Source organism: Scomber scombrus, chromosome 8 (assembly GCF_963691925.1).
Source record: "Scomber scombrus chromosome 8, fScoSco1.1, whole genome shotgun sequence".
NCBI lineage: Eukaryota > Metazoa > Chordata > Actinopteri > Scombriformes > Scombridae > Scomber > Scomber scombrus.
In genome coordinates this window covers 16,956,580-17,076,162 of record NC_084977.1, presented here as the reverse complement: position 1 = coordinate 17,076,162, position 119,583 = coordinate 16,956,580, and the positions used below count along the sequence as shown (strand labels likewise).

At 38.7% G+C, this 119,583-nt stretch overlaps 9 protein-coding genes across 10 annotated transcripts; 4 read left to right on the top strand and 5 right to left on the bottom strand.

The window, feature by feature from the left end:
- Positions 1-801: 801 nt before the first annotated feature.
- ftsj3 (FtsJ RNA 2'-O-methyltransferase 3) lies at positions 802-8,692 on the bottom strand. The gene is made up of 21 exons (XM_062423452.1): positions 8,519-8,692; positions 8,304-8,409; positions 7,882-7,928; positions 7,651-7,730; positions 7,348-7,447; positions 6,752-6,946; positions 6,512-6,627; positions 6,145-6,249; positions 5,702-5,802; positions 5,387-5,470; positions 5,135-5,275; positions 4,628-4,763; positions 4,172-4,365; positions 3,863-3,977; positions 3,614-3,695; positions 3,281-3,428; positions 2,890-2,984; positions 2,522-2,624; positions 1,874-2,057; positions 1,576-1,670; positions 802-1,446 (listed from the first exon to the last, which is right to left on the bottom strand). The coding sequence occupies exons 1-21, from the start codon at positions 8,583-8,585 to the stop codon at positions 1,182-1,184; spliced, it is 2,559 nt and encodes an 852-aa protein (XP_062279436.1). The 5' UTR covers positions 8,586-8,692; the 3' UTR covers positions 802-1,181.
- Positions 8,693-9,625: 933 nt separating this feature from the next.
- On the bottom strand, positions 9,626-13,163 carry plaat1 (phospholipase A and acyltransferase 1). Its single transcript, XM_062423451.1, has 4 exons — positions 13,137-13,163; positions 12,098-12,236; positions 10,876-11,144; positions 9,626-9,727 (listed from the first exon to the last, which is right to left on the bottom strand). Exons 1-4 carry the CDS (start codon positions 13,161-13,163, stop codon positions 9,626-9,628), a joined length of 537 nt encoding a protein of 178 aa, XP_062279435.1.
- A 3,413-nt stretch (positions 13,164-16,576) lies between these two features.
- mfn1b (mitofusin 1b) lies at positions 16,577-31,493 on the top strand. Its single transcript, XM_062423450.1, has 18 exons — positions 16,577-16,695; positions 18,412-18,569; positions 19,291-19,426; positions 19,875-20,037; positions 21,918-22,042; positions 22,176-22,284; positions 23,601-23,708; positions 24,025-24,178; positions 24,449-24,516; positions 25,836-25,957; positions 26,269-26,395; positions 26,538-26,642; positions 27,042-27,144; positions 27,975-28,201; positions 28,294-28,473; positions 28,983-29,179; positions 29,351-29,485; positions 30,426-31,493. Exons 2-18 carry the CDS (start codon positions 18,422-18,424, stop codon positions 30,493-30,495), a joined length of 2,277 nt encoding a protein of 758 aa, XP_062279434.1. The 5' UTR covers positions 16,577-16,695; positions 18,412-18,421; the 3' UTR covers positions 30,496-31,493.
- A 535-nt stretch (positions 31,494-32,028) lies between these two features.
- Positions 32,029-58,119, bottom strand: LOC133984273 (guanine nucleotide-binding protein subunit beta-4). Of its 2 annotated transcripts, none has more exons than XM_062423458.1 (10): positions 58,072-58,119; positions 45,351-45,549; positions 44,847-44,885; positions 44,057-44,163; positions 41,817-41,880; positions 40,685-40,847; positions 39,549-39,615; positions 38,834-39,035; positions 38,239-38,455; positions 32,029-37,092 (listed from the first exon to the last, which is right to left on the bottom strand). In XM_062423458.1, exons 2-10 carry the CDS (start codon positions 45,405-45,407, stop codon positions 36,986-36,988), a joined length of 1,023 nt encoding a protein of 340 aa, XP_062279442.1. In that variant the 5' UTR covers positions 45,408-45,549; positions 58,072-58,119; the 3' UTR covers positions 32,029-36,985. The 2 variants fall into 2 exon arrangements, with proteins under 2 accessions (XP_062279442.1, XP_062279441.1); XM_062423457.1 differs by lacking the exon at positions 58,072-58,119 and adding an exon at positions 52,269-52,464.
- Positions 58,120-60,239: 2,120 nt separating this feature from the next.
- Positions 60,240-64,248, bottom strand: aldh7a1 (aldehyde dehydrogenase 7 family, member A1). Its single transcript, XM_062424253.1, has 2 exons — positions 64,156-64,248; positions 60,240-62,600 (listed from the first exon to the last, which is right to left on the bottom strand). Exon 2 carries the CDS (start codon positions 62,593-62,595, stop codon positions 60,967-60,969), a length of 1,629 nt encoding a protein of 542 aa, XP_062280237.1. The 5' UTR covers positions 62,596-62,600; positions 64,156-64,248; the 3' UTR covers positions 60,240-60,966.
- Positions 64,249-64,766: 518 nt separating this feature from the next.
- On the top strand, positions 64,767-76,585 carry actl6a (actin-like 6A). The gene is made up of 14 exons (XM_062423950.1): positions 64,767-64,906; positions 67,452-67,528; positions 68,979-69,153; positions 71,321-71,421; positions 71,688-71,785; positions 71,894-71,988; positions 72,633-72,739; positions 73,604-73,693; positions 73,805-73,866; positions 74,209-74,323; positions 74,508-74,588; positions 74,934-75,029; positions 75,214-75,300; positions 75,771-76,585. Exons 1-14 carry the CDS (start codon positions 64,882-64,884, stop codon positions 75,849-75,851), a joined length of 1,290 nt encoding a protein of 429 aa, XP_062279934.1. The 5' UTR covers positions 64,767-64,881; the 3' UTR covers positions 75,852-76,585.
- A 118-nt stretch (positions 76,586-76,703) lies between these two features.
- mrpl47 (mitochondrial ribosomal protein L47) lies at positions 76,704-79,843 on the bottom strand. The gene is made up of 7 exons (XM_062424636.1): positions 79,719-79,843; positions 78,394-78,545; positions 78,140-78,200; positions 77,956-78,052; positions 77,626-77,756; positions 77,166-77,261; positions 76,704-77,068 (listed from the first exon to the last, which is right to left on the bottom strand). The coding sequence occupies exons 1-7, from the start codon at positions 79,841-79,843 to the stop codon at positions 76,957-76,959; spliced, it is 774 nt and encodes a 257-aa protein (XP_062280620.1). The 3' UTR covers positions 76,704-76,956.
- Positions 79,844-80,093: 250 nt separating this feature from the next.
- ndufb5 (NADH:ubiquinone oxidoreductase subunit B5) lies at positions 80,094-84,144 on the top strand. Its single transcript, XM_062423825.1, has 6 exons — positions 80,094-80,223; positions 81,417-81,499; positions 82,387-82,453; positions 82,610-82,671; positions 83,002-83,108; positions 83,920-84,144. Exons 1-6 carry the CDS (start codon positions 80,106-80,108, stop codon positions 84,038-84,040), a joined length of 558 nt encoding a protein of 185 aa, XP_062279809.1. The 5' UTR covers positions 80,094-80,105; the 3' UTR covers positions 84,041-84,144.
- Positions 84,145-86,238: 2,094 nt separating this feature from the next.
- Positions 86,239-117,290, top strand: usp13 (ubiquitin specific peptidase 13). The gene is made up of 21 exons (XM_062424082.1): positions 86,239-86,356; positions 89,622-89,747; positions 91,670-91,730; positions 94,196-94,317; positions 94,989-95,131; positions 95,900-96,084; positions 96,363-96,460; positions 96,610-96,800; positions 98,003-98,074; positions 99,858-99,951; positions 101,988-102,113; positions 104,470-104,623; positions 104,981-105,155; positions 105,299-105,387; positions 105,960-106,082; positions 109,039-109,062; positions 109,475-109,618; positions 113,411-113,580; positions 115,527-115,722; positions 116,640-116,724; positions 117,083-117,290. The coding sequence occupies exons 1-21, from the start codon at positions 86,246-86,248 to the stop codon at positions 117,177-117,179; spliced, it is 2,586 nt and encodes an 861-aa protein (XP_062280066.1). The 5' UTR covers positions 86,239-86,245; the 3' UTR covers positions 117,180-117,290.
- The last annotated feature ends 2,293 nt before the right edge of the window (positions 117,291-119,583 follow it).

Genomic DNA, 119,583 nt, shown 5'->3' with positions numbered 1-119,583 from the left:
TCTAGTTTCAAGTTTGTTACCGGCGACAAGGGTGCCACTTGTCTGTTTTCTTGAGCGGAGAATAAAACATATCCAAGTTGCTCTGAAGAAGCTGTCCCCGTGCTGTTCTTACCCACGACCCCAAAAATAGACTTTATTAAGGTGACGCTAACTTACACCCAGCGTTACAGTACTATCAACAAAATGTACCTTAAGTATCAAAATCAAAAACACTATGCAGAAGAATTACCTCTGTGAGTGCTTCATCATTATACAGTATATTACGTTATTTATTGCTTCTGCTTTACATTGTATTCAGCATTTTTATGTTTTTATCAGCATGTTGGGTCAGCCTAATTTAAAAATTAATTAAGTTACCAGAAAGCGTAATTGTATCTTGATCACACTGACTACAGTTTCAGCCTTTAATCAGTTTTAAGACTTCTGTAATCTAGAAAAAGACTGGACACAATGTGGTTTTAAAGGCCCTGCACACCTTGGTACACTCACACAGGTGATATTATTTTGTTTGATTACATTTCTTTTCAGGATTGTGCAGGAGTGTTCAGACTGAGTCTGACTTACGTTTCCCAAACTCTCCTTAATCATCTGGTGACATTGCATAATTACCAGCATGGTTACACCCATCTTCAACCTGACCAGATGTGTAATCAGCAATATATGAAAACACCTGTGTTGGTCTGTAGGGCCTTCAATACACTAGCATAAATTACTAGAAATACTGTCAATTAACATTTTGAAAAGATAACTTACATTTTTTTAACTCACTAGAAACATCAAATGAATGATTCAACAACCTCATTCAACAAACATTTTTATTGCAAAGATATATTTACAAAATGAAGAGATACATTTCTGAAGAAACTTGATTTACTGATCGGCAGTTCAGTGAAACCACTCCATTCAAGGCAAATACTATACATCTTGAGAAAGACGTGCACAGAACCCCAGCATTTCAATATCCCAAACACACAATTTGGGTGTCAAAGAGTTTAAGAAACCTCAGCCAAGGTTGCCCAAAAAGATGGCGCTCTTATCAAAGACCAAAGTTCATGTTGGAGCTCAAACTGTGGCATCTAAGCTCACAAAGTTCAATAGATGCTCACCTAGAACATGAGACCAGGTAATGATTAACAGTTAAATAGAAAGGCAGGACTTTAAAGAGTGATACAGGTTCAAGTTTATTTTCCTTTTCGCCCTCTACCACTCTTCACTCCTCCTTTTCCACCCTTTGACGGTCTTCCTTTGCCACCTTTTCCTTTGCGCCCTTTAGCGCTTTGTTCTTTCCGTTGCATTCCTCGCATATCTTTCTTCATGCGACTGTCCACCACTTTGAAGACTCCCTTGACGCCGGCAGGTCTTCTCACTTTCTTGCCGGCTCCCTTTTTGGCCACGACATAAGTTACATCTCTCTTCTCCTTCCCCAAGCCAGCTTTCTTGTAGATACTGACATAAGTGGGGGAAAAAACACAACAATTTACATTTTAGATTTCTAAAATTGTATAGTATGAAGTGATTCACTTCCGTTTCAAGGAGTCATAATTTTCTTTTAACCCTGCAAGTGTGAAGTCATACCTCTTCAGCTGAGACATTTTCTCCTTCTCAGAGATGTCCACTGTGTTGACGACTGCCTCTGCTTTTTTCTTGGCCGACTCCATCTTCTTCAGCATCTGGCAAAGTCACAGAGAAACCAAAAAAATGTATAAATGCTTTGACCACTGCATAATTTTATATATCAGTTAAACTAAAATGTTTTTTTGTGTCATAAAATAAATCTATCCGCTGTAATGATAAGTCCAGTTTTATAGTTTTTCCTGTCTTTAAACCTTTATCAACAGCTGCTCTGTTGTTTTTAAGTTTTCATTCGTCTTACCCTCCTCTTCTTCCTGGCCTTGGCCTCAGCAACTCGTTTAATGGGACGGGCATCAATCTCCTTCCACTTCTGTTTGTACTCCTCCACCATCTCCTTGGTAACTGGCACTGGCTTCTTCCGGTGTTTGCGTTCATCGTCCAGGAACCACTCAGGTACATCCCACACCTCCTCGGATGAAGCAAACCTGCAGGAGTATCCATATATACAATGATCTTATAATACAGCACATAAGGTGCAACTCATTGGTACTGTGTGAACCAATACCACTTTTCACTGCCGATACCTCCCAGTCACACTAAACCTAAATCCAGAATTTATCATTTTGAACAGGAAATAGTCTAATAGATAAAATTAGTGATATATTTTGGACTAAGCTGCTACAAGTGGTGCTCTGAAACAAATACACCTGCTAAGAATAAAATTTACCAGCCAAAATAATTAAACTACATTTTCAAATGTGTCCTGGAGGTTTCACAATCAGATAATGTGTGTAGGCTTAAGGCTACTCTCTATATGTACCATATAGATGTGAGAGTGGTTTCAATCCTCTCATCCAAATCTTGATAAGAAAGTCAATTGGCATATTTCCCCAAATGTCAGAATTATTCTTTAAAGTAAGCCTGTTGCAACAATAACACACACACACACCTGTGAAAGGAGCCGTCCACCAGGTCTCTGGCTCTCTTTTTGGACGTAGCAATTTGACAGCCCAGGGCCAGACCTTCTGCATCCAGGATCCTGGCTTTCTTGCCTGAGGAGCACAGAACACACAGACATGCGTAACGTTACCACACAACACGTCTGGTTTCTCTTGTGTTATAAGTTCAACAGTTTACAACAGTTACATTTTTGGAGTGGAGTTGAGAAAAGGGAGTGGTTAATAAAGTAGACAAATTCTTCAAGAGAAAACAAAGGAAGCATCTCAATTGTTCTGAGAGAGAATGAACACTGTAGTGTGAGATGCCCTGAATACAATCATCAGGCAAACACCTGACATAAATATGTTTTATACTCACTGATGCTTTCAACAGGAACAACTTGGAAGTCGTCGTCCTCGACCTCTCCTGCCATACCATTAGCACCTCTGCCATGCTTCATCCTGCTAATCTCCCTGGAAAAAGCAACAAAAATGTGCTTGATTTATTCTGTAATGGCTTTCATCATTGGTTTGATTACCTCAATTATTTGGATAACAAAAAGGCATTTACAGCAGAACTACTTGGAAATGTTGCCACAGTTTTCCAGCGATGGTCCTATTACTCATTAATTCTATATCAATTTCCCTTTAGATATTATTTTAAAACATACATAACTGGGTAAAACCAAAGCATTTATCGAGCTGGGTCCATTACATCATATCTTGTACAAAACACATAAAAAATAAACTGGATTAAATGAGATTTTTACTTTTCATCATCGGTGCTGTCATCTGAGTCACTGTCACTCTCTTCTTTGGCTTTCTGTGAAGGTCCTGCCGCCTCCTCCTCCACTGGCTGAGCAGCCTCTTCCTCCTCTTCTTCCTCCTCCTCCTGCTCCTCAGCTTTCCTCTTTTTGCCTTATTGTACAAAAAAAGATAAAGTGTGGTTATGTTTAGTTTCACATTTAGGGTAATTACTTCCCTTTTAAAATTATACTATCATCTATTGTCAGTTGTTTGTGTGTGTTTTATTTTAAGGATTCCATTTTAGTAAAAAGACTATATGAATAACAATGAATATGTGAAACAGAGAAGATGTTTACTTGATTGTTTGTCCTGGAGCCACTGGGTCTGTCTGAGCTCACTCTCTGCGTCTCCTTCCAGGTCGATCTCAGAAAAGATGCCCTACGGGGTCAAATGTCATGCAGCCATGAGTAAAATCAATAAAGGAAATGAAGGATGCAGCATGCGACCAATCATATTGTAATAAAACACCAAACTGAACAAGAACATAGCTAGTTTTTTAGCTATATTTGTGATGTGTTGCATTGTGGGAGCACACATGGACAAACCTTGCTGAACCACAGATTGGTCTCTCGCTCTCTCTTCTCATCCTTTCCTTCTAGTTCCACCAGCAAGCCACTCCCCTCTCCTTCATTGTCCTCCTCCTCCTCAGTGAATGTTACTCTGGAAAACACACATAAGCAGTTCATCAAAAGTGATATAAGAGAACGATTAATTACTGAGGGTTGCAGTATTCCTCATACAGTAGTAAGTTAGCGAGTGGCAGAACACGCAGTACATGAGATGTCACACCGATGCAGCTCCTTGGTTTTTTTTTTTTCAACGCAGGGTCGGTTTTGGTCTCAATGGCCACTTACTTTTTCTTAGGCGCTTTCTTCTCCAGCTCCTTCTGGTTCAACTCCACCTCCTCCATGTCTTCTTCATCTAAATCAGAAGCCAGGGACATTTTATCCGCCTCATCGTCCTCGTCATCGGACAGGTGAAGGTCATCATCTTCTCCTATCAGGGTGTCTGCTAACTGCATGTCCCCTTTGGATATATTAGCCAGCGTCTGATGGGGAGAGGTGCGATAGAGGAGGAGGTGAATACAAAAGAAATATGAAATTGGCATCAGAAAAACTTAAGCAACTTCTCTATGTGAATCATGATAAAGATGAAGTACTAGATCTCATTCACATAAAGTATGTGCTGAGGGTTTTTTTTTTTACCTCAGATGTCTGTATTCACACCTCTATTTGTAATAATTTGAGGATTATTTCATGTGAGCAGTGAGTTAATGCATCCTTGTGTATGTGTCTGTGCACATCCATCACCTCTTTCTTCTTGATGGTAGTGAGGGAGAACAGGGTTACATCGTTACTGTCAGCAATGGAGACGCCTGGCAGATCCATCTTAAGCTCCACCCTCTCCCTTTGCTTCCTCCGCTCCTTCAACAGCTTCCTTTTCTTCCTGAAGCAGCATGACAGTAATACAAAAGCTGTAGTCTCAAAGAATGACTTGTTGGTAAGAAGCCAAACAAAAGGCAAAGTGCTGCTGTTTCAATACCTGCAGAAATATAACTGGAACTGCATGAAAACACCCACGTTTTTTCAAATATTACTGAAAAAAATAATCATTGTTTGTTGACACTTAATGCTGTTTATCTAAATCTGCAATGATACTAAATATGACTCTCCAGAGTTTTTTTCAAAGAAATTCAAGCTGACGCAGGAAAAAGAAGGAAAACGTAGTAGGTCTTAAAAAGGCTTGATCATTCAAACACATAACAATAAGTCAAATAAAATCTGGAGTAAAGGGAAAAATAGGGTCCTGTTTTATACCGTTTGAGCTCAGACACCTCCTCAGCTTTCAACTCTGCCAGCTTCTTCTCCATTTCTGCCTCTTCATCTTCCTCTTCATCTTCCCCTTTCTTCTTGTCTGGTTCTCCCTCTGAGTGACTCTCTTCTTCACCAGAACTTAAACTAAAAACAAAGCAGAGGGGATTTCTTTAAAAAAAATTGCTGTTATTTGACATTCTGATGGAGAAGTAAGATTACTGTGGCGGCTTTTAGTAAATGTGCTGAAGAGTTTACTTGATATCCTGGTCACGCTCCTTGGAGTCCTTCAGTTTCTTGGACAGGTACTTCCTCAGCTTGGACCTCCAGTTCAGCAGCAGGCTGGGATATGAAAGAAAAACACACATATAAGCATGAGTCACTAAATCATAACCACCTTAATTTTTTCTTATTTTTAGGACAAAAACAAAGAACTAAGAGGAAAATCAGCCTTTACAAAGTATTACACATTGCACCAGTGCCTTCCACTAGTACCTTATTGTAATTTGCAAGAAAATGTTGTTGTTTACAACAATTCACAAACTTCAGAATCGAGGAACCTAAAACACTTACCGGAGTTCTTTGCGGCCCAAAACTTTGATGTCACGAAGACACTCCTTTATCTCAATGCTGGTGGTGCTGTGAGACTCCAGTTCAGGATTGTCAAAGGTAATCTAAAAATGAATAACAGAGTGGCAGCATACCAGGTTGAGAATGGAACATGGACATTTAAGATCATCTTCACTTCAATTTGTAAGCTCACATTGCACAGACTGTAAAATGATGTTTCACCTTACTAAACATAATTCTGTTAAAATTTAGAGCAAGCTGTAATGTTATATTTTGTAAATATACAGAAATTAACACCCACCAAGCACCAAATGTTAGCAGACTTTCCATTTGGCATGTAAATGTTTGCACCACAACAGTCGTGTTGAGGCGGGGGTTTTTTCATGGGATTTGTTAACATTAGAAAATACAGAATATCAGCAAAATGTTAGTCACAGAAATCTCACCTCACTGGCTTTGCCCAGGAAGTCAATAGCATTTTCTGCTTTGAGAAAAGACGTCACTGTGAAACTGTGGTAGAGTGTCAGATCACCGTCTGCGTATCCCTCCGCCTGGAACAGAAAGTGGTTAGTAATGGGTGTAATTTTGGAGATATGGACTGTTTACTTCAAACTATAATATTCATGAGCACTATGAGAACTATGTCACCATATCAACACCACAGTAAATGGTGCATAAATAGCTATTTAAATAATTACATAAAATCATTTATGCAACTTTAGTACTGCATGTAAAGTTAAAACACACAAGAGATTTTGGTAAATATATAATATAACCTCCCATTCTACTTTTACTGCATTGAACCATGCGTACCTTTGGCTTCTTGTCAGGAATCAGCTCCTTCACAGTTTTGGCCTGAACCTCCACCTCTTTGAACGCATGTTTGGGGTCAAAGAATTTCGCATCAATTTTATCCGGGGCAACAAAACCTGGTAAAGACAAAAGAAGAAAATGTGGTTTAGATGTGATCTCCTTTATGAAAATACATCCTAAAAGGGCAGGATGTAAAGTTAATCTTCTTATCAAAGACTGTAGTCTGCTGGTGCAACTGACCCTGACAGACAACAAAGATCTCAGCAGACTCGTTCCTAGACGCCTGTGGTTTGGTCGCCTGCACCTTCTTGAAGAACTGCTGGAAGATCCAGAGCAGCGGCTGGTAGTCTTTGGAGCGGAAAACCTTGGTGACGAAAGTGCCACCTTTGTTCAGAAAGTCACAGGCCAACTTCAATGCCATGAGGGTCAGATGAGCTAAGGGTAAAAAGAGAGAGGCAGAGGCGCAGAATTTTAGGTATTTGCTGATCAGGACACAAACAAAAAAAGTAATAGAACTAATGTCACTTCTGTTTAAACGTAGATGCAAATGTTTGAATGTGATATCATTTAATCTTTTTTAATGTCATGACGTTCAGATTTACAATTTACAGTTTTCTTTGATGCAGAAATACATAATCTTTTCATCTGGATAGTCACAAGGCTTACTGTTGTCCTGAGAAACATTTGAATTCCTGTGAGTCTTTTATTCTGTATTGGCAGATATCTTGTCTATCTGTAAACCCCAACTTTTCGAGATGTGTGTCCACCGCTGTGACATCCGTCTACAGGAAAAGTTAAACTAGTCTTATGTTGTTTCACTTTAGTTAAGCACCTACCTTGTGAGAAGGCATCATGCTGCCAGTTGGCTCCCACGTTCGGGGCTCCATCATTCAACACCACGTCGACCTTCCATGTCTGCAGCTCCTTTCGAAGAGCCTGCACATGGAACAAAAAATATTTCATTTAATTAAGCCATGTTTAAAACGGTCCTGTAGTTTGTGATTTTTACGACAGTCCTTGGTAAACAGTGCAGCTTTTCGATGCCATAACAAACCCCTCTGTGTCTCCACTGTCATACTTTTTGCAGGGTTATTGAACTGGTGTAAATCAGTGTAAGCAGCGGTGCAGCCAGGACTCACCTGTTTGCATTTCTCACTGGTGATGTCTTCTTGTAGCGTCACCACATTGGGGATGGCCCTGATGGGCACCAGGTCAACACCTGACAAGAGGACACATTTTTTTTTTTTAAAGTTCCCTCACACACAGCATCTCAAAAGTAATCAAAATAAGACCGCAATTGAAAATACAACTGAATTTGGAAGTCTACTCAGAGCATTATCAGCTAATCATAATGATGACAATACACTCACCAATAATTAGACTTGAAACAGGCATAAACTTGGACGCCACCTGCAACCTGCAAGGAGATTTAGAGTCATCAGTCTTCAATGTGCTGCCCATATTCTACAACAGAGTACATGTCTCTCATCTATCTCACATGGTGGAGCCTATAAATACAAAGCATCATTTTTGACCAAAATATTTTTGTATGACACTCTTTCACTCGCTTTTTTTGTTGCAAACCTTAAGGTAAAAATGAATTTTTAGTCCTTAGTTCTGCCACAAATTCCACTTTTACAAAACTTTAACATTTTCAGTTATTGTTAACATTGTTACATTCTGTATCGTGCAGTGTTGAATACTAATCTACTAAGCACATAAATAAGTAAAGTGTGCTATAGAGGCTCGGTTAGAATAAGAAACAGTCATCATGTGTTGACAGGCTTCTCACCATCCTCCAGGAGCTGCACACAGGTCCACCAAAGCCCTGGCTTTCTGCAAAAACTGAAATTTACGGTTGAGCTGGATGAGTTTGAAGGAGGACCGAGACCGATAACCTGAAAAAAAGTTAAAACAAGACAGACATTTACAGAATCTTCACAGCCGAGTTAGCTGGAAAAGCTAATGCTAATGTTAAATCCAATGCTGTCTGCGGCTGTAAATTACCTGTTTCTTTGGCTAAGTGGTAGAATTTGTCTTTTCTGGTCTTTCCAACTTTGAGTTTCTTCCCCATATTTGTGACTTGTTTGAGGCTTCACGCTGGACTGTAACACAACGCAGAACAATCACACTTTGACGGAGCTGTAATCACGGAAAACTGTCCATGAAAACAACACGTGTGGCTCTGCCGACGCAGATAATCTACGTCACACAGCGTGTCTGTTCTTCTTCTGTTGATTTGTCTCCAGTGTTTGGGGAGGACAGCGTCACCTGCTGTCATCGCAGAGTGCAACCAACCCAAAAATGACGAGCTCAACAACTGCTGGTAATGTATGGAAGACGATGTATGGAAGATTGACGTAAGTATAAATAAATAGATTATATATATATGTACCTGCAAATATAAATAATTACATAATGTTGTAATGATGTAATTACATCGTGTCAACAGGCAAGAACATTGTCCACGTCCATTACACAGTAAGTTATCCCTTCATTACACTGTTATGTTTGTGTTTATTGTTTAATGTAGCTATTTATTGTTTTTTCTGTCAACATCTGGACCAATTCATGTAATCACAACTTGGCAAATAAAACTGATTCTGATTCAGATATTGTATAAAGGCCTTATTATTATTACAGATATTTAATTTCATAGAAACATATTGTACTGGGGTGACAGCAAAAATCTCTTTGTATCCAAACACCTGGACTAATAAAACCATGTCTGACTGCATGACTAAGATATTGCACAACATTAAGTTTAAAAAAAAAATGGGTGAAGCAACCCTTTAATGTTTCATCAAGTTCACATTCGGACAACAACCAGTTTTAATTATTTATTATATTTAGTTGTACTTCAATACAGGACTTGTACTTGCAACTTAATCTTTGATTTGATGGAGTTGCATTGTTGATGGCATATGGTACAATGCTATGAAGCTAATTACTGAACAAGTAACACAATCATTTGACACATGCATTTTTATTAATGGTTTATTTCAGCTTTCAAACAAGTTTCCTTACTGTTGATATTTCAGTGTGATTTATTTATTTCTTGTAACAGTTGCATGAATGTTGGGAGGCAACACCCTACAGTGAAGAGCATAGCTGTCAGAAAGGCCTATTTCTGGATCGAGTGTTGATCAGTCCCAGGACAGAGAAGGCACTGGCTGCTGCCGTTACCAAACTGATGGCCCCAATGGCCCGTGTAGCCTGTGAACACAAAGAGGAGCAGAAGAGGTTCACTGAGGATTACAGTGAAGGTACAACAGACACAATAATGTCCCAGTTTTATTGTGTATCTCTGATGTCATGGCATAATTCGGAACATTTAAGAGTAAATACACTTGTATATACCGTACTCCATCAACCCATAAATAGCTGTGAAAATAAAAATATTCAACCATTGCAGACACTCACATAACCCATGAATCTAATACACAAGGATTGTGCTTTTTGCCACATTTTGGTGACAATATGAGGTTTATACACAGTTGATGTTTTGATACTTTTAACCATTAAAACTGGTTACTGTTGTATCCACTGGAAGCTTTGTTAATTCAACCTTGCCACAGTCTCTATACTTTGTGAAGGAGGAAAGTCATGTTAAGCTAACCCACACTGCAGCTATTCAATTCATTTTAGATTGTTAAGATAAATATTATTATCATTTTGATTACAGCTCTACTATGTTTGAAGTTTTGTTGAGTTTTAGTCACACCCTGAGACCACAGGTGCAAATTAGTTGTTGAAGTAAACTCTGCACATTTACATTGATGTTGTTAGAATATCAGTAGTGTTTATTGTACATTGCCCGTTATAACAAATAAATGAATAAATAAAATACATTTAGTCAGAACCTATTGATAGAGCAGAAATGGACAAAATGTGTTTTGGAGTGCAGTCCTTTTATGCTTTGATTCATCACTTTCTGAAGAAACCAGAATCAAATGTTCAGACAAAAAGAACAATGTTTTAATTTAGGGTTTAGGTTTAGTTCAGGTGTAGTTTTTGTTTGGGTATACTCTATCCCATGTTGATACGATAAGAGAGAGGTAAGTATTTTTATGTTAAACTAGTGTGCAAACCAATAGAGGTCAACTGGCAACCAAAGAGTGACAGAGCTGAGTTGTAGACATAAAAACTGTCTTGAATCCAGAAAAACACTACAGGCCATCATAAATGTTGTTAGATTTACTTTCAGGTAGGTTTTAATTTCATTTGCTACTTAAGCAAAAATATTTATTTAAAGGTGTCTGGTGACATTTGGGACTCTTCAGCTGCTGTGTTATGTTGACTGAAGTTGAGTATTTTGCCCTGATGACACATGAGACAAAAAGATAATAAACAGAGTGAGAGACCTGCTCGGACACCCCCTCCCCGTAGCGCAGAAGGGTAACAAAGTGTTCGCAGTTACTCCCCAGCAGGTCGTAGGACACCTCCTGGCCAATTAGGACTTGCGCTCGCTGGATGATTTCACAGACGGGCAGGGGTGTGTGGTTGTGGTCATACTTGTTGTTGACACAGTACGTGTCGCTTCCCACCACCTCCTTCAGAAGCTGCATGCGCACCACTGCCTTCCGGCTAAAGACAGACTTCACACTGGACATGGCGGCCGCCTGACTCTCATCTGGGGAACAGGAGAGATTCACTGTGAGGAAATCAACACATCTTTCTGATACGGAATATAAAAGGAAAGATTTATGTATACCAGTTATATCTTAGGATCTTAGACCTAACATTGTGCAGGTTTTCAATTCACTGTTTTTATAAAAATGTCAAATAAACTAGTCTTTACTAATAAAACTGAAAAATCTGCTCCAAAACCAGCTGAAACAGAGGTCAACTTCTGTAGAAAAATGGAGCAAAGTCTTTTTTTTATGGATCATGTGGATAAAATCAAACAGATTTCTTCACACAGCTGAATTTTCAATTGAATGTACAATCTTAGAGACAATATGTTGAGGCATTTTTTGGCTGTTTCTTAATGGTTTAAATTAAAAAAAAATATTTTAACTTAGGATGGGTTTTTTTTAACTTTAACTTTGGTTGCTCATTTACTCTAAAATATTTCATGTCATAGTATAATATCCAAGTTTTCAGGGGCTTTAACTCAAACTACAATGCCGGATGAAGTATTTAGATCCTTTACATAGGTAAAAGCACCAATACAACACTGTAAAAATACTCCACTACAAGTCAAAGTTCAGTCAGTTATCAGTTAAATGTACTGTTAATATTAAAATTTAAAGTACTTGTTCTCTGATTTATTGTTATATTTTACACAATTAGATTGTTAATGCTTCAATGCATAAGTATCATTTTACTGCTGTAGCTGGTCAAAGTACTTTTCACATCGTGGGGTAGTTTAGTCTGTAGCAATGCATTGTGTCACACTTGATCACACTTCAGATAAACCTTTAGGCCAGTCAAGTTTCAGGCCAGTAAGTTCATTTTAATACACAGAACCCTAAAATGCATCATCTAATCAAAGTCAATCAAAATCAAAATCTATTTTGTCGGAGAGACCGCTTTTTTGTTAAACTTTGCTGATTTACTTGTGTCTTAGGGGCTTCTACTGACCAACAGGAGTTAAATTGATGATGTAACCATCTCCAAGGTACAGAGCCCAATGCTGATAGGCTGGTCTGAAGATCTCAATGAGGTCACCTGGCTGGGGGTCACCAGGGGAGTCAGGAAGTTCAGGGTCATTAGAGGCCATCTACACACATACAAACACATACGCAGAAGAGAGATTGACAGATGTGTATTTAATCTCACAGATTAACTTCTTTCATGAAAGTCACAGACATACAGGAAGTGATCTGCATGTGTCATCATATTTGTTTATTTTTTGTTGTTAAGAAGATGTAATATTTTGGCCTTCTAAAAGTACTGATAGCTAAATAAAACGTTTGATTCATCAAAATGTATTTATGTAGAGGACATTGGGGACGTTTGCAGTCCTTCCTCCAATCAGAAACATGCTAGAGTGATGACACGCATACTGCACGTGCTCAGTTAGTCCCTCTCCTCACCAGGAGGACAGAGCACACTATAAAATATATTATATTGCTGCTGTTTGCTGTGTTTGCACCTTTTTATATTGTATATTGCACTTTAATGCTCTTATAGATTATCAGTGTTTTATTTACGTCTTAAATTGTTTTTAATTGTCTTAAATGTTCTTATGCTTCAGGACGTGCCATCTAAATTTCATTATATTGTTGTCTGACCCTCAATATAATGACAATAAAGCTACTACTACTACTGCTACTACTGCTACATATTTCATATTTCAGAAATATCTGATGCTATATGAAAGTGGAATGAATTGGCTCTAAAAAGGCCAAAAAAAGTGACACTAGTAAATTAATTCAAGACTTATTTTCCAATCAATCCCTACAGCTGCTGCATCACACATCTAAATGATATCAGTGTTACACTTCGGGAAAACAACAGCTGTAAATGTCAATAGTTTGTTAAAATGACCATTCATTCAAGCATGTTTCCATTTTCTAGAGGTCAACAGGGTCATTCACACTGTTTGATGTGGATTACAAAGATCCACATTCACCAATACACTAATATAGTAGCAGGTAATACTGCAATGTCAACTTACAGTAGAGCTTCGTTCGTGTTTATCCATCCCACATCATGCTTCCACAAATTCTGAAAAGGAAACAAAGAAAAGATAGGATTGCTCGTCAGTTATTTATCGCAAAAAAACCCCAACATTTACACTTAACAGATGAGTGAACACAATTGAGAAATAAAAAGCTTATTTTTGTATGTGAATTTTTGGTCAAACAAGGCTTTTTGCGTAGAATAAGTAAATTCCCAGAGAAAGAGAATGCTAGATAGGTTGGAATACAATGTAAAGGGCACACATACATACACACACACATACAATACACACCAGCTCACACAGGGACAATACACACATCAGCTCCTGTGTCACCTATGCTGCCACAATAGCACCAACACAATGGGGAAGCTGACAGAAAAATAGTTGAAGTGCAGGTTATTTTACATGGGAAAGAATCACCCATGAAAATGTGAATATATCACACAATCCCTTTCACACTCCCTAATTGTGATATTAGATGACTTGCCTTAAATGAGTTGAAATAATAGTTAAAATAATCAAAACTTCACAGGCACAACAGTTCAGTTCAGTTACTCCTACATGCGATGAAATCTATATCTACCCGGGAGAGCGATTAGTACATTCATCTCATCATTAATGTATAAAGCTGAAGCCACTCTGAAAAAAGAAAGCCACCTGTTATTTTATTGAACTGAATCAGGATTGCTGGGGTGCCATTCACATCAAGTCAATCATATGAAATTATGTAATAATTTAACAAATATTATAAAGTAATGATCAATATGGCAACTTGTACTATGTCTATAGGAATAAAATAGAAAAAAATAGAAAACCATTTAAATGTAGATATACAGAAATACTAAACTAACTTAGACACTTTTATGGTAACTTGTTGTGATAATGTGGGATTAGTACAGTGATTAGGGGTGTAAGAAGAATTGAATTCATGCCAACAACCAACACAGAGCAAATACATACAGGAGTGATACTTACTCAAACACCAGCAGTTTTTTCTTCCTCACCATTTTAATTCTCCATCATAAATCCGCACATAACCATAAAAAATCCAGCAAGAAAAAGAGAATAGGAAGAGGCTGATTCCAAGTTTCTGCGATGACAAGCAGTTGTCAAAAATCCCAAAGCCAAACCAGAGGCTGGAGGTCCTGTTGGAGGTGTTTCAGCGTCCGCTGCTCTGACTGATAATACAGTTGCTACGGTCACACACACAAATACACACTCAGATAGAGAGGCGCTTCCTCTCTGGCATGGCATTGTCCCATTCATAAGCTCCTCTCAATACCAATAATTGTGAGCTCACAAAGGCACCACATATTTAACTCATCTAGTTGAAATGCTGTCTGATCTCTGAGCCTGGACAGGTGACATCAGTGTAGCAGTCCATGTGTGTTCATATATTCCACATTAAAACTTAAAATGTGTCTGTGCTATTCCATTGTGAGTTAGTATATCAAGTTTCATTACTCTAATAAGTACATAATATGTCTGTAGACCAAAAGCGTGGCTGTATTTATCTTCTTGTATGTAAGTCTTGTATTCATGTAGTTTCTTCCAAATGTATTTCATTCAGTCTGTACAGCTCTACAGAGAGTAAACAGTTTACAGCAATGCTACCCCATTAAACATTGATGCTTTGAGCTAAATGCTAACATTAGCCTGTGTCCACACAGTGACAACGCTAACACGCTGCTGTCCAGCAGGTATAATATTTACCTTGTTAACCATCTTAGTTTAGTGTGCTAGCAGGATAACATATAGTAATTATCACCAAACACAAAGTACAGCTGAGGCTGATGGGAATGTGATTTCTTTTGCAGGTATTTGGTCATAAATCAAAATATTGGACAAACTGAAAATTTAACCTGATGACAGCACTGGAAAAAAAGTTAAGGGATAAGACACGCTACAATTTATCCTGAGGGGAACATGCACTTCTCTACCAAAATTCATGGCAGTCCATATAGTTGTTGAGACATTTCACTTAAAATACAAAATATCAACCTATGACTGTACCAGTTTTTGTTCAAATACATCCAGTAGATGTTGAGATATTTCACTGGAAAAGTTACAACTTTTGCCGGTTGGTGGCACCATGACCTGGAGCCAGTTTGACCTTTGAACCAAACATTCAAAAAAAACCATCATACCCAAGTTATGTTTGTACTTTTTCAGGTTTAATTTCAAAGAGTAGAGAATAATTAAAAATGAATGACAATATTTATTGTGATGAACAATACAGAAATGTTGGTAGTTTTACTAAGTCGATGTGAGGCATCTTCTAAGTGTGGGCCCTTATGAAGATTGGAGATAGGACATGATCCCCCAAAATATATTAGATGGTATGATCAGAAATCATTATCATAACAGAAGTAAGGACATATGGTTCAATTCCAATTGAGTGGAAATGTAATGTTTTTTGCCTGTGCTACCAAGCAAAGCAAAAAGAAACGTATGTTCATCTATTGATTTGCTGGATGAAGATGGGTGTAAAATAATACTCCACTGTCCAGGCAGACATGTTCCAACTCTCTATTCTTGTGCAGAGCTGCTGCTTCAAATTTTTAAATTGATTAACAATGTAGCTCGACTTCAAACCCTGCCCATATTACATTTTTGATGTTTTTACTTGGCTATTATATTGTAAACTAATCTTAAACTAAGGTTCATATTCATGTATTGTTGTGACTAAATCACCTGACTTACTAGAAAGGTGCTTAAGTATTATGTTAGATAAATAGTTTCATTTTCTCTTTAAAAGGTGACATAGCAATCACACAATATAGGAGATGACATGGGCTGGATGAATTCTTTGCTCATTGATTGGCTGCTGCCTTTAACCTTTCAGTCACGTGTCTCCGCCTCCTGCGCTAATGTGGAGTAGAGGCTGCGTCAAGCTCACTTCAGTGTGAACACAATCGGAAGTCAAATGCGTTTAATGTTAAATTGTGTTTTTAATCGAAGGTAGGATGGACAATATAGTAATATAGTTAAACCAATGTGAAGTAGTGTAACTGCTTATGCTGGTGGTCTGTAGCTTATAACTATCAATCATATTATATTTAATACGTAAATCATTATCTTTAGGGACACCAGGAACTACAGCTATAAAATAAAGGCCGTAGATTCAAAGTACAATATTGTCCAAACCGAAGCATTGGAGTATAGAGTAGAAAAATACATATAGTATTTCAAAATTATACTTAAGTGCAGTACTTGAGTACTTATTTTCACCTTAAAATCAAAGCCACAAGCCAGCGTGAATCAGTGTATAAAGATAACACGGTTTGGGGAAAAAAAGAAGCACTTGGGAGTAAAATGTAAATGTTAACAAATCACATTCAAATCCTTAAACACTCGACCGGGCGCTTATTTTGATAGGTTTCCGGTAATCGTTCTCTTCTGATTGCTGCTAGCTTGACTTGGTGCCATTACAACAAACAGAAGGTTAGCCCGGCTGACAGCGAGTAATCTTTCAGCGGGTACAGGGACTTAGTGCGTTGCCACCGGGTTGTTTGTGTTATGAGAAGAGGACAGAGGCTGTTTAAGGACTTTGGTAAGAAAATGATACTGTTAATTTGCTGTGCTACTGCAAATCTCACTTATGTTACCGCGTTGTAGCTCGTAATGTTAAGTTAGCTTATCCTGTTAGCTTGCTTGGCAGCAGCAGAAGTCTACATGCGCCCGCTCGGTTAACAGAAAATATACATTATTAGTCAAAGTTGGGTTGTGCCAAACACATTTACCAAATGTTACCTGTCTAAACACTGTTTTATAATCAAAGCAACTGGAAGTCACAAGTTAGAGAGTTAAATAATGTCTCTCCTTTGCTGTTAGCTGTTAACTTAAATTAGCAACGCTATACGAGCAGCGAAAAGCATCGGAGTAGTATTACGCATATGTTTATAAACACCAGCTGAGCAACCAACTTCACAATAAGTGAAACTGAATTGTTATCTTCTCAAAGAGATCTCGACTGTTTCTTTCCGATCGCATTAACCTACCCTAACATACCTGCCACGCGAGTTTAGGCACATTAAAGTCATACTGGTGTAATTTGCATGGCCCGGCCAGATTACGCACCAGCAGCTGAGCTCATAGGTGCCAGTTTAAATCAAAGTATAACGAAACTAAAGAGATGTGTCAGTTCCCCCTATCTGCCAAATTTGGAGCAATATGTGACATGTTCAGCGAGGTTTGATACAGCTCTGGACCAGTGCCTTGGAAATGTGGAGTACGCACATGTGCCCAGATACCGTCCACAACTAGGACTGTATCTGGCCATCCACCTCATGCCAATTAGCACCATCAGAAACTTAAAAGGAAGCAACACGTTGTTATATTTGTTAGTTAAGTTTGACTTCAGTGATAAATAGTACTAAGTAATAACACTTTCTCCTGATCACTGTCGTTTTACAGGGATGTATTTTATCTCCCTTTCTGTTCTTTAAAAAAAACAAATGAGTCAAAAATACAACAGCAAAGACCTGCTGATTACATATGCTGATGACATGACCCTGGTGGTCTGTCGGCAGGATGTTAGCAGCCCTTCCAACTCTCAGCACATAGACCACCTTGCCACCTGGTTTTACAGCAGCTGTTTCTAGTAGGATGGGAGCAGGCAGCATAGAGCCCGTCTTCAAGTCTGCTATCATGAAGGGGCAGGAAGTGGAGGAGGTCACTCACTTTAAATATCTGGGAACAATCATTTACAGTAAACTCACCTTCCAGTGCAGATTACACTTACAAAGAGGCAAGGCAGCAGCTCTCTCTCCTCAGGAAACTGAGCGAACACACCCTCACCATCGTCTACAGGTAACTCACTGAGAGCGTGTTTACCTTTAACATTGCCTCCTTGTATGGGAGCCTCTCAGTCAGACACAGGAACAAGGTGACACAGGTGGTCAACAAGTCCGGCAAGATCGTTGGAAATACACTATTGCAACTCCAGAACCTGCACAGCTGGTCCATTATAAAGAAAGGCAACCCAGGTTTAATGACCCACTCACTCTCTGTTGCCAGATGTTGCCATCTGACAGAAGATTCAAGGTCCCACAAGCCAAGAAAAAAGGCACAAGAAGTCATTTGTGCCCTCTGCTGTGGCCTTTCTAAACAGACATAATAAAATATTCCTTTTAATGTACTGAAAAAAGTTTTATAATAGATATGAACCATTTAGCTTGAGCTAAACAGTTCAACACACGTAGCTACTGTATATGTCCACTTATGTAACTGTATCTTTGCCCTTTTTTGACCTCCTCTCTGTCTTTAGATTGAGCACCATGGCTGCAGCCCCTCCACTTACACGGTCAGATTCAGCTCGGGGGGACTTTTCCCCTTTGAAGCACTTCGTTGTGGCCAAGAAGAAGATCAGCGATGTGTTTGAACAACTACTGAACTACGTGAAAGAGACTTCTGAGTTTGTAGACGGTGAGAGGGGTTGCTTATTGTTTATCATCTGTCAAGTCATCGCTGTCAGGCCGGTGAAACGAGGTGTTGGGTTTCTCTAATCTGTGTGTGTGTTTGTGTGTGTTGACACGTCTGAGAATAAAGCAGTGGTCAGGAAGTTGGATATTCCATCTTAAAAGTTACCTATTAACATTTTATGGTTAAATGATTACATTATAGCTGGTAACTGTAAATATTACTTTTCTATTTTCAGTGAATAATCCTACACACATATTGAAACTAAGGTAGCTCTCCTCTAAGTCTCTTATAGAAGTAGATAGAAGTCTCTTTTTTTGATAAAATGCCTGTCCTTAATGTAATGAAATTAATCTGCTGAGTATGTTCTTCATTAAACTTTTGTTTATGTCAGAAAATGTAGAAATATGCTGATCGATATCTGAAAAATATTCAGTTCAGTATCACATAATATGAAGAAAAGCAGCATATTCTTACATTTTGGAAGCTGAATCCAGAGATGCTTGTAAATGATGAAAAAAGATTATTCAATTTACAAAATAGTTGCTGGTTCGTTCTGTATGACTAATTGGTAAATCATTTCAGCTTTTAACATAGAGATTAAGGAAACAGTTTTGTTCTCTGGTTTACAGTGACAGAATAAACAGTAGGTGGTGTTTAATGTATGGGAAATGCATAACGTAAATTGTGTTTCCTGTCATTCTGTGTGACTTTGTATGTCGAACAGAAACCTGTGAGAATAAAGCTTTGGAGAAAATTGCAAGTCAGGATCAAAAGTTGGAGATTCAGTCGTATGCTGACAAGCTGGCTGTCATTAAGGAGGTGCTGGCTCGCAGACACATGAAGGTGGCCTTCTTTGGCAGGTAAATACATCTAAGTATGGATTTTTTTTTAACTTTTAAGGATGTGTCTGAGAGATTTTCTGCGTCATCAGTGAGTTGGTGATTGTGATTGATTTATTTTTTGTTGTCTTTGTTTTGGCGGATTATTGATGTCTGATTAGTTATGTGTACAACTACACAGTGTATATAAAAAGCAAGATTAATATTTATATGCTTTGTTGTCAATGCTCAACTAGCCTATAAATTGTTGATAATTAAAAACAGTAATAATGAGTTGGCAAGTGGTGCATGCTTAACATTACACCTGCACCAGTGAAATGCATTCAAATTCAATAAAAAACATTTCACTGGTGCTTTCCTATATCTGAATCTTAGGCCAGTTCATCTGTTTATATGTTGTAAGAAGTAGTTTGAAATATGATCAAATGTTTTGGCTCAGTTACTCATTGACTGTTCTGTTTGTTTTTAGGACCAGTAATGGTAAAAGCACAGTGGTCAATGCTATGCTGAGGGACCGTGTGCTGCCCAGCGGCATCGGCCACACCACCAACTGCTTCCTGAGTGTCGAGGGCACCGATGAAGACAAGGCCTACCTGAAGACTGAGGGCTCTGACGAGGAGAAGAGCATCAAGGTAAATGTTCTTCTAATGATTTTCACTGTTATGTTTTGAGAACTGTTAATTGTTAATGAACTGTTTTATGAGCACCGGGCTGCCTTCATATATTCACTTTTGATAAGAGGCGACGCTGTGGAAAAATGGTTCTTTAAGAAGAACTACGGTGTCTCTGCTAGTGATGTCAAGGTTTTACAAACACATTCAGCCACTAATCAGACCATCTGTTGCCTTTAATCTTGTGTTGCCCAATTATATTGATACAGTATGTTAAGTAAATTAAGGGTTTATGTGCCTCCTTGTGTTTCTCTGTTGACTGCTTGGTGCCAGTAAACTCCTCAGCTTTGACTTTAACATAGCAGGAGTATGGGTGATGGGCTAAAAGATTTTTACTGATGTGGAAGTGTTGTTGTACTCAAATAAGTCACGTGTTAAAAGATAGGAGCTAACAAAGGTCCTGATTCTTCCACAAGTGGCATTAAAAGGTGTAGTGTAGTGGTTAGTAGCATACGTCTACTTATTGGATTTATTGACAAAAGGCCATAAAAGTTTGTAATCTAGTAAAAGGGTAACAAAATAGTAATAGTGTATGTAAAAAAGAGCAGGATTAAAAAGCATTAATAGATGTGTACTTTTAGAACTTAAAAATCTCCATCATTTAAATGAGAACTTGTCTTTTCTATCTTCCAGTTTTATTGTCGACCAGAAAACAATAATGTTTTTGATTTGACTGTCGGCTTGTGTTCACTTTTCGTCCTGTCAGCAGCGAAGAAGATAGTCAAACGCAGCTCATGCTAAATGAACCTGCTGCCATGTATTCATTGACACAGTAATGCAGGATGTTTACTGGGGTGTCAGGTGTCTGAAATATGAGTCGTATGTGGGAGACTTCACTCTCTCTTCACTGTAACCTGCTGAACTGAATGAAGTTATCATGGTTTTAACAGATCGAGCCGTTTCATCAGTTTTCATCTGTGGTTGTCTTCTCCTGTCATATTTTGTAATGAATTAGTTTTGTGCCTTTACATGCTGCTGTCTGGAGTTTCACAATGAATGTGGGCTTTCTAGTACAATTACTGTTAATGCATGCATAATGCACATGTTCCCATTAATTTAAGACAAGTTAATGTTAATTCCCCTAGGATTTTGCTGTTGTGCACACACAGAGCCCACAACAACACGTATTTGCATACACCGGCAGGAGAATCGCTTAAAACCACCTTAGAGTTGTTCCACCTAGGTTTATTCATGTTCAGTCATGTTTGTGTTCATTTAGCAGGAGCTTTTGACACCAGAAGGACTCTGGAGGCCCCAATAGCTGTAGATGTAATAAATGTGAAAGAATGACATGCTATAAAAGAGAAAATGTACACTATTTTTATTGAACATAGATATAAATAGATAATACAACAGTGGGGAAAGGGAGAGGGGTGTTTCCATTCGGTGACCACTTGCTCCAATCAGCTGCTCGAAGTGGACAGAGTGCACGTGTCTGTGTTTGTTGTGATTGTCATGTACAATGTCAAATTTCAGCAGCAAAGTTCATCACTTAGTGGTATCGCTGCTGAGAGCATATCGAGGAAATGCTGTAATTTAATACATTTCTAATAAAGGTTAATAAAAGTAATGAGGCAGTTAATCCCATATATATTATACTGTGAAAATGTGGAAGCTGTCCTTTTTCATCATAATAAAATTAGAGAGAAAAAAAAGTTTAAAAACTGTTTTACATAATACAAAGTGCTAAAAGAAACAGGACAATTGTAGGTAAATGTTTATTTCATAACTCATAAGTTTGTGATGTTAACAGAATTATAACACTCATAGTTTCTAAATGCTTTTACATTGAAGAGACGATATTAACAAGAATAATTTCTCCGTGTCCAAACCCTGTTCAGACTGTAAACCAGCTGGCTCATGCACTCCACATGGATGAGAGTCTGGATGCCGGATGTCTCGTCCGTGTGTTTTGGCCAAAGACCAAATGTGCTCTGCTCCGAGATGACCTGGTGCTTGTAGACAGGTAACACAATGCCTCAGCGTTTTACATTTCCAGGTCTTTAAAAAGTTGGTAACTGATAAGCCCAGATGATGTGCTGGAACATTCCACATAGATTTGATGTATTTGACTTCTTAAACACTCTTCCTCTCATTAGCCCGGGGACTGACGTCACAACACAACTGGACAGCTGGATCGACAAGTTTTGTCTTGACGCTGATGTCTTTGTGCTGGTAGCCAACTCTGAATCCACGCTCATGAACACGGTAATTACACAATTACATTAATAATGCTGATTATAAAGCTGTACTTACTTTCCTATGTGCACACAGCCACAGAATATCTCTCAGCTGGAGGACAGTTTGTAAGAACCAGGCATCATCAATGAATGATTGATCAAAGGATTCCTTATATTAACAATGTGTTTGAGATTGGTGTCATTCCACTATATGTTTACAGTGCTCAACACTGATAAAATCATCAAGGTTGTTTTGTTTTAGGCATTTTTTCATCAATTGTTCTTACAAATACATTATATATGATGTCAGGCTGTAGGAAAATATGTAGTAGAGAAACTTTAATTTTTTCAGTTTCTATTTGGAAGATAAAGATATCATTTCATATATATTCACCACTGTACCTCTATTTCATAAGGGGGAAACAGTATGGATAGCTGAGCTATAGTTAGTTCACTTTAAGGTGATTGTAATATATACATATGTGTGTGTATATATGTAATAATTTCATCACTCAACTATGTGCACTATAGGCAAGGCAAAGCAAGGCAAGGCAGTTTTATTTATATAGCGCATTTCATACACAGTGGCAACTCAATGTGCTTTACATAAAACAAACATTTAACTGAAAAAATTGAAAAAAACATGGAATTTGAGAAATAAAAATAATCCTGGTCTGTTTGAGACATAAAACCCTTCACTCTGGATATGTTCATAAGCTGATAGAAGGCTGTTTTGGTAATTGATTTGATATGACTGCTGAAGGTCAGATCTGATCTATCAGCACGCCAAGGTTTCGGACTTGGTCGCTAGTTTTTAGAGAGAGAGACTCGAGATGTTTACTGACAGCAATCCTCTTCTCTTTATTGCCAAAAACAATTACCTCAGTTTTGTCCTGATTTAAATCATCCAATTTGTTACTTGCTCTAAACAGTGACACAATGACTGTATTGGACTGTAGTCATCCGGGGACAGTGCTAGGTATATCTGCGTGTCATCTGCATAACTGTGATATAAACTGGCCACTGTGTTTGTTTCCTATGCTGTGCTGATCACAGTGCAGAGAATGTGGCTGCTGTGTTTGTATCCAGCAACACACAGGCCCCACTTTAGTCTCTGTCTGTTCAGGCATTCATGCAATGTGATGCTGGACACAGTCTATCACAGAGCTCCTTAAGCCTGCAGCAGCTCTTAAAGGGGAAGTAAACACACATTCCTCTTTGGGTTGCTCAACAGAGACATGGGCAGCACTGATGATGTCTGCGGGCATGAAAAAAGACAGAGACTGTTTTAGCAACCACTGACATAATCTCACCCTTTTTCTTTTTGACCCCTCCATCATCTAGGAAAAACACTTTTTCCACAAAGTGAACGAGCGTTTGTCAAAGCCTAACATCTTCATCCTCAACAACCGCTGGGACGCCTCGGCCAACGAACCAGAATACATGGAGGATGTGAGTCAAGTGTCTGTTGTATTTGTCTCATATTGCTGTTGATGAATGTGTAAGGAATTGTTTTTACAGATTTTTACAAATTATTACAGAGCTCATGGAATTGAACTGATGTCCAGTTGGAAACCTGAAATGTTGGCAGATAAAAGCATAACTATTCACATAGCTTGATTCAACTAGGATTAAGTAAAAAAAAAAAATTAAGTAAAAAAACAGGACATTTTGGTCAATTGACTACAGTAATGTAATTTATATTTTCTAGCACCATTTATCATGTACATTACTGATATTTTTAAAATGTTTTTTTTTTTTAATAAAGGTGAGGAAGCAGCACACAGACCGTTGTGTGAACTTCCTGGTAGATGAGTTGAAAGTTGTGGACCGTGACCAGGCACCTAACCGCATCTTCTTCGTGTCCGCCAAAGAGGTGCTCAACTCCCGCATGCAGCGTGCACAGGGCATGCCCGAAACAGGTGATGCTTCAGATTATAGATGACACTGTATTTGTGTTCATGGAGCAGGATTGGGATCAAATCTTATTATTAAGTAATTGGGGGAATTAATGGAAGCACTAAACAGCATTTCTGTTACAATGAAATAACAATAATCTAAGCAGTGATTATAGTAATAAAAAAAGAACATAAGCAATTCTAAGATCAATGTCAAAAAGCTAAAACAAGTCAATAAATAAATGTGTATTTGTGCAGTGGTTTTACATTTAATGTGATCATTTCATCCAATAGGTGGAGCCCTGGCTGAGGGCTTCCAGGAGAGACTGAAGGAGTTTCAGTGCTTTGAGAGGAGGTTTGAGGTTTGTGTCTATGTCAGTGTCCTCCCAGTGTCTTCTGATAAAGTTATCCCCAGCTAACAAAGCAAAACCTATTAATAAAACAAGAAACAAGGTTAGGTATATATTTGATTCAACACTGATATATTTGCTACCAGAAAGACACCTCATCGGGTTTGATCATGAGATAAAATCAGTGGGAAGTCAACTCAAGCCAAAAATAGCAGGTTACTCGATGAGAAGGTCCAGCTCAGAAACACTGAGGTTGGAGATAGAAGGTAACACTGGAGAGATAAGGCAGAATCAGCATTATGGGACGTGAGATTATTTTTTTCTGTCACTCAAACTGTGAACAAGGGTTTACTGTGTCAGTAAATCTCGAATGTGTAAGAAATACTATTAAGTTCAGTTGCCTGGTGAAACGAGGAACGTGTGTGTGTGTGTGTGTGTGTGTGTGTGTGTGTGTGTGTGTGTGTATGTGTATGTGTATGTGTATGTGTATGTGTATGTGTATGTGTATGTGTGTGTGTGTGTGTGTGTGGTCATTGTACATTGAAAATACATTAAATAAGATGGCGATCACCAAAGTCCTTCTCCTAACAGTAAGCTGATCTAAGCAGTCAACTACTCGCACTCGCTTACTGCTTAGTTTTCACCAGCAACCACAGTTTCAAACAGGCTCCCAGAATCCTCTAGAGACCAACCACTGTGCCTTTTCCATCAACCTGCGTCTTCATTGCTGAAGTCTAGATTCACTTAGGCGAGGACATCCGTTTGTTTCTGTTCGACTTTGATTTTGTTTTGTCCAACTGATTTTCTTTGTATTTCTGTGTGTTGTTTGCACCTAGTTGAGATGTTTTGGTACAAAGTATGAAGGAAACTGAATTGTGTCATATTGGGAAAAAATTATGATCAGACCTGAGTGATCAGATAAAAGATTTGTAATACTATGAAATAAATTGACGTAGTTCCTGAACATGAAATAATATAATTTATCTCAAAATGGCACAATGTTCCTACTTTCACTTTCACACATTACATATTGTGTTATATTCTTTCACTTTCATTCTTGGTTGTATTCATTTGAGATGTTTTATAATTTTGCCCCACATACACAATACTGTGACTTAACAAAAACGATGGCTGCGGGGATGCAAGATGAACACACTGCTACTGTCATTTTCACACCTGTGTTTCCATTTCTTTACTTCTCCTAAGTTAAAAGTAGCAGGTGTGTATCTTGTCCTCTGTTTGTCCCCGGTAGTGTGCAAGTTCATGCACCCTATCCAGCATCAGCAGCCCTGTAACCGTCACAGTAACTTGTGTGTTATATGGCCTCGTAGGAGTGTATCTCGCAGTCAGCAGTGAAAACAAAGTTTGAGCAGCACACTATCAGGGCCAAGCAGATCACAGAAAAAGTCAAGAGCATCATGGACGACATCAACATTGAGGCGGCGGAGAAGAGGTGGGTGTTTTTCTCCACACATTTCTCTCTCTCTCTTGTCTTTTTGTGATAATGTCGAAATGATACTATCTCCTTTTGTTAATCCCATAAAGGGCTTATAGAGGTAAACTATATAAAATCTATAATAAATGTAGGTGTAACAAGCTTTTAATGAAAAGTTGGAAATATGCTAATAAATAAATAAATAGATTTTACTTTCTAGTGTGTTTTACTTTTGTATTTTTACCTCCATTCTTTTTGATTTTTAATCTGATCATCTGCTAGTTTGCATTTGTGACTTTATATCCTGTTTGGTTGGGCTCGTGCTTCAGAGTGGCTGCACTGGAGGACAGAGAGTATCAGATGGACCGGCTGGAGTTTGTTAAGAATCAGCTCAACTTGCTGATTGACGACATCAAGAAGAAGATCAAGGCCATCAGTGAGGATGTGGAATCTAAGGTAATGTAGGAGACAACTGGTCACACCTGCGTTATGGACGAGGTGCATGGATTTCTAAAATGGTCATAAAGGCAGATGCTCCATCAGATGAGATCAATATTTGGTCATTTTGGCTCTCAAGTACTTATGACTTTTCACTCAGGTGTCCATCGCCATGGGAGAAGAGATCAGCCGTCTCAACGTAATTGTGGATGAGTTCCACACAGACTTCCACCCCTCACCTCATGTCCTCAAGATCTACAAGTCTGTAAGTAGAGGCACAGCATTCAAATCTGGCTTGTATGGAGCCCTCTCTTAGACAAGACAAGACACAAAGTGTGTGATATTAGTTTTAGCAGGTCTAATGTAATTTTTTGCTAAAAGACCAACAGAGAACATCTTTTAATTGGCTTATTTGCTGTATTTTGGTTATACAGTGTCTTATTTAATAAATTCGGTGTCCTTGTACATATGGTAAAAAACAATAACAACCATATCAAGCAGTCGGGATTGTTAAAACTGATAAAAACACACTGCATTGTGTTGCTATCAACCAATTGCACCACTTTACCACCCTCACACTAGAGTGTAAGTATGACATGTACTCTAGCCTCTGTTTTCCATTGGCTGCTTTCCATGTGACCTCTGACCTCCGTTGTTTTTGCAGGAGCTACTGGCTCATGTGGAGGAAGGGATGGGCAAGAACCTGGCCTTCCGCTGCTCTGACGCCGTCCATGTCTCTGTCCAGTCCTCTCAGAAATACATGATGGGTAATTTGAATAATGACTCCACCTAACGAAGTTTCATTTGTCTAAAAGCTTACAAGAATAAGACGTCAGTGCGTTCTGCCGGACCAAGAATATTTATGATAAAAATGATAAAATAAGCCTGGCATCTGATAATCAAAGACCTCAAGCTGCGACTGAACCCCCCCCCCCCCCCTTTCTTTTTTTTGCATAAGATGCCAAACAAAGCTACCATATTTTCATAGAAAATTACCTCAGACCAGATTTCCAGTCCACCATTGTTTTTCACTCAATCGCTCATTCAGAGACAGTTGCTAAAGTTAGTCAAAACCTTTGGGCGCACCGGCTACAGTCTGTAACACCCAATGCCTGCTATATTTACCCTCCTAACTGAATGCCACCTTCCCATGCCCCATTATGCTTCAAATGCGTCACTGCGTCAGGCACGCATGCAAGCTGCGATCAGCGACAGTGATGTTGAAAAGGTGTCAATGTGCCCTCTGATGAAAAGGCTTCAGGGGCTGTTATGTAATTATGGTGTGATTTTTTTTTTTCTTTTTTTTTTTTTTTCTTTCCTTCATTTTCTATTATTCAGACAATAGACAATTTGAATTATATGTACATTATTTATTGACCCTGTTGATATGTTGTTTTCAGTGTTCCTAGTTTTCATTATTTTTTGGCCACAAAAAAGATGAATGTATTGTTAAATTAAAGTATAATGTTTTAATATACTAGAGTCATAAATAAAATGATCATCTTTGACCTTGTGCAGTGAAATATAGAGGAAAGGAAACTATAATTTTCACTGTTTTTGATTTTCTTACCCTCTGTGTTTCCTCTTCACTCTCCAGAGAGCATGCTCCCTCTGCTCCCCTCTGTGGCCCAGGGCCAAATACAGATGCTGGTGCCCAGCAGGAAGTTCGACCTGAGTTACGACCTGAACTGTGCCACAATTTGCAGTGACTTCCAGGAGAACATTGAGTTTCAGTTTTCATTGGGCTGGACATCGTTAGTCCACCGCTTCCTGGGGTCTGTCAATGCAGAGCGAGCGCTCAGGCTGGTGGACCAGAACTTCCAGGTACAGACTGGAGATGTGAAAAAAGTGAAAGTAAAGAAAGTCAGGTGAAGAAGTGAAAGGTCTCATACTGAACTTCTGTTGTCATTACTCAGGCCTCTCAACCAGCGCTGTCCCTGGCCCGCACACCCTCCTCAGGACCCCCCTCCACTGTAGCCCAACCCAACCATGAGACAGCCCTTATGACCCAGGAAGACCTGATGGTAGCCATGGCAACCAACGTGGCATCCCTCACCTCCCGCACATCAATGGGTGTTATCGTTGTCGGAGGAGTGGTATGTTTTTAAAGAATTTTTCAAGTTCTTCTGTGATAGATATTTTTATACAGTTTGATCAAATGTCTTTTAAGAAAGTTTTGTGTAGGAAAATCTTGAGTAGCAGTTTTTGTTGAGATTTCGTAACCTCATAGCACCAAATGATTTCTTCTGTGATTACTAAGCTGTGTGAGTTTTCTGACTTTTCCGGTCTGTTTCAAATTGTGAAATAAAATAAAACAATCATTTAAAGAAACCAAAGAATCTTTAAGATATTTTTCCATGAAGAAATGATTACGTAGCTTTATATCAGAATATTAATTTACCCTGCTGACTCATTAACCCATTGCAATCAATTCAGCCAGCTTCATGTTGCAGGAAAACATGTAGATAGGTTTCAACAAAAGAAACAATTTGAGCCACAAATTATTGTGTATTTATTAGGCATAATAGAAATTAGGAAAAACTCCTCTGACCTTGTCATTTTATACAAATATGTGACTAAAAAATTTCTCTTCTTTCTTTCTTAGGTCTGCAGAACAGTTGGCTGGAGACTAATCGCCTTGTCGGCTTCACTTTATGGCTTTCTGTACCTGTATGAGAGACTCACCTGGACGACAAAGGCAAAGGAGCGCACCCTGAAGCGCCAGTTTGTGGACTACGCAACTGACAAGCTGCAGCTCATCGTCAGCTTTACTAGCGCTAACTGCAGCCATCAGGTCCAACAGTAAGTCCTGATACAGCACCATTTACGACATTTGATAGTAGGACTTTCAGATCACATCTATTAGATCTGTCACTCAAATCACGTGTAATGTGAAGTGTGCACACCCCACCCAGCCTTCCCCTCTGGGCTAAATAAATAAGCAGTGCGACTCTGTGCCCTCTGTGTTGCCAGGGAGATGGCGACGACCTTTGCTCGACTCTGTCAGCAGGTGGACCAGACGCAGAAAGAGCTGGAGGCAGAAATCCGGCAACTGACAGCCCAGATAGATCAGCTGGAGACCGTCCAGAGCCGCTCCAAGAGCCTGCGGTTAGTCCGGCTCCTTCTCATGTTGGGGGCATCATGAAGGGTAGACAAGCGGGGTGGGGGGTAGATTAGAGTTAATCATCTGGGAAGATCTAGTCTGGTGAAAATAAATGAATGAATGCTATGATTAGTCTCTCCAAAAAAAGGACAGAGGTGTTGTTGCTGTTTCAAGCTTTTCGTTTTCCTTTAAAACCATCATCAGGAGCAGGTAAAGGTTATCAGGGTGTTTCCTGAAACCTTTACCTGCTCCTGATGATGGTTTCAAAGTGAACAGAAAAGTTTGAAACTGCAGCAGAATTAAGTGTAAAGTTTTTTAAAGACTTGCCACACAATCACAAACACCGAAGTAATGTTGAATTTTAACAAAATGTTCCTTTTAAAGAAGAATGTAAAAAACTAAGAGACAATAGTGCTGGACATAGAAAAGCCTGAAGAGTTATCATTTTACAGTTTCCTGTTCTTAAAAGAGTTGGAAACTTGCAGTGTATATGTTTGGTAAAAAATAATGTGGCTGTTCAGTCATGATAAACACATGAATACTAATCTGGTGATATCTGTTGTATAGTGCAGTTTTATCATCATAAATGATTGACGTTAACTCCTCAAATGAGATAAGTCTCAAATATGAATTTTAAAGCACCTCCAGGTGTTTTCACATATGTTTATTGATTAGTCCTCCTCTTAAACTGCACTTGATTAGTATCTCCCTCACAATTTTGTTAGTTTTGTTGCACCTATTAGGGTCGGACAGCTCATATTGTTATCCTTCTTATTAGTACAGAGAGTTTGGTGACAAGTTATTCTCCACGTTGCCTCACCCAACCTCCACTTGACTGGCCTTTAAAATGGATGTAAATTAATCTTAATTCAAGCAATAGTGGTACTTGACAAGTGGTTTCCTGCATTTAGTCTAAAATCTAATGCGTGTTTGTGTTCTCTGCAGACATAAAGCCACAGAACTGGAGAGACAGCTGGAGGCGTTCACAAACCAGTACCTGCAGCCTCAGCAGTGAAGCTGTTCCTGTTTATCACTCCACAGTTTGGTTCATGTTGAGCCCATCATTCCTCAGTCAGGCGCCGCCTCACCGGGCCCAGTCCTCCTCCTCACCCTAATGACAGAGCAGTTTCTGTGCAGATGGTAGTTTCTGAACAGAAATCAATAGCTGTTTTGATAATCAATGACATGTTGGTCATCCACTGGGCCAGAATACCAAAACTTTGCCGCTGAAGTGAAGATTTGGTCGTTTCTATTTCATTTGTGTTATCTTTTATTGATGGGCCTTTGTCATTATTTTTGACATTTTGTAGATCAATCAATTAATAAAAAAAGATAATTGTTAGTTTCAGTCACTGTGGATGGAGAAGTGAAAGCCCAGATACAGTATTACCCTTCCTCTTCCTCTCCAGTACAGCCAGCCAGGCGCCTCACAAGCTGCAGTGATCAAATTTGTAGAACAGAACTGCCTGTAACACAAACTTGGACCTATGGTGTGCAAAGATGCTCCACAAGGAGGCAGTACAATGAAGGCTACCGGTCGGGTGCTATATTTTGACACTAACGTGCTTCTCACTGTGAATATGCCTTTTTTGACTAACTTTTGTGGAGCAAATGAAGTTTGTGTCTGTGAGATTCTACATGTAAATGTTCAGCACATGATCTACTGTATGTTAGCAACAAAAAATAAATATATTTAATAATGAAAGACAGCAGATTTGTTTTGTGAGTTATAAGGATCTAGTTCAAATTCACTGAGGGAATAATCATTTAACTAGGAAGGGAATGCATGTATTTAAAATACTGTAGGTTCATCTTCTATTTTTTAGCAATCCAAACTGTATAGATGAAGGCTTTGGAAAATCTCTTCTATTTTATAATATCCTGTTATTTATAACCATTAAACCTGCAGTATAATGATGATTACACAAGTCTGCACTTTGTTAAATGTTCCTTTTTTTCCCTTGAATGTGTTGAAATACCTCCAGATTTGCTACTGTATTAAATCTTCCACAATCTAAAACAGAAGTTTTTGTGCATTTCTTTGATACTTGGAGAACAGTGTGAACTGAGCATCTAAAATGCTTGTTGAATAGTTGAATATTTAATATGCAAAAGCCTCAAATGACTCAAGCAATTTATTATTTGTTTTATAAGATGTGAAGCACAGCAGAACTGCTTGAAAAACTCGTTTTATGGACACAAGCTGTCAATTAAGGGACTTTTTTTTTTTTTTTTTTTTAGGTATATCTGTCAGCATGTGTCACCTGTATTCCTGAATACCTGAATGTACCTGAATAGACCTGCTGCAGTTTTAACACTCACAAGATCTGCAGGCAATGATTCTTACTGAATTTTAGCCACATTCATAGACAAAATGGATCAGTAGATATTAAATAGGACACAGGTGTATATACAGTTCACTTTTTGGCTGAACTTTTCTTTTACACTTAGATTTCTCTAATTATCTCCTTAACATTAATATTTTCAAAACACTCTAGTATTCAGTTTTTGTAAACTCCCAAGAATTCAGCCAGGATTGGTATTCTTGGTTAGAAGCTTTTCTTTATTGGTTACAATAACTCATGGCAACATATCAGTATCACCAAGCCACTGTACAAATACAAAAAAAGGTCTGGTGTGAAAAAGACTATAAAAATTATTCCATAACAAGTGATTATAATTTCACACAATAGCACTGTAAGAGAATTATCATGGCACCAAGTCCCTGGTCTTTACTGGCTTAAAACATGAAATAATAAATAAAAGAATTCAAAGCAAAAATTAAAAATACTACAATGTCAGAACAGTAGGTTGTAGAGTCAAGAAGGCAGTGCATTTAGTTGTGATGGTGCTCTGGTGGTGGTGGAGGTGGTGACATAACCAGTTCATGTGGTGTGATGTCGCTGCATTTTTAAAAGAAAATCAGAAACTTAAAACAATCCTTTCATATTCAGGGACTATATCAGAGGGTCGTGCAAATACAGTCCTCAAAATACTGCCCCAACAGTTACATTTTCACATTTATTCCTTGAAGTTAGACGTTGGCACCGTGGGTGACAAAAATGCCAAAATACTACTGCAAAACATGCCTGAAATTAATACTCCAAGGATTAAAACAAGTCACAGATTAAGGTCCCGGTACTTCATGTATTATAGTATATCCTATGGACTGGGGTACCCAGTAGACCCTAGAGGTCTACTTTTAACATATCACAGCGCTTTATTCTATCATCCCAAATCCAAAGGATTTTGTCAATTTGTTTCTAATGACCTCATATCAGTTTCTGTTTAAATCAACGCTTTAAAAAAATACCGATTATTTTAAGTATGGGGGCCTTGGGACCTCAGTCAAAAGCACCCAATTCCGCCTATGCAGTTTTGATATATGGAACTACTGAGTCCTAATTTAAAGTATCACACACTATGAGGGGGCATATGGGGGCACTATGTCCATCACTTTGAAGGCTTTGTTGAAAGATTGAACTTGGGGTAAAAGCTGAAATTTGTATTATGACAAATATATATTTTCATTTTACACTATGCAAATTAACAGTAACTTTCCTAAAATAAGTTTTTTTTTCAGATAACACATCAGATTGACAATGTTAAGAGAATAAATAGGTTAACATTTTGCTGTGATGGTTGTTTCTTGCAGTAGTTTATTCAGTACCCCAGTCTTAAGTCCTTTTATGTTTAATATGTTGGTCGGACGAGGGTTAAGGGAATAAACTGGAGGAGACTTCAGGTAAATACAACAATAATACGAAATTAAATCAAGCACCTTTCTGATTAATGAGTCTACTGCACAGGTACTGCTCCAGGATCCAGCTGTTAGTACTGCTGAATTACACACAGGGTGAGGAAATGGTTGCCAGTAATACAGACAAACCCCTTTCTCAGTTGTTAAGGGCTATGTTGTATTTTTTTTAATAAATTTCACACAGCTCATGATGGATTGAAAAGTGAAAACAAGGTGGATTTAAGGAAGTAGTTGGACATTTGGGTAAATAGGCTTCTTGGCTTTCTGGCAGAGTGAGATGAGATGATATCACTCCGCTAGTTGCTTAATTAGCTTAGTTTAGCACAAAGACTGAAATCAGGTCAAAACAGCAGCATTTAGCTCTGCCCAACAGTAGCAAAAATTGCCTACCATCACCTCTAAAGCTTACTAATTAATACACTATACCTTGTTTGTTTCATACGTGCAACAAAACAGGCGAACTAACTGACAAGTTCTGAAATCTCCATCGGTTGCCTGGCAACTGGTTTTGGCCAAAAAATAGTCCCACATATGATTGCTGTTTTGTAGGGATTAAACAAACAATATGTAACATATTAAATTGTTTGTTTTAGAGGTGCTTTGTACGCAGCTGTCTCCCTTTTCACTCTGTTTTAAACTAACTGCGAGGCTAAAGCCAGCTTGTGCCTGTAGCTCCCAAAATGTCAAACTACCCCTTTACTGTCAAGCCAACATTTTGTCATCTTTATCTGGGCACACATGAACTCCAATGTCCACTGACTGAAATAGAAACTTGAGGTCTAACAAGCACTGTCAACTTAATAATGAAAAAAAAGAAAAAAAAGCCCATCGTCAGACATTAAACAGTCAACCTGTTTGATCAGACAACCGATTGGCTACAAAATCAGATACTGATGTGACCTTATTGGATGGAGCTGGTGAAGGCTGGCACTTGAGTAAAATGAGCATACATGTTTGTTTTTTTTTGTCACATTGACTAGTTTTCAGTTCACAGCTCAGGGTCTGTGGATAACATTGGCACAAATGAGAAAGTAACACTTAGATCTATATGTTATCCACATACATCAGCAAATCACCCCCCTCCCAATTCCCCTCCCAACACACACCTCAACACTGATATGCAATACATATCACATCCTACACACCTCAAAGATATTCTCAGGCTAAAAACTATAACTGTTATTTATAACATTCGCTCAAAATTGATTCATTAATGCAAAGCCGGGTAGAAGCAGCTAAAACATGTTTAAAAAGAAAGAAGAAAAAAAAGGTCACTACAGAGTCACGGTATGCAAAAGAGGGGCTTCATTGATAGCTGATTGAACCTTAATAAATACTACAAACTGTATGGTAGTAGTAGAAAGCAGAATTGTATAAAAAGTGATGTAAAACATTTGCTTAAAGAAGCTGTATGGAGCTGCATGTGGTCATGGTGATTTTCTGTAAGCATGCTTTTTAGTGTTCACTAGTATCAGAATGTGCTTCTATTGAGAAAAGAAAACAAAATCTGCAATATTTGTTATTGATCGTTGTGTAAAAAGGAATAGCAAGAGGAAAACATTACTGTAGTCGACACTAGTATTACCTTCTATTATGAATAGTATCGTAAGGCAGAATGGAGACACAAAAGTGCCACATCTCACAGGGGCACAAACCCTCCTTATCCAGCCCGTGTGGGTCAAATGTGATTATTCAGAGATAGGCACCTGAGACAGCTGATGATAGGTCCAACTCACACATGTAATGTGTATTATTTTTCAAAAAAATTACGCCTTTAGAGAGGAACCAAAAAAGATGGAAGATGCGAGATGTGAAAAAACTCAAAATCAGAAATACCACCTCTACAGGTAAATAAGTCATGTGCTCAATGGTTTACATTTGTACTACAGTTTGTGAGTGCATTTCTAGCTCTCTACTAAGTGTACATTTCTGTCTACCAAGTGTACTTTCTTCACTAGCAATATTTAATAGTTCATAACTTGTTTTTGGTGAGGAAAAAGAAATCACTGAAATTTTTAACACTCTTTTTGGAGGGGCAAACATGATTTCAGTTTCATGCCCGTCACTCAGTTCTCACCTCACTGACAACAAAAAGGACTCATGATCCTTCATTTTTAAAAACAAACAAGGTAAAAATGACATGGTGAGCTCTGACAGACATCTCTCTCTCTCTCTCTCTCTCTCTCTCTCTCTCCATCCAGCTTTTGTCTAGTCCTCAGGGGCTGCTGACAGAGTCACTGCAGTCCTTCATAGTCCTGACATGAAGCCACTGCTCCTTTAATATCCTCTGATTTGTACAGGCCTCTGAGCCATTACAGACTCACAGGCAGAGGACAGCTCCTGCTCAGGGAGAAGGTGTCTCTCTTCACTTTGCCCTTTCCCTCCATCAGTGTCATTTGTACGGGCAACTTGAGATCCTCATTTCAGCTTTAAGGAGAAGAGTAGATTCTACAGGCCGCAGACGGGAATATTATGATGCAAAGCCTCAGTTTAGGACCATTGTTGGGTTATTAATCATATCACACAGCTGTTTATTTGCATGGCTGTGGTCTTCAGATATTCAGCATCCAATGATTTTTAACCACAGTCCACTTGAGTATGGGCCAAAGCATGGCGTCCATTAACAAAGTTTTCTATCTTAGCCTACTTTGGAGGTAAAGCTGAATCCAGACTAAAAACATAATTCATCTCTTGTTGGTTTTGAAGCTCTCTCACTATACACAAGCACAACAGTGTGACGGGTTCCTTACAAAACAAGAGACTTGTGAGGAATAAACAGGGTTGCTTTAGTTAGAAAAATAAAATAAAATCACCATCACAGCCATCATTCACATGAACGCAACATTTGCAGGTACAGGATGTATGAGTTATTCCCACTGTTGGTGACCATAATACTCACAAACATACACAGATTCAAATGAAAAAAGTGAATTTAGTAGGAAAACTTTTTTTTTCTTACTTGTTATATCCTCTTTTGTTGAAGGGCTTAACTAAATCAGTAAATACCTCATATTAAAAGGAGAGTTTTGTGTGTGAATTATCTGATCTGGTACTCACACTGGATGAAACAAATGCTTAGGATTGATTATTTTACCCAGGTTGAGCATTATGTTGTGTAGTAATGTGAATATATACATTTAAAATAAAACATAAAACCCCTAAAATCTTTTTCTTTTTTTTTTTCTTTTTTTTTTTAAATCAAGGGTGGGAAATAAACTACAAAAATATATACATACACATTATATATGCATATATGATGCATATATACACACATAATGCTATACATATATACTGTCTTTATATTTACATTTACATATTACACACTGACAGTCATCTTGCTTGTTTGTCTTTATCGCCCCCTACAAGAAAATTGGTCTAAGGGCGAAATCTTAAATTTTTTTCGTTTAGTTTTTTCCTCTTATTTATTTATTTATTTTTTTAATTTTATTTAATTTTATTTTTTTAAATCGGACAACATTAGTGAAAGGTTCTTCTTTTTGTTGCTGTGTCATAGCTGGGTGAAAAAAAATGTCACTTGGTAAGGTAGAAAGAGTTTCTCAAAGGTGGGCTGGTTGCCAGCAGAGAGAAGAGAAGTGAGGGTGAGTTGAGACGATTTCAGCTGACACAGTGTACACCCCTTCAGGTTCAGCTCAGCAGATGAGTCGTGATACATTGGGTGGGGAGGTGGGGGGCCGGGGGAGGAAGTTGGCGGGCAGTGATTGAGTACAATTGGGAAGAGGTTTGTTTAGTTCCAGATCCGGAGGAAACTGTCCCAGGAGCCGGTAGCCACGGCCATGCCGTCATCTGTCACACCTAAGCAGCTAACTCTGTTGTCGTGGCCCGCTAGCACACCTGGACGTAACGACAATAAACCCGTCAAAGGTTGATTATAAAAACTCACAGCTGAAGTCATCACTGAAAATCATGATGTGTAAGATCATTAATTAGGCAGCAAAGTCTTTGTAACATGAGCAGCTACACAGACAAGACTATCTGTAACAGTCTGTTTTTGAGGCAGGATCTTTAGCCTGAATTCACAATAGGGAGGAAACTGGCTAAATGTTTTAAAAGTTTATACATTGACTTTCAATCCTTAAAAACAGATTTATTTATCCTGATAAGTTAGTTTTTATGTTACAAGTAAGTTTAGGTGCAGTAAAATAAGCACACACCAAGAACACACTGTTTTTTAAAAATACAAACACTGGCGCTTTTCCACTACACAGTTCCAGCACGACTCGCCTCGTTTTTTTTTGCGTTTCCACTAGGGAAAGTACCTGGTACCTGATACTTTTTTAGTACCTGCTCTGGTGAGGTTCCAAGTGAGCGGAGCCGGTACTAAAATGTGACGTCAACACACTGCTGGTCGCTGATTGTTAATTGTCGCTGGAAGAGTCATGAGCCGTCCCAGACAAGAATCAAACCCGGCATTTTTAAATACCGGCAGCAGCGTTACAGCCATACGGCTCAATTGTTAATTGTCGCTGGAAGAGTCATGAGCCGTCCCAGACAAGAATCAAACCCGGCATTTTTAAATACCGGCAGCAGCGTTACAGCCATACGGCTCAATTTTCTTGCTTTGTGTGAGACAAAAAGCCACAAACAGCAGCAAGTACACCACTGCCTTAATGTCCTCCATTGTTTATGTGTTTTGTGTCGCATATAAAACGAAGTCACGGCAGTTTCGCCGAGCCGTGCTATGACGACCCCGCCCACGTTGAGTAGGTACTTTTTTGTAATGGAAAAGGTCTGTTCGGGAACCGTACCGAGCCGAGATGAGGTGAGTCGTGCTGGAACTGTGTAGTGGAAAAGCGCCATAAACAGACTAATCTGATCTCATCAATTACTTCACTGAATGTTAGAGCTTTTGTTTTAGTCAGTGAATGAGTGAATTTATAAATTACAGTCATTACACAAACAAAATTATTCCTTAAACCAGGAGAGTCTCCTCACATCTGTTGTCAAATATTACAAAAACAGGCTTCAGTCGTCACTTACCTGCACGCTCGCCTTTCAGAGTGTCCCAGACGTTGCAGTTAAAGTCATCGTAGCCGGCCAGCAACAGACGGCCGCTCTTGGAGAAAGACACGGAGGTGATGCCACAGATGATGTTGTCGTGGCTGTACATCATCAGCTCCTGGTCAGCACGCAGGTCAAACAACCTGCAGGTGGCGTCATCTGAGCCTGTGCCAAAGGCATTCCCATTGGGGAAAAACTGAAGCAGAAAAAAATAAAAGGAAGAAGATGCTAAGAAAATTTTAAAATTAGATTGTGTTTTTGAGGCACTGGTTTGGGACCTCCGGGGAGAGAGAGATACTTTAAAAGACACCTCCAGTGTGTCCCGAGCCTTAAAGGACCGTCAGGGCCAGATGACAGTATAGAGGGATTCAGATATGCTTTAAAAAGGAGCACTGTGACATCACTCATATTTCAATAAAATAGAAATAATGCTTTTTGTATTTACAGCAACAATAGGAGCATCTTTGTTTGGAATAAATAATAAATAAAGATTTTTTGGTAAGTTAGCTTGTGCATCAATTGTTTCTATGAAAAACAAGCAAAGACAAAAAAATACATATCAATAAGCACTCACGGTGACGGCGTTGATGTCGGACACGTGCCCGGTGAAAGATTGCCTGCACATGCCGTCACGAATGTCCCACAGTTTGGAGGTGGCGTCACAAGCTCCTGACACAAAGGTCTTGAAGTCCGGACTTAAAGACAAACTCATCACATCACCTGTGTGGCCTGTAAAACTGGTGGCCTGCTGGCCTGTCTCTATGTCCCACAATGCACTGCAAGAGACAGAGTAGTGTTTAGTTAAGTGTAGGGATAGCTGGGAAGTACACAGCACAGGAAGGTTATATACATGAAAGAGACAACAACTGCTTTTACATGAACTGCCACATCGTATTAACACAATTAGAATATACTATCTGAATGCACCTCAATCGAATTATGACTCTGAGTCTGGATTTTTTGCCTCAATCTACAGCTATTTTACATTTTTTTGCCTGCTCTGCTATATGAATCTGCTCTCACAGATTAAGTCTATTAAAATGATGGCTCAAAGCAAAAGGTTATGCTAAATCTGAACCAAGGGCATTTAGCAATATGATAGGAATACAGCGACAGAAGAGGAGGAAAATTGGAGAGAAACTCTTGACATTTTAATGTAAAGTAGACGAGCATCTTCAGTTATTCAGGCTCTGTAGCATAGCATGGAAACAAGAGTATCAATGGAATATTTCGATCATCGACACATGTAAACATCGCTGGCCAGAGGAGAGCAGAGAGTCGTTGCTCACCAGGTGGTGTCTCCAGAGCTGGTCAGTATCTGGTTGTCATCCAAGAAACGACAGCAGGACAAATAACCTGGAGATATAAAAAACAAACAAACAAAAGGTTCAACATCAGATAAGGAGAGCTCTCCTGCTTTGTCAGTACCTCAGTTCTTTAACTACTCACACTGTGGCCTGACACCATGTTCATAGTTTACTGCTGTGTAAATCCTTATTCACAATGTTGCCTTACGTAAGTTGTAACCATTAGTTATGTTTTTTTCACCAGGTAGCTACACCCACATTCTTTTGTTATTTGAAATAAAGATAAATTGAGGATTGGACCTACATTTTTTATTTTATTTTCAGCAGGCATGTTCATCCAGCACTGTAGCTGCCATTAAAAGGATGCAGTACTATGATAGAAAACACTCATGTCCCTCCTCCGTCAGGGATGTGCAGGCTCTAGATTCACACTAGTGTAGTCATGACACAACTGTGATTTTCTGAACATGACTAAGGAAAAGTCAAGTTTTACAAATAAATAAATACATTTACATAACCAGTCAAAAGTTTACAATACACTTTTTCATTAATGGGAAAATATTGACTGGTACTGTAAATATGGAAAACAGACTGTTCTCCTACAAATTGAACTGACTATTTTCCATATTTCTGCACACATGCAGGCTGAGACGACATCATCACACTGATTTAAAAATTAACTCATCAAACAGATGTTTCCGGCAGGAGAAGAACTGTAAGTCAGCTGGTGTGGTTATAGATGTGACATCCAATGAAAACCAACAGCAATTTGTTTGGTTTTCCACTGTCTGAATTGTTTACCTACTAAGCCAATTTATACCAGACATCTACAGTCTAAAACTACAGTTAGGAAGTACGTGTGTCACAGGTATTCGACAAATGTGCTGGAGAGCTGCCCTCCAGTCAGTATATGCTAAACATTTTACTGATGTTAAATTTCACAGCAGTTATCTCAGGTGGGCTCTGCTTACATGGAGTGACACATTTACATTTTTACCATTCTTTATTTGACATTACAGTGAGACTCAAAGTACCCGCCCATTATAAATATTTAAATAATAAGTACAGCCAAAGATGAGCCTTTATTTGCATTATTTTCTGGCTGGCTCTGTGCCTACCTGTGTGTCCGGGTAGCTCCCGGGTGACGCGCACGTTGCCCTCACGGGTCTTCAGGCTGTATATGGAGCAGATATTGTCCAGGCCTCCACAGGCCACATAGTTCCCAGAGGGAGCGTAGGCGCACGTCATCACCCAGGAAGAGCGCAGAGGGATGGCATGCATCTGGGGATGAGAAGGGTCCGATTCATTTTATTTTTATTTTTTTTAAATACAATAGAGGTATTAACATTTTAAGGCTTTAAGGTTAATGTGCATTAATTTGTTTAAATCAAAAGTGCAGACAGGTACAGTACAGTAAATTCCTCCTTATTTCTGGGTGGCACTGTTGCAAAAAACATCAATAACCAACATGGTACCATAATTACATCATGGCACAGATGATGCAAAAACAACAGGACAGCATGAGACAGTCTTTGTGTGTCGAAAGACACATCTGTACAAATGATATCTCTGATACAGTTCAGGTACAAAGTTCAGATTCTATAGTTCCTAATAAAAAAAAATTAAAAAAAGACAATTCCATCTGCACCTTGTGTTGTCAATTGCCATATTTTTTCCAGATAATTTTTTCACTATTTTTAGGTGATAACAAAAATCCTTCATGTGCTTTCTCAGCATTATAAAGCCTTATAAAAAAACTGTGTGATATTCTCCAGAATGTTTTTGACATTAAACAGATTTCCTTCCAGTGCCAATAATGAAATAATGATCTGAAAATACTTAAACAAGTGTTCACTTTCGTCATTTTATTAGCCAGATTCATTTTATAATGCAAACCTCAGGGAAACCAGACACTGATGAACATAGGTGACAGACCTAGTTACTGAAGACAAATGTGCAATATTACTGTGTTTAAGTGGGCAGAGAGAAGCTGGTAACATACTGGAAGAAAACAAAAAAAGGTACAGTCTGTACTCTAATAGAGACATCTGGAAAGTTCTTATCCGTTCAATCCCAAAACTCAAAGAGCAGATTTAGTGAAATCTAGAGAGCAGAACACTGCTGCAAATAGAAAACAAGGTGTTATTGACTTTATATAATGTACACATTGCTTAAACTCTCAGCTGAATTTAAATCTAAATCGTACTTTAACATTTTACACATTCTGTCGCTGACTGTCATTATTCTCACCTTATTTGTCGTGTAACTGTCCCAGATGATAAGCTTTCCATCTTGCGAGGCACTGACAAGTAGCCTGGAAACCAATAACAACAACATGAGACAAGGCTCACATATTGAAAAATTGGGTGATCTACAGTACATGCACCGGGTTCATTTAAAGCAATGCGAGCCAGCCACCTTACAGACTTCTATACTACACTGTCTGAATGAGTACAAGGTGCTCTGTCGAAAAGCATTTAGCGTGAGCTCCCTACTCTTCTCTCCTTCCCGCTTTCTCCCTCTCTTGGTATTAAGTCTCCTCATCCTGGGAAGCCACTTTTAATGTCCCACACCATGTAATATTCATTACTCCAGTTATGTAAAAATCCCCACTGTAGGGTGGGAGGCAGAAGCCTGAGGAGTTGGGAAAGCACTAGAAAGAAGTCGAGAACGGGCAGCAGAAAGACACGAGTAAATCAAAACAGAAAAGAGGCGGAGAAACACAAAGGGGGGGGACTGATTGAAGGTTCTGTGTGATGCAGAAACAGCTGAAACCCCTCCTCCACCCCTGACTGGGGGTTTCTGTGTGTCCAGGGACAGGAAGTGGTTTGATGGCGCTACACTACAATCAAGGGGAGAGCCACCATGCTCAAATGTCAGTGGCTGTATACAAAATAAACACTGGCCTCCTGCAGGGTCACCCAGAGGGTGCTAAGCACATTCACACCAATACACATGCACACAATAAAATAATCAGGATTGAACAGCTCGTATTTCATCACCTGCAGATGATTCAAGTATTCAGCTACATAATAAAAAAGACAAACTCAGGTTTTAGTGCTGACAAAGAGAGAATGCTGAATTTGCTCAGGCGTAACAAAAATGTATGATCTACATTTTCTTTGAATGTACAAACTTTCACCAGGAGGACTGAAAAACAGTACTACTTCTCTAACTTCATATCATCACATTCCAGTTAATTTCAAACTAATAAGGATCAGTGCACTGCATGCATACTACAGGGGAAAAAACAGTCTCAACTGATCATTCTTGGTGCTCATAATTGCAGCAAACAGTTAAAAAAGCAGTTTGTAAGTTTTAATTTAGTGGCAACATGAGCGGCCAAAGTTGCCCAAACTGGATTCACTACGATTCGTTTCAAAACCACATCTGGAAAGCTGTCAAACTTTTAGATTTTACAAACTGCATCTTTAAGGGGATATTAAATAAGCTGTGGAGGCTGCTTGTCTCTGTGCCGAGCGAATTCTATTACTGTGATCAGTGAGGGTATAAAACAGTGCTAGCACTTATACAGATGTTGTAGTGGAGGTGGCAGTAGTGACAGTCAGTTATGGTGGTATTAGTCATATTAGTAGTAGTAGCAGTAGTAAAAGGGGTAGTGGTACTAGTAGTAGTAGTGGTAGTAGTAGTAGTAGGAGTAATAGTATAGCCCCACACCTGGGACTGCCGTCACTGCCCCAGTGCATTGCATTGGGAGACAGATGGACAGAGAGAAAGATAAAGATACAAACATATTAAATACAGAGAAAGAAAAGCTTTTAAAACCAGTGATACCTGCTGCTGTTAACTCCTTTCTACTCGTGATGGTGGTATGACTTAGCATTGGTTCTTTATATCAACAATAATGTAAGAATTTAAGCATTTGCGTAAATTTTCCAAGACAGTGATTAAACTAACACCAGCTGGGTGATTTTATTGTTTAATTCCTGCACTCCAGCTGAATGTGTGCTCATGTTTGGCTGGAATGAAAACCTGCAGACTATCAGCCCTCCGTGGCACTTTATTGCCCATTCCTGGCATAGATCTCGGCAGTTACAGCAGCAGTGTTAACAGTCGCCGTGCTGTCTCTGGCAGCCACAAACTCTAAAATCAGTCTGCTAGCGGCGCCAGAATTTAACACGGGCACAGAAGGGAATGAACTTCAAAGTTTATTAAATACTTATAAAATTAGAAATTATTATAAGCAGCCTTTAGTGCTTTTTACCCTGTTTGCTTATTTCTGTAACATTCTCTTCTGTAAGGCCTCCTAACACTTTCTAGAAATTAGGGAGAAACATTCAATCTTATCTTAATGGTATGGTACAAATTGTCTGTTTATTTGTCAATTTACAGAAATGCCCCTAAAAATAAAAAAAATCAATCAGGCCAAAAAAGATTAAAAAACAACCCCTCAGTGGGGGGGAAAAAAAGGTTAATTTCCTATTCAAGTTATTATTTGTATCGTCTGTAGAATAACTACTGTACACTACCTGGAGTCACTCCCCCAGTGCATTGCATAGATCTTGGCCAGGTGGCCCCTGAGAGTGCGTCGTGTCCGCATCTGTATCCGGCCCACTGAGTCCAGACCAGCTGTAATCTGCCAAAACAAAGGAAGAAGCGTCAGCTGTGACACACACACACACACACACACACACACACACACACACACACACACACACACACACACACACACACACACACACACACACACACACACACACACACACACACACACACACACACACACACACACACACACACACACACACACACACACACACACACACACACACACACACACACACACACACACACACACACACACACACACACACACACACACACACACACACACACACACACACACACACACACACACAACAATGAACAGGGGAGCTTATATTGTTGTATATAATATCAGAGAAATATTTGGATGGAGTCAGTGACAACATATGTTTGTAAATACTGACTAGCTGAAGGAAGACAGAGCAAGATTGCTAGTGTTTAGGGTTAGTGTTTCCTTTTAACCAATTAAAACTTAGTTCTTAGGTTTTGGTTAGGGTTAACAACAGACTGTATTACTATTAATTTGAGGGTTTTTTGTATAGATGCTTTGGGTTGGCTCACACAGCTGTTTTGCCTTGTGAACATCTGCAACGTCAATTTTGTATAAATCTATAAAAGTCTTTTACCTGGTTTAGGCCATTTGTAACAACTTTGAACACTCCCTTCTTGTGCAAAATACAGCCCTATTTTGTAAGTAGACAAGAAGAATTTTACCTGTGACAGAGTGGAGTCACTGCAGGCTTTCCTGGCATCCTGCAATAAAACAAAAACGTTAATAATCACACTGACCAGCTACAAATTTAAACTTCAATTACTGCATGCTTAAATGTAATGCATGCAATCACTTCACAGATACACACGTAATGTAATAAAAAGAGAAACTTTAAAAGTAAGTGACTAAAAGTAACTTTCTCTTAAAAATTAGTCTAAACATGTGCTGCGAGTTATTACCAGTCACAGAAACTGAGTATCTCGGTGATCACAGAATAATCACACAGCAGCAATTGACATTTATCGATCAATTCCCCAAATCCAATTTCTGCAAGAGAGTGGAGGTGGCTGATTGACAAGTTATATGCCGAGTGCGTCACTGTCACTGAAACTGTGTGAGTCACAGCTTACAGTGAGCTGACAGTGGCTCAAATGTGATGTGTGCACACACACAAACACACACACACAAACATAAACAAACACATGTACACAAAAATGTTGCCGTACCCGGATCTGATTGCGTAGTTGCTCGGCTTCCTGCCGCAACTGTTCCAGCTCGCTCATTGTCCCTCAGTTGTGTTCAGGCCACACTCCGCTGCAAATACTGACTGGGCTGGGAAAACACACGTGCCGGCACGCACACACACACACACACACACACACACACACTCTCACACGCGCACACACACGCTTTACCAGCTGACACCTGCAAGACAGAGAGACAGGAATACTATGAGTTCAACAGGCAGATGGAGAGCGAAAGATGGGAAGTTGGGAGCGCTTCCATCAAACAAACATAGGTATCCTGTTTGGGTTCAGACCAAAGAGGAGGGTGCAGCAAGGGGTGGGGACGGGTGGGGCTTGGCAGGGGCCCGGACGGTGGCCTGGCTCTTCAAACACCCCCAGTCTGGTTCAAAAGGCCATCTGAGCCAGGCTCTGACCTTTTCTGACTCAATCAGCCTTTTGTGTTGTTGCATTGCGCTATTTGCTCGGCCCGCCCCAAAAAGCTCAGAACGTGTGTGTGCATGTGTCCATGTTTGTGTGTGCGTTGTGGGCAGCTTCTGATGGTTTATTAGACAATATGAGAGAGAGAACACATATGCATATATTTATCTCTCTCTGTGTGTGTGTGTGTATATATATGTCTGTATGTATGTATGTGTGTGTGTACATTATGTGAGTGTTTATTTAACTGTGTCTCTGCATCTGTGAGTGAGTGAGTGTGTGTGTAAGTTGCCACTTCCTTTACCTTGGGGAGCCTGAATGTGGGTCACAAACCACTTAGACACTCCTCAGAAATGTTTGGACCATACCAATCCCTCCCACCCCCCAATCCCCCACCCCCTTCATTTTCCAGGCTATTTTACAGTCTGCTGTCCAGAAGTCTAACCCTCCGAGATTAAATTTTCAGTTCCATTTTCTATAATTCAACAATTAGACCGAGTCCAGCCCTTCCTCTCCACAGGAAATCATGTTAATTTAAAGTGGAGGATGTTTGTGCTTTTTTGTGATTTTAGCAGAAGCTTTAAAACCACTGCTAGTTGTACATGCGGCCCGGTTAATTTCCCACCACAAAACAACATTAAAACACAATATTTTACACAACTAAGTATCTAATAATGACTGGATATACATGCAGCTCACATTTATCTGGATACAAAGCTGTTCTTTCAGATTCCCAGTTCAACTGGTTTTGGCCATTATGACTGCTTCTCCAACACAAGATGCCTTGGACTGCTCATCATGGACTCTTGTCTAAGCCAAGGAGGTCTTTGACAGTAATGAGGCATCAGGGACAGCGAGCGTTGCAATGCTTTCAGCTGCCCAGGAGTGACGTCACTCTCTCCTCTGGCTGATGCAACCCCCTGAAGAGAGGCTCTGAGCGTCAGCTCGCCTGTGATGTGGTAGTGCTCAATGACTGCCATGGATCCATTATACTGTACGCCTCTGAAATCTGCCACGTCACACAGGGTGCCGTGTTGACTACCGAAATACCCGGTATGCCCTTCTACACTCATCGGAATATTTTCAATCGATATTTTCAGGCGTGTGTCATGAATTCCAACAGAGCACACAAGAGAGAGGAGGTGGGAAATAACGCAGGTATGATGGTAGATGATGCTGAAAAACATGATGTGTTCACGTGCTTTCCTATCGTTATCTGGTAATCACTGACATCTGTGATTTTAGGCATGCTGGTGCACTGATCTGTGGGAGTGGCACATAGATTTCTGTCTTGCTCACATGTGGATACTAAATATTAGTCACGAATTCAGAAACTGAAACAGGCCACTCATAACTATATAACCACATAAAAACTACAGCAAAAGTGATTGAAATGGTCCAACAGGACTAGATAACATTTTTCTTTAACAGTTTATACTTGTAAACCTCAGTGAGCAGTGGTGTGTGTGTGTCTTTGTGTCATTTCTCCAGTTCTGTCACTTGAGTCATGCAGCCAGCCAGACGGGCGAACGCAGGCCCAGAGCATGGCACAGGAATAGGGGCGACAAAGGCGGAGCTGTGTGTTGGAGCTGCCCATTGTTTAGTATGTGGCTGCCAGCTACAGTAGATAGTGCTGCTTGGCACCGCCACTGTCGGGTCTCTGAAGGGTCTGGCTCGGCCATGAGACGCCACAATTGCTACTGCTCTGCCGTTCTGACACTGACCGACTAACAGACCATCCACCCGTCCAAGCTGTTCAGCCCAGAAGTAAAACACTGTGTGTGTGAACTGGGAGCAGTGGGTGAGATGCATGAAACTCTTTGAGACTCTGCATCACATTCAGAAAGCTCTGCATAACCTCAAGACTCTTCTATAAATCTCCCCGATCAATTAGCCAGAAATGGACATAGATGAGTCCTCCGTCATCCATCCGTGTATTCATATTTCTATATATCTATTCCACCAGCATACACCTGGCGAATGAGAATAATGGTGAAGAAGCACAATTCATCAATAAAAACACTAGAGCAGCTCTTACACACAGCTCTGCATTTCTATTCTAAACTGTCTTTAATCTAATAATCCACCGCAAACACACAGAAAATCAGCAGTGATATCTCAATCATCATCATCAAACTTAAGAAATGTCATGATTTAATGTAAAGCTCATTGAAACAGACTACAAAAGGGATTCAATGTACAGGATCAAATAAAGAGAATCAACACAATTAAATCAGAGCTGCGATGATTGACTTAAATGATGAATCAACCAATCAAAAAAAAAAAAATCAGTGACTATTTTCATAATTTGTCAATCATTTTGAGTCATTTGTTTATTGGTTCCATTTTTTCTTTATAAAAGGAGTGATATCAAATAATTGTAAACGGAATATCATTGAGTTTTAGCCTGTAGGCTCAACAAAACAAGAGATCTGAATACTTCTACTTTTGGGCTCTGACTGATTGGAACGGACATGTGTCACTGTGTCATAAACCAGACAATTATTGGATTAATTGAGAAGATAGTTGACAGATTAATTAGTAATGAAAGTAATCATTAGTTTCAGCCCTACGTGAAACAGAAAATATAACAAATTCACACAATCACATAACACACATAATATAAATGAAATGGTCTTTTGACTGTCACATCATATTAATGCACACAGTCTGAAGTATGAATGAACTGCACACTTTTTCAAGCACTCATTTTTAAGTGTACGCATTATTTTTTTCCAGCTGGCTCTGCTGTCCATCCGAGGCAGACTGCTGCTGCACATCTTTAACACCCAATTTTAAACCAAATTAACGACGACTGTAAAACACATTCTGTTCATCGGGGGTAACACGCTGCTAGGCAAACTTTCACTTTCATTACTCCTCATAAAAAAGAGAGCCGGAGACACACAGAGATCTCCTTATTCTTTATCTTATCCAAAGTAAGGTCATGCTCCATGGTCTCAGGTTCCCATAATGCAGCTTGGTCACAAAACATTTGTTACAGGGGACACTGCGTGTCCCCTGCAACGTGTTTGTTCTTGCTGACTCTGCTGCTCCGAGGGAACTTGTCAGGTCCCTGAGTTACAATTTGTCAAAACTAGTGAGAATTCATGTCAAATCAAACATGAATGAATCATGACGCTCATCAACATATTTTGTGTTTAACATGGTCAGTGAGACCTCCTGTTCCATCTGGGTCACACACAGGCAGCAGAAAGTCATTCACGTTTGCCTTTGTCTGGTAGAAACACTGGTTAACGGAGCAGCAGGAGGTGCAGGCGGTGCAGCTGCACCCAGACCAGCAGGGATGACGAAACCACAGGGGCCCATCAACATGAAATGTTCAGGAAGTTAAGGAATTAGGAACAGCCAGGTCTCATTCTTGCACTGAGGCATAATGTGAATACTGGTTTTATGTATATTTACAGTCAAATTTAGAAAATGTATTATTATGAAAATGACATACAAACAAATATTTCATTTACAATAGATAATTACAAGATTTAAATATTTAAATTTCAAACAACTACTGTTGTGATTTGGCACTATAAAAACAAAAATTACTGAAATTGACTTAAATGATCTTTAAAATGTGCACTATATGTATACATGTTGCTCTCTCCCAATACATTTTACTGATTGACTGATTTTACAGATTCAGACCTACTTTACTGTCAAATATTACAATGTGTTGAATTTGTGATAAATCTACCATCTAAAGGCTTAACTACCACTGTTGCGTTCTCTCTTTTTCTTGACTTAATATGAGCATTCATACAATTCCTCATCAACTGTGTACATTTTAAATTCATGATAACCTCTGTATGATGACATAGATGCTCAGTTATTCATCAAATGACTCAGTTTATTGTGTTAAAAAAAAGGTTAACACCCTACACCTCATCTTAAGCTGTGTAGGAGCCAATTTCAGAAGGCACAGCTGTCTGTCCTGAATAATAAAATAAGCAGGAAACTCACTCAGGTTTGGTGCGTGAAAGTGAAATCTGAAGGCACCTCAGCGGCTCCACCAGGTGTAAACTTGTTCAGGTAGACTATTTCAAACATCCGCAGAATGAAGGAAATACCTGGTGAGTTTCCAGTAAGGCGAGAGGCCTCGTCTTCCTTCTACTCCGCTGATGCACGTTTATATCGTAACCTTTATGAGTATGAGTTATTACGACAAACTGTTAGGAGAATATCTGGTATGATAATCAAAAAAAACCCACGGAGGGGTTTTTGTTGGTTCCCTCTAGACAGGAACACATTGAATGACTGTGTGCCGACTGTTTGACCTACTTTGATCGCAGGTTTCACCCCACCTACACTGGACGGCTGCAGGAATTACACATAATGCAGTCGTAAATAATTCATCATGAAATCTATAACAACAGTTTCAGTTTGGGCTTTTGTAAGAGACAGTTGAGTCTGAACTGGAGCCAGTAAGCATACAGATGTAGTTTAGGAAGTCATAGGTTATTTGACAGTCACCACAGGTTAGTTTCTCTGAGGTGTGGCACAGGCTCGGTAACATACAGCTAAACAACGACAAGTCCAGAAATGTAGAGCAGCGAGATGCAGGGCTGACTGATGTGGCTGAAATCAGCCAAACACTGATACTAAAATCTTTCACAGTATGTAGTATTTAATAAATAACATCAAATATTAAATTTAATATCCAGTTCAATAAGTCCTGTTCACCAGTTTTGTTCACAACAAATGCAAAACTACAATATTTCATTTTGCTTACAAATTACAATTTGTTCTGAATAATTTATTCAGAGACTTTGCAATACAATAACATGATAGGATCATATTATCATGATACAATTCAACTGAAAATTGTATGATAATAATGATATATTGAATATATTATCGCCCAGCATTGTGGGCGATGGCTCCTTATTGAGATTGTACATTTTAAATCTTGTCTTTTGGGCTGCAAACAATTATTTTTAATATTGATTAATCTGTCAACTGTTTCAAATGGATAGTCTAATTATTTTGTCTATAAATGGTCTAAAAATGATGAAAAGTGTCATTCTTCAAATTGTTTGTCTGGTCTGATAAAACCCAAATATATTCACTTTACAGTGATGTAAACAGACAGAAGCAGTAAATCTTCACAATCAGAGTGTTCTGCATCACAGGTTCATGACTGACTGACTTTTAATTAACACAATTAATAATTAGTAATTTTCTCCAGCTCCAATAATGAAGACTTCGTGTAGTATAGTACTGGTCACCAGATTGTGAAAGTTGATAACTAGGGCTTCTACTGATGATTATTTCCATCACTGATTATTCTGTTTATTATTTTCTAGATTAATCCATTAGTCGACAATGGTGAGAATTGTCGATCACGGTCTCTCAAAGTCTTGCTTTATCCACAACCCAAAGAATTTAAGATTATTATCATAGAAGACTAAAAAAAACTGATATTAGAAATTTGACTTTTTGTTTTAAAAAAAGACTCAAAATGATCAGTCAATTAACAAAACAGTTGTTCAATTTAATGGCTGGAAACGAATTAATCAATCGACTTATTGTTGCAGCTCTAGTGAAGACTTTAAAAACTCATTTGAATATGAATGTATTTCATCAGCTTGGCCACCATATTGTGATTATGACATATAAGCACCAAATCATCCACCTTTAATTATTCATCAAAGAGGGGTATTTTAAGAAACAACAGTGTAAAGACAGTAAAACCCTCAGGTATAATTAGATAGATAGATAGATAGATAGATAGATAGATAGATAGATAGATAGATAGATAGATAGATAGATGAGCAGACTGACTCCTTACATGTTTAACTTTTACAAACTGCAGCAACATCTATCTACTGACTGTCAACAACAAGCCACGACAGGAAACCTCCATCTGCATCACCTGGAGTCGCAGACACCCTGCACAACTGTAAAATTAAAATGTATTACCATCTTCATGAATTCATATGAGTCGAGACAAGTTTCTGATATACAAGCAACAAATTGCATGAGCAGCCCGTCACGAGGCGGACTGTGATGTATATTAAATAGAAATGAAAAAAGCTGCCGCTGCTGCTGCTCACGGCATCGTGCGACCACAAATGAGAAAACTGGTGTTTGTAACGGGCACAGATGGATGTGTGCCCGTCAGTGAAATGTTTTTGGCCCCACAGTTCTGCCTGAGAGTCATTTGACAGCCTGTAAAAAGGCCGCGTTTGGACAGCAGTGAATTTCCAGCAGAGGAAATCTTCGCTTAGAGGGAGAAAAAAACAGTTTTGAGACACAAGAGCTGGAGAACAGTTATGTCAAGAGCTTCAATGATGCTCAGACCACCGTGGTTATTTCAAGCTCATGGGCCTTTTTTTTCCTTTCTTTTTTTTTTCTTTTGCACTTCACCCTTACTATAAAATAAATGAAAACCCGCCGCGGGCAAAGCAGGAAATAGCCCAAAAGGCACCAAAATATTAAGACTGACAACACGTCCTTCCTTACCTGAAACTGCCTCTGTCCGTCCGTCCAAATCCGTGTCACACTGCTCCGTTTTCACGCCACAACCATGGTCCTTGCTGTGACAGGAAGCGCAAGGGAGAGCCGTGTTAATTTTAAGGCAATTAAATCGGTTTAAAAGGGCCAGAAAGCGAGCGCAAACTCGGGTCGGATTTGACTAAAATTTTCACCAAGCAAGCTAATCACCACACCCATGAAAGTGGGAACATGGCAACAGCCTACGCTGAGGGGTGCGCCATGCTGAATACAGTCATAGTTTTTATTTTCTAACAAGTGTAACAAGTTATAAATTAGACAGACCTCACTAAATCTCTTTATAAGTATGTCAGTACTTAATTAACTCAGTCATAACATTTTCTCCATTTTAGGAAATATGTTTGTAATTGGTTGTATCACCCCCAGACAGAATGGTACATCCCGTCAGCCCCCTCAACAAAAAGGAACCGAATGGGATAGAGGAAACAAATATTAAACCCATGAAGACTTCAACAGTACTGACTCACATGCATTTCACCTCAGGTTTGCAAAGCCAGTCTCGGATTTGTGACACATGACATATTTACCGAAAAAAACAGGATAGTCTTGAAACTACAGTATCAACTGGTGCTTATAGCCAGAGGTGAGGAAAGTAGAGTATTTGTTTACTCTATGAATCTGTTACTAATTGTGACTTTGCTTTATCACCTGTCAACATTAGAGATGTTTTATTTGTAGGTTTATATTGCACATAGAAAACAACTCTTGAATATATATATGAAAATGCTTGTATGGTAGTTCTTCAAAGATTGAAATATTCAATAAAATATTAAGAAACTGTGATTAGCAAACATATTTATCAAACAATTAGTCCGTTTAATTGTCCTTCACAGCAAAATGCCAGCAACAGTTTTGATCATTTAACAAACAAAAATATAAACATTTATTTGGTTCCCACTTCTCAAATTTGACCCCCCAACCCCTGCTCCCCTCTTTGATTTTCATCTTTTCGCTTTGTTATATATATTTTTTGAATTGTTGGCAAGTAACTTAACTTAAGTAAGATGGCACCTTGTGCTCTTTTCAATTTTGATGGGTATTTTTCACTGTCTGAGATTTTTATAAACAAAACAATTGACAGTTTAATCATTAAAAAATTAATCATCATTTGTAGTTGAAATGTTATTTCTAGTAGTGCTTTATCATGAACCAACCATTGGAGTTGTTTTACTCAACCGTAAATATTCTCAGATTTTTTTAATATTCTGTGATAGTAGTCTGTGGGTGTTAAACTATTGGTTGGATAAAACAATACCTGTCAAGACGTCACCATGGGCTCTTGGATCTCTTATTTGCACAATTAATGGAGAAAAAAATCAGCAAATTAATCAATAAAGATAATACTTTGTTAGATTCAGACCTAATATGATTATAACAGATAATCTTATTGTACCAATTGACATGCATGACAACAACATTTACAACAGATTTATTTCTCTTCTGATACACTATTGAAGCTTATTTACTACTAATAAATAAATAAAAATATCCAAAATCAAGACGTAAATCTGTAAGGCTTGGATTGTGCCGGCAGACAGCTGTGCCAAGTGTCACCCCGGCACACCACAGTTGGCTGCAGTGGGCTCATTGAAAAGGATCTCTCTCCATTAGGACAGGATGAATTTTTAATGGGGCCAATGAAAGGGAGCAGTGGGATAGGCTTTTCCATATCTCTGCACGAGCCATAATCAATGGAGGGAAGATGAAAGTTGCCTAGCCCCTGGTTTCCTTTTGGAGTAGCATGGGGTCAGATTAAGTCTAATTGAATGCACACACAGCAGTAGTTTAGGTGTGTCAGACCAATTTCCCCCCAAACACATGATGAGGATTATGATTAGCATGATAGCAGAGAAACATGTTGTGGTTGGTTTGTCATTAGTGCAGCTGGGACCACTTCTTTTACAATGATGTTAGTGCAGCCTTGAAATAGGCAATTATTAAATTATAAAAGATTATTTAATACAGCAGTGTACTGTATATTTTGATGGACAGTTTTCCTTTAAATAAGAAACAGTCTTATTTGACTATACTATAGTTTCAATATGCTGAATATCCTCACATATAATTTAAAGAAGTTGGGTGATGCACACCAAATCATAAACACAAATCTAGTCTCATATTGGAGGCAAAAAACCCTTCAATTAACAGAATAATCACGATATCTGAATGGCTTTACCAATATTACTAAATGTTTAGCATGATGTATGAACAATGACACACTAAAACAAAACACGGCTAAAACCCATGCTGACGTAATTTTGGGGCAGCCACAGCTTTCTCTCAGGTCATGTCTGACTTTGCTCAACAAATGTACTAATGATTACACAAGGTAGATATAAATCATGCAACTGCAGCACCACTATAATTCAAATATGGTCATGCACCTGCTTTGCATAAAAACAGTAGCATAAATAAAAATGAAAAAAATACATAATACATAAGAAGTCAACTCTTTTGCTTCATTCCTCTTGTGAGCAAAAATACAAAATTCATTAGCCAGCTGAGAATCAGAGTCAGGGTCTCCAAAAGCACATCCTTGGCCAATCAGGTCCCTTGGCTCATTGCTTGGCAACTAAAAGGAGAGGGAGGGAGCACATTGACACTATAAAAATAGCACATCAATAGCCTGGTGTCTGAAAAAAAAAAAGAAAGACACACATGTTGGTGAGGCTATTAATAGCCTCCAGGAGCCTGGAACAGGTATCGTGTACAGTATCTAAACTGTATTGTTGCACACATATGAGACATTTTGCATCAATGCAAATCCAGCATGGGCACTGCGCAGCAACCGATGTCAGTGTACAGTAACAGTCAATCAGCTGGTTGAAGTGATTTGAATATGAGGGTGGTTTGTGAGAAATGACAAGAGCTTACCTCATAATATCCCTTTCTCTACTGGGTAATAATCGTCCCAAAACCAACAACAGGTTGGCCTTTGTGCGCAGTAATTTCCTTCCTCCTACTGTATGCCATCTGATGCAAAATTGCGTAGATGCAAAATTACCCTGGCGTCTGGTGCAATAATACATTAGAATGTACTACAATAATCAATAACATGCATGGACAAGTTTGCATGTTAGAGATAATTTATGGCTTAATGGCTTATATGAGTAACTTGGATGATATTTGATCTTCTCATACTATCTCATAATTACATCCTCATTTTGTTCAGAGTTATCACGACGAGTTGCATGCTGTATCTAGTCTTTACATATTATCTGATCACTACAATGTCACATTGTTAAAGGGGGTGTATTTTTTATGTGTTGGAGGTGTGGAGCAAAACGTGGTCAAAAATAGATCTATCATCTCCAATTCAGTTTCACAGGACTGCTCAAAAATCAGCCTGATACATGGGGAATCAAGTGGAGATAATGGGACGTCAATCTGAAGCAGCTTCTCTATGCCTATTTTTATCCGTACGTTCCCCCCTTTTTTTTTTGCCCACATGTGGCGACACACCCTGACGACCTCCATGTAATACTTCCACTGTATCAAAGGCAATTAAAAGGTGTAGCAACAGTAGAACCTTAAAAGGCTTTATCAGGGCCGTCTTATCCACCAGACATCTCCCGGGGAGGCTGGCCGTTGCCAGGGTAACCCTCACAAATGGCAACTGACGTCAAGAAGGTAGGAGAAATACCAGGGAGAGCCAGAGCTGCTATGCATAATGGATTATTGAAAAAGGGCCCTCTTGAAGAATGCAAAGTGACTTAAAATATGCGTGCCTTGCTGGGCTCGCCACCACTTCTCCCTCATTCGCTCTGTGTGTGTGTGTGTGTGTGTGATGAGGAAAATAGATGTTGACAGTTTCAGGGTTTTACTTGCTGACTGGCACACTTGGGTTTGACTGGCCCAATGGAAATAAACCATCTTGAGTCAAACATTGCTCATGAACTATCTCTTCATAGATCACACAATAGTATTTTTCCCAGATTAGAAAATGTTGCATTATTTTATAAGCAAATGTGGTTAATTTAAATGTGAACCCATTCCAAATATTCTGCCACAAAGTCTCCAAAAAGCAAAATCTTTCACTGCAGCACTGAAATCAAAATGTGGTGCTATACGTCCACAGCATCTTACCCAATTCAAACCAAAGATAAAAAAAAAGATCTGGCAATGCATCTATCACCATTCCCACTCCATCCCTTGTTGGTCATGTAACAAGGATCCACAACGTCATTCGTGCATAGGTCCTCAGATGTGATCACTTCAGATCGTGTTTAAGTCCAGTGTGTAACTACCAGCAGTTTCTGTCCCCGTGTCCGCTTCTTGTCTAATCTCAGTGCTATTGTTGGCCCATGAGAGACTGTCACAGCAGCAGCTTGCTGAAGTGCCCTCATCGTTTCTGTGATAATGCCTCTCATGTTGTGTTGGAGTCACACTATCGAGAAGCGGGACACCGATTGTGGAGTCAGGGTTTGCTGATGGCAAAGGCCAAGTATTGTTGCTACCCAAATGAATACAGCAGGACAAAAACACACATACGCATACAACAGAGAATTGAAATGCTGTCCATTTTGTAGTAGAGGAAGATCATATTGACAAAATCATAATAATTATCACAGCAATACCTAAAGCGCTACCACATGAAGTATTCAAATAATGTCATTAAAAACTGTAATTCCTGTTTGTCTCCTTTTTCCAGATAGTATAAAATCATATAGAACTATATCGTCCAACAATTTCTTAAACGGTTTTTAGTAAATTAGGGGTCTTTAGTAAAGTAGGGGTCTGAATGTTTGAATTTTTAGGGCTACTTTCATAAATAAGAATTTATTTGTCAATGACATGCATTTAAAAACTGAATATGATACATATAGAACAGAAATTATATATTTGTAAAGTGAGAGCAGTATCTGAGCAGTATCATTGAAGACAATGCTGTGACTCACACTGCAACATCTGTATCTGTAACAAATGCATTGTTACGATAACTCAAATGTCAATGAAAAAAGTCAATTAAGTGCAGAATAAGTAGGCCTGAAGCTTTGCCTTTTATTTCAGGGAGAAGCTGCAGAGGAAATGTACAAAGAGAAGAAGTGAGAGTTGTTTTAGTTCAGGGGAATCCCAAACGCTGCAACAAGCAACATGAAGCATGAACTAACATGCTCTGAGTTTCCCAAGAAGTGAATCACAAAAGTCATGTATGGGGGGAAAATTAAAGGAAGTGAGGAACCACCCCGATGTGCTAATGCCACCTTTTCCAAACACCTCCTGTCACAGCTGCTACACTATGATACCAGATGATCATTAATTTATTACAGTGAGCTTACAATTAGTTTGACTTGACATTTTGGTGCACCACAGGATCACAGCACAAGCTAAGTATGAGGTATAACCTCCAAGTTGCCTGAAAACCGAACACAACACTTGTTGCCCATCTTAAGAGACCAGTTTGACAAGCTCCCAATCAAAATACCACAGTCAACAGTTTTTCTTCTGTTAATTCAGTGATGGCTTTCATGACAGTTTTGGTTCGACACCCATCTCCGTTTTAATACAAATTATGCCTCTGATGCAGCTTTCAGAGCAGGAAACACAATTATTCTACTCCTTTGTATAAGAAATGCTTTCCTTAGTGTAGAAATGTGCTTCTTCTTGACATTTTTACTTAAAGAAAGACTTGAAAATATATGCACCATGGCAGGGATTGTAGTGATGAATGAATCTAGATGAAAGACTGGACTACATGCACTCTTAAAACTACACATTTAGAAAAAATAAAATAAAATTCAAGCTTTTATACCTTTTTCCAGTGCAGATGAGTAGCAGAGGAAGCGGGCGTTTTCTGTGTACGTCCTGAACAGCATGGATTATGAGCCGAACTGAGAGCTGTGGTTTCAGTTCTTCCTTTCAGCTGAGTGTAGATGCTGCTAGGAGGAGCAGTAAATGGAGAGAGAGAGAGAGAGAGAGAGAGAGAGAGAGAGAGAGAGAGAGAGAGAGAGAGAGAGAGAGAGAGAGAGAGAGAGAGAGAGAGAGAAAGAGAGAGAGACTGAGCTGGAGTATGAGGTGGAGAGCTGCTGAGTGGGAGGGTGAGCATATGGGGGCATGGAGGATGGGAGATGGAGTAGTATTTCTTTTAAAGGGACAGAGTTTATTTTTTCAATAATATAGTGAAATAAATTACAGAAAAGGTTACAGATATTCTCTGTTATTTATGACAGACATGTTGTAACACTCAGTTCGAAAAGGGTGGCTGCATGGTGAGGCAATTACTGCTATAGTCATTCTAAAGTACATAGTTATCTTAAACCGAATGTAAATGCTGCCAAGCTTGTAGAAATAGTTTACTATACAAGTTTCAGATATTAAAAATTGCTCTCCACTGAAAAATGTGTTGTATGTTTGAGTTTCACTGTGCAGAATGATATATATGCAGAGTTCAACACTAGAAGGCTGGTTTCACATTCAGTGTGCTCTCTGTGCTCACTCAAAGTCTGAGTCTAAGGCGTGGACCTACAAGCCTGATTTGTGACATCACAATTTGGAGTCAATCCTGGTCCATTATTCAGTTTACAGAAAGTTTGATGTGGAAACTTGAAACCTCCAGTGCTCAAAAACTGAGAACAGGCGTACGTGAATTAATAAACATCTTGTATCCAGCACTTCAAATTTTGAAATTAAAATGTTTTGCATGTTCATATATTTTCTAATTTTTAATGAGGTAGAAAGAGATGTTCTTATTAGGATTTTACTGAAATAATTGAACTTTTTGTGTGGAAAAATCATATTACAATCACATTATTATTAAAAGTAGAGTATTTTATATACACCTAAACCTGCCCAGCTGATTCTTAGATGTTGGAAAGAATGTCAAACTCTGACACTGAAAATGTGGAGGGAACAAATAATGGAAACTGTTGCATGTGAAAAGATGCTGGGAAGACTAAACTGGAAAAGTGATCTGGTTAAAGAACAATGGGACAGCTTTAGTGGGTATATGTCCGGTGGGAGCAGCCTAACCATGACAAGAATCTGATGGTTTGGTACAGTACATCTGTAATTGTTGCTACGTACTAATGCCCACCACATCATTTTAACCAAATAACTGCCTGTCTTATATCAGCGTCTGTTCAGTTCCCTGCCTGTATGTTTTTGTTTCTTAATTATTAAAAAAATTCTCTGGAGGGCATCTTTAAAATACAAGTTCAGGATGTAGAGGAGCTGGAGTCAATCTCAGCATTCACTGAATGGAAGTCAAAAGGATATTTTAAAGAAGTACTAAGTCCCGCTGACACTAAAGCATCATACAATCATGGAAAGTATCCATCTATAGGAGAATAAGTGTAAACAATAAAACTAATGCGGCTAAATTCTATTTAGCTGCTTCAGTTTCAGAGTCCAGGCATTGTGTGTGTTGGCTCACTGTCATGACTTACTGGGACACTTGAATAAAACATTGTGGGAAAAAACTACCAAAATCCATTGGCTGAAATACAATTAGTCCATTTTAGGTGTATAACACATCTAATTATCCAATAAAACATACAGGATACCAGGATAGCTCAGTTGTTCAAGCTCTTTGAAGTTATCTGCAGAGGTGATGCCATGATTTTCTGTTTCTTGCTTCTTGTAGCAGTGAAAAATCACAATATCTTTGTTATGAAGATATCAGTAATGTCTTTGCATGAACATGAATTCCAAATTTTTAGTGACATTTTCAAAACTGAAAAACAAGACTTCACTAGAAATATGAGGGTTTATGTTACACCCAAGAGTCCTTGAAACACAATATGAAATTCATTTATATAAACAAATATGAATTTATATAGACATCAATTTAAGGAAAACTATCTGTGCTGTATGTTTTCTTAAATGTGTGGCTTTTGATATTTGAATGATGTATGAAATCATAAAAGCTGCAGCAGTCATGACTGAACAAAATTTCTGAAAAAAGCAGACAAATTCCACGTGTCTACAAGAAGCCTTTTATTTATTGTCGGTTTTATTGTCTGAGAATCACATCTGGACTCCTTCTTGACACAAGCTTTATATGGACAGAACAATATATTAATGCTCTAATACAGATGCAAACAGTCTGTTTTGTTAGCTACCTTCTATTAAGCTTTGTTAGTGTTTTGTAATCTTGATACAATATGTCTAAGCAGTCTGTAATGAAATGCTATTTGCACCACAATTACACTATATTACAATACTGTATACTAACCGTCTTTCTGTTCATATAAAATCAGATGTCCTACAGCAAGAATGCACAATCTTGTCTTTTACACGTTAGTAAGGGCCACTCCAGTTTTTCTTCCACGATAGAAAAGATTTTTAATTTTTTTTTTTTAAACACAGTACAAAAGTACTTGGTACAGTCATCTAGCACTAACTTGCTTTCTAAGTGCTTCAAGAAAAGTGCACACCAACATCTGGAAAAACTGTATTTGACCTTTAACACAAAACTATTTTCAAATTGTCATTTCAATTCCAGGATTCACATCTAAAGTCTCAACCACAGACGAATGAGACAGATCCAAAATTATTCTGAATCTTTTTTTAAATCTGAAAAACTGACCTTTCTGAATACAAAACTGCAACGACAAAAGTCTTGCATTGATTGGACAACACGATGCCAATAAAAAACATTGTGTTGTTTTGGGCTTATTACCACTTAATCAATAAACCCCCAGCGGTTTCACTCAAACTTGATTCCCTGCGCCAGAGGAAGATCCTTGCTGTAGTTTATTGTGCAGGTTGAACGCCTCATGTACTGCTTCCAAGAGTCACTGCCCGACTCTCTTCCCCCGCCTGTGTGCTTCTCTCCACCAAAGGCTCCTCCGATCTCAGCTCCACTGGTAGGAATGTTGACATTCACAATGCCGCAGTCGGATCCTTTTGGCCCCAGCCAGCGGAAGACCCGGCCCATATCTTTGGTGAAGATGCTGCTGGACAGGCCCTGCTGGACCTCGTTGTTCCAGGCAAACGCCTCCTCTTCTGTCTTGAACTTGAGGACGTAGAGGATGGGGACAAAGGTTTCGGTGTGGACAATGGGAGCGTCATGAGCCAGCCCTGTGATGATGGTGGGCTCTACGTAGTTTCCGGGTCGGTCCATCACTTTCCCTCCACAGACCACAGTGCCACCCTGCTGCTTGGCTTGCTCAATAGCTGCAAGATACTGGTCCACCGCTTGTTTGGTGTGCAGGGGTCCATACATGGTGTTGGGATCCCAAGGGTCTCCAATGCGGACTTGCTTATAGGCCTTGGCGATCCTCTCAACCACTGTGTCGTGAAGGCTCTCATGCAACATCAGCCTCCTGGTGGTGGTGCAGCGCTGCCCAGCAGTGCCCACAGATGCAAAGACAGCAGACGGGACCACAAGATTCAGGTCAGCGTCCTCAAACACGATGATTGCATTGTTTCCACCAAGTTCCAGAAGTTTGCGACCAAACCTTTCTTGCACCATCATGGCCACCATTTTGCCAACGTGGGTGCTGCCGGTGAACGACACCAGATCCACACGCTCGTCCTTCGACATGGCCGTGCCAATATCAGCACCTCCACAGGTCATGGAGCAGATAGCTCCAGGTAGGTTGTTCTGCTCCAGCACCTCAGCCACAATCTTGGAGACAGCAACACTTGTGAGAGGTGTGGTTGGGGCACCTTTCCAGAGGCAGACATTTCCGCAGGTCAGAGCGATGGCGTTGTTCCAGCCGTAGACCGCCACCGGGAAGTTAAAGGCAGTGATGATGCCGACAAGACCAACTGGGTTCCACTGTTCGATCAGGGCATGGCCTGGTCTTTCTGAAGGCAGGATGGGACCACCAATCATTCTTGACAGACCAACAGCGTAATCGCAAACATCAACATATTCTTGCACTTCTCCCACTCCCTCAACATAGATCTTGCCCATTTCTAGAGCTACCAAGCTCCCAAGAACTTTGATCTTCTTTCTTAGTGCATCTCCTATCTGCCTCACAATCTCCCCTCTTTTCGGAGCTGGAATATCTGCCCAAATCTTCCAAGCCTCCCTTGTCTTCTGAACTGTTTCTTCATACTCCGCCATAGTGGCCTGGGTCACTCTGGCAATCGGCTCATTGTTGGCGGGGCAGTATGATGTAATAACCTCTCCACTGCCTCCCCAGCTCCCGTTGTAAACCCCAGGGTTGTCCTCAGACAGGCCCAGCTCTTTCAGCCAGGAGTATTTGGGCTGGTTGATGAGGAGTCCTGACATGGCTGCTGACTGTTGGTGTCGGGCAGATGCAAATTTATTTCTCAAGACGAGCCTGCTGTGCCGTGCAACAGTCAGGGTGAGGCAGCGCTGCATGGGTGCTGGAAGCAGAGTTAAAAATTAATTTTACAAGTTTAAAAAAGGGTTTGAAAAACATTGCTCAATGATTGCTTACAGAACATTTTCACTACAAAGTCCAGATGAGATTGAAGATTATTATAATTATCGATTCATCTGTTAATTATTTTTCAATTAATCAATGAACATCATTTTTTAAAATTATAAATAGTGAATATGACTATCACCATATTAGCCCCAAAAAACAAATCCAAAAAAAGATAAAGACAAAACAAATCCTCACATGTGAGCAGCAGTGATGTTTGTCCTTGATACGTGATCTAGCCTAAATAATGAGCCAATTATCAAAACAGTTGTCGACTCCTTTTCTGTCTTATTGTTTTAGTCCTGTCAAGTGCTCTTCCCAAGGTCAAGACTGAACTTTCAGTGTCAAAATGAATAAATAACTTAAAAAGGTTGCGTCAGCTGTGTTACAATCCATGTGGGACAGAGTGCTGCACATGTGCTACAAGACATTAGAGGCAACAGGTGTTGACAAGAGGGTTAGGGTTAACTGGCATGAAAATAGAAGCTTTTTGTCATAACTTCTCTACGTAATGCATATATCTAGATGTGAAGGGTGTTTTAAGACATCCTCATTAGAGCTGAAACCAGTAGTTGATGAATAAATTAGTCATATATATATATATATTAATCAGCAATCATTTCAATCAATCATTTCTCATTTTATTAAGCCAATATGGCAAAAATTCACTTGTGCCAGCTCTTCTTTGAATATTGAATCTGTGAATATTCACTGATTTTCTTTGGGTTTCAGACTGTTGATCAATGTCATCCTGAGCTTTGGTGGGAAAAAAACGCGTTTCTCTATTCCCCTAATTTCTGACATTTACCAGAACGATTGTGACAATGCAGATTGATCAACAATGAAAGTCATCGTTAGCTGCAGCTGGAGCTGTGACGGCTGGGTTACAGTCCAGTGCTGGATGCAGCAGGGAATAAGAACAGCACATGTGCAGAAAAAAAGACTACTTGGAAAATCTGAGCTTTTTAAAATAATGACCTTTAGCACAGTAACTGGTTATAAATCCTAATTTTAGATTGTTCTGCATTTTATGGTAATTACTACAAATTAATTAAGGTTTATGTAACCACAGCTCTTTCCAGACTTTAAACTGTATGGCCATCAAGTTACTCAACCAACTCCCCAACGCGCCTGCGCATATTAATCCAACTTTGGAAAACCACGAGGTTGTTTAAACTTTAACTTATTAACTTTATAAGAATAAGACAGCTGACACTGATAATGTCAATAAATGTTAACCACATGACTAATTTAAGGTTTGCATTCTTTAAACTCCTGATTGTGCGCTTGGGCATGTCAGCGTGGTGACTTTTTGCAGCTGTGCAGTGACATGGACATGGTCGCCTTGTTGCGTCCAAACGACCGTGACTCAAGGTCCTGCAGCTTTCACTCACTAACCTCACCGTGCTCTCAAGAGGGCTGCACGTCCACAATCTGCACTTTCAATCACAAAAAACTACTTTAAACTTCTTTTTCATCAGTTTATTACTCACGTTGATATGATAGGCAGGGCCACGTCCCTTCCAGAGAATGGGAAGTACTTGCAGTTGGGGTTTATTCTTTTTCTGTGAGCTTCTTTGGTGGTTGTCAGACAACGAATTGAAGCATTACCGCCACCAACTGGTACGAATTTTGAACGTCTAGTATTTACAATAACTATTACAAACTCACCTTCTTCAAAATCGAATTAGTCTAAGACACTAAAATATGATTTACTCATTTCTTGAATTCCTTTGTAGAATATCTATAAGATCAAAGTGTATTTCTTATTTTATAAGAAATACACTTTGTAAATATTCTTTTTACAAGAAAGGGTCCCAATGTCAGCACTATATCAGGAAAAACTTGATCTTACCTCGGGGAGTCTGTGTTAGGAAGTGTCTCATCATGGAAAGTGGATAGTGTTTTGATTATTAAAGAGAATTTATTATTTTAATTTTTATATTGTTTTGTTTGTTTCATTTTCTGCTCGCCCCACAGTTCAGTCCAGCTGGTGGCGGTGAAGCGCCTGTAAACTGGTTGTGAACCACCAATAAAACTCAAAAGAAGAAGAAGAAGACTACGCGCCTCTGATTGGTCGAGCGCTTCGACGCAGTGTGGCGCCGCTTTGTTAGCTTGTTCATGCTAACAGGCTCTCTTTGTTGTGATTAGCCGTTCAGCGGTTTGGTTTCTGTTGTAATAATTTACACCAAGAAAAGGTGCCGCTGTGATCATTTAGGATGAGTGGCGGAGTGTACGGAGGCGGTGAGTGGCATCTTACAGTTTAAATAAAAGGAATCAGCTACCCACGCTGTCCCGTTATGTAGCCGTAGCAGTTTCATAGTTAGCCATATGTGCTAGCTGTGCTAACGTTTAGCTTCAGCTCCGTGGTTGACTCAAGCTACTTTTTTCATGACATTTTCAAAGAAAATGTCAATTCACAGTCCTATTAGGTGCATCCTTTTATAAATTAAACTTAGTTTATGCAACACTCATTCAAATCTACCCCCCGAAACCGCTGGTTTTGTAGCTACGTAGCATGTAAGGAAATGAATGAAAGTGGGCATGAATATGTCCCGTCCTGTGTGTGAAATCAAGTATCATAAATGTTTCAACCAATCTCACAGCGGCAGTGTTTAAAGAATGAGCGTTACATTTGTTGTTAACTTTAAGTAAGTTGTGTTTTTCAGAGCCAAACTAACTTAACTCATTTATTCAGGACTAAGCTTCAATATACCTTACATGCTTTTGTCAATGGTAACGTGAACTAAAGCCTGTAGTTAAAATCTACATTCATGTATACATACTATACGTATGAATCCACACCGGTTTATCTTAGAGGTTGTTTCTTTACTGAGCTTTTACATGATTATATCCACAGGTGGATGCATAACGAGTCACTTAAGTATATCTGACCGTATTACATCACGTTGCAGACTCTCTGACCCCCTCTCCATCCTGTCCACCGATAGCAATCCCCACTGATGACCCAAAATAATACAGAATAAATGCATATATACAACACACAAACATAGCAAAAGAAAATCTAATAAGGGAGACTAAGTATATACATTCACTGGCTACTTTATTAGGAAACCCTAGCCAGTACCAGGTTGGATCCCCTTTTGCATTCAAACTGCCTTAATTTTTCTTGTCACAGATTCAATAAGGAAACATTCCTCACAGATTTTGGTCCATATTGACATGACAGCATCATGCAGTGATTGCAGATTCATGATGTAAATCTCCCGTTTCACCACATCCCACAATATGCTCTATAGGATCTGGTGACTGGAGGCCATTTGAGTACACCAAACTCAAGAAACCAGTTAAAGATGATTTGAGCTTTTTGTGTGTTTGTGTGTGTGTGTGTACTAAGGGGCCCAAAGTGTGCCAAGAAAATATCCCCTACATCATTACACCATCAACAGCCTGAATGGTGATGAATGACTGATGGTTTCATGTTATTTATCCCAAATTCTGACCCGACCATCTGAATATAGCAGCAGAAATGGAGACTTTTCAGACTAGGCAATCTTCTATTGTTCAATTTTGGTGAGCCTGTGGTGTGAGTTCTGGCCTCAGTTTCCTGTGTTTAGCTTTAAGGTTTGATGTGTTGTGTGTTCATTTATTGCATTTTCATCATTAATCTCAAATTGTTTCCCCCCCCTGTTTTATGCCACAATTTGACCTGCACTAACCTGTTTGGAAGGTGCTATGCAAATGGGGTTTGATTTTAATTTAAAGTATCAGCTGAGACATTGGCCCCAATACTGAGAAATATGTTGGTATTTTCACTTTTACATGATCCAAGTTACAATTGATTATCTTTTGGTAATTCAAAATGTTAATAGAATATTTTAAGTGATTCTGGTGAACAGCACTAATGGGAAGTGAATCTGCTTTGTGTACACAAAGTGTAAAAAGACTGGGTAGGTTCTTTAGATAGTGCTTTTGATAAGATAATTCCACCTGTTTTCAGATAATTTCATGCTGTTTACAGTATGGTATGTTACATGTTCTTAGCAGTGATCTCAGAATTGGTGTTAAGAACAAACGTTAGCTTTCCAAAGCTGCCAGCAGCTTGTATATTGGCAGGAAGAGGAATTTAAAGTAAAATCAGTGTGTAAATGACTTAGTAATGGGTTTTAATGTTGTGTAGGCTGGGAATGGGAATATTTTTGAGCATGCAGGAAAAAAGAAGAAAAAAAATAGGTCAAGGAGCTGCTCCTTATGTACTAGGATCTCTTTTCACCCAAATATTGAAGAGAAAAAAACAACAACAAAAAAACAAGAAGCAGTAGAACTTAATTAAAAAAAAAAAACTTTATAAAAGCGTGTCTGTTGAGATACAGCATCTGAAACAAAGCTGACCGTGGCTGTTAGAAGTAGTATTTTTATATATGGAGCAGCAACAATTATTTGATTGAAACTATTTTGATGATCAATTAATTGTTTAAGTAATTTTTTAAAACTAAAATGCTAAAAACGTTAAATGGTTCCAGGTTCTTAAATGTAAGAGTTTGCTACTTTTCTGGTACACATGACAGCAGATTAAATATGTTTGCGGTTTGAACTGTTTATTGGACAGATATTAAATGATGCTGGATGGACATTTTTCACTGTTATCTGATGTTTTATAGACCAAAACAATTAATCAGTTAATTGAGAAAAAATATTCTACAGGTGAATCGTTAATTCAAATAGTGGTTAGCCGCAGTCCTGATGATATATAGCATTACACCCCTCACTAAAATCCATGCAAAATTTAATATTACAGCAAATCACACAGCTTCTCTTGTTTCTACAGATGAGGTGGGAGCTCTGGTGTTTGACATCGGCTCGTACTCTGTGAGAGCTGGCTATGCAGGAGAAGACTGTCCCAAGGTAAGTGGATCGCTCAAATGACCTGATTAACTACTTACTGTTTCTTTTCTTTTTTTCCCCTCTGTGCATCTTCATCCTCCGGTGGTATGCCAATGTCAAGAAATGAGGGCCGTCACCCTCGAGACAGACAGCATAAATTGGTTTCAGATCATTCTGGAGGACCTGCTCGGTTTTGATTTATCTGTGCTTTAGGTGGAGGTCTTAATTGTGTTCATATCCATTTGATGAGAGATGAGTGTCAGATGGTGACTGAATGGCCACACACTTATTAGTCTACATAATAATAACCTCATGCAAATACCACAGTATTAACGATATCCCAGAGTGCCCGGGTCATCCTATGTGAGAATAACTTATTTATAACGTGAGATAACATTCTAAACCTTACCACATAACCCTCATCCTCTTCTTTTCTGATCTTGTTTTTAAAAATGATATATTGTCTTAGTACATTATGCGTTGTTTTTAATCACATCACAATGTGTCCTTATCAATCAGCTGAGTTATAGTTTGTATGGCAGCTCCTGATTTTGTGGCGAGAGCAACTCGGTTGATGCTTTCTTGCCAAGACTTTGATGAAAGCATTGATACCGCTCTCATATCTGTACGGTTATGAAGCTAAGTGAGCAGATGGTTAGCTTAGCTTAGTAGAAAGACTGAACACACCTTTATTCTTTTCGAAAATAACAATATTTGCCTTCTAGTGTTTCTAAACTAACTTATCTAATTAACATGATATATTTTGTTTGTTTAATCTGTACATAAACAAATGTATAAAAACAACACATTGTGGTTTTACAGAGGGGTTATATGTCAGACTATTTTCTGCCCTGGAGCAGTAACTACCTGCAGTCTTGTCATCACATGATGTTGCTAGGGAATCAGCAGATAGCCATGCTCACTATGTTTCCCCCAGTTTCAAGTCTAAACCAAGCTGGCCAGCTTCTGCCAGTAGCTTCGTGTTAACTGTACAAACATGAGAGCGGTATCTGTGCTCTCATTTAACTTACCGGCAAGAAAGCAAATTAGCGCTTTCTCTCAAAATGTTGAATTATTCCTTTAATATTCACCTCTGGTTGTGACCTGAGCTGCTGTGATTGGACAGTCTGTGTCCTCCTGGCTTTCAGTTTGCAGACATTGTATCTGTATGTTGAAATAGTCAAATTGTTACAGAATGATATGAGGTGCTTTTGAACATTTCAAGACAGCTGTACAACTTGGACATCGTTGTATTTACAAGTCAGAGGAGCATTGCCTCACAGTTTTGGCACTTTGAGAGTTTCACAAAAATGGGAATTTATGTGTTCGGTGTCTGGGTAGGGGGTGTTTTTTTTTTTTGATGAAAGGTTTATTGGAGTTTTGTTCTAATAGGAGGAAGCTGTTAAAAAAAAACAAAAAAACAAGGCGTGTGAAAATGTGTCTTGACCTTTTTTTGTTTGGCTCGGCTCAGGCGGATTTCCCCACCGTGATTGGTGTGACTCTTGACCGAGAGGATGGCAGCACGCCTATGGAAACAGACGGTGACAAGAGCAAGCAGAGTGGCACCACCTACTACATTGATACCAACCAGCTGAGGGTGCCGAGGGAGAACATGGAGGTCATGTCTCCACTCAAGAATGGCATGAGTGCGTGTCTTTTATTCAATTCACATATAAAAATCCATGTCTTTTTTTTCTGCAGTGTTTTGGATAAATAATGACTGGAAAGTAATAAAGTGCAGGCAGAATTTGGCACATAATCTAAATATAACTGATTGACTGCAATGTTTAAGAATGTCCTATTATGGATGTGCAGTGCTGATAAATGACAGGATTTACAACCCACATGAACATAGATGGGTTGTTTGGAAGTGCATGACCCGTTTTTTTTTTTGTCATGATCTGTGACGGAAACTCAGCAATGAATATTTATAATCCAGTCTACTTGATCCATATCCATAATTAGACTGTTGCAGCCTGACAGCCGACTTTGTGGATGAACTCATCACAACCCTGACTGACGTATAGATGACTGCTGCTTATCATGAATATTAATGAGATTATTTGAAGACCATGGCGACTCATTGTCATGAGCTCTCCCATCTACTGTCCTCTTAATAGAAGGCAAACTCCGTTTCTGTCTTGGGTTTACAGCTATGTCTGCCTGCTGGTGATCATTTTCCTCTCCTAATTTGGTCTTGTCTTAACCGTGGATGTGTTGAATGCCTAAGGCCGGATGTGGGTCACATGTCTCACGCTGTCCTTGGTGCTGGACTAGAGCTGAAGCTTTATGATCAGAATTTTTTTTTTTACAGTTCTGTGGAAAGCAGCATATTTATTCATTATAGTCTCAGATTTCCTGTTAAGTTTTTTTTCTATCGCAATTGCTTTCCCAATATTTTGGCATTTTTTGACATCTGTTTAACATTATTCCGCCAAACCAACTGTATTACCCTACTTTACAACTATTATTCAAAAGTAGGGCTGCAGCTAAAGATTATTTTCCTTATATACTAATCTGTTGTTTATTCTTTTAATTAAGTGATTATTTGTTTAGTCTATAAATGTAAAAAATAAATAGAGAAAATACCCATTACTATTTCTCAGAGCCAAAGGGGAGGACTTAAAAATGGTTATTCTCTCCAACTAACAGTCCAAAGTCCAAGTAACTTCAATTTATACAATGATAAAAATGATAAAAAAAAACTGTAATCAGAAATGCTGTCAATCCGATCAGATAATAGGTCAACTGTACCAAAAGCTATCCGAAACATTTAAAAACGACCCTAAATTCTCTGCATTTTGTCAGCTAATGCTAATTTTGCAGGCATGTTTGATTTTTCGGTCACGTTACAAGTATGTGCAATTGCGGATATAAAATAAGCGCTCTGGTGCACTGACCTAGCGGATGATGCTCATCAGGATCTGGACCAGTGGAGTTTGGCTGTCAGTCTATTTAGGGATGAGTGTGACACCAATCTTAATTGCAGCAGAACAGCACTGTGGGACTACAGGCCCCCACAGAGGGCTGACCTGGAACATCGGTGCCTGTTGCTCAAATTATTATCTAAAAAAGTCCTTTGTCGCTCTATTTTCTCCGCCATCTGACCCAGCGATGATGATGATGAAAGAGTGACATCTTTTGTGACGTGTTTTTTGTAGCTACAAATAAAGCAAAGATATACCTTGAGCACGTGGCAAGATATGTCTTATCTACTGCCTACATGTATAAAGATAATTAATAATTCATTATTGTTCTTTGTGTAAAAGACATACTTTTAAAAAAAATGAAGTTTCCACCACTAACTGCACACTAGTCCCCAAATGTGTATGAGGTTTTAGCAGTCTTAATTTGACAAATTTGGTATCAAATCAAATGCAGTAACTTTGGAAGATACTCATTTGACTTGTTGAGCTGATTCCTGAAGCTTCATATTTGATTTTGCTGAATTTTAATATCAGTTTTAAACTGAAGAAGGACAGTACATTTTTTCCACCATTTCTTACATTAGGACTGCATTAATAAGGGGTCTCTTCATAACCACTATGGACATGATGAACATGTACAGCTACTAATAACAATTTCAATGTACATGTTGGCATTTGAGTATTGTTTTAAGACAAAGTTGGGAGAAAACAATGAATACATTCTTGAAAGATCTTTACAGAGGGATTTTAGACTCTCTGAGATGAAAGAAAAAAACATGTCTTTTGTTTTCCTCTGTGTTATAGTAAAACACCAGTAACGACATATAACCAGCCTTGCTCTTTTTCTCTTTTGCCCCCCCCCCTTTCCCTTTTTTTTTTTTTTCAGTCGAGGACTGGGACAGTTTCCAGGCCATTTTGGATCAAACCTACAAGATGCACTTCAAGTCTGAACCAAGTCTGCATCCAGTGCTCATGTCAGAAGCGTCGGTGAGCACTTTGATGAGCTGAAGTCAATCAGTGAAAAACAAAGACTACTTATTCTGTAACTGTACAGAGGTCATGTGGTTATAAGTTATCAGCTAAGAGCAAAGTGCTTAAATGGCTGCAGGATTTGAGAATCCACCTGGACTCATGGAGGAGTTTGTTTCCCGTGCTGGTTCACATTACTTCAAGTATTAACATATCAGTTTAATATGTGCTGATTATAATATGACATGTTATAAGTGGGTTAACCTCTGTTTTTGTATCTGCAGTGGAACACACGAGCGAAACGAGAAAAACTTACAGAGCTGATGTTTGAGCATTACAACATTCCTGCCTTCTTCCTCTGCAAGTCAGCTGTCCTGTCCGCGTATCCTTTCCCACCTCATGTCAACCAGAAAAGAATACTGTATGATAATGATTAAATGTCTGTTATATGTTGAACTGTATCACATTTCCTTTACTCTGAGTTCCTAAGCTTTGCCAACGGACGGTCTACAGGCTTGGTCCTTGACAGCGGAGCCACACACACCACAGCCATACCAGTCCACGACGGCTACGTCCTGCAGCAAGGTGACAAAGGATCTGAAATCATTCTTTATTAAATCATTTAACTGTCTTTTTGAAGACTTTGCTTGGTTTACATTCAAACCAGAGAGGGGATGAAACACGTTAGAGGATCCATGTTGTTTTACTGCAGCCTCTGTTGAAGCAGGTGCATCTCTACTAATATTTCTGTTGCCATCTGCTGGTTGGAGCAAGAATCTCAGCCATATAAAATTAAGTCAGCTGTTAGTAGCAAGATGTTTGGTTAATACAATCTTCTGTTACTCTTCTGAACTGCTGTCTGACAAGAATAGTTTTCAGTGAACCACAAAGCTTTTAACTATCTAATAATTGAATCCCCTCTATGTAAATGTAGATATTTGAGTCATTGCTACAAAGAAACAAAAGATGGAGACTCATTCAGGAGCCTCAAAATACATCATTATAGGATAAGGAGAGAATGACTGGTCTAGGAAGTAAATTTTGTATAACTATAAAAATGCTAATCTAAAAACTGGGAGTCATTAAGAGCATGTTATAGTCAAGGTTATGTGTCAGATTGTGTGTCTAGTGAACATGGTTAAGATTTATCTCCAGGTTGGAACCCTTGTCTTTCCTAAATGTGCATGTAACTGTGTTCCTTTGAGTTATGTGTTTTTTCTTTCTGGCAGGCATCGTCAAATCGCCCCTGGCTGGAGATTTCATGAGCATGCAGTGCAGGGAGCTTTTTCAAGAGTTAAATTGTGAAATAATCCCTCCTTACATGATTGCTTCAAAGGTGAGATGCCTTCTCAGTGTTTCATAGGTGGAATAGCAGTAATAATATTAGTTATATATTGTTTCAGACATTTCACGGTGTCACACCGACACAGAGTTTAAATTGCTTTATCCATTTTTATGGCACATTCAAGCAGCAATCATGTCAGATATTTGTAGACTTGAGTCAAATAGTAGCTGCAAATATATTTTACACTTGTTTGGTGTGCAGGAGGGTGCAGATAATATCAGTCAGTGTTTCAGCTTAGAGCTGCAATGATAAGTCAATCAACACAAAATTAATCAGCAACTATTTTTTATAATCAAATATTAATTTCAGTTATTTTTAAGCAAATACTATAACATTTGATGGTTCCAGTTCATAAATGTGACAATTTGTTGCTTTTCTTTGTCAATTATGACAGTATATTGAATATATTAACATTTTAAATTGTTGGACAAAACTGAAGACATACCTGTAGCGTTTGAAAAATTGTGAATTTTCTTTTTCTTTTTCTTTTCCTTTACATTTCATAGCCCAAACGATTAATTGATTAAACGAGAAAATAATCAGCAGATTTAGTAGCCCTAATTCACTTTCAATTAATTAATTTTCAACTAGTTTTTATAAATGAATCATGATCATATTTGCCATGGATTTTTATCATGGTGATGATAATAAAGTGGTATTGAAAGTGTTTTTTTGTTTGTGCTTTCGCTACATAAACTCTTTTCAATTTTTGCCTGAAAATGCCTTAATGACTATCTGGAAACATACAATCATTTGACAAATAAAATATGAGTCTAACTCATCTATGTGGCTTGTATTATACTTTAATGTTATTCTGTAGAACAGCCAGTGTCAACCTGTGTTTTATCATTGCAGGATGGAGTGCGGGAGGGATCCTCGGCCAGTTGGAAGAAAAAGGAGAAACTACCTCAAGTCACTCGCTCATGGCACAACTACATGTGTAATGTAAGAGGCTACCTCCTGTGCTCCCATATGGTTACATCACAAATATTTATATTGTTGGCATATTGTTTGTAATTTTTTTTTTTTTTTTTTTTTTTTTTTTACTCTTTTCAGTGTGTGATCCAGGACTTCCAGGCATCTGTGCTGCAGGTGTCAGACTCGCCGTATGATGAACAGTAAGATAATTATTTTGCAAGTTGTGCAGGAAACACCCGGTGATGTTTGTACTCATTAAACCTAATCATTAAGTATTTGAGCTGTAGGCTCCCACCAAAGTTTATGCTGAAAATAAATCTGAGGTTCACATAAACATAAATGTGTTTGAGTTTAAACATCTTGTCATTATTTAATTTGCATTAATAAACAAGCTTGATGTACATTATTCTTCACTTTGTCACTCAGCTTTAATGGAGGTTCTGATGCTAAAAGTAAAACATCCTCTAAAATGGGGAAGTGATATTTTCTTGCCAGAAGAAGAAGAAAGCTAAATCACAGGTAACCTTGCTCTCTTTCACCAGGGTTGCTGCCCAGATGCCCACGGTGCACTATGAGCTGCCCAACGGCTACAACTGTGACTTCGGGGCAGAGAGGCTGAAAATCCCAGAGGGGCTGTTTGATCCCTCTAATGCCAAAGTACGTGCTCAATCATAACACTCATATTAGCCTGTTTCATCGTTGGACTAACAGAACAGCCACAGACATAGTAGCTAAATATAACCTATCACTGAATGCTGCTCCAAATAAAGTAACTCTTATGAAGTTTTCAAATGTGTTTCATGAGAGTGTAATACAGTGTTTCTGTTTGATCCAATCACAGGGCCTGTCTGGAAACACCATGTTAGGAGTCGGCCACGTGGTGACAACCAGCGTGGGAATGTGTGACATTGACATCCGGCCGGTGAATATCATCATGTTTTAAACTAGGGAAACCAACGTGACTCAACCTAATTGTAGTCATATGGATATGTTCCACTCATTTATTCCTCATGCTGAATGTCCATCTGTTTCTTTAAAGGGATGCAATTAACCATTAATGTCCAGTGAAGACAAAATTTCTCAATTGTTCGATTTGGTACAGAAAAATATACGTTTTGTGGGTCATATGGAGATATCACACACTTCATTTAATGTGATAAAGGACCAAACAAAGCTAAATGCAATTAAAGGCCACCCTGCAGCCTTACAGTTAAAACAAACGTAATTGAAAGTATCTTGTATTTTAAAAGTTCTTGTTGTGTCCCAGGGTCTGTACGGCAGCGTGGTGGTGACTGGAGGAAACACGCTCATTCAGGGCTTCACTGACCGACTGAATAGAGAACTCTCCCAGAAAACTCCTCCGGTGAGTGTTGGTCGATGACACTTCTGTGGTAAAGCTTCAGCTAATGATGGACAATAAATTCAAAACAGTTTTGCTTGTTGTTGTCATCTAAAAAAAAAAAGGTGATCCGATTTGTCAAATACATCACTGAACACTACTGTATTTTCTGTAAGGGCTGATGAACATGTTTGTCTGTGATTTGCAGAGTATGAGGCTGAAGCTGATCGCTAACAACACTACAGTGGAGCGTCGGTTTAGTGCCTGGATAGGAGGCTCCATCCTGGCGTCACTCGTAAGGAAACACAGCAACTAAAATATCCGAACATTATTTCATTTTTTTTTTCTTTTTCATAAATGTTTATCCTAGTTATTGTCTCATTTTTTATGTTATATGTGTAGACCATTCTAGAATTAGCAATGCAAGCATTTTATCATTAAGCTCAAAGCGCTGCTGTGCTAACAGAGTCACTAGAATGACAACATTCATTGTTTGTTAAATTACAGATTGTTTTTCCTAAAAACTAACAATTCCATGAGGTTGACGAAAGAAATAAGACTAAAATCTAAAATGTAAAATTGTGCCTCCAACTTTTGTTGAGCATTTGGAACTTTACCATAGATTTAAGAAAGTTAATGCTTAACTGTGAGACTTGTCTGTCCATATATCCTCCTTGTCTTTAGGTACACAATTTTAACTTCAAAACAATCATTGATCTAACAGCATGATTTTCAGTATAAAACCATGTTTTCTCTGTCCGACAGGGTACCTTCCAGCAGATGTGGATCTCCAAGCAAGAGTACGAGGAGGGAGGAAAGCAGTGTGTGGACAGGAAGTGCCCTTGATTTGATACCCAACCCTGCCCTCCTCGTCACTGTCTTTGCCACAAGCTCAACATCAAGAATTGTTCACCTCTGACCCTGGACTCAGGAACACCTGTGGAAGATCACTCTGTTTTTTTCACGATTTTCTTTTAACAATAAGTGAGTTTGTCCATAAGCTGCATGTCTGGGATTTATTGTAGAAATCTGACACGAACATCTACAATGTAATCTGTATCACTTTGAAGTGCAGTTTAAGTTCCTTTGTTTATGCCATTACATTCAGTCTGTTGCCTTACCCTCTGATGGCTGGTGTTCTGTGGAAACCTTGCATCTACAAAATTTCCCTGAAATGGTCCAAGAACCATTAAATATCTTCATATTGTAAAGTCATTTTATGATCATACTGCAAAAAAAAAAAAGCAGCATAAACAAAGTTTGTTGTACAAGGTTTCTGCAGAATGCCAACAAGGTAAAATTTGGACGGTTTAGGATGAGCGTTTGGAGGAACAACCTTAATAGTTTGGGGTGAATAATGTCTTTTGTTCATAAACTTTTTATCTGTGTAGTAAACTCATCGTAGGCAAAGGCCAGTCAGTACTCGCCTGTGCTTATTTGTGTGAGCGTCGAATAAATCTGTATTTAATTTTCATTTATGCTTGTCATTGGCTACATGTGGTCTTTACAAAAAAATAAAGCCTGTTTTTGTTACATGATTTCCTAAATGAATTTGTGATAAAACTGAAAGCCACCTCTTACATTGTATATGGTCTTTATTCTACTGAAGTGTTATATTATTTGTCTATATGATGTGAATGTGTTCTGTTCAGAAAACAAAGTTGTCACATTTTATTGACTAGGAAAAAATACTCCACATGAGTTGCATTTTTTTTAATATTTAGTAAGAATACAGAGAAAACTTCATGGTGATGGACCATATTTATCATAGAGAATCATACCAACTGGACAAACATTTTAACTACATGGGACAACAGTTTCAGACCATCTTCAGTGATTCAAATTGAGCTGATTCAGACTCAATCTGAATTTATTTGTATGGCCTCAGCAGGCCTCGTGTCTGGACAGACGTCAGGATCAGCTGTCAAAAATTATTAGCAAATGTGAAATTTCATGACGCTGGAACCTTCATTTGAGGAAACTTCTTGAGGAGTCCGGCCTGAGTTTCCCTCTCTAAGTTGGCTTTTCTGACCTTTTCCCGAAGGTGCTTCTCTAAACGCAGCCTGAAAGACAAAAACATGAGTGAAAAAATAAATGACATAATCAAACCACCTTTTACACTAAAAACCTTCACAATATTGCTTATATGGAATATCTTACCTCATGTGTGGTTCGACAAACTTGGGTGTGTAGAACCTCTTTCGCTTGTATCTTTTGTTCATGTACCAAGGGATTGCATACTCTTTGAATCGATACCTGGAGGAGATAAAGCAAATCAACATGAGTGATGCCACATTTTCCCAGCAGGTGCTACAATCAGCGTCCACGTAACGAAAGGTCTAAAATCTGTTTTGCTTGCGCTGAAACAAAATGTTGACATCGAGAACAGGATTGAATGGTAATGTTTTTGTCTGGAGAATTTTTCAGTATCACAATTCAACAGTAATTTGATTAAAGCCTCTGAACAAGACTGGGACAAACTGCAATTCTGATCTAACAAGTCAGGACACACTCACAGCTTCAAAATGGACTGATTCTCCAAGGTCAAAAGGTAAATAGAGAGTCAATTACTTCTCTATGCGAGTGTGTGACATGAAGTACATCGAGACTCTGCCCTCACCAGTAGACGTATCCGAATGTGTTCCTCCTCCAGGCTCCTGGCCTGGCTTTCTCCTGTCCTGTCTGCAGCATACGCAGCGCAGTCTCTCTCTCCTGCACCACTGTCTCCAGCCTGATCATCGACCGCTCAACCTGGGAGGAGGAAGACAGATACATGATAGCAAGGACTCCTACATCACCACCAACAATAATCAAAGTACAAACAATGAAATGTACCTAGCTCTGTCAAAGGCTGAGCTGGAGTTGCTGACTTTAATCAGATAGTGTTGAGTAATTTACCAAATCTACAGTAACAGTGTCGATGGGGTCGTCAGTTGAGCGTCATACCAACCTTTCTTATTCTTTCTGGACTTGGCATCTGAACCCTTTGCCTTTTTGATTCCTGCTCAAGCGTGAGCAGCATGTTCTTTTCTTTCAGCAGCACATACCTGAGTAAAGATGAGAACGTTATTCACAGCTGATAAATGTTTGTACGCTGTGACGCACCACAAGTGTTTCATGACCACTTTGCTTACCAGAGTTTGTGTAACTCTTCATTGCTCTTTGTTCTCAGTTGTTTTGCAGTCCATGGTGCACCTAAAATATCAAGACACACAGAAGCCAAATAGTTTAAAATCCTACTACCATGCCAGGTGAAAAATACTGAAATTACATTTGTGCTACAGTGGTGCTATGTCAACATATGGCATGAGTCTTGCTCATAGGACCAAGCAGCTATAGTGGAGGTTCTGTATGTTGTGTCTAAATCCTTTATTATTTGATGTTTTACCTGATTTCACAGTGGACTCTCCCCAGTTTTCAGTGGAGTCAAAGAACTCCTCCAGCCCCCTCCTGCTGATGGTTGTGTGCAGGGCGCGACACTGACCCAGAGAGCTGGTGAGACTGAATGAACATGGGACAACAAGTGGAGACCTTTCTCTGCTGGGAACAAAACAAATTCACATAATAAGACTTACAGGCGTAATCCACCACTGAGTCTGAATCTGTGGATTTCAAGCCTCTCCTTCAGAGACAAATCCTGAAGCAAGAAGTGTTTCCTCCTTCTTTTGTGACCTAGAAGCTAATATCTGTGCTTATTGATCCGTTTGTTCATTCTGAAAATCTTCACACTGACACTTAAACCAAATAATTTTCAACTATCATTGCAGCTTTTAAATACTTACAAAACCATGCATCCATCTGAGCAAATCCAATATGACAATTTTGTTACTGATTTTAAACTACACTAGCAGTAAGCACTGAAGAATATCTTGACATACTTATTAAAATCTATGGGGAAAAGTTAAAAAGTTACAAAATAATTGTGTATTGAATTCAATATTTTCGCAGGAACTAAATCAAGCTGCAACTACATATCGGCAAAACGTCATAGGGGAGATCATGCCACCTTGTTGGCATTTTTATTCCACCTATGAACATTCACATAACGAAGGACGTGCAGTGTATTCAGAAACAGAATAAGCTGCAGTCTTTGCCCGTGGATGTTATACAGAGTAGTAAAGATGATCAATATATGATCTAGAAGTTCAACATAATGAAATAAACCTTTTCATGAAATTAAAGCCGCAACAAAGGATTATTTTCATTATCAAATAATCTATTTATTATTTTCTGCCACTTTCATGATCGAATAATAGTTTCATTTTTCAAGCAACAAGGACAAAAATGTATAGCCCAAGGTTCTCCTATGTGGCAATTTGCTGTTTCTCTTTATCGTACATAACATTAGATTGGATATCTTGAGGATTTAGACTTACTTGAAGACACCAAGTGGCCTTTAAGAAATCCTGAGTTAACACTGTAACCTGAGTGACATTTAAGTTTTACATATAAGTCCATCGTCTAGCTCAATGTCACTGGACTAACAACACAAACGACAGCAGATGGAGACATTCATTTAACTAAAATCCCATCTTAATTTAGGGGGACTGCTGTTTTATTCGCGGATAATGACTTTAATCTGTACAATAACGTTAAAAACACACAAATAGTGACAGAGGCAGATAAATCCTGCGTGTTGAATTGTATGACAAACCGCGATGGATATGAATGAATTTACCTTTAACAAATCGCTTACATACAACCAATTCTTACCTGTAAAAATTAGACTGGATTTTTGTCAAGTTAGCAGGAGTATTTATTGCTGAAGATATCCTTAAGACATTTTGAAATTGCTTGCAAAGAGTCACAACGCGTCCTGCGGATGAGGACGCCGCCATCTTTACTGGTAGAAAAGCCCTTCCCACTTTACCCAACATGCATTTTTCTACACTCAAAATATTTTTTGGGTTGTATGTATTTTCCTAATTTTAATATATACGTCATTTTATATTGGTTATACATTTATCGACAAAAGCCACACAATAATAACAAATAAACCAGAATTAAGACTTGTGCCCTTACTAAATATGGCGGCTCCTGCTTCACTCTCTTATCAGCCAATCACAGCTCGTCTTGTTAGCGCGTCATCCCACAGTAGCCATGGTGTCCATGAGTCTTCTCAGGTCTGCTGCTGCCTTTGCAGCCAGACTGAGTCCTCTGAAATCTGGAAATACTGCGGCAAATCTGCTCACTCGAACAATCCCGCGGGCAGATAAAGGTAAGTGACACTGTGGCCCCTTACAGAGTGAAACGTTTGAACGTGAAGGTGTCTGTCTGTTCTCATGACCTTGCGACGCGGCTTGCTTGCTAACGTTAGCTAGCTGGTAACTTTACGTTTGTCCTGCTGTCAACACAAAGTGCTGTGTCCAAAAATCACTCCCTGTTTACTCTGTAGTGCACTGCATTTACCCTACGTCGTGTTATCTGAGTGGCCTAAATCTTGATTTGCACTCACTGTAGAGTAAAGTATTTAATGTTCATTATGTAGGGATTGAATGAGCTAATAAGGGAGTGATTTCAGACAAAGCCACATAGTTGTATAGTTCAAGGTCTCTGCTTAGCCTTCAGGGTCCCACCAGAAAAAGTCATTTGACACAATAGGATCCACATAATTTTCAAAACTTTGGTATATATCACAATATATCGATACTAACCAAACTGATATTAACAGTTAAATGATGAATAGTGTATTGTGTCAGGAAACACTTAAAGGACAGGTTCACAATGTCTCCAAATGTGTCTACAACAACTAGGTGGTGATATGGTCACTGAAAGAGGTTTTCCTCACTTTAGTCATTCCTCCTGTTCATACTGTTTATCCAAACACCCCCTTCAAATGTGCTTTCAGTGTAAGTGATGGGGGCCACAATCCACAGTGTGTCCACAAAGTCATTTTGTGCAGTAATACATTTAAAAGTTTATCTGAAGTTTATATGATGCTTCAGTAGCGTAGTCATATCAAGTGGACATCTGCCACATTTAAAGTTCTGACTATTGTTTTAAGACAGACTTAAAAAAAAAAATTAAGTTTTCCATTAAAGATAGCTGTTTAGCCTTCAGGGTCCCTCCAGACAACTAATTTAACACAATGGGACACACATCATTGTTCAAACCTTTGGTAAATATCACAACATACTAATATTAATATGATGCTATGATGATAAACAGTGAGTGGTTTTTTGTCTGTAAAAATTGGAAGAATGATGAATGGTGTATATATACTGAGGCCCTGATGTTAATTTCAGTCAAAACAATAAGTTCAGAACAGTAATCCAAACCTTTAAAATCAAGAATTATTCAAATGACACAAAACATGATTAACAGTCCAGTCTGTCTAGTCTCATATTATCTCATTATAGTAGCTAACATTAAAATACACGGTCATGACGGTATCTCTGCCTTGTTTTTCAGTGGCCGTCCGTTGGGGTCATGGAAAGAACATGTTTATCGTCAAACCCTCCGACTTCTACGACAGGAGATTTTTGCGCTTATTGGTGAGTACTAAAGCAGCATGCAAGTTTAATGGACATGAGCATGACACAACAAGAGGCTGTTAAAATTGTGATCTGCAGTGTTTAAGTACTGAGAAGGATTTAAATAGCAGACAGTTGTCATGAAGAGTCATGTTTTGATTGACAAGAGAGTAAATTGACTTGACAAGAATACATGAGCATGTTAGTGCATGCTCATGCCACCTTGTTGGCATTTTTATTTCACCTATGAACATTCACATAACGAAGGACGTGCAGTGTATTCAGAAACAGAATAAGCTGCAGTCTTTGCCCATGGATGTTATACAGAGTAGTAAAGATGATCAATATATGATCTAGAAGTTCAACATAATGAAATAAACCTTTTCATGAAATTAGAGCTGCAACAAAGGATTATTTTCATTATCAAATAATCTATTTATTATTTTCTGGATTAATTGATTAGTTGTTTGGTTGGGAAAAATGTCTGTTACTGGTTTCCAAAGCCCAAGGTGACATCCTAAAATGTTTGTAAGTCAAATCTTTTGTAACAGCAGTCCACAGCCCAAAGTTAAGGGTAGGGTAAGGTATGGGTAAACTTTATTGATCCCCATAAGGGGAAATTCAAAATTGACACAACAGTATTCTTGTAATAAGTGATAAAAAATAAAATAAAATAAAATACACAATAAACAATCTCTACTAAGTTTACAGTTATATAAGAATAAATAAACCAGCAAATATTCACATCTAAGAAGCTGATTTTTTTTTAAAACTTTGTTTTTTTTTCTTAAAAAAATGAATGACTGTCAAAAGGCTTATCTTAAATTAGTTGTAAAACATGAACTCTTTTTGCATAATAGTAACTTATATTCTCTCATATCTCATTTGGTCGTCTCATTTCTTCTCAGCAATATTATGTCCTGCTGACTGGTATTCCAGTGGCTGTGCTTGTCACATGTGTGAATGTCTTCGTTGGTAAGTAATCATTTTTTCAAGTATTTGTTGTGTGTTAAAGTTGGTGCATGATTTAGATCCTTTGATGGACTTATTCAATGGAAATTTCAATCGAATAAATAAGAAAGAAGTTCCGTGTTAGCTGGAGCTGAACCTGAGTGTGATTGTGTTGTGAAGGTGAAGCAGAGCTGGCTGAGATTCCTGAGGGTTATGAACCTGAACACTGGGAATACTACAAGGTATGGATGGATATTCTGTCTACAATTTATTTTCAGACCTCAGATCTTTTAGTTGACTTATGCAGATGTGTGTTTCAGAGTGGAACCTTTGTATTTTTTAAACACTTTATACATGTGATAATATTTCAGATAAATGTAAAAGGTATTCTTTCTGGCATTATCGTCCGTCAGCAGAAGAACTGACTAACTGGTTAAGGCAGCCGTTTAATAGAAAACACAACATTTAACTGCAACACGGTCACAACACATGACAAAAGGTTTTAAGGAGAGAAATGCATTATTCTTCATGGAATACAGTTGCAATACGGGTCTTTTTCGCTGTCATTGCAGCACCCCATCAGCAGGTGGATCGCACGGAACTTCTATGATTCCCCAGTGAAGGACTACGAAAAGATGATGGCTGCAATCCAAATAGAGAAAGAGAAGGCAGACATGAGGTGAGTTTTTCTACTGTTGTGTTAATGTTGGAGATTTTGCCATCATGCAACGCCCACAAAGATGCATAAACATCCACAGCTGTGTCTCACAAATAAAGGATAAAAAGAGAAAGATGATCAATGCCAGCTTAAAAGATGCAAGTGTTTGTAATCGGTTGTTTTTAAATGGATATCATGGTTACGAGACGAGTGCTCTGTTTCATCGTGTTGAAAGGACACACGTAGTTTGTTAGCACATCCTTCACAAATATCCTTTTGCACTTAACTGAAGGTGTTGATGAGGAAGTTTTATCTGGGCTGGCAAAGCCATTTGGTCAGTGGTAAAGTTGTGATTTTACGATTGCAGTGTTCATTCATAATTTATTTGGCCAGAAACACCATTAATATACAGAGGACATGTACTTCTTTCACAGATCGTTATATAGCAGGTCCATGATGGAGGTGTTTGTTGTGCCGTATTAAAATAATAATCTGTGTCGTTTGTCCCCAGATTCGGCCTTCAGTAGCAGAGTTTCTGCATACAGCATGAACTGAACAACATATTTGTACACAAAGAAAAATTAATATAATTGTGGGCGCCAATGATATAACAGATTTCTCCCAGTTGATTCAGAAATTCTGATTAGGTTTAGTGCTTTGTCTAATTTAATTGCACAATAATTAGATTCTGAATATAAGCGAACCAGGAAGCTGTGGTTTTTCTAAAGAGAGAGAGAGAGTCATTGTTTTTCCTTTGCTCAGCTTTGTGAAAAGTCTATGTGTTTTAATGCTACTTGATTTCATGAATTCGCTGCCTGTTTGTTGCCAACAGAATTACACAGATGGAGGTGCGCCAACATATGAGGGACAAGGGAGACGGCCCCTGGTTCCAGGTGGCGACCATCAACAAGGAGCTGATTGACTACAGCCCCAAGTCCTCACCTGACAATTAATCCAGAGTCGTTTACCATCAGTACATCATACCGATCAATCTCACTGTTTGTACATTTTTTCTTCCTCTTGCGTAAATAAAGTATCGACTGTAAATGTACTCTGATTTTCTGTCTTGCAGTGTCTTTACTGGGTTCATGCTGTAAACGTGTTCACATAAGGTGGCACAATTATGGATCAGGTGTCATTGCTAGCTCAGTATTCAGGATGAGGTCTCACACCAAGAAGGTTCTGGGTTGAAATCCTCCGCTGTCTGATTGTTTATTCTCCTCTGGGTTTGAAAACAGACGTGTCTTCAACAGTCTGCCCACAGCAAATCCACACTGACACTCCTCTGTAAGATATTTTATTAAATACAGCAGGAGGCTAAATATTGTAGGAGACCATCAAACACAGCCTGCTTCTATTTTCTGAAAGCACAGCTGTTCTGCTGTCAAACTATTTTTAGTCAGTTGCTTTGCCAATTTCACTCTATTTTAATGAAATGTTTTCTGTATGCTGTGCAGTAGTGATATAATGGGGAAAAGTGAATAAAAACACTTTGGATCGGACATTGTTGGCAGATACTTAATACTAGGAGTGGGGGGGGGAAGCAATACAGCATAGTATGATATTTTGCATGGCAATATTGTATCGATACATGGGCGCCAAGTAATCTATCTTTTATTATAGAAATGAAAATGGATTTTTTTTCCCCTTGAGGGACGTAATTTGCAGGTGAAAAAAGGTAATGAATTGCAATATATAGCAGCATATTGCAATATTGAAATTGCAATAAAATTGTATCGTTGAGCCTCTGGTGATTCCCACCCCTACTTAATACTGACAGGATTTCACTACTGTTAACTGAGCTCTGTGACTTTCCAACAAAAAATGTTAGTTTCAAACAGTAGCTCTGACTTAGAGTGGCCCCTGACCCCTGTGGCCCAGGTCCTGTGCCCAGTAGGCTCGTTCAGTCATCCATCCTTGGCTATGGTATCAAGCAGCTGCCTCATAATGAACATAGACTTGTTTACTTTCATATCCACAAGACCGTTGACAGGAAATACAGTCTGTAAGTGAACAAGGACACAATGTAGGGAACACTTTTTGTGGATGCAATTTTTAATGAATTAATGATTGATTGAATATGCTACATGGTACTCTGTAAACATTTCTTTAAGGACACTTTAAACCTGCTCTGTAAAACAGTCAATGTCAGATGTGTGGGCAGATTATTCAGCTTTACTGCTTCACTTTAGGAACATGTGTTTTTGCCCATTAAATTATTGAATTAAAAATGATTTAAATCTATTGAGCCACCTCTAGAAAAGTTATGACTATCTCTTAATAGTGAGAAATTAAATATTTCCGTACCATTTAAAAAAAAAAGTTTTGTAAGCGAGCAGCATCTTAATATAAATGGATCATATATCCACCATCAACCATTTAAGCTTTTTAAAATGTGCAGGATCAAGATGTGTGACTTGGCATTTAAAATATATAACATTTTGTCACCTCATTTTTACTGTGCTTCATTTTTTCTCTCTGCTATGAACAGGAGCGTCCACTTGGTGGCAGACATGCGCAGAAAAGATTATTGTTGTCGGATGGACAAAGGGCCACTTGGGCATCTTATTAAATATGGTTACTTAAATTATACTGGGTAAGATGCAAGAAATATGACTCGTATTAGTTGGTGTGATTTGAAAAGAACTGCTACTGAGATTACATGATTAGATGAGATTTCAAACAAAAGAGGCTGAAGATCAATTTTTTATAAATAGGCTTTGTAGTATATCTTTCATTAAAAATCAAAGTGCATCTCATAAGCCTGCTTTCTTTCTTGAATCCTGGAGGGGGAAACGTGCTGTAGTAAGAGTGTCTGGCTTTATGAATCATCCTCATAGGTGGGAGGGGCACTTCTGGTAAAATAACCCTGTGCACAGCGCGTCACTACACTCATCAGCAGCAGCAGAAGGTCGGATGTTTGTTTTCTGCAAGAAAATAACAAAAGAGCAACACCAGCCTCTATGCGTTTAGCTGTGCAGCCTGTGTAGCGGCGCAGCCTCCACCCCTCTATCATTTTATTTTTATGTTTTTCAGCGTCACATCCCCCTGGCCGGAGGAATGTAGAGACGGAGAGCTTTAAAAATAGCATCCTCTCCTCTGACAGCGCTGCTCCGCTGTCTCCGCAGCACTGTGGTGTGAGAAGCAGGAATGTGAAGATGGCTACAGACTTAGGAGAGCTGTTGGTCCCTTACATGCCCACCATCAGAGTCCCCAGGACGGGAGACAGGGTTTTCAAGAGCGAGTGCGTTTTCTCCTTCGACTCTCCGGTTAGTGTCTTCCCTCAACACACACACACACACACACACACACACACACACACACACACACACACACACACACACACACACACACACACACACACACACACACACACCGTGACATGAGCGTGTCGTTAGCGGGGAGGGAGTGCGTGGTCATGGGCTGTCTGACAGTCTGCTTTGGCTTGGTTTAACAACACACGTGAATCTGCAGAAATGTATATGTGTGTGTGTGTCTGAGAGAGAGAGAGAGAGTGTGTGAGAGAGTGAGAGTGAGAGAGATGTAACCACGGCCACCTTCCGTCGTGAACTTGAAGCGAAATAAATAATTAAATGTTGTTTACATCTCAGGAGAATGAGAGAGAGAGAGAGAGAGAGAGAGAGAGAGAGCGAGGCAGAGTTTTTTTTTTTCGGATGTTAAGGCCACTTTACCGCCACGACCAGGCCAATGAAACCAGTATGTAGGCTCTCTAACACACCTGCCTGAGCTTTCAAGTTAAATGAAGAGCGTTTACAATTAGGCAAGGTAGGCGACTGCCTGGGGCCCCCAACTAAAAGGGCCCCAAATAGATTTAGATTCATTATGATGTCTAGATGTGAAAACTATTGTATTATGCTACTATTCTAACTCATTGTTCACTGAAATAACTTTAAAAAGGCCCTGAAAGCACTTTATAATATGAAACTGTATACGTCAACTTCAGAGGAAATAAATGTTGCTGGTTATGCTGCACAATAAGAATTTATTCACAAAATATAACAAATGATATGTGATGCATGATTATTGATTTAATTATCCAGCATTATATAATACATTTCACAAGTTAAGTGTAAAGGTTTGAATGCAGGACCTTTTACAGTATTTTTTACTGTGCAGTGTTAATAGTTTTACCTTAGTATAAAGTTTTGAGTACTTCATCTATCACTGCAGTGCCAATACCAACATTCCTAGTAAGAGAAAGAGTGAAAATAAAGCAAGGCAGAGTTCACATGGGGCTCCCAAATCATTAAATCCACCCATGCATGAGTTTACAGCCACCTTTATGGTGTGATTTATAATATTCTTAAAATTGGATTTTATGTGTCAGCGGTACTCAGCTTGGTGTATGTGATATTACTATTCATATGTCTACAATGATATGCACACAGCAGTGATTTTTTATTGTTAATTGTGTTGTTTTAACACTATAGACTGATATTCAGTTTCTGGTGTGATTTACTACTATAATTAACTGCTGTCTAAAAGTGAGATTATATTTACCCGTGATTGTGAATTTATTGTAATTTTCCTGTATTAGTATTTTTTATACTCAATTATCAGTCAGTAGGGGACTTTATGGTAGGTTTTGATGTTGCTGTGTCACTGCAGGTTTTTGTGATTTTGATGACAGGAAATCTCTGAAGCATTCAGTTTTCATTGATTTTGTCCTCTACGACACAAGTAAGACAAGACTTCCCGGTATTGCTTTCAGATTTTCTAAAACTTTTTGAATGTCAGAAACTTAAGAATTTAAAGGCACAGTTTTAAATTGGACTTTGTTGCACCTGCATTGATCAGATATGAAATCTGGCTCGGAACACACAGATACAATAAAAGCCTATTTTCTCTTCTGAAACTGTTTTTAAAGGTGACTCAGCTGTCTGGATTTCATCATGTTGGCCCGAGGACTGGTTTATTTTTATCCTTGCACTGTTGAGGCTCGAATGTCACTCTGGGCCACTTAAAGGTTTATCACAAGGGGTTTATAAGGCCTACACTGATTGCAGATTTAGGTCAGTTTTGAAGGAGTTTTATAAACAAAAAAGAAGGCCTGAATGATGTTGTATTCATTCTGCATTTTAAAACCATTTAAATGTGACCCACTGGTCACAAGCTCTTCATCATTTGAATGCAACAAAATGATCTTGTGTAACTAGCTATTGGTCAACCTAAGTTGTGAAAAGTGTGGGCTTCAGTCCAACAGGCTGTCCAAGCAACATTATGAGGAATAATGTTACTGTGTTTTTAAACTGGAGAAACACCTGTGTAACCGCATAGCCCTTCAAAAAGCAACGTTGTCAATTGTTCATATAGCTGAGTGCAGCAAATGTTCTTTAAATGAAACGGCAGCAGCATAACTGATAAACTAAGTTGCTTTTACAGTGATATTTGTGATACTTTTACATTATACAACTAAATATAAAAGAATAATAAGTCCTTTTGCTGGTTTGATTATCATGTAAAAGTGTGATGAAGATTTACAGTTTTAAAAAAAAGGCTCTTCAGTTGTGGATATGTTCTCAATAAAAGTGAGATTTCTTTTTTTCTGTGCAGGATTGAGCCAACAGATATTTTGCTGCTTGACAGGATGCAAGAGAAACTGTTTGGGCATGAAAAATGTGCAGACTCATTGGCATCTCTCTTATTTGCATTCCCACTGTGCATGTACTGTGACATTTTTGTAACAGGTTGTGTGGCCAAAAAACAGCACGTTACAGTAAATCTTTCAGACTGAAGATCCACTGAAGATTTTACTTTGATGATTCATCTTTTTTTGTCATGACAATGATTTTCTTTTAATGTCTAGTCATTCTCATCCAATTTTATCTGTGAATTAGTCTTAATATCACTCAAATATAGCTTATCCTCTAGATTAAAAAAGGTATTGGGAAATGTAATACATGTGATTGTGGATATACACACAGCAGCCCCTTCCTTCTATCTGTGCAATCTAATGAAATCCAATACAACAGCTTTGCCATAAATTCTACATTTATGAAGTATTATTAAGGTTTGTTGTGGATGGTGGTGGTGTACTGGAGTGTATTATATTGAAAAGTGTTGTGGAGTGGACAATATAGTAGGAACAACATTCAATGTAATGCACTCCAACACACTACTACCCACTATAACCTCAATAATACATAAAGTAGAATTATCGCCTTTCTGAAAATGCCTAATAAAATAGAATGAATAAACTTCACAAATGTAGAATTTATGACAGAGCTGTTGTGTTGGACTACATTAGATTTTGTACCCTAATGAAGTGGCTGGTGAGTGTATGTATATTATAGACTGTAAGCACTGAAAATCTGGTTTCCAGGCACTGCTGAATTGAACAAACGTAACAAAATAAGAACAGAAGACGTCACTTCAGAGATGTAGAACATGGAGGAACTTGTTTTTAGTGTAATATGCGATTTTTCAGGTTTTAAATGTGTTAAATATGCAGTTGTGTTCATGCTTCTCCGCCTCTTACAACCATTCATTGATACTGTTTGTTTTTGTGTGCAGGAGTCTGAGGGCGGCCTGTATGTGTGTATGAACACATTCCTGGGCTTTGGACGAGAACATGTGGAGAGGCATTATCGCAAAACAGGACAGAGTGTTTACATGCACCTCAAGCGACATGTCAAAGAAGTAAGTTTTCCATGTGAGCCTTGATTTAAGTCATTTTTAACTGGACTACAACAAGCACAGTACCAGTTAGAGTAGAATTAGTGGTAGTAGTAAGAGTGAGAATAATCTTTATGTACTTTGCCAGTGTTACAAAATGTGATGTGAAAGAAATATCAAGGTGGAAAAATCTCCCTAACTGGTATGATTTAACCCTCTGACACTTAACTCTCATTTCAGTGTCATCCCACACTTTACAGAACCGTGTTTAAGCTTCAGCATCATTCATGTAGTCAGAAGTCTGTTACATTGATGCTGTCAGTGATACTGCAGTAGTATGTACTGTACTGTATACATTATTGCATACATTACATTATTTTGGATATCTCTGATTAAATGCTCCTAAAATGACTACAATTAAAAAGCTTAGTTATCTTTGGTATTTTATGTGAAAGGATAAAAAGGTTAACGTAGACACTGTTTCAACCGTCACACTGAGGTTTGGCTCAGTGTTTTTGACTGTTACTTGACATGTTTTTAGCTGTACTGTATTATCACAATTATCACATACATTTGCATGGTAGCTGTTCTGTTTGCAGCTATATGAGTACATGATGTAGACAACATAACAGGAATATCTTACAGTAAAAAGCAATCCAAAGCAAAAAACAGATATGCAACAAATATTTGGAAAGCTTGTAATCACGCTGCAATTGATTATTTTTAGCATCTGAATCTGTCTTTCTTGATTATCTTTAGTCTGTTAAATGTCAGAAAATAACAGTCACACTTTTCAAGATGATGTCTTCATATTGTTTGCTTCATCTAACCAACAGTTATAAAGCAAAATTAAACTAAAATGTAAAGTTATATGAAACAGAAAAAAGCAGCGAATCATCACATTTAAAAAGCTGAAGCCAGATAATATTTGGTATTTTTGCTTTAAAAGATCACTTAATCTAATCAATTACTTGACTAATTGATTCAGTTTGAGATTGTAATGTTTTAAAATGTTATAGTGAGCCAGAGAGATATCGATTCAACTCTGAACTTTGTGGTGGTCTTGCACTGGGTTACGTTATATTGTGAGACATCACACACACAAACCCAAACAGTCCTCCTTTCAAAAGTTGATAGTGAACAACAAAGGCCATAGTTGCTGCCATGTTTTCTCACTGGCTCTAATTGCCCCCAGATAAGCTCTGCTTTGTAAAGAGCTGCTATTTCCATGCCTGGATCTGGCCAGAAACAGCTGCTCGCATTCTGCAGGCTCCTGTGTCTGCTGTAGCCCCCCTCCCTCCCCATGAGTCCACTCGGTCTTGAGTGTGTCAGCATTCTCTCTTCCTGTCTGTGTACCGTGTCCTCCTGCCTGTCTGGGCGGTCACCTGAAGCTGATTGGGCTGGAAGGAGACTGGTGGGTGGCACTGGGATGTTTTGCTGCCAGCTGGTGATTTGGCAAATTCATGTTCCATGTGGTTCCTCTGACAAAGTGGGTGCAGGTTACTGATTGATTCATGCATCAGTCAATCGACTGAAATGTTTCTCCATCAGTGTTTAAGACAGTGTGTATTGGAGAGAAATGAAGTAAGAGCAGAAAGGCACACTGACAGGCCCAAACACATAATGTTAGATGTACTGTAAATAATATCTGCCACAAATCAAACTGTGCAACATAAGTTAAAATCATTATTGATTTTTAAAAATTCTGTCCATGCCATGGTGGGGGTTTTCCCCTCACCCTGTAACCTGACCTGGCAACTGGAACATCCAGCGTCTATTTTAACAAAATGACAACCATCTGGACCTGCTGTCAAAGCAAAGCATACAAGCTTTTTTTCAGGAATTTACAGAGAGAAGTATTTTGTGTTATAGGATGTTTTTTTATTGTAATGTGATGAGGGTTCCTTGATCCATTTTAATCTCTCTTGCTTCCTGTTTCCTCACAGAAAGCAACAGGAGCTGCAGGAGGCGCCATCCCCAGACGAAGAAATGGAAAAGTGTTTCTAGGTAAGTTTGGTTTGCCTGTCAGAGGCAGTAGTGAAGAAGTACTCTGATATCTTTATTCAGTAAAAGTATCAGTACAACAATATTTACTGTATACACTCTATTTTAAGTAAAAGTCATGCATTCAAAATGGAAAAAACAAAACAAAATGTCCTGTGTGAGTGACATTTTATTCTATATTACATTATTGTATTTTTAATACAGATGTATCAGTGCATACACATCATTTTAATGCTTTAGCTGCTCCAGGTGTTGCTAATTTTAACTACTTTATATACAGTTAAGTCATCAAGGGCAGTGGTCCTCATGCTGGGGTCACAAGATAAATGAAGTCATGAGATGATTAATGAGGCAGAAAACAACATAAAACCACGTTCTGCTTCACAAATAGGTGTTAATTTTTTTTTTTTTTTTACTAGTCTCTAGTTCTTGTCTGTTTTGGGAAATATTGGAGAGTTTCTCAAACAGCTTTTTAAAGAAGAAAAAAAATTATTGGCTGAATACAACATAAAGTTAGTTGGTGCCAGAAAAAAGGTTCAGCTACATTGTTTTTACATTTAAAAGTGATTTGTATGTCAGAAGCACCTCTCTCACTTGAAGGAAGCCCCTCCATTACAAGCTAATGTTATTGTTTGTTACACTGTGATGACCCGCCAGTCAGTCTTTACCCGAAGTATCAGATATTTCCCATGATGAGACCCCCAACCCCCTACTCCTACTCCTCCTGTGCTCTATATATAGGCCATTTATTTGTATATGTGGTTGGTAACTGTTCTAAATCAAAGTGCCACATGCGTAGCCGGGGCCTCCTCCCCCTGCCTTTGGGTGGGGAGGGGGTGGTTGGTTTACAGTGGGGCCGCCTCCTGTCACTCGCCAGCCTCTCAGCTGCCACCACCTGTCAACCGTTCTTCTAGGCTGACACACTTCTACCCGTGCTATGACGCTGCTCGGCGAGGACCAGGTGTCTCGCTCCCTCTTTCTCACCCTCCCTCACTGTCACCCCGGCGGAGCAGAAATTCTTTCCATTCAACCTCTATGTCAATAATTGTTCCAGTTTTCTTATCATACAGACTTTATTCTACTGCTGAACATTAGGTCAACCCTCTCGCCAATATTTGATTCAGTCTGAATTTTATTAAGAAGTCCTTCTCTGGGACGATTTATGGTGTTGTCCAGTCTGATCTTTGATGCTGCGGCAGGAATGTATGTGTCCACCGTCATCTCCGTCATATCTCCATGATCTAATCGAGCCGTTAGCTGTTTATCTCCGACGTTACCACGAAACCAGCATCCACAATAACAATGTCAGAGATAACCTATGATCCTGTTTGATGAGTCATTATTCGACTTTAGGCTGGAGTGGAGAATGACAACTCTGTATGGCCAGTTAATTAAGAGGGGGTTTCCTCTGGGTTTCTGGCTCAATTTAAGTTTGGAATCATTTTGGTTAGAGCTGCAATTATTAGTCAATTCATTAATTAGTTGATCAACCGAGCAGATACATTTTTACCCCTGCAAAAATGCAACATATTTACAGGTTCCAGCTACAGCTCTAACTAGTACTCTTGTTCTATTAATTGATTATTGTTTTGTCAAAATTTTTTCTTTAATTTCTTTAAATTTTTAACTTCTAACTGCAACTAATTATTATTTTAATTATTATTTAATCTGCTGATTATTATTATTTTGATATATTCTCTATTAATTGATTATTTGTTTTGTCTATAAAACGTAGAACAAAAAAATATTGAAAAATGTCTTCAAATCCACACAGTCCAAGATGATGTTTTTAAATGTCTTGTTTTGTCCGAACAGCAGTCAGTCATTGACACTTCTGAAATGTGATGATTTGATGTTTTTTCTTTGTCTTACTTGATAGTAAATTAAATGTCTTCAGGTTTTGGATTGTTGGTCAGACGTAACAAGATGTGATCTCAGGCTTTCAGAAATTGTGATGGGCACTAATTGAGGAAATAGTTGGCCAATTAATCAACAATAGAAATAATATTTTGATAATTTATTTTTGTTATATGATCAATAGTAAAATTATCATTCCATAGCTGCACAAATCACTGACACCAATTAAAGTCATCCTCAGTAACTTGTTACTAACTGTAAGTGTAAATAGCTGCTGACAAGAGTGAGTGCTAAATGCCTAAATATAAATGCACTGTCTCTGTGAGAGAGTCATCAGCATCGTTTAAAGTCATCCTGTCACTGAAGTAAAAGAAAATCAGTGATGTCACTGATTGTTTTCTTGTTCAAGGCTTCATCTTTTATTTCTCTTACTGATTAAGGAGAGAGACAAGACCATAATGTAAAAAAAGAACAAACCTCATGCACAAAAACAAAAAAGAACAGATCATACAATTAAAAATAACTGAGGAAAAAGCCGACTGTGATGCACTGATCAGACGTCAGTCACTATCAAACAGCAGCTGACCTAATGTTTGCTTCCTCCCTTAAAGATTTAGAGCTAAACCGCGACTTTAATGGAGAGGACTATGAATATGAAGATGAGGCCAAGCTCGTCATTTTTCCAGACCACTTCGAGATCCCCTTACCAAATATTGAGGAGCTGCCCGCTCTGGTCAGTGAGTCGCTGCTGCACGGGCTCTTTGTGTTTCCATGCATGTCCTTGGGAAGTTGCACTCATTGGTTCCCCCTTCGTCACCCTGAATCCATTCACTTATTTAGGTTAAATAAGGTTAAAAAAGTGAGTTTTCTAAAATTTGAATAAAGAATAATGACTATTTAGTTTTTACATAACCTCTAGTAAGTCAACTAAATGTTTTTAATTTTGATCATTTTAGTGTATAGACTTTCACATTTTGTGGGAAATCACAGATATGCACATGTAGATGCCGCCATCACCTCATTGTTTCTCCGCCTGCGTGGAAGCTTCTTCACTGAATGCTAGTTGGTTTTTGGCACGCCCTCGGAGTTGGTTTTTAGAAATATTTAAAGCATGTATGATATATTGTGATTGTAAAAAATGTAATGTGTCCTGGGCACTACCTTTTAATATGAAAATGGCTTGCATGCTTTGTTTCTGCACTGTTTTAGTGTTATAGTGCTGCCCTGTCTTCTTGTGCTTAATAAATTACTTGTCATGGCACAGCTTCATCATGTAGTGAATCTTGCATGTCTACAGTTGCTCTTTCTGTTGACTGACAAATGACAGTATGAATTCTTGTATTTGAAAACACTGTCAATAACAGACAGTAGTCGGTAACGTCTGCCACCTCATATGATGTACAGGTGACCATTGCCTGTGATGCCGTCCTCAATGCACCATCAGCTTACAAGAAGCAGGAGCCTGAGTCCTGGGAGGAAGAGATCCAGGTGTCCAGACATGCCAGGAGCCTCAGACAGCTGGATAACGGGGTCAGGATCCCCCCCAGGTAGGACAGACATAAAACATATAATTTACACAGTGGGCTTTAATGAATGCTTTCTATGAACCCCAACAATGAAAAACCTAAGGAGTCAAAATTAACGCATTTTGTCCTAAAAATTGAATTTCCCTCACACAAGACATTATGTATATTTTATACACATTTTTGAGGGAATTACTCTTTTGTAAGAGACACCCAAGATAGCAATAGCAGTGTGTTGGTATTAGATTTGAGAAATTGTTCGAATACAAAGTTAAGAAACAAGAGGAAGTCATTTTTTTTTTACCATTTCCTTTTGATTATTGCACACAGGATGTTTTCATGGTAAAACCTGTAAAACATCTAAAATATCATACGTTCAACACAAAGTATATTCAAATTGTCAAAGTGGATCTCTGATCATGCAGAGGTGAGAGGGCAGCAGCATTATGTGAAAGTCATGCAGCTCAAAAGGGGATGAACTGAGATTAAACAAAGAGGTTAATTGAATGATCCATTGCATAATGGTTTTATGAATTACTGCAAGTGCGCTCTGTTGCATGTTCCTGCTGTGAAACGGTTAGGTAGGTTGGCGTCTACTAATCCCAGTAATCCCCTTTTCATCCAGTCTGTTTACAATTACAGTCAAAAATATAAATCTGATCACTTCCTAACCTGCTCCTGAGCATAATGCAATTTTTGATCATTTTCAAAGGTGTCACTCATTGGGTCTCAGCAGGATTGCGTGATTAAGCAACAACAAGACACTAATAAGAGTCTCTGTGTTTCTCTCAGCGGCTGGAAGTGTCATAAGTGCGAGATGAGAGAAAATCTGTGGTTGAACCTGACAGACGGAGCGGTGCTCTGTGGGAAGTGGTTCTTTGATGGGAGCGGAGGCAACGGCCACGCTCTGGAGCACTACAGAGAGACCAACCACCCGCTGGCTGCCAAACTGGACACCATCACCCCAGATGGAGCAGGTCTGAGATGCATGATGTGTTTATCTGAACTGCTGCTAAATACAAAAAAACGATGATTTGTCTCCTTCAGAGTGTTGTAGTTTTCATCCAATTAACAGCTTCATCCAATTAACAGTAATAATTTTCCTTGCCGTCATAAACAATATATGCATTAGATACAGAGTGTTGTAGTTTTTAAAGAAGTTTTTTATTATTTCACATACAGAAACAGAAAATACACTTTTAGACAAAACTCTGTGTCCAAATTTGTCACCATTTGACTGATGTTTTGGTTTCAGATGTTTATTCATTTGAGGAAGAGGAAGCTGTGTTGGACCCCCAAATATCAGAACACTTGACACATTTTGGGATAGACATGCTACAGATGCAGAAAAGAGTAAGTTAGTCAAACAGATTTTACTATTCAGTTTTGTAACAGGCCAGAACATCTGAAGCTCGTTAACAAAATGTATCTGCACGTACCAAACTAAAACCACGATGCTTCCTGTATCCTCCACAGTAAAGGCTTTTCTAATCTTTACTCAGACAGAGAATGGCCACCACACAGACAATAACGCCCGACCGCGGGTCAGTGAATGGGAGGTGATCCAGGAGTCGGGCATGAAGCTGAAGGCGGTGTACGGTTCTGGTTACACGGGTGTCAAAAACCTGAGCAACAGCTGCTACCTCAGCACAATAATGCAGGTCCTCTTCAGCATCCCAGACTTCCAGAGGATGTGAGTACGCTTTGATGAGATTTCACTTAAAGGAAAACGTGTAATATTGATTATCTTGGCCGTCCCTGAAAATTGTTATTGTGATGTGAATTGTACCTGTTCAATTAGAATATTTAAATTTTTTATGGGAGCCATTATGACTTATAGATAAACACAGAATGAACAGAGAACATAACATTGATGCATGATTTCATTGGCTGTTTCATTTAAGTTCCTAACTGTCTTTGTTGTAACAACAGGAGGTACTGTAGAAACAAGATATCACAGAAGAAGACTCTAGCTCTGTAACTTAATAACAATTACAAAAAATACAGGAAATATTGCAAATACTAAGTTGAATTACAGTTAAAAAAAAATTCCATTAGCAGTTACAGCATTTTGATAATTATGTTTCTAAGCAAAATGAAACACATAACAGAGGTTTGATAGGCCAGGTCATTTGGGCCTGTTTGCAGAAGCTCAGATCAAGATGAATTTTTAATGTGAAATCATGAGAGTGTAGAACAATTATCATTGTTTATTTTAAAGCTTTTATTCTTCTGAGAGACTCAAACAACATACTATTTAGCTTCCAGAAGATAAACATTTTCTTTCAAATTTTACTTATCTACAAATCCATAACACTTATTGACAAACAACATCAATAGGTAGGCACTAACTCATGGAATTAGTCAAGTCAAGTCAAGTCAAACTTTATTTATAAAGCACATTTAAAAACAACCTCAGTTGAACCAAGTGCTGTACAGTTGTTAAAATACAATATAATCACACACAAATATAATAATAAATAAAACAGTAAAGGAATAATAAGAGCTCAATTTAAAAAAAAAGAGTAAAAGTAAAGATAAAAATACAATAAAATAAAATAAGAGCCAAGGATTCTCGCCTAGCTGTGGCTGAACGCCAAGGAGAAAAGATGGGTTTTCAGCAGTGTTTTAAATTAAATTGTGTATATGATCCATCTTTAGCTTGCAATATTGCAAAATGATTTATTTGCCATATCCTTATATTTCTTTCAGTTATTGATGTTTTCTACTATTTTTTTCACTGATATCTGTGAATGTAAATACAGACAAACACAAAACTGATACTTCATTTTAAAAACTACCAGGTGTAAAACAGCAGGTTGAAGGTGTTCGTATCTTGTGTGTTTCCCTGTGCTCTGTCTGAGGTGAGCGTGTGACATGTATTTCAATCTTTAGGTATGTGGGCAATCTTCAGAGGATATTTGACTATTCACCCCTTGACCCCTCCCAAGACTTCGCAACACAAATGTAAGTGACTCCGGTGTTACATAATGTAGTGTTCACAAACAAGTGAAGGTGGTTTTCACCTGCTGCTGTTTCTGTGTCTCAAAGTTAAACAAAAAACAAAAAACAGTGACGTTTTGTTGTGAGTAACACATTTGTATCTCCATTAAAATGCTTGGAATAATTACATAATGACATTACAGTTTTATAATAAGTCTATGAATCTTAGTTAAGGCAGTAAATTGTACATATTTGTTTTTTAAGTGCTCGGAAATATGATCCGGGTGTATTTTGTTATGTAAGCCATATGTGGTGCAAGAGGCCAGTCAGATGCTAATGAGTTGAGTCTTAACCGAGACAATACATATCCATTATGTGAAGCCACGTTTCATATTCTAAGGCACATGCCCAGATAAACATTTGTTGAGTTAATATGACTTGGTTTTACAATCCCGTATTGTAATCGGAAATCATTCCTTAATTGGGGGTAGGGGATAAACGTTATCAGGTGGGCATCCTCCGGCTTTGGATTTTCATTGATCAGCCCATGCAGCAGTTTTTCTTCTGTCAATGATTCAGTCCTGTTAATGCGGACTGTAAATCATAACCAGCAGCTACACAACACACACTGAAGCACACTGCCAGATAAACATGTGTATATTTGTCACCGTCCTGGTCTGATAGAGCTTGTCAGCACTAGATCAGGAGAGAGAATCTGTGTATCCTGATGTGTCAGGTCTCTATTTATCTCTCTAAGAAGCACTGGAGGCAGAGTGTTGGATAGGTAGGATTATCCTAATTAAATTATAATTAGATGACACCACTTGAATAAGATTTCCAGATACAAAGTAAGATCAGAAAGAGCAAGATTTATATTTACAATTTTGCAATTATCTAAAAAGATGGCTGGGCTTTGGTGCTATTAATGTACAAATCATTGCGAGTGTGCTTCATGATGGTCTAATGATGAAAACAATAACTGTTGCCGCTACACCTAATTTACTCTTAAAAATCTTGATCTCCCATCATCGTTTAAAGAACACACAAGGATTAGTTTGTCTTCAATGTCATCAAATGTAAATCACTTACAGACCATTTTTAGTCTATAATTTAATCTTTTTAGGAGAATATTCAATCTTACATTAACTGAATTCTTATTGTATTACAAATAATCATTTTATACTGCACTTTTTCATCTTTCATAATGAGAGATGAGTATAAATCCTTCAGTCATACTTTTTAGTATAAAACAGTGTAAGACTCATGTGAAGTAGTCATTTGAAGAAAGTGATACTGGTCAAAATGATTTTACTTGTTTTATTGTGCTTGTAGTGTTTGGTTTAGTGGTTGACACATTGTGTTTCATAGTCCGAGGAAGGAGCAAAGATTTATGTATGTACTGTATATATAAAATATTTTGTTCACAGATAAATGATGTACTGTCTACCATCTTGCCTGCAGGAGAAACTAGTGATGAACCAAACCAGTTAAAATTAAGAAATTCAGGGATTTAAGAAAAGAGGGAGAATAATAAAGTGATATATTTTTGCTTCTTGCACATATGATCTGGTGCGCTGGTTACTGTGGCAACTGAGGTGCGTTTGAAGTCGAGCCAGTTTTGTGAGACGCAAGAGTCAGAGTTAAGTTAAGAGATAGTGTCCCCTGGTGCATTGTCTGAAGGTTTTGAAATGTTTTTTTTCTTCTGATGTGTAAATACAACGTGTGCACTGTGCCTGCAGGATGAACAACAAAAATACTAAAACAAACTTCTGCTCTCATGTTTATGCCTTTTGTTTTTGTCCGGCAGGGCTAAACTGGGACACGGGCTGCTCTCAGGCCAGTACTCCAAACCACCCATGAAATCTGAGCTCATTGAACAGGTGATGAAAGAAGAATACAAGGTATTAAACTGGGTATGTCCAGCTCCCAAAACTGGGTCCATAACCGACAGACGCATGTTAATACTGAGTGGTAGTCAGTCTTTTTCCACTTAATGACTGTAGTAAAGAGTTAAGATCAAATTTCCCAAAATTTAAAAAGCAAAGCCGTCTCATGATTTTAGTGATTGTCTTGAGCTCGCCTACCTTTCTGAGTTTGTGACAGCTGCAGAAATCTTGTTGAAACAAAAAGAAGACGTGATTTTTAGATACGCTGTCAAACATTGTGTTGCATGACAACATGCATGACAATGTGCAATTCGGATTGTTTTCAATTACAGCTCCAGGCACAACTCTTAATAGACTGCATCACTTCTCACACATGCTCGCTGTGCTTAATGATTGCATCGTAATCTGTTGAACAACTTTTATTTTCTTCCCATGTGTTATTGTTTTACCAATTTGAATACACATGTTGTGAAATCATAGCCTTTTCAAACACAGCTGCCAGGAAATTAGAAGAGGAAAACCATTAAAGCACAATGGGACCCAGCACTAGGTCTGTAAGCCCAGGGCTTCTTGTAAGCCTTACCAGCCACAGTAATTGATAGCACAGAGCTGCGATCCTGCACTTCCTCCATATGTGATGGTGGTGTCAGGGTTGGACACATATTGACAGCTGGGAAGATATACGGGGGAGGGGCGCGTGTTGGCATGTTGTGCTCAGTTAGTACTAAGGCAATATTACCCATTGAAATTATCACTAATTAATTATCATTAAAAATGAGCTTTTTAAAAAGTGTATTATCCTGCCAAACATTGTATGAGATGCCTTTTGTTTGGATAGAGTTTGGCTACATATGCATAGTTAACCAGTGTGGTGGGATGATGCAGGGATGTCTGATGATTTATTACATTAGCACCAAATCATCAATCAATTATGAACATTATTTATATATATAAGATATCAGTGGTGGAAGAAGTTTTCAGATCCTTTAAGTAAAAGCAGCAGTAAAACATTATAAACAAACTCCTCTACAAGTAAAAGTCCTGCATTCAAACCCTTATTTAAGTTAAAGTGCAGAAGTATTATGAGCAAAATGTACTTAAAGTATCAAAAGTAAAAATACATGTTGTGAAGGCAAATGGGGGCCATTTGTTTTGCTAAATTATTTTATAATGTAAATGGTGCTGATTAATTAACATCTAAGCAGCATTATAATGTTGCTTGCAAATGAGTCAATATTAACTATTTACCGTCAGGTAGTTTAATCTCTAAGCATGCATCATATTTAGGTTTTGTTTGTAAAATCTTTATCTACAAAGTTATTTATAACTATGGCTGTTAAATATATTCAGAGGAATAAAAAATAAAGTATTTCCCTCTGAAATGTTGTGGAGTAGCAGAAAAAGGACATATTCAAAAAAAAGTACAAGAACCTCAAAATTGTACTTTAGTAAACATTAAATGTGCAAATGTACATATTTAGTATATGGATGATTTTAAATCTCATTTTACACAACAGAAACTCCTTTTCTAGTCACATGCTGCTTGTATGAAGACTAGCATGAAGATAGTTTTGTGTTGATTCCTTGATGAAATGTACTATGTCTGGATGTGTCCCCCTCCCTGAAATATTCATTGTTAAGCATTAAATATTTCACAGCTAAAGCGGGCACAATTTTAATCTGTAGTTAGGAGGCTCCCTGCAGTTAACCCCTTTTTAACAACTGATGCCAGTGTTTCATTGTGGAAGCTTTATCATGCACTGCATACTAAACTTGGAGGAACATCCATTATAATAATGCCATTAATGATGCTTAGCATCAAAGTCTTGGACCACATAATGAAAATGATACTATCTGGATATGATCAAAACGTTCTTTAGCTGAGAGAAACCATTTATCAGCATGTCAAATCAAGGCTTCTCTCTGGATGTGACTCAGTGCTTCATATTATACTGGAATCACTGGAAATGTTTTCACTGGTACTGGACATTCAGACAGGTGAGTGGTCATGCAGAGTCAGTGTGTGTGATGCCCGAATGCTCTCTCTCCAGCACCAGCAGCAAGGCGTTTCCCCCCGGATGTTTAAGTCCCTGGTCAGCAAAGGACACCCAGAGTTTTCCTCAAACAGACAACAAGACGCCCATGAGTTCTTCCTGCACGTCATCAATCAGGTGGAGGTGAGTGAGTGAAACTGAACCTCGGTGCAGGTCAAAGTCTTTCAATTTAAAACCTAGATCAAGAGTTGAAGCATAAGACACTAATGCTTTACTAGTTGGTAAAATTGCACACACACACACACACACACAGGATCCTAACAAGATCCAAAAATACTGCCCAACTTCCTTTTTGTTATTTAAATTCTTAAATTCACTTCACATAAAGGACAATGCAACTTCCTGTAAATCATTGAAGAACAGGAAGCAGAAAAAAGTGAAAGAAGAGACCAAACATCGTAGGATGTCATAGAGATTCAAAGTGTCCATTATCAATTTTAACAATTCTTTTCTCCATGACATTTCTTATGGATTAATTGTATTCAGAGGATTTTGGTAATTTTCCCTTTATCCACAACTTTGCCTGCAACAAGGTATACAATAGTTATTATTCATATTGTGTAGTTTGACAAAATAATCTTAACACCAGGTCACTTCCTACCTTTTTCCAGGCTTTCTACCCACATTATTCTTTATCAGTGGATGAAGTTTGCCTAGTTGTCATGGTAATGGCTCAGTTTTCCATCAGTTGTTATGTTACGGCTCATTGTAGAAATGTGATTAACCATGAATATGAAGGGTACATTTACTTTGATTCAGTTTTTTTGGGGAATAAAAACAAAATTGATCAGTTTTGGATTTCAATTGTTTATTCTTACATTAGAACATCCAACAACATGTGAATGGCTTTATGTTTATGGTTCTATCTGCTCTTAATGGTAGTGAGTGGAAACACTACAAACCCACCAGAGAAAGGGATACTGCCTTCACAAAACTGATTCTCTTAGGCTCCATCTGACCCCTGACACACATAGTCCGGCAGTTGAATTGAAGGGGATGGTCTGTTTTTGACTAAACACAGCACACGGTCTCCTTGGCGGGTCAACACACACATGGGGTGCTCTGATGTGTCGTTCTCAACCAGAATATATATATAGCTCATGCTATCTGTTTACCCGGGGAGGCCAGATAATGCTTCCTAGTTTGCCCGAGCAGCAGGAGACATGCCCTGACTCGGACCCAACACTTCCTCCACCTCATGTCATGTGGATCAACAAAACAAACCACACAGATTCTCCCAGCCTCACTTTCTTCTACGTAGGTGCAGCATCCGGTGTAAGAAATTCTGTGACATGTTAACTTGGTTTGTTCCAAAAAGCCCCCTACTGTCGATCCTTCTTTAGTACACTTGCTGCCCTTTTACAGCTGTCTGTAATCTAGATACTGATTTAGTTAGCCAGACATAGACTGAACCTGACTGAAGCCAGCATCAGCAACATTTTCCTCTGTCAATGTCAGCCTGCATACTTGCCCAGAGTAAAATTATAACTTGTATATTTCTGTAGCTTCTTAGAATAGATGGGCTGGCTTGCAGAGAGGCCATCATGCAGACTTGTGTGTGAAGTCCCAACGCCATCCTTCATCACAGTCTTCAAATAAACGCGATATAAACTTCAATGACCCCTGTTGTTCAGACGCAGTGAGAGATATACAGAGCCACTCGGCAATAACGGTTCATGTGCCCACAGTTCAGAAAAGATGTTAACACTCTCAGTTATGGAGGGTTCGGTTCATTGAGGCAGTTCCCAAATTAAAAGAGCTGCATTTACATTATGAATGAATGTGCTTAGATATCTGGGTCAAACAGATTGCGTTTGAGCCACGTCAGGAAACTTTAATAGACTGCAGCACATAATAGCGTATAGATAGATTTGGATTTGAAGGCTTGTGCTGTCATGTTGGTGGTAGCATAGCTCTTAGATAGACATGCAGTATTTAAAATAGCTTTCTTGAAAATAATAATGATTGATGAAACGTTTTGGATGTCTTGCAACCGTTAAAAAATCATTCACAAACAATTTACTGAAAAAAACCCCATGATTAAGACATTTTAATATGTGACGAAAACACAGATTGATTGCAGCTGTAGGCTGTTTATCATCTGTAACCTGAATAACCCTCAGTTCTATCAGTGGTTGACCACATCACTGGTCAATATTCAATATTTTAAGGACTAGTTTCTAAGATTTAGGGGCATCTAGGATATAATACTCATAAGTATGTTTTAATTAGTGTGTAATCCAACTGAAACTAAGAATTATTTTTTGTTACTTTTAGCCCTTTTTATCTACATAGGGAGCGAGTACTCTTCTATGGAGGCAGCCATGTTGCACCTTCATGTTTCTACAGTAGCCCAGAATGGACAAACCAAACACTGGCATAGAGAGGGTCTTTCACACTGGTCAGCCTGATAATCAAAATAAATATCTGCCTGCCTCACTTTTTTTTTGTCTTCTTCTCTATTTTGTTGTTTCTACAGAGGAACAGCGCAGGTTCAGAGAATCCAAGCGATGCCTTCCGCTTCCTCGTGGAGGAGCGAATTCAGTGCTGTCAGACACGTCGGGTTCGTTACACTCAGCGGGTGGATTACTGCATCCAGTTACCAGCCCCCATTGAGGCCGCCACTAATCGAGGTAAAGGATCTCCTACAGTATTCGCACACACACACACAGACACACACACACACACCCGGTGTGGCACAGTGTACTTGAAGCACGAAGCCGCAGCTGCATCTGGACAGTACAGCTGGCATGATGACGCTGGGATCAGGTGGCATCATGCAAGCTTTGCTCTGAAAGGGCACAGAAGGTCCTGAGGTGCCAGACTCTATGTGTAACATAGACGGAGGATATGTTTGTTTATTTAGATGAAGAACTTGTTTGTTGACCCATCAATACACTCAACACTTTTTCTTTCATGTGTAAACGCAGTACTTGTAAGACATGTTGTTGATGTTAACACTCTTTATGTCCTTGTTTTCATTTCACCAGAGGAGCTGCTGGCTTATGGGGCCAAATTGAAGGAGGCTGAGGAGAACATGAGAGCTCCTCCAGAACCGGTGAGAGCGAGGATCCCCTTCACCGCCTGTTTGCAGGCCTTCACAGAGCCGGAGAACGTCCCTGACTTCTGGAGCTCAGCGCTGCAGGCCAAGTCAGCCGGAGTCAAGTAAGCACAGTCCGCCTGCTCGGGCCTTCCATGACTACTCTACAAGTGGATGTTTTCTTTAAATTACAACCAATGGCATTTGATAACATAACACTCCTTTTTTAAATTCCCTTCCTCTAAATTGTTGTCTTTTTCCTCTGCAGAACTTCCCGTTTTTCTTCCTTCCCAGAGTATCTGGTTGTTCAGATCAAGAAATTCACATTTGGGGTAGACTGGGTGCCGAAAAAGCTAGGTAACTGAAGACTATCGTTAACTAAAACCACACTTAAATGATAAGGGAGGTTAATGTGTCACTGAATTCATTGCCCCCCCTCTTAATGTGGTGACTCAGTTATTATTAGTATCCAAAGTACTGTAAATGTCCAGCAGAGGGTACCATCGGACTGTGATTCACATCAAGGTTTTCAGTGTTCAGATATTTAACGCAATGCATTTTTTACCAGTTAGATACCACTAACTCTTGCCCCATAGGGAATATGTGAAAACCGATAGTTATTAATGATGGTGTTTTATATTACCTGAGAGATTTATACAGTCCAAAGGCATTGCATTCAACTCCTCTTAACTGTATATTTTATTTTTATTTTAGTTTGAAAGAAGAATCATGACTCAAAACCATGCAGCAAAAAAAACAATAACTGACATTAATTAGGTGAAAAACAGAAAAATATGGTATTGGTGAAGGCAAATTTATGAATGTGCATTTTGACAAAAGTTTTCGATGTGATATTGCAGAGCTTCAGGGCCTCAATACAAATGTCTATATGTTACCCAGTTGAGTTTTATGCGTGTATTTCTGTGTAGATTTGGCCATAGATGTTCCAGACTTCCTGGATTTGAGCCGGCTTCGGGCCACAGGACTGCAGGCGGGTGAAGAGGAGCTGCCAGACCTCATGCCTCCCATTGTGCTAGCTGAAGACACTAGAGGTACAAAAGAAAATACACTTTGCTTTTGCAATCTTACTTTTATTCACTTCCACTGAATATTTGCATATAATAAATGTTTGCACATCAGACACATTAGACAGCACCCCCATTTTCTCACCCAGAATCCACTGAGAAGGACCCCCTGGTCACAAGCTGCCATGAATTGCCCACAGGGCGTCTTGCACTCGTGTGAATGTAAAAAAAAAAAACCAAAAACCCAAATGGCTCTCTTAACTACTGGGGGCATTTTTTTTGTCTTTGTTTTTAATTTCACAGTTCTTTTATTAATTTTAAAGGTCATTGTTTTCCCTGAGTACCTGTTTTTTTTTTGTTATTACCCAGATGGCTAAACATATTTTATCCACCCTATTTATTTTTATGAAAAGTGCTGAATATTGGAAAGGAGCCTGCATATATAAGACTGTGTAGCCATATAAACATGTAACTCTGTGTTGCTTTCGGAAAAATCACTGCAGCTATCAAACATGCTCTCCAGGAGGAAGAAACCCATGTTTTCTCTTAAGGGCATATTGAATGGCGTCCCACAGGAAAGGCACGCTCAATCAATTAATGAAAAGTTGTTGTGTTCACAGTGTAGCTAAGCTTAATAAGTTATAATGATTTTCTTGCAATGCAGTTCCCAGGGCACTGGGAATAAGCTACTGGAAGCTAGTGAGTGGGTTTTTAGAGCATTTCGAAACTCTTTGTTGCATCAAACTGTTGACAGTATTACATACATTGTTATCTAGCCTAATTGTCTGCTCGTCTTTCCGGCACCCTCTCTCTTCCTCTTTGTTCATCTCTGTCTCCCCTGCGATTATAATTCCTCTTCCTCTATTCCTCCTTTTTGTTGTTTTGAAAGTTCAGCTACATCAAGTTATCAGTGTCCTCCTTAATATTTTAGCAGGCATGAAACACAAAGTTTTCTGTGCTAACTCACGCTCCAAACACAAAAAGGGGTCCAAGCAGCAGTGGAAAAGCACAGTAACATCTGCAAGCAGCCTTTGCTTTGCTCCACATGTTGACAGACTCGAGAGGTTCTTTTTGAGAGCTTTACATATTCATTTAGCCAGCTGCTTCTCAGGACAGGAAACTCAGAGGACAAAACGGAAGTTTGAACATGTTTGTCTGAGTATGCCTTAATATTTCAGGACTGAACGCTCTGTGCTAACCCCTGCTATCTCAGACCTCCAAACACACCGAATTTGCTTCTTTGACAAATGCAGTATCTGCTTAAAACTCCTCAGAGTCTAGCAGTCTAGTCTAAAAGGTCTTTTCTTTGAGTAGAGGCTTCCTTGCGTAGGCAGCATTGCTTATCTACCTCTGACAGCAGCAAGCAATCTTAGAGGGTCACTGTAAAATGGATGCGTATAAACATTTTTGTATGTCATGGTTTTGGTGTGTTAGAATCTCGATTTGGTACTTCCAGATATTTAAAGTGTCCCCTGATTCTCGTCGGAGCTTCTCTCTCCTCAGACAGAAAGGTTAAAGCTGGTTCCAGTGTATAAATCATGTGGTTTACACTGTGGAATGAAAAGAGGTCAGAGGAAATAACGCGCTGTTTTCAATAAACTTGCTGACTTGTTTATTTCACATTTATGTGAGGAGTTTTGTCGGTTTCAAATTAACCACCGGCCCATTATCCCCAGGCTGCCTTCAGTGGCAATTAATCATTGGTCACCCTTCTGTCTCCAAAAGGCTTCACTGCCTCTCATTGATTACACAGCACCACACAAATATGTTTTCCCGTATGCTGCTTGAACCACATTATTTCTCATTGGTCTGTGTATCATCCGTTCACTCAATTATTCCAGACCATTTAGAAAATGGAAGAAGGAATAATGGAGTCAGGAAAACCACGATCCATTTATTTTCTTAGTGTAAAGCACAAAGCGAACAATTATAAACTTCACAAACCATATTGATATTGATTTCTTCCTCTTCCTGTAAATCCGATTATCTTCTTCAAGATTAAAATGGAAAAATCAATTTATTATGGGTATATAAAATAACCCATCATCTGTTTTATTATTTTTCTTAATTCTGTGAAAATATGAATGAGAGGGAGGAAGCATATGAGACACTGGATGAGTAAGTGAGTGAAACTAAACTGCCACTGAGTTTATATTTAATATGATAAAAAAGGCGTCATATAAAACTTTCAGCAACAGTCAAGTTAAGTATCAGTAACATTCGTTTTTTATACTGCACAATCGTGTTTTGACCAAAATTTGCCTTCCTTGAGCCGTTTTGGTGACTGTATTGTTGTGACCATATGCAGATAATTGTTACCTGTGGACAGGATCAGGAGGCACACACTCATCCTTTAATTATTTTCAGAGTAACAAAGTAAATAGTGCAAAAATCAGGTATGTTTGATACAGACAGGACTTGCTCAAGTTTTGATTGTATGTGTGGAAACAGCGTGGGGCAATCTCCTCACTGCAGGGGGTGAAGCCCTTCAAAAAGTATACAATCAGTGTAAAAGTGATATGTGGTGTAACTCAAGGCTAGGTTACCTTCTGGGCAAAATTGGCCCAGACCTCCAGTGGGCTCCAAAATTTCATTAGTTGTAACTTTTTTGGGTGGAATATTGGGAAATGGTCTACCAACGCACAACATATACTGACATAGGTGTTTCATTACTTGCTCTTTAGGCTCTGCCTCAAAGAGGGGCCCTAAAATCAAGTTTTACCTTCATTATCTTATCTGATATTGTGTTGACATGGTGCATATTCCTAAATTGAATTGTGTTTAATCAGATTACCACACAGCAAACCTTGGGATTGTAATATTCCAGCACAGGAATCATAAAGGGTCTGTGGGTTTATTTATGCCCCCAGTCTCTGAACATGTTAATTTGAAAGGATTCTTTCTATGTTGATATACAAAAGTAAACACACAAAACCAGTGATAGTGTGTGATCTGCTGAAATAAGTTTCTTCTTTTCTTCCAGATAACTCCATGAGCTCCATAGACTGTGAGTATTTCACTTCTCCTCTCAATAATTTTGTACTATGTGCATGAATATGTAACATGGATACAAATTATAGATATGTATTTTAGGTAAAAGAAGCAGTCGTAATGAATGCTGTTGTGCTAAACCCCTGGCCACGTGTGTCTGTGCAGGTGTTGCAGGGCCAAAACAAACTTTACTTTTTTCCGTGACGCTCTGCTAGTTTTAGCCAGACTCATTTCTCTTCTTGATAAATCATTGCTCAATAAAGAAATCTCCCTAGGGCTGATTCTCCTCTAGTCTCTATGTTTAATGAGGCCCAAAGAGAGAAAGCCACTGCATATCTGTTTTGGTTGTGTAAACTGGAGGGTTGCCGGTATTATTGAATCAGCAACTGTAGGCTTTAGTTATTGATGTGGTTTTGTCGTGTCCCCAGCTCCGGAAATAGACGAGACGGCAGTAATGCAGCTGGCAGAGATGGGCTTCCCGCTGGAGGCCTGTAGGAAGGCGGTCTACTACACAGGCAACATGGGCCCTGAGATGGCCTTCAACTGGATCATAGCCCACATGGAGGAGCCCGGTAAGAGAACATCACTACATGCACGGGGACATTACATTGGGCGGCATCTAGTGGATATTTCATTAGCATGGAGCAAGAGAGCACACAGGAGTGCCACACATAAAGCAATCATAATTAAACTGGAAGAAAAGAGACATGCAATTTTTTTTAATACTTAGTTTATTAAACTGGAAAGAAAAGACACTCACATTTTTAATACTTAGTTTATTCGCCCACTGTTCCACCTGGTGCTTTGTCGAACATTCACAGAGTGCTAGTACTAATGAAAATGTGCATAAATATGAACATATGATATATGTATCAATACATTATACTTCCTGCCTTAAAAATAATCCATATACAATGACAGAAGACAATCAAACTGAAAACTTAAAAATATGGTGCCTCCCAACCTTTTAAGCAGTCCAACATTCAATAAATGAAAACATGATGGGAAAATATTACGTCCAAATACTGGTGGCAAATATTACCAACAGCTGCAACAAACAAAAAAAAATCACATTAGGCATTGAATGATGGAGAAAAGAGATGGAGAGGCTACTTTACAGGGCATATTTTGTGGGTTTTCTTTAGTATTTTTTAAGATATTAAATATTGACCAACTCCACATATAGTTTTTTAAGCTTAGTTTTGTGAGAAAGACTGTTATTTCTCTGTTCTCATGTCTGTTGTGTGTGTATCTGTTAATCTGGGTGGCAAACTGCTGCATAGAGTCGTCCTTACAGGGGATAAATTAAGTTGTGCTGAATTCAATTGAACATTAGCAGTTACAGTAAAGTTAGTCAAGTTATGCTGACAGATCATATCACACATACAGGCATGTGAGGTTATTTGTGTGGCACATTTTAAACACAAAGGTTATTCAAAGTGAGAGACAAGGCTCATCTCCATTTCTTCTATCATGTAGAGATAATCTGAGCTGTCTTGTGAGTATCAGACTTTGCATCCTTTTGTGTACTGTAGGTGTTCATCTGTGTGTTTCTGTCTCTGAGACCAGCAAGAGAAACTTTGTCGGAGCTGACTTTGTCTCTTGCAGAGCCTCTTAACAGTGAAGACGTTCCCCTGAGGCGTTAACTCATGTCACTTTTATTTCCCCACTTAGCTGTAAAGGGCTTCTACAGTAGAGGAAAATTAGAGCAGCCTCCTGCCTGTTAGTTTTTAAACGAGCCTAATGCATCTGCAAAATGAGCTTCATTCAGACTCAATAACGTCAGTAAAATGGTCCATCGCACAAAGGTTACTTCTTCTTCTTCTTCTGCCGCCCCCACAATTCTGTTTGGTGTCATTACTTTCACATTAGCATCACTTTATCATCGCTTTTTAGATGCTGTACCACATAACATTTATTCTTGACTGAAGTGAACTTTAGAGTGTTGCTTGTGCAAAGATAAACCAATGACACCTTCCTATAAGAGATCCATTTCCAAAACATTGTGCAGGCAAATTAATTTATCATACTTATTTTTCTATGAATATGGTAAAAACTCAGGATGACCTTTCTGATCCTTAGTCTGAACGGGGCTGGAGTTCATATGAATATCATTAAATAAAGGCTGTGATGAGATTTAAACACATTTCAGCCAGGAGAAACAAGTGAATGAAGCAAAAATAGTTGTTTATTATACAGATGATATTGATGATTAGGTTTTGTCAAAAGTCTTTGGTGCTTGGGCTCCACAGGGAGGTCCCCCCCCCCCCCCCCCCCCCCCATGGAGTCTACATTGTGGTGGTGGTGGCTGATGACTTCTGCTGAAAGTGATTGGACTGATTAGGTTGATGAAGTCATGCACTGATCAATCTGCTAAGACTGGGCAGGGATGGGGTGCAAAACAGCACCAAGAAAGCACTAAAGCAAAGAGACAGAGAAAATTTAAAAGGACATCTGACAGTGAAGGTGTGTCACCATGCTATGGGTTTGATGTGACCAGGTGATGTGAACAGCTGATGTCTTAATTGATGCCCCGGGAAATGATAGCAAGGAAATAGTAAGTGAGCTGTGAGAGGGATCAGAATGACTGAGCTATACAAAATAAAACAGAGACATGAGCAAGTAAAAAGAGTCTTCCTGACTGAACTTTCTCTAAGCTTCATATAGAAGTAACAACTAATTTAACATTAATTTGAAGTGTCTGTAATCAATATTTTTCATAATAAGAGTGTCTAATATAAGAGGATTGGCTTGTAGTGATGAATCTACAAAGAATTACCCCTTTTTCGATTTTCAACTTTTTCATTATCAATTACAGAGCTATATAGTGAGTTTCAGCTCATTTTTTAGCGGTTCAGCTGCAACTTTACTGTTTTGGTTCAGTCTCAGTGCTCTCATGGTGTCATTTTTGGCTGCAGCCTGCAGCTGAATTTGGAGGGAAAGCTTTAAAAATCCACTGTACACTACCTGCTCAGCACCAAACAACAATCAGACACAGTTAGTGACCAGCTGGTGATCATCTCGGAACATTTAGCAGCTAAAGAGCTAAAGGAGAGTGAATAGTGGACCTACATCATTAGGTGGACAGAAACATGACCCCAAATGATAATGTTGCTCTGTAACTGCTAGATGTGCAAATAAGTAACTGTTGGCTAACATGTTCGTCATATCAACTTAAAAGGTGAAGATATGTCATGTTGTCTTTATTGTCTTGTTTCCGCTGCCCCCCAAAAAACACCAAAGAATCAGTTCATGCAGGTTTAACTTAACTTGGAAACAGGTACTTTTTAGTTACAGCATTTTATTTCTCTGCCTGTAAAACAGCCATCATCCTGTTGGGTAATCAAAAGGACACAAGACAAGGAGGCTGAGATAGAGATGGTAGCGGAAGATGAGTGGTACACATTTTACGGAAAGGACAGTAATGAAGGCTGTTTATGGCCAACAGTAGAGTAATTACAGTAGGGGTGTCCTTGTTCTCAGGCAGAGGGTCACTTTACATTCATTTAATCTGTTGAAAGTACACGAACAACTGCAGTTCACTTGAAACTTTGTTCTTAATCATTTTCATGTAATAGCTGCACTGTAACTGTAATAAAGTATTTCATTGTTTTAAATGTAGAAGATGTTCCTGGAGTGATTTAAACTCAATTATTCTCAAGACCAGCAATGTCAGGGATCTAGGTTTCACCTCTCCAGATTTTCTGTTTCTTTAAAGGAGACCTATTATGATAACTCATGTTCTGATTGTGCTCATCTTGAGGGGGGCCTTAAAAAGACGGGATCTGAAACTGCCTGTTAAGATACAAGGGGCTGCATAAAGGGCCAGTATAAGATAAATAAGGAGTTTTTTGAATTGTAAATGTGCAAAGCTACTCTAGTGAAATAATTAATAAAAATGTAGAGGTTGAAATGAGCTTAATAGGGATACTCACTAGATCTTCAACAGTCAGAGATAATGATTAATGATCTTCCATAGTATAAAATGTCTTCGATTTTTCTAAGATTTTTCTTAGAATTTCTCATTCTTACATATTCAACAAGGATGACAAGGAGGATAAGGACAGATGATGAAGCCTAACACAGAGAAGAAAATAAACATGTTTGAGTTGTTTAGAGAAGAATGTGTGTTGATTGGTTTTAGCCAGTTATAGTTAGTTATGTGTGTTTGTGAAGGTATACATCTTAACAGGAAAACACACTGTATCTGTCTCTAGCATCTTTATTTTGTCATGAGCCACAGCAAAAGAGTAAATGGATGTCTTAGGTTCTGCTAACATTGACATCCACCAAGACAAATATATTCATTGATTGGGTTAAAAATAAATATTTCTCATTATTATCCCCTGTCTGTCTCCTCTCAGACTTTGCAGAACCTCTCACTCTGCCATCCATGATAGATCCCGGTCCCTCCACCAGTGACAGTCCCATGGGTGCCACCCCGCTGGGCAACTCACCCCCCGAGGAGAGCATTGCCATCCTCACTTCAATGGGCTTCCCCCGCAATCACAGTATCCAGGCCCTCAAAGCTACGGTCAGTCTTCTGCCCACTCTGGTCATGTTTGCACTCCGCTGACTGAGAAATTAGTTTTATTCCATCAGCTCACAGTGAGACACATGAAACTTCTACTAAGCTGATAATTTTCATCTAAATTCTAATAAATAAAACCTCTGCTAGTTTAGTTTTAATTTTTACCGTGTTAAACATCTGCCATCTAATATGTCTTATAAAAATGTTTAATAAGTCCAGACAATTACATAGCACATGTAGTACCACCCACAGAAACTCACTGATCTTTCAGTCTGTTTCCACAGAAAGATTAAAGGGTTATATAGGTGGGGGGGAAAGCGAAAGACAGGTTCCAGGAAAATAAAATCTGAGGACAAAGAACCACCTACACACAGTTATTAGTGATAAATGTCTCTGGGAAGTGCAGGGCAAAACACAGCAATAACTGACTGCCACAAAATAAAAAAACAAGACATAAAGAAACAATACATGAAGACACAACTGTGCTGGATAACAGTCAGCAGTTCATGACAAAGCAGGAGGCCGGGGTGGTATTTGGAAAGAGGGCAAAGAGAGGACGAGAGGATAAAAAGCAAGCTCTGTCAGTCATAAATGGACTTGGCTGGCCCACTTGTTTGCTTTCCAAACTGCAAAGTTAATAGGTCCTACATGTCAGAGTGATTAAAGATGTCTGCTCCACATGGTGTTTACAAATAGTCGCAGCAGCTTACGGACGCCGCCGCTGATGCAGTCCTTCAGGTTAAGGAGCGGAATCTGTCTGACAGGTTGAGCCATTTTATTAATTCAATCAACAAATCATGTGAATGCACATAAAACTTACATTTGTACTATGCAAAAGTTGTTGTTTTTTAAATGTGAAACTGCAGCTGATTCATTAGAAATGTCGATTTTACTCCCTAGTATTAATGTTATTCTCTATTATATGTTTTGTGTTTGCCAAGTGTTGACTGTAATAGTCAAAGTATGTTTTTAAATATAGAACCCAGGAAGACTAGCTGTGCTTTAGGGCACAACTAATGGGGATCATAACAAATAAACAAATAAATAAGTTCCTCTTTTTTCAGAATGGCCCCTGCTTCTCATGTTTCATGCTTCATATTTCAGACTGCTCCCTCAGCAGAAAAAAGCCCAGCAGAGCGTTATTAAGACACAGAAATAGACATCAGATTTCCTTGTTTTTCTTCCCTAATGCCACCAAACTCCTTCTGCCTTCCCTGATTTGGGGGGGAAAAAAGAACACATATTCCTCATGAGAGGAGGTGGGGGTGTGAAGCAGAGAGGGGTCTCACGGCTAGTCTATTATTAGAACAAAATTAGGAGGAGGAACTTTTTCAACCTCAGTGACCTGACTGGAAGTGACAGAAAAAGCACGTAGCTTCACTCACCACCCAAACCTCCTTCACATGTGCTTTTCAGACAGACAGACAGACAGACAGACAGACAGACAGACAGACAGACAGACAGACAGACAGACAGACATTCTCCAGGAATCACACCTCTATTTTGGATTAAAGCAAACATCCTTAGGGGGAATTTAGCCCAGATTGATGCCTGCCACCTCCTAAAATAAATGATGTCCCTTTTAAATATTCATAGCCTACTTTTTGAAGAGCTACCCAAATACACAACAGAGAAAACTTTATGGAATATGTAAATGTCTAATCCTCCAACCTCTCAGACATCGTAACTGTAGGCCATACAGTATACTCTTATACAGTTACTATTCCGTACTATGTTATGCATCAGACCTTTTCTATGAAATTTTTCTGTCTGACCTATTGATTGACAGCAGCAAAGATTGTGGATTATAAATGTAAGACTTCATCAGTGACATATCTAAATGTGGCAAATACAAAAATAGCACATCATGATATATTAGAGTCATTTTGTTTTTTTAAATGTCAGTGAATTTACTAGTTGTAAACTAAAAGTGCTTCAAAATGTTTCAGAACAATAACCTTGAACGAGCACTTGACTGGATCTTCACCCACCCGGAGGAGGAGGAGGAGACGACTGACGCTCTCTCAGATATGGCGGACACAGAGCCCAATGATAACGCTTTCTCCAACGCCAACTCACACAGTGACTCCACACTGTCCCCAGACAGAGACATATCGGGGCCGCGAGTCAAAGATGGACCGGGACGTGAGTGACTCCACTTCGATTTTTTTTTTAGCAGCCCTTATCTAAATATTTTCATTTATATCAGACTCTATTGCTAAACATAAGAGTAACAAAACAAGCTATAGTGAGATTTCTTACTGATCAGCAGAAATCCGGCAGTAATGTCAAGTTAAGATTATGTATGTCACTCACGCACACACACACACACACACACACACACACACACACACACACACACACACACACACACACACACACACACACACATACATACATTGGGCTGAGAAATTAACATTGAGTCAGAGTCCAGAAAAAGTGTCAGGGGGCATTTGTTTGCCTATGATTTTTAATGCATGCGTGTTATGAACTTCAATGGGCCAATTTACGTTCAGCCCTAATTATTGTCTGGCTATGATACACAATGCAGTGTGGTGCTGCTGGGCACTGACCTGCTCTGCTAGACCAACTTTAGCCACAGAGGGATCAAAACAGGAGCTTTTCAACTCCTCAAAAAAATAATACGCACAATATAATGAGCCTTATGCATTATTACATACTAATGTATTTTAAACATCAACCACGCAAGATCATAGCTAATTTTGATGTTTCTGATGTGTGGTAACAAAATGGAAATTAATTCCAGAAGAAAATCTGTTAAACCTGTCTTCTACTTTATAAAAAAATGTCAGATTTAAATATTTGTAGGAAATGCCATTATATTTAAATATTGTATAGACGCTTTGAAACAGTCACTGATTAATGCCTGTATTTTAAATGTTTGTCTGGTGAAGATGTTAATTTAAATACACTGTGTTCCAGTGCTGTCCATTTTGTGCAGATTTAATGCCATAAGTCTGACATTTAGTAGCTTCAAAACAAACCACCTTTATTATTTTGAGCTGTGTAATTATTATATATTTCTTAACCTTTCCCTTCAGGTTATGAGCTCTTTGCCGTCATCAGCCACATGGGAGCATCCACAATGTCTGGACATTATGTTTGTCACATCAAAAAGGAGGGCAGGTGAGTTAAACACAGGTTGACTGCATCATGTTCATTCAAATTCACTCACTGTGGTACAAAGATATGGCAGTGTATCAAAATCAGACATTTCCTAACATAAATGTCTGCTCTTAATGGATGTGTTTTTTTTTTATATCACTCATCTCAGGAAATTGATTTTCTCAAAAATTCTATTATTTTTATTATTATTGTTATTATTAAGCTTAATCACAGACTGAATAGAAATCTAAATTGACCCCATTTTAGCCATCCTCATATTCAGTTTTGAACAAAGTGATACTTTGAAATTGAAGGATTATCTCAAAGTTAAGTTAAATGAAAAAGAAAACATAAAATCATATGTTCCTCCTGCCTGCAGGTGGGTGATCTACAACGACCACAAAGTGTGTTTGTCAGAAAGGCCTCCAAAAGACTTGGGCTACATCTACTTTTACCATCGACTGTCAAGCAGTTAAAGTTATGGCCCCCTCTCCGCCACGCAACCTTTCTAAAGAACCGCAGTCTTTCACGCAGAAGACTGGCAGACAACTGTAGTAACAGCCACAGTGGAAACAATGGAAATAACCTCTCAGACCAGCTACTCGCCTTACCATGATGTCATTCAGGAGCAACCAGGAACACTGGTCAGACAGGGAAAGCAATGTGCTTTTTTGTGCATTTGTGTTATGTGCTTTAAATGTATATTTCAGTGTTTATGTTTAAAAAAAAAAAGGGAAAAAAATACATTTTCTCTACAGTGTAGGTACAGAGGGATGTGTGCAATTTCCACTTCTGGAGTGCTCTGTCCACATAATAATGTCACATATCAAATCTCATTGTTCCCTCTCTATGCCTTCAGTTACTGTGCCAGGATTTTAAAAGTGGTACATTTTATAAATGTGTATTAAAATGTCCATGAAGCTCCGCCAGTGCTTCACTGCCAGCCCTGAAATGCTCTGAAACTGCAACAACAAACCACAAACTACTGTGCTGCTGGTGGCTTTGCATTTTTCTTTGAAATATGAAAGAATGTTTTTCATCCCCAGGAAATTGAAATAATATGCAAGTTTCAGAATAAAGGAGAGCACCTAGAAGGCCACGAAGAGGCATTGACTAGACCATAATTGTAAATGTACAGTATTACTGGCTGAATAATTATGAAGAATGATAATGGAGGTGACATGCAAGTTTTTCACTTTTAATGAGAAACTTTCTGCACTGTGCTACACCGGCTGACTTACAGAGATAGAAGTATTTTTCCTTCCCTGAAAGCACTTTTTGATGAAAATTAGTTATTATATTTTGAACCTGATGCAATAGAAGTCAACTATTATTCACCAGATACAAGCGATTGAATGTGATATTTAAAATTTTCAACTTACTGCTGAACCTGTTAACCCTTGAAGTGGCCATGAATGCATATGATGATTGCCTCACATAAACGAATCTGTGCTTACATGAAGATGGCTATCAAATCATCATTGAAGTAATACAGGAGAAGTCCTCAGTACTATAGTGAACTTCTTTTATTGCCCAATTTGCAAAATATTTGCATAGCAGGCAAAACTTTTACTCTCAGCTGGTCCAGTTTGGTTCTTTTATCACTCTGACAGATTCAGACTATGACCCAACATTTAAAATGAATGTTTCTCTTGACCTGTCGCCACTTTTTACAGGTCAGTTAATTCATGTATGCATCTCTCAACTTTTTTCATGTCTAAAGCAATATGCACTACAACCAATCTACTCTTTATCTCCTCTAAAATGTGCATTCTTGTACCACAACAGACATGGTGCAGTGCTGAATGTAAAACTTCATGGTGCTCACTGCATACAGAACCTCCTCTTCAGCTTTAATACTCAGAAAAGGCAGTGAAAGTACACCCAGCCCTTTGCTGTCAAGTCACAGAAACCTTGTGCTGGATTTATCCACTGACTCTGTACTTCCTCTACTCAATATGTGCATAATGTGACAACGTATGTGCGTGTTTGTCAGGTATTTGTGAACTTAAAGTCACAGACTATCAGCAACATCTCAACTGAAAACTTTTAAGCTACATGGAACTAGATCTGGTCTTGTTTGTTACATCTCAAAAAGGCAGTGAAAGGTTGCAATTTTGTTGGCAATTTTTATTAGTGGTGCAGACACTTTATTCCAGTTTGATGATCGTGGCATGTGGTGAAACTGTCAATCAATCAGAAGTGCACTTTCAGGTGCACATTTTAAAGGGGAGTTCTGCTGAAAAGAGACTTTCCAAGTGTCATTCGGCAAAAGTGGACGCCTTCTTAAAATGTAATTTTTTAGTGGGCTTTTGAGTTTGTACCTGTCATATTCAAGGAGAAGACAGTCCTTTGACAATAAATTCACATTTCTTAAGAGGGTTGAAAGAAAAGAAAATAGAGACATACTTTATTCACTATGTGTATCTATAAAACATGAAAAAAACTGTAGAAGTTGTCTTCAAACACGTCTTTCAACAATCTCAGGTAATGCCTTTTGAAGGTGTCATAGAAATGTCTTTCCTTGAGGGCAGATGTCTTTATGGAAGTTTTCAGACAAATAAGTTGTTTTACAGAAAGAATCCACATAGCAGTGCTCCCCTTCAGCAACACCGTGCCTAGAATTCCCTCAGCAAAGCTTCAGTTTTATTACAGTATATCTTGAACTCTCATCCTCATCAGATGCTACTGATGGACTGCTGCACAGTTCATTTCCTATGCAGTGGGGAATTCTAAAAGGTCTCTATGCAAAATCTTATGTTTCTGCTGTTCCTTCTATATTAAGTTTTTTGTTGTTGTCAGAAACCAAATGTAAACTATCCTCTTTGAACATCATTGTACATTCAAGTTTCTACTGCTCATTGTCAGCAGATGGGTGAT

What these genes read in the sequence shown, in the direction of transcription:
- ftsj3 (XM_062423452.1), bottom strand. Translation starts at nt 8,585, where the DNA reads ATGGGGAAGAAACTCAAAGTTGGAAAGACCAGAAAAGACAAATTCTAC. An exon ending in TTCCTGACAAGAAGCCAAAG is followed by an intron (nt 6,250 to 6,511) that starts GTACGCATGGTT and finishes TTTCTGTTCCAG; the next exon opens with GCGGAGGGATACGCAGACGG. An exon ending in CCAATCTGTGGTTCAGCAAG is followed by an intron (nt 3,696 to 3,862) that starts GTTTGTCCATGT and finishes TTGACCCCGTAG; the next exon opens with GGCATCTTTTCTGAGATCGA.
- LOC133984273 (XM_062423458.1), bottom strand. Translation starts at nt 45,407, where the DNA reads ATGAGCGAGCTGGAACAGTTGCGGCAGGAAGCCGAGCAACTACGCAAT. An exon ending in AACTACGCAATCAGATCCGG is followed by an intron (nt 44,886 to 45,350) that starts GTACGGCAACAT and finishes GTTTTATTGCAG; the next exon opens with GATGCCAGGAAAGCCTGCAG. An exon ending in CACTGGGGGAGTGACTCCAG is followed by an intron (nt 41,881 to 44,056) that starts GTAGTGTACAGT and finishes ATTGGTTTCCAG; the next exon opens with GCTACTTGTCAGTGCCTCGC.
- mfn1b (XM_062423450.1), top strand. Translation starts at nt 18,422, where the DNA reads ATGGCTGCAGCCCCTCCACTTACACGGTCAGATTCAGCTCGGGGGGAC. An exon ending in AACCAGAATACATGGAGGAT is followed by an intron (nt 23,709 to 24,024) that starts GTGAGTCAAGTG and finishes TTTTTAATAAAG; the next exon opens with GTGAGGAAGCAGCACACAGA. An exon ending in TTATCGTTGTCGGAGGAGTG is followed by an intron (nt 28,474 to 28,982) that starts GTATGTTTTTAA and finishes TTTCTTTCTTAG; the next exon opens with GTCTGCAGAACAGTTGGCTG.
- actl6a (XM_062423950.1), top strand. Translation starts at nt 64,882, where the DNA reads ATGAGTGGCGGAGTGTACGGAGGCG. An exon ending in GGCACAACTACATGTGTAAT is followed by an intron (nt 73,694 to 73,804) that starts GTAAGAGGCTAC and finishes TACTCTTTTCAG; the next exon opens with TGTGTGATCCAGGACTTCCA. An exon ending in GACTCGCCGTATGATGAACA is followed by an intron (nt 73,867 to 74,208) that starts GTAAGATAATTA and finishes CTCTTTCACCAG; the next exon opens with GGTTGCTGCCCAGATGCCCA.
- mrpl47 (XM_062424636.1), bottom strand. Translation starts at nt 79,843, where the DNA reads ATGGCGGCGTCCTCATCCGCAGGACGCGTTGTGACTCTTTGCAAGCAA. An exon ending in ACATTCGGATACGTCTACTG is followed by an intron (nt 77,262 to 77,625) that starts GTGAGGGCAGAG and finishes TATCTCCTCCAG; the next exon opens with GTATCGATTCAAAGAGTATG. An exon ending in TTTGTCGAACCACACATGAG is followed by an intron (nt 77,069 to 77,165) that starts GTAAGATATTCC and finishes TTTGTCTTTCAG; the next exon opens with GCTGCGTTTAGAGAAGCACC.
- usp13 (XM_062424082.1), top strand. Translation starts at nt 86,246, where the DNA reads ATGGCTACAGACTTAGGAGAGCTGTTGGTCCCTTACATGCCCACCATC. An exon ending in AAATGGAAAAGTGTTTCTAG is followed by an intron (nt 91,731 to 94,195) that starts GTAAGTTTGGTT and finishes CCTCCCTTAAAG; the next exon opens with ATTTAGAGCTAAACCGCGAC. An exon ending in TGAGGCCGCCACTAATCGAG is followed by an intron (nt 104,624 to 104,980) that starts GTAAAGGATCTC and finishes TCATTTCACCAG; the next exon opens with AGGAGCTGCTGGCTTATGGG.
- plaat1 (XM_062423451.1), bottom strand. Translation starts at nt 13,163, where the DNA reads ATGGATAAACACGAACGAAGCTCTACT. An exon ending in AACACGAACGAAGCTCTACT is followed by an intron (nt 12,237 to 13,136) that starts GTAAGTTGACAT and finishes GTATGTGTGTAG; the next exon opens with ATGGCCTCTAATGACCCTGA. An exon ending in GGGAGGGGGTGTCCGAGCAG is followed by an intron (nt 9,728 to 10,875) that starts GTCTCTCACTCT and finishes TTGTGTTCACAG; the next exon opens with GCTACACGGGCCATTGGGGC.
- aldh7a1 (XM_062424253.1), bottom strand. Translation starts at nt 62,595, where the DNA reads ATGCAGCGCTGCCTCACCCTGACTGTTGCACGGCACAGCAGGCTCGTC.
- ndufb5 (XM_062423825.1), top strand. Translation starts at nt 80,106, where the DNA reads ATGGTGTCCATGAGTCTTCTCAGGTCTGCTGCTGCCTTTGCAGCCAGA. An exon ending in ATGTGTGAATGTCTTCGTTG is followed by an intron (nt 82,454 to 82,609) that starts GTAAGTAATCAT and finishes TGTGTTGTGAAG; the next exon opens with GTGAAGCAGAGCTGGCTGAG. An exon ending in AAAGAGAAGGCAGACATGAG is followed by an intron (nt 83,109 to 83,919) that starts GTGAGTTTTTCT and finishes TGTTGCCAACAG; the next exon opens with AATTACACAGATGGAGGTGC.